The sequence below is a fragment of the Bombina bombina genome, chromosome 3 (genome assembly GCF_027579735.1).
Source record: "Bombina bombina isolate aBomBom1 chromosome 3, aBomBom1.pri, whole genome shotgun sequence".
Lineage (NCBI taxonomy): Eukaryota > Metazoa > Chordata > Amphibia > Anura > Bombinatoridae > Bombina > Bombina bombina.
In genome coordinates, this window is record NC_069501.1 from 78,799,933 (window position 1) to 78,944,111 (window position 144,179).

Here is a 144,179-nt window from a genome sequence, read left to right on the forward strand (position 1 = left end):
ATATGTTATAGGTTATTAAGAGATAGTGAAGTTTTGTTTATTCCAATATATATGCAAACTTTTTCACAAACTTTAAGTTTCTCACTGAAATTATTTACAAACAACTTGTGCAATTATGGCACACATGGTTATAAATGCTTCTCTGGGATCCCCTTTGTTCAGAAATAGCAGACATATATGGCTTTGGTATTGCTTTGTGGTAATTAGAAGGCAGCTAAATGCCGCTGCGCACCACACATGTATTATGCCCAGCAGTGAAGGGGTTAATTAGGGAGCTTGTAGGGAACTTGAATGGTTCATTTTAGCTTTAGTGTAGTGTAGAAGACAACCCAAAGTATTGATCTAGGCCCATTTTGGTATATTTCATGCCACCATTTCACCTCCAAATGCCATCAAATAAAAAAAAATGTAAAAATGTTCACAATTTTAGGTCTCTCACTGAAATTATTTACAAACAGCTTGTGCAATTATGGCACAAAAGATTGTAAATGCTTCTCTGGGATCCCCTTTGTTCAGAAATAGCAGACATATATGGCTTTGGCGTTGCTTTTTGGTAATAAGAAGGCCGCTAAATGCTGCTGCGCACAACACACTTGTATTATGCCCAGCAGTTAAGGGTTATTTAGGTAGCTTGTAGGGTTAATTTTAGCTTTAGTGTAGAGATCAGCCTCCTACCGGACACATCCCACCCCCTAATCCCAAAATCCCTGCCATCATGCGCAGTAGAGACTGCAGCGAGAGACAAACATACCTGGCCTGGCCGTAAGGATCTGTCAAGGCTGTGAGGATCAGACAGCAGAGAGGGTGGCTGGGAGCGGGCGAGGAGGGGGCATGGTCGGGCAGGAGCAGGTGTGGCGGGGGTGTGACTGGGCGGAGCAGGTGGGACGTGGCCGGACAGGTGGGACCACTGCACTGCAGAAAATGACCCGTGTACATGGACTTTAGGACTGTCTCTTTATAATAGAACATTAAGACAGATTTAATAATGGAAGATAACATAGTAATATATATATAGTATATCTGTATACTATTTCATGCTCAAGGAAAATAATCACCATACACAAGGCAAACTGTATAGCATATTCAGTGGTAGATATCTAGATATGTTCAATAGCTGCTGATTGGTAGATGCACATAGATGTGCATTGATATTTCTTCAACAAAGGATATCTAAAGAATGAAGCAAATTAGATAATAGAAGTAATTTGGAAAGTTATTTAAAATTTTATTCTCGATCTGAATCATGAAATATTTTTGGGGGGTTTAGTTTCCTTTTAAATGTACATGAAACTCAAAAAATTTCTGTCATGATTCAGATAGAGAATACAATTTTAAACAACTTTCTAATTTACTTCTATTATCTAAACTGTTTCATTCTCTTGGTATCATTTGTTGAAGGAGCAGCAATGCACTACTAGTTTCTAAATGAACACATGGGTGAGCCAATCACAATCAATATATATATGCAGCCACCAATCAAAAGCTAAAACCTAGTTTCTCTGCTGCTCATGAACTTACCTAGATAAACCTTTCAGCAAATGATAACAAGAGAAGGAAGCAAATTAAATAATAGAAGTAAACTGGAAAGTTGTTTAAAATTGTATGTTCTATCTGAATCATGAAAAAAAAATTAGGGTTCATGTCCCTTTAAGTGAATGTTACAGGCATTCCTAGTTTTATTGTGTTCGCAGATATTGAGCTTTTACAAATTAAAGTTTTGTGGCAACCCTACTTCGAGCAAGTCTATTGGTGCCATTTTTCCCAACATATTTACTATACGCATATCCTATAATATAAAAGGCCAAGTGTGTTTGTCTGAAGCTGTCATGCACAGTAGAGACAGCATGAGGACAAAAACACCTGGCCTTAGAGTCTACCTGATCTGCTGCGGCACGGTGACGGTGGGTGGAAGTGGGGGAGAGAGAGAGCAAAAGAGAGGGGGAGAGAGAGCAAAAGAGAGGGGGTAGAGAGAGCAAAAGAGAGGTGGAGCGAGAGAGTGCAAAAGAGAGGTGGAGTGAGAGAGCGCAAAAGAGAGGGGGAGAGAGCACGAGAAAGGGGGGATAGAGAGCACAAAAGAGAGGGGGAGAGAGAGCACAAAAGAGAGGGGGAGAGAGAGAGAGCACAAAAGAGAGGGGGGGGAGAGAGAGCGCAAAAGAGAGCAAGAGAGAGAGAGCGCAAAAGAGAGGGGAGAGAGCACAAAAGAGAGGGGGAGAAAGAGAGCAAAAGAGAGGGGTGGAGCAAAAGAGGGGGGGAGAGGAAGTAAAAGAGAGGGGAAAGAGCAAAAGAGAGAGGAGAGAGCAAAAGAGAGGGGAGAGAGAGCAAAAGAGAGGGGTGAGAGAGCAAAAGATAGGGGAGAGAGAGAGCAAAAGAGAGGGGGAAGAGAGAGCAAAAGAGAGGGGGGAGAGAGATCGAGCAAAAGAGAGGGGGAGAGAGAGCAAAAGAGAGGTGGAGCGAGAAAGCGCAAAAGAGAGGGGGAGAGAGAGCAAAAGAGAGGGGGAGAGAGAGAGCAAAAGAGAGGGGGAGGAGATAGAGCAAGGGGTGGGACTAATGTACTTCAAAAAATGGCCCGTGTGAACGGGCTTTAGGACTAGTAAACACATAAATAGAAAGTATGTATATATATATATATATATATATATATAGAGAGAGAGAGAGAGAGAGAGAGAGAGAGAGAGAGAGAGAGAGAGAATAACTCGTGTAGTTCATTAACAAATCTAGACAGGCCAGAAGGCATGGTTTTCCCACAGAAAACCTTTGAATTACATTGTTTCCAATGCAGCAAAGGATTCTGGGTAAGATATGCAAATGAGGTTCACAATGACACACTTTTTTACTTCAAGTCTGCTTTTCAGCAGATTCCCTTTACACCAAAGCATTGCTGTTCACTCAGCTTATAAGCTTAGCTAGGGTTAGTGCAGTGATTAATAATCATCCCAGGACAGACTGTTTCGTGGTTTTTGCCCCTCATCAGCTGGGAGAAGGTTTGAATCACTGCTGGGTGAAGTTGGTTCCTGGGCAAAATACAACAACATTTAAAATTAGGGGGGAGGTAAAAAAGTGAGTTTAAAATCCTCCACTACGCACTATATACTGTGTATATATGTATGTGTATATATGTATATATATATATATATATATATATATATATATATATATATATATATATTTATTTAGGTCTGAGGAAGGGGGCGACCCCGAAAACGTTCACCGAAGTAAAGTTATTTCACTATTGATTACGGAGAGTGCCTTTCTTATTCTTTTTGCTATATTTATTTATATATATATATATATATATATATATATATATATATATATATATATATATATATATATATATATATATATAAAATTCATTAAAATTATGGGGGGAGATAAAAAACTGAAATTAAAATCCTCCATGTCTCAAAATTAAATCAATATAAATATTTGCATAGGAAATTAGTACATCTAGGCAAGTATCCCCGCTTGCTTTTCCCCAGAAATTCTTAATATGCAATGTTTCCAATGCACAAGAGAATTGTGGGTAAGATATGCAAATTAGATATGCAAATTCTCAGGTTTTTTGCTTCAAAAATACTGTTTTGACACAACGATCCTTTTAAAGAAACAGGCTTGTCTAGTGAGTGATTTCTGGTTTGCTGTCATAGTCCTGTTTAAAAGGATCGCTGTATCAAAACAGTATTTTTGAAGTAAAAAAACTGAGAATTTGCATACCTAATTTGCATATCTTACTCACAATTCTCTTGTGCATTGGAAACATTGCATATTAAGAATTTCTGGGGAAAAGCAAGCGGGGATACTTGGCTAGATGTACTAATTTCCTATGCAAATATTTACATTGATTTTATATATATATATATATATATATATACACACAACCAGCAAAAAAGATTACAACTTGCTGAAGGCTCATATGATTATTAACATTTTTTAGCAATAAAGTATTTTTTAATTAAGGTATGTACATTTTTTTTTAGACATAATGATATTGCACATTTAATAAACTACAGTAAAGTGTATGCATAACTTCTATATGCACGGGGAAACCAAAAAACTTTATTGACTCACATTATTTGCATTATTGTGGTGGTCTGGAACCAAATCTGCAATATCTCTGAGGAATGCATGTATTTATGTTTATATTAAAACGAACAAGAAATATGCCTGCATAAAATTGATACTGTTGTATACATGCTCAGTCAAGGACATGAACAACTCCAATAATGATATTAGTAGGCAAAGAAAAGACACCAGTTTTTTTCACACAAAATCAAATTTAGGTTGATAATAGACATGTGCAATTCGTTTCAGCCAAATTTAGTTTTCGGACGAATTTTTGGCCAATTCGGAGAATCCGAATTTCCGAATCGGCACCATATCTAAAATCCCGAAAAATTCCAAAAATGAATAAATCAGTTTCCAAATTTTCGGATCCACTCTTTTATTCATATTAGAAATTTTGAATTGTTCTAATCTAAACCACAGTTCATCGACATCGCTGACAGTAACTAAAACATTAAATAAAGCTATTAACCCCTAAACCGCCGTTCCCCGACATCGCCGACACTTACTAAACCTATTAACCCCTAAACCGCAGTTCCCAGACATCGCCGACACTAACTAAACCTATTAACCCCTGAAACCCCAGTTCCCCGACATCGCTGACACTAACTAAACCTATTAACCCCTAAACCGCAGTTCCCCGACATCGCCTGACACTAACTAAACCTATTAACCCCTAAACCACCCTTCCCAAACATCGCCAACACTAACTAAACCTATTAACTCCTAAACCACAGTTCCCAAACATCGCCAACTCTAGCTAAACCTATTAACCCCTAAACCGCAGTTTCCTGACATCGCCAACACTAAATAAACCTATTAACCCCTAAACTGCCATTCCCAAACAGCGCCAACACTAACTAAACCTATTAACTCCTAAACAACAATTACAAAACATTGCCAACACTAGCTAAACCTATTAACTCCTAAACCGCAGTTCCCTGACATCGCCAACACTAACTAAAACACTAAATAAACCTATTAACCCCATAAACTGCCGTTCCCAAACATCGCCAACACTAACTAAACCTATTAACTCCTAAACCGCAGTTCCCAAACATCGCCAACACTAGCTAAACCTACAGGGAGTGCAGAATTATTAGGCAAGTTGTATTTTTGAGGATTAATTTTATTATTGAACAACAACCATGTTCTCAATGAACCCAAAAAACTCATTAATATCAAAGCTGAATATTTTGGAAGTAGTTTTTAGTTTGTTTTTAGTTTTAGCTATTTTAGGGGGATATCTGTGTGTGCAGGTGACTATTACTGTGCATAATTATTAGGCAACTTAACAAAAAACAAATATATACCCATTTCAATTATTTATTTTTACCAGTGAAACCAATATAACATCTCAACATTCACAAATATACATTTCTGACATTCAAAAACAAAACAAAAACAAATCAGTGACCAATATAGCCACCTTTCTTTGCAAGGACACTCAAAAGCCTGCCATCCATGGATTCTGTCAGTGTTTTGATCTGTTCACCATCAACATTGCGTGCAGCAGCAACCACAGCTTCCCAGACACTGTTCAGAGAGGTGTACTGTTTTCCCTCCTTGTAAATCTCACATTTGATGATGGACCACAGGTTCTCAATGGGGTTCAGATCAGGTGAACAAGGAGGCCATGTCATTAGATTTTCTTCTTTTATACCCTTTCTTGCCAGCCACGCTGTGGAGTACTTGGACGCGTGTGATGGAGCATTGTCCTGCATGAAAATCATGTTTTTCTTGAAGGATGCAGACTTCTTCCTGTACCACTGCTTGAAGAAGGTGTCTTCCAGAAACTGGCAGTAGGACTGGGAGTTGAGCTTGACTCCATCCTCAACCCGAAAAGGCCCCACAAGCTCATCTTTGATGATACCAGCTCAAACCAGTACTCCACCTCCACCTTGCTGGCGTCTGAGTCGGACTGGAGCTCTCTGCCCTTTACCAATCCAGCCACGGGCCCATCCATCTGGCCCATCAAGACTCACTCTCATTTCATCAGTCCATAAAAGCTTAGAAAAATCAGTCTTGAGATATTTCTTGGCCCAGTCTTGATGTTTCAGCTTGTGTGTCTTGTTCAGTGGTGGTCGTCTTTCAGCCTTTCTTACCTTGGCCATGTCTCTGAGTATTGCACACCTTTTGCTTTTGGGCACTCCAGTGATGTTGCAGCTCTGAAATATGGCCAAACTGGTGGCAAGTGGCATCTTGGCAGCTGCACGCTTGACTTTTCTCAGTTCATGGGCAGTTATTTTGCGCCTTGGTTTTTCCACACGCTTCTTGCGACCCTGTTGACTATTTTGAATGAAACGCTTGATTGTTCGATGATCACGCTTCAGAAGCTTTGCAATTTTAAGAGTGCTGCATCCCTCTGCAAGATATCTCACTATTTTTGACTTTTCTGAGCCTGTCAAGTCCTTCTTTTGACCCATTTTGCCAAAGGAAAGGAAGTTGCCTAATAATTATGCACACCTGATATAGGGTGTTGATGTCATTAGACCACACCCCTTCTCATTACAGAGATGCACATCACCTAATATGCTTAATTGGTAGTAGGCTTTCGAGCCTATACAGCTTGGAGTAAGACAACATGCATAAAGAGGATGATGTGGTCAAAATACTCATTTGCCTAATAATTCTGCACTCCCTGTATTAACCCCTAAAACCGCAGTTCCCTGACATCGCCAACAGTAACTAAAACACTAAATAAACCTATTAACTCCTAAACTGCCGTTCCCAAACAGCGCCAACACTAACTAAACCTATTAACCCCTAAACCACAGTTCCCCCGACATCACCCGACACTAACTACACCTATTAACCCCTAAACCACCCTTCCCAAACATCGCCAACACTAACTAAACTTATTGACTCCTAAACCGCAGTTCCCCGACATTGCCCGACACTAACTAAACCTATTAACCCCTAAACCACCCTTCCCAAACATCGCCAACACTAACTAAACCTATTAACTCCTATACCGCAGTTCCCAAACATCGCCAACACTAGCTAAACCTATTAACCCCTAAACCGCAGTTCCCTGACATCGCCAACACTAACTAAAACACGAAATAAACATATTAACCCCTAAACTGCTGTTCCCAAACAGCTCCAACACTACCTAAACCTATTAACCCCTAAACCACCGTTCTCAAACATCACCAACACTAACTAAAAATATTAACTCCTAAACCGCAGTTCCCCAACATCGCCAACACTAACTAAACCTATTAACCCTAAACCGCAGTTCCCCGACATCGCCGACACTAACTAAACCTATTAACCCCTAAACCGCTGGTACACCCACATCGCCAACACTAAGTAAACCTATTAACCACTAAACCGCCACCCCCCACATCGCAACAACCTAAATTAAACTATATTAACCCCTAAACCTAACACCCCTAACTTTAACATAATTCAAATAGACCTAAATTAAAGGAACAGTCAAGTCCAAAAAAATATTTTATGATTCAAATAGGACATGTAATTTTAAACAACTTTACAATTTACTTTTATCACAATTACTTTTATCAATGCATTTTGACAGTTATTCACCACTGGAGGGCGTTAGTTCATGTGTTTCATATAGATAACATTGAGCGCATGCACATGAATTTACCGAGGAGTGAGCACTGATTGGCTAAAATGCAAGTCTGTCAAAATAACCGAAATAAGGGGGCAGTCTCCAGAGGTTTAGATACTAGCGCCTAGATTTGGAGTTTTGCGTTAGCCGTCAAAACCAGCGTTAGAGGCTCCTAATGCTGTTTTTGGGCTACCGCTGGTATTTGGAGTCAGTCAGGAAAGGGTCTAACGCTCACTTTCCAGCCGCAACTTTTCCATACCGCAGATCCCCCTACGCCATTTGCGTATCCTATCTTTTCAATGGGATCTTTCTAACGCCGGTATTTAGAGTCTTGGCTGAAGTGAGCGTTAGAAATCTAACGACAAAACTCCAGCCGCAGAAAAAAAACAGGAGTTAAGAGCTTTTTGGGCTAACGCCGGTTCATAAAGCTCTTAACTACTGTGCTCTACAGTACACTAACACCCATAAACTACCTATGTACCCCTAAACCGAGGTCCCCCCACATCGCCGCCACTATAATAAAAATTTTTAACCCCTAATCTGCCGACCGCACACCGCCGCCACCTACGTTATACTTATGTATCCCTAATCTGCTGCCCCTAACACCGCCGACCCCTATATTATATTTATTAACCCCTAATCTGCCCCCCACAACGCCGCCAGCTACCTACAATAATTAACCCCTAATCTGCCGATCGCACCTCACTGCTACTATAATAAAGTTATTAACCCCTAATCCGCCTCACTCCCGCCTCAATAACCCTATAAGAAATAGTAATAACCCCTAATCTGCCCTCCCTAACATCGCCGACACCTAACTTCAATTATTAACCCCTAATCTGCCGACCGGACCTCACCGCTACTCTAATAAATGTATTAACCCCTAAAGCTAAGTCTAACACTAACACCCCCCTAAGTTAAATATAATTTAAATCTAACGAAATAAATTAACTCTTATTAAATAAATTATTCCTATTTAAAGCTAAATACTTACCTGTAAAATAAACCCTAATATAGCTACAATATAAATAATAATTATATTGTAGCTATTTTAGGATTAATATTTATTTTACAGGCAACTTTGTAATTATTTTAACCAGGTACAATAGCTATTAAATAGTTAATAACTATTTAATAGCTACCTATTTAAAATAATTACAAAGGGGGCGGAGTCTGGAGCAGCAAGAGAATGGCGGCTTAAGAGGAGAGCTCCGTGCAGGAGAAAGAGACTAAAGGCAAGAAAATAGTGTTGGAGACATACCAGAACAATTAGATGTGACCATATGCAGTCTAGATCATCAGGACACTAATATGTAAATATCAGAACACTCACTTTGGTAGTACTGAGCGAAATCTGGAAGAGACCTATGTGGATGCAGTCTGTGCAGATACAGCCGGTCGCCATCTTAACTGCCCACGTGGAGACACTTCTGTGAGAAACGGTTGCAGATATCGCAACACACAGCTGAAGAAGCTGGTAAGAATATAAAAAGATTAATAAAAGGACTTAACAAGCGGGAGCCAGCTAGAAATATCTGGTAACGGACTAAGGGAAAGGGGAAAAATAGCATATGCAATTTTTGCAGCTCCTAAGCATCAGCAGCATAACGGCCTAGTTAAATCAGACCTACATAGTGGGATCAGTGTAATAGCTGCCCAGCATAGCTCTGGAAGGCATATGGCACTTAAAGAGACATTCAGCTAGAGAAATATAAAGGGACATTTGCAAAATTGTGATCCAGAAGACCCATATATGATAGATAATACCGGAATGCAAGAGATGGGGAGAGAAGCTTAGAACATCTTTACAGAATATGCAGAACACAGTTATTTACATGCAGTAAAGGGGAAACGCTACATGGACTTATCTAAGTCGGATGGGGGCAAAGAAAACAGCATGATGCCCCTTTTCTGAGAGTTAATCAGAGATGCACAGCCTGCTGATATTACTGTATACATGGTACTATGGAACTTACCGTAAGGCATAAAACAGATCAACCGCTAGAATGCTTCCACTAATAGTGACAGATCACTATATATTTTAACCTGGGATGGAAATTTAACTGTCAGCAAGCCGCGGCTTCCCTCTATATGGAGCAACTTTCTCCCTAGTCTCACAGAACTTTACCATATGTTTATGTTTAAATTGTTTTTATTGGTTTTACAAATAAAAACAAGACAGAAATCATTTAGAATGACTACAACAAAGGTCTTGAAGATTCAACAGTAACAGGAAGAAATGGAATGGCCAATGTAGATATCATTGTAAGAGCTGCCTAGGGTATCAGGTCCCCATCAACCCCTGGTACTACTTGTTAGATAATAGGGCCAAACCATCTTGAGAAGATATAATAATAAGTCCAGATAACTCTAAGTTCTTGTGTTCAATAAAAAAAAGGAGGAATGAGAAGTAGGGTAAGATGAAAGATGAAAAAGTAAAAGATAAAAAATATAGAGTGTAGTTATACCCGTTGTTCTTGTGTATAATTCTAGTCAAGTAATCCGGAATTATGTCGGGTAAGTACACGGAGAGTAAAGCATAAGACAGAAGGCTAGAAATGATAGGACAAGGTTAGGTTAGGACATCCGGACCCCCCCCCCCCCTCTGAGCAATGTATTTACTGTGTTCTGTGTGTCTGTGATATCTCAAGAGAAATAGCTATACAGCTAAGTTTCTGTTTAGTGTCCAGTAGAACCAGACTTTCTCAAATTGTGTTTGTGTATCTAGGATGTGTGATGCAGACTCATACATACGATGGGTTAACGAGATCTTGTTCCTCACTTCCTCCCATGGGGGCCTTCGTTTTCCAGTATTTTGCAATACTCATTCTAGTCACAGTGCAGGTGATCTTAATGAAGGTGTTTATGTGTTTATTAAATCGAGGGAGGGGTTCGTGAAGGAGTGCTTGTGCTGGAGTGAGTTGGATTCTCTCCTCTAGGACCGTACCCAGAAGGGAGGATAGATGATCCCATGTGCGCTGGATTATATTGCAGTCCCACCACATATGGCGGTATGAACCAATTTCCCAACATCCTCTGTAACAGAGTCTATTGTTGGTGAGGGACATGTGTTGAGTTCTAATCGGGGTTAGGTACCATCTATACATAGTTTTAATAGTGTTTTCCCGTAAGTTTGAGCTTAAAAGCCCCGAACAGGCTGAGTGAAATATTTCATCCCATGTCTCTTTATGTTTGTTGATATCTAGGTCGGCTTCCCATGTCGTGGCTAATGTGGGTTTAGTAGCATTGTTTAGTGCTTGAATCTCTAGGTATAGTCTGGAAATCATCTTTTTGGGTCTATATGTTGATCGTATTAAGTTTTCTGTGGCCGTGAGTGTGTTGGTTCTATTTGATTTTAGATATTGTTGAATAGCTGAATTAACCTGAAGATATTGGAACCATAAAAGTTTTAGTGGGGCTATTTGTTCCTGAATTTGTGTGAATGTCTTGGATTTACCCCCCTCTAGCCAATCTGCTACCCTATACAGGCCCTTGTTTGCCCACTTATCCACTACAGTACAGACTTCGCTAGAAAGGATGCATCTGAGTGGGTACATAATTGTTTGAGAAGGTAATATCTTCTGTTGTTTTGTTAGTAGAGACCATAGGTGTTTAGTGTGATCCAGTATGTGTGAGCGATATCTGTTGGTGGTGTGTCCGGGGTGAGTTTTTTGCCATAGAATGTCATCTGCATGAGTGGATCCCCCTAGATCTGCCTCCAATTTGGTCCAGAGGACCAGTTTCTCTCTGATTCCTAAGAGTAGTGTTTGTGCTAGCCTTGAAGCTCTATAATATTCTAATAAGTTGGGGGCTCTTATGCCTCCTAGTGTCCTGTGTTTTGTAATTAATGAGGTTGGGATCCTGGCTGTTTTCTTCCCTCTAATGAACGCAATTAGTTCCGCTTGTAACTTTTTTAAATCTAGTATCGGGACCTCTATGGGAAGTGTCCTGAAAAGATATAGAAGGCGGGGTAAAACAGTCATCTTAATTGTCGCCAGTCTGCCCATCCACGAGAAATTGTACGTCTTCCACTTATTCAGATCTTTCCTAATATTTCTATATATGACGTCATAATTATATTTATATAATTGGTTGATTTGGGGAGTCAGATGGATTCCCAGATATTTGAGGGAGTGAGTAGTCCAAGCTAGGTCGAAGTTGGAATCTATTAATTTTTTGGTGTGTTGTGGGAGACCTAGCGACATCGCTTCACATTTATCAAGGTTAACTTTGTAACCTGAGATCTGGGAGAATTCCTCTAGGGTTTTGTATAGGTTAGGTAGGGAGATGAGAGGTCTAGTTAGTGTAAGTAAAATATTGTCTGCGAAGAGTGTTAATTTGTATTCTTGGTCTTTAATCGTGATTCCTGAGATATCCATGGTCTGTCTAATTTTGGCTGCTAGGGGCTCTATGCAGAGTGTGAAAATGAGGGGAGACAGGGGGCACCCCTGTCTAGTACCATTTAGTATGGGGAATGAATTAAATTTTTTAACTGATATGGAGACTTGAGCTGAGGGGGTTGAGTAAATCATATTTATTGCTTTGATAAATGCACTTCCGAATCCCATTCGGAGTAAGACTGCTTTCATGTAGTCCCAATCTACTCTGTCGAATGCCTTCTCCGCATCCAACGATAGGAGCAGAGAAGGCACCCGTTTCACTCCCACATAATCTATAATGTCCAAAAGTCGACGTACATTGTCAGGGGCCTCCCTATCTTTGACAAACCCCACTTGGTCTAAATGGATTAACTTTGGTAATATGACTTTCAACCGGTTAGCCAGTATTTTAGTAAAGATCTTTAGATCTTGATTGATAAGTGAAATAGGTCGGTAACTAGAGCAAAGCTTATGATTCTTCCCAGGTTTCGGTATTACCATTATTCTGGCTTGCAAAAGGTTGTCTGGAATGGTGTGGCCTTCTAGTATATAATTGCAGAAATCAGTGAGGTGTGGTACTAGTAATCCTTTGAAGGTTTTATAGTATTCACTAGCGAACCCGTCTGGCCCTGCGGCTTTCCCTGATTTGAGGTCTTTTATTACGCCTAAAACTTCCTCTCTAGTCACCGGGGAATTTAAGCTATCTAAATCTTCTTCCGAAAGGGAATTTAGCTCTGTTTCCTCCAAGAAATTTGCGGTCTGTAAGGCTACTGATTGTGTGTGTGTGATACCTTGTTTCCGTCATAAAGTTTCCCATAGAAGTCTGCAAAGGTCTATGTGTTGAGGATGAGATAACGAAACGCCAGTCGGGAGTAATATGGACATAATGGTAGAAGCTTTGCATCGTTCTCTTAATTTATGAGCTAAGAACCTATCCTGTTTATTGGCATATATGTAGTATTGTGTGTCAAGCTTCTGAATTGCTCTAGTGGAGAATTCTTTTAGAAGATTAGCTAAATGGGATCTTTTGGTTTCTAGGGAAGCTAATATGTCCTTGCTTTGAGTAAGTCTGTGCCTGGTTTCTAGATCTTTAATTTCATTGTGGAGTTGTGAGAGTAATGTTCTATGTTTTTTGTTTCGTATTGCCTTTTCTCGGATGAGAAGACCCCTGTAATGAATCCACTCACACACAAACCAGAAATAGAGTATTTGTAGCTCTTTTGTATATCTATTTCTGCAAACACAGACTTAGTTTGAACAGAAATGGTAACAGTGAGCAATTAATAGCCAGTATAGTAAGTTTTAGAACTCTAACTCTGATAGCCCAGAATCAGAAGTTAGTTGAAGTTAGGATTAGTGGAAGAATCTTTTATCATCTGTAACTTATGATTCAGAGTCCAGTTTACTTCACACACATTCACCCAATAAAATATATACAAAGTCACTCACACAGATTGCTTAATACAACCTTAGGTTTGTCCAAATATGTAACTTGCAAGCAGTATTTATTGCGGAATAATATGCAGAGGTAAAGTGATTCACATCCCATGCGTGTAGCAATATAACTTAGACAAAGTCAACTTGAATAAATATGGCAACAGGAGAGCCAACCAATACAATCAATATCCAGAAGTTGTAACAAACAGAAGTTACCTGTGAGTAAGGAGACAGAGAGAGCTTGCCTGTTGCAGGAGTGAATGGCTTGCGGTGAATGTGTGACTCACTTCCGGTTTGGGGATCCAGCGTCGGAAAGCTGCGGAGGTTCCGCAATGTGTAAAATAAACTGACAGGAGCTGCAGAGGGAGACCTGTAAAGGATTTTAGTGCAGAGCGGTAATCACAGATGTTTAGAAACTGGTTTACAACTCAGAGGAAGCTGTAGATGACTCAGTTCTAGGCTAACAGACTTTTAGGTATAATTTCCAATCATAAATTTGATAGGTATAGATGTGACCTGAATAGTAGCAAAGGAAACAGCCTCCAGGCTGTTGAACTTCTCAATAATCAGGCAAAGATTGATTGTAGGAGGCTCCCTTTTAAAGGAGCAAGGTGCATGAAGGGAGATACCTTAAAGGTATATCACAACCCCTGAGGTATGTCTTGTGGGCTGCCCAGGGGGAGATAGGATTAGTCGTGGACCCTTTATTTATGTCCCAGAATTCCTTTAGTGAGTTGCTAAGTTTTTCTTTAAGTAGGGGGTCCTTCAACTGTGTGGGGTCATATGTCCATGTCCGGGATCTGCCCGTGTCAACAAATCCATCCAAGTGCAGCATCAGCACAGAATGGTCAGACCATACACAAGGGTGGATTGTCGACCTGTTATAGAAAGGTTGTAAAACTTGGCTAGTGTCGATATAATCTATTCTGGTGTATTGTTTGTGTGCTGAGGAGTAGAATGTAGTATCTGATGTCTGTCCATATAGTGTGGACCAGGAGTCTAGTAGTGCATGTGAGGTCAAGTGGTCTTGTATGACATTAACTAGTCTGTTGTGTCAGAGCTGTTTGGGTGATAATTTGGTATTCGTATCTGAATGTTTGGTCATGGTGATATTAAAGTCTCCTGCTAATATTATTTTATGTTGAGACCAGTTAGTAATCAGGTTGGATATGGTCTGGAAAAAGACATGTTGGTTGTCATTGGGGGCATAAACATTACATAGGATGACATCTGACTCCTGCAATCGACCCTTAACAATAACATATCTCCCCTCTTTGTCTGATATAGTGGATTCGTGTTTAAACGATAGGTTAGAGTGAATCAGGATTGAAACTCCTCTTTTTTTGGAGTCTGTGGTTGCATGATAGTGTTGGGTGAAATGTTTAGCCCAGTATTTTGGAATAATGTTTTGAGTGAAATGTGTTTCTTGGAGGAATATGAGGTTGGCTCCTAGATGTAGATAGTGGGACATAGCTGTACGTCTTTTTACATTAGTGTTTAACCCTCTCACATTGTGTGATATGAGGTGTATTCGGGGGGGTCATCTTAATGCTGTGTTAGGTATGTTTGATGGAATATGTTCGTGTATAAATATCTGCGATACATACATTTCCGGCGAGATCACACAGTCGGAGTGGTGAACAAAAGTTCTCTTGTGTAATGTGAGGAGGAGAGCAGCCCAGATGCCCTTAGAGAGAGGAAGAGGAGAAAAGGGTAAATTCAAGGAATAATAAAGAAAACAATAGAACAAACATAACATTAACTGTGACCCAATCTGTGGGTCCTTATGCAAAACATAACTAAACATTCCTAGCCTCAGTTTAAAGCTGCTAGTATATTAAACTACTCCTATTTTAAAAGTCAGCAACGAGTAAACTTATTAAGCTTTATTAGGTAGAGTCATTCAAGTCTCAAATCCGACATCTCTGTATCAGATCATGGCTCTAACTGTAAAGTTTTTCCCCAGGGTCCATTGCTGGTAACTCCCAGGGGAAGGAATCTTGATATAGATCCTGTCATCATGGCATACAGGCTCCTGAAAGTTCCAATGAGGTCTTGTATCAGGCTCTTGTTGTTTTGTGGGGCCTTGCCCGAAGTATTAGATGGTGCAGAGTGAGGAAAAAAAAATTAGGTGATGAGGGTGAAAGGTTCTTGGTTTTGTGTTATTTCTTGGATCCTTTCCGGTTTACTTTTGACCATTTGGAGTGCACGGGCTAGGTATTTTGTTTTGGTGATTGGTTTTCTGAGGGCATGAGGGGTGCTTCCAGTCCTAGCAGCTTGCATGTTGGAGTGATCTCTTCAAGCTCACGAATCGTGATGGTCTTGTTATCTTTAAGGATGTACAAAGCAAAGGGAAGGCCCCATTTATATTTAACTTGGTGCTTCCTGAGAAGGGTGGTCAGTGGGCGTAGGGTGCTTCTTCTTTGAAGTGTGCAGAGGCTGAGGTCTTGAAAAAATTGTATGATGTTACCTTGAAATTTATATGTGGGCTTGTTTCTTGATGCTTGGAGTATTTTTTTTTGTCCTGAAATTTTTTTTAATAATAACGTCTCTGGGAGGCGCATCACCTTTTGGTTTTGCGCGTAGGGCTCTGTGAGCGCGTTCCATGTCATAGTTGGAATCTTCAGAGTCACCTGTGATATTGTGGAATAGTTGCTGTAGGTAAGTATGCAGCTCTGAATTTGATATGGTTTCTGGGACTCCCTTTAGTCTGATATTGTTTCTGCGAGATCTATTTTCCAAATCGTCTACCTTATCTTGCAGATCTGTAATGGATTGTTGCTGTGTTTGGATAGTGTGAGAAGTTGATGCTAATTCTTCTGAGACCATGTCTCTAGTTTCCTCAAGTGCGTCAAGTCTCCCACCTAGTTCAGCAATATCTGAACGAATATCAGTCAGGCTGGAAGTAACAGCATTGTGCATAGAGTCTATTTTTTCCCAAAGTTTTTCAAAATTGCTTGTAATATCTTGCTTAGAAACCAGGTCTTTTAAATCAGCTTTAGTTACTGGGATTTTGTGTGCCCCCTCTTCCTGAGGGTTAGATTCAGGGTCTGAGTCCCCTATTGCCTCCATTGTTTGCTGCTCTGGGTTTTTACTGAGTCTAGATGATTTAAAAAAAGTACTCACTGCAGTGGGCTTATGTGGTTTTTCTCCCTTAGCCGGCTTTCTGGCTGACATACTAGCCAAGTAGAGTTATAAATGAGTAATCAGGTTTCTAGTGCTTAACTTTCCAAAAATTGCAAAGGAATAAGTTATGTTGCAGATTCGTGTAGCAGAATAGAATTCCCAAAGCAAGTATTGTTAAAGATATCAGAGTCCTCGTGTGTATGAGGCCTGTAATTACATGGCAATCTGTAGTGTTTATTTTAACTCTGTTCTGGTTCTGCACATCTATGATGCAGAGGACAGGAGGGAGAAAAAGCAGTGCTGCTAGTCTGCAGCGATGTATTTTTCAGGGGATCTGTGTGTTCTGTATTTTTCTGCCTCTTTAAGAGGTTAATATCTTGTTCCACCTGTGTTGCTGTGTGTCCTTATGTCTATAGAACTTTTGTAAGGCTTCTATTTCACCCCTGCATCTCTCTTAGAATGTTATAGCACCGAGTATCCGAAAAAATCCTCTATCTTCACCTCATCTCCCCCTCCTCACCTTAATGGGTATATTTTGCAGTGTACATAAGTGATATCTTTCCCCTGTAGTTTCAGTAGAAAAGCTGCGTTTATAAAAGTGTCAATCTCAATCCAGTCCCTCTGCAGCCCATTGCATATCAGCCCGTGTATCTATGACCCTTCAAAGTATATCCCGGGGCCTCTGGTATCTTAGCACTGTGAGCCCTTTAGCTTTTACTTAATGTGTCCGCTGCCGCGGCTTACCTCATGGGTCTTATGTAAACCGGATTGAAATAAAGACCATCTCTTTCTGTGTTCCGGTGTGACTTACAGTCTGGGTCTGGGCACTGAAGTTGCCTCCGTTATGAGACCTGTATCTCTGTGATGCTCTTTCGCCGGTCTGTGCGCCACAAATTTTTCGGCGCGAAAATCCGGCTCAGCTAGCAAAAGTGAATTTTATCTCCATGCTTGGATTAAAAAAGCTCAGTCCATTTGTCCTTGGGTCCCCTCGCTCCTATTTGTGTTGAATGGGTATTTTTCTAGCAGTTCCCCTTATTTTGACGCTAACTTTTGTATTGTGCAGCAGGGAGCTCAGAGATTATGCTGCCATCTCTAAGCTCAGTCAGGCTCCGCCCTCTACCATATGTTTAAAGGGTGATAAAAACACTACTTGTCTTTACTGGCCTGTGGGAGAACATAGAAAGAAGTTTGATTTGCTCATAGGCCTTAATTCTACTTTTTTTCTTTACGCCAGCGGTGCACCAAAATGGCCGCCAGAAAGAATACAAAGGTGAACCCTCTAAGTAAGCAAACGGCCTCTAGTCTCTTTTTTAAGCCTGCAAAGGGGGATAAACCCTCTGAGGTACTAACACAGGAATCTGATGAAGAAAGGGACATAGATGAACATCCCACTGAGGGATCAGTGGATACAAGGCCCATCACTAAGGCTGATTTGGAACACCTTGTCTCCAAACGGGACATAAATGCAAACTTTGAGAAACTCTTAGAGAAGATGGAAAGCTTACAAAATTCTGTGACCAATAGCATAGCAGATCTGAAACAGGAGGTAATAGATTTAGGATCACGGGTAAACACCCTGGAGGAAAGTGGAGATGCAGTGGTGGATGGCTTGAATGAAGTAACGGAAAAGGTCACCTCCCAGCAAGCAGAAATTGATGACATTTATGACAAGCTGGAAGACTTGGAAAATCGGAGTCGAAGATCTAATTTGCGACTAAAAGGAGTTCCAGAGTCAATTGGCCCCAAGGAGCTGAACACATACTTACTTAATCTATTCCATTCCATCACAGGCTCTGCTGGGGAGGAGAAATTTCAGATGGAAAGGTCGCATCGGGCACTCAGGCCTAAACCTAATGGGGAGGAACCTCCCAGAGATGTTATCATAAAGATGCTACGCTTTCAAGAAAAGGAGGAAATTCTTGCGGCAGCAAGGCGAAACCCAACATTCAAATATCAGGGTAATATCATCCAGTTCTTTCAGGACCTGTGCCTGAGAACACTGCAAAGACGAGGTTCTCTCCGACCTCTGACTTCCTTACTGAGGAAAAACCAAGTCCCATACAGGTGGGGGTTTCCTTTTGCCCTCCACATAACATGGGAAAATAAGTCATTCTTTATTAAAGAACCCCGGGAAATCCCAGAAGCATGCCGGAGGCTGAAGATGGAGCCTCCTGCTCTCCCACAACATGAAGAACCCTCAGATCTCCTAAGTAAGGAAAATAAAATACGTCAGAGGCAATGGACCAAGATTCCAGAAAAGAAGTGAAAGACCTGAAGAGGCTGGGCTTTATAAACAGAGGATGAGAAGAAAGACTACACACTGGGTATACCTCAGTACGGAAAGATAGACTTTTTGTGAAAATCCAGGGCTCATTTGGAAGCCAAACAATGGACAGATGAACATGGTAAATTTGGGTTACCTCCATGAGGGGAGGAGAGAATTTGAGGAGGTAAGGTGGGAAGTCGTACATTTTGTTGGAGGAGTGTAGGTGATATGTTGAACATCATCTTAGACCATGAACACTGGGCCATAACTGTAAACTATGGTATTGCATTAGTAATATTACAAAATACTGTTAATATTGAAACTAATGTAATAATTGTTAATAACTGTTACTATTGTTCAAAATGGGGGGGAAAGAAAAAGGAGGGGATGTTGATAACTCACTGTGGGGAAGTGGGTGGTTTACATAGGTTCTATTAAAGTTTCTGTTAGTCTTTATATATATCAACAACATATCTTGCCACAATAATTAAGACAAGACAATGACTGCACTTAGATATCAGATGTGGTGGTGTCCTAAAAGGACCGAAACAGTTAATGTTCTCAATTTTGTTTGTTACTGTTATTTATTATGTTTTTTTTATACCAGGTGTTTCCTAATGGGTATGTAATATTTGAGCAGGTGAGGAACAGAGGTGAGGAGGTGATACAGGTGTCTGGGAGTACAGCAGTAACAGAGGTGCTCCACAATATTCGAGGTATTTCCGATACAATAGATAAAGGGGGGACAGCAATAGGGTGGGAGAACAATGTTGCCACATAACCTAAGACTGATTTCCCATAATGTTAGGGGACTCAACACAGACAACAAGAGACGCATAGCCATGACACATTATTTGAAACTGAAAGCGACTATTATCTTCCTTCAGGAAACTCATTTTATTTCCCAGACAATACCAAAATATTGGTCCCATCAATTTCCCCATCATTTTCATTCTACTACTGACACAAAAAAAAGGGGAGTGACAATACTGATACATAAATCATTAGATTTTTTACTGGAAAAAGTGACTAGAGACAAGGATGGCAGGTTTGTGATCGTCCAGGGTACTATCCAAAATACCAAAATTACATTGTGTAACGTATACACACCTAATGAAACCCAGAATAACTTTTTTCACCAGTTTTTCAAATCATCTTACCCAGTGGTCACAGGATAGAATTATCCTAGCAGGAGATTTTAATGTATCTTTGACCTCTTTCCCAGGGGAGGGGGGCATAAGGGGATGACAAGTAAACAACACAGACATAATGCTATTATCAAATCCATTAGAGAATCATTAGGAGCACATAACCTAATAGACTCTTGGACGGCGGTGGGTAACTCCAAACACGACTACACATACTATTCACCAGCACATCAATCGTACTCAACATTAGATTACATATACAGGGAGTGCAGAATTATTAGGCAAATTAGTATTTTGACCACATCATCCTCTTTATGCATGTTGTCTTACTCCAAGCTGTATAGGCTCGAAAGCCTACTACCAATTAAGCATATTGGGTGATGTGCATCTCTGTAATGAGAAGGGGTGTGGTCTAATGACATCAACACCCTATATCAGGTGTGCATAATTATTAGGCAACTTCCTTTCCTTTGGCAAAATGGGTCAAAAGAAGGACTTGACAGGCTCAGAAAAGTCAAAAATAGTGAGATATCTTGCAGAGGGATGCAGCACTCTTAAAATTGCAAAGCTTCTGAAGTGTGATCATCGAACAATCAAGCGTTTCATTCAAAATAGTCAACAGGGTCGCAAGAAGCGTGTGGAAAAACCAAGGTGCAAAATAACTGCCCATGAACTGAGAAAAGTCAAGCGTGCAGCTGCCAAGATGCCACTTGCCACCAGTTTGGCCATATTTCAGAGCTGCAACATCACTGAAGTGCCCAAAAGCACAAGTTGTGCAATACTCAGAGACAAGGCCAAGGTAAGAAAGGCTGAAAGACGACCACCACTGAACAAGACACACAAGCTGAAACGTCAAGACTGGGCCAAGAAATATCTCAAGACTGATTTTTCTAAGGTTTTATGGACTGATGAAATGAGAGTGAGTCTTGATGGGCCAGATGGATTGGCCCGTGGCTGGATTGGTAAAGGGCAGAGAGCTCCAGTCCGACTCAGACGCCAGCAAGGTGGAGTACTGGTTTGGGCTGGTATCATCAAAGATGAGCTTGTGGGGCCTTTTCGGGTTGAGGATGGAGTCAAGCTCAACTCCCAGTCCTACTGCCAGTTTCTGGAAGACACCTTCTTCAAGCAGTGGTACAGGAAGAAGTCTGCATCCTTCAAGAAAAACATGATTTTCATGCAGGACAATGCTCCATCACACGCGTTCAAGTACTCCACAGCGTGGCTGGCAAGAAAGGGTATAAAAGAAGAAAATCTAATGACATGGCCTCCTTGTTCACCTGATCTGAACCCCATTGAGAACCTGTGGTCCATCATCAAATGTGAGATTTACAAGGAGGGAAAACAGTACACCTCTCTGAACAGTGTCTGGGAGGCTGTGGTTGCTGCTGCACGCAATGTTGATGGTGAACAGATCAAAACACTGACAGAATCCATGGATGGCAGGCTTTTGAGTGTCCTTGCAAAGAAAGGTGGCTATATTGGTCACTGATTTGTTTTTGTTTTGTTTTTGAATGTCAGAAATGTATATTTGTGAATGTTGAGATGTTATATTGGTTTCACTGGTAAAAATAAATAATTGAAATGGGTATATATTTGTTTTTTGTTAAGTTGCCTAATAATTATGCACAGTAATAGTCACCTGCACACACAGATATCCCCCTAAAATAGCTATAACTAAAAACAAACTAAAAACTACTTCCAAAACTATTCAGCTTTGATATTAATGAGTTTTTTGGGTTCATTGAGAACATGGTTGTTGTTATATAATAAAATTAATCCTCAAAAATACAACTTGCCTAATAATTCTGTACTCCCTGTATGTGAGCCAAATATTAGCCCCAAATTTGATATCATCACATACACAACCGTGTGTTTGGTCAGACCATTCGCTGGTAACATTAGAGCTCTCGGGCCTCATAAATTTCATGAGACAGAGGTCGTGGACATATAGCCCAACACTTCTCAGAAACCCAGAGATACGTGAAAGACTTACCAAAGCATTGAGGGAATATTGGCAAATAAACGTGGGGTCCACAAATAACCCTTTGGTAACGTGGGCGGCACATAAACCCTTTATAAGAGGGTTATTTATTAAAGAGAAATTGATACTGCTGAAACAATCAACACAGTTAGTTAACACCCTTCAGGGAGAGGTTGAGATACTTGAGAGGGAGCATAGACGTACCTTATCAGTTAGGGTATATAAGTCTCTTCAGACTAAAAGACAGGAGTTGACTAAAATATTAAATGAATTCTCCATCCGCGCAGCTTTGAGGTTGAGGGCCCACTATTATATCTATGCAAACAAGCCGGACAAATATTTGGCATTTAAATTGAGGGAGAGAACCAAATTCTTTGCTATTCCTTCTATACAGAAGTCTAGTGGGGCGTCCACCTCAAATCCCCAGGAGATAACTGAGACTTTTGCTCAATATTATGAAGAATTGTATGATGGGAGGAAGGTGACTCCGGGAGATATTACTACACAGATAGACAGTTTTTTACAGCAAGCTAATTTACCAGTAATCCAGGACTCTGATCTTCAACAACTTAATGCAAAAGTTACAGCCATAGAAATTTTAGGGGTCATTAAAGATTTGAAATCAGGGAAGGCAGCAGGCCCAGATGGCCTTACTGGGGAATATTACAAGCTGTTCGGGAAAGACTTGTTAGCTCACCTACTAACATTCTGTAATGAAATCCTGGCAGGCGGGGAATTACCTAAAGAAATGTTGCAAGCTAAAATAGTAGTAATACCTAAAGTAGGAAAGAATTCCAAATTTTGCAAAAATTATAGGCCCATTTCGTTGATAAATTCGGATCTCAAAATCTTTACAAAAATTATTGCAAACAGATTAAAATTGATTCTACCCTCCCTGATCCATCAAGATCAGGTGGGATTTATTAAAGAGCGAGAGGCCCCAGACAATGTGCGGAGAATAGTGACCCTAGTGGACTATCTAAAGAGAACCCAGATGCCAGCATTGTTACTGTCACTCGACGCGGAAATGGCGTTTGATAGGGTGGATTGGAGATACATGTTTGGGGTCCTGGATAAAATGGGATTTCGGGGGGCATTTATAAAGGCTCTTACAGCTATCTATTCCAATCCAACGGCGGTGGTAGGTGCTGCGGGATACACCTCGAGGTCCATAGATATTTTAAATGGAACTCGTCAGGGGTGCCCGCTTTCACCGCTCTTATTTGCCATTTGCATTGAACCATTGGCAGCGGTCATCAGGCAGTCAAGCGAGATAGAGGGTATACATTTGGCGGGAAGGAACTATAAATTGACGTTGTTCGCCGATGACGTCTTGTTGACGTTGGCCAAACCCCTGATTTCTTTACCCAATTTATATGACACTCTAGGGAGGTTCTCAGAGATTTCTGGATATAAAGTTAATCTAGACAAGAGTGAGGCTCTCCCGATTTCCCTTCCTCCTCATACCCAAAAAACGATAGAATTGAATTTTAATATTACATGGGCGAAAATCCACATTACCTATTTAGGGGTGAAATTAAATGAGAATTTCTCAGACCTATACCGACTAAATTACGTCCCCCTCTATAAAACTATCAGGAAAGACCTTAATAATTGGAAAAAGGGTAGATTCTCGTGGTATGGGAGACTATCAGCTATAAAAATGAACGTTCTCCCCCGGATTATGTACCTTTTTAGAACTTTGCCGATTGCGGTCCCCATAACAGATTTACATACCTTACAAGTAGAATTGTTGCGTTTCCTAAGAGGGGATGGAAAAACAAGAATAGCAGCGCGGATACTAAAGCAACACAGGCAGGTGGGGGGAGTGGGAGTCCCGAACTTGGTGGACTATTATTACGCCTCCAGGTTGGCACAAACCACTATTGTGGAGAAAAATCTAAAGGAAATTACTTGGCCACGCATAGAGGCCGATTTGGCTGGGTGTGAAAATCCGGCAGATATTCTGTGGGACCCCGCTCTAAAAACTAAAACATTGACATATAGATCACCTATAACATGTGAGACAATACAGCTGTGGCACAAATTCACAAAAACATTAAGATTATATGCTTCCCGCTCCTTGTTAATACCTGTGAAGTTTTTGTTACCCCGGGAGCTTAGAAGGCTGGTAGGGAAATGTGAGAATAAGGGATTATATAGGGTGGCAGACTTTTTAGACAAAAACACTTTACTTACATTTAATCAGATTAAAGAAAAAGTCCAGCCATACACACTACAATGGTTCCTCTACCTACAGATTTCGTCAGCTATAACTAAATATTTATCTCATGGATCTGGCCAACCCCTGACCCAGCTAGAAAAGTTATGTAACATCCCCATTAGGGGGAAACACGTGATCTCACGAATATATATATTGCTTCAAGAATCAAGAACTGTCTCCAAGTCACCCCTGATGGACAGATGGGAGATAGATTTAGGTGAGACAAGGGAAAAGGGAGAATGGGACAAAATACTACTAGAAACTGGTAAGGGTTTGCTAAGTGCAGATATGAAAGAAAATTGTCTGAAAGTGGCGTTCCGGTGGTACCTCACTCCTGAGCGGACAGCACACTTTATTTCAGCAAATGCGGGGACCTGTTATAGGGGATGTAAGGAAAGAGGGACATATAGACATATGTGGTGGGACTGCACTAAAGTGCAACCATTGTGGACGAAGCTATCTGTCAGGTTCTGCCTGTTCAAACCCCTTTTTTCTCCTAGCTACACCCACTATTTTCTGATTTGTTCCTCCTTCCTTAAGAGTGCCGCTCACCTGTCACTCCTTGCTCAGTATTGATGATCTTCGCTACAGAGAGGATTGCCTGCCTATACACCTTGCTACACAACTTCTTATTAAGGAGTTTCTGAGCCTTTTCCTAATCTTCAAATTCATCATTGGATTCGCCTTATTACTCTTCACTCTCTCTCTTATGTGGGGTTAAGTACCTTCAGTGTGTTTGCTAATCCTCTTGCTGCTTTCATTTTTTGCCGCAGCTCATACCCTCTGTGCATTCTCCCAGCCTGTCAGTCTGTTCCAGCAGGTTACGCTACCCAGCGTGACGTCACTTCCGGTCCTGTTCCGGACTCGTCTAATCCTCTCAGACACTGCTACAGAGGTACCGCTGCTAGCTCTCCTGGCTCCTATCCCTATCAAGGTACAAGTTACAGCTAACATCTATTCTCATACAACTTACTTCTCTAACTTGTTTTTATGAGATGAACTGTATGCATTATCCTTAACCTGAACTGCAACTTTACCTTATATGTACTCTGAAGCTGTGTGCCTGCCTGTCTCAATCTTTATCCTGTTATCCTTACTGTTTCTATCTGAGGGTGATATTAACAGTATTCCCTTATTCACTTTGTTGCTGAATATGATTTCATACCATGATATATAAATACCTTTATTCACTAGTCTGAAGGAAACCTTTCCAGTAATAGAGGTTTCAGACAGTCCAGTGTAACATACATATTATTAGTAGACTGCAGTTGTGTTCCACTCTTACACATAAATTTTCAGTTTGTGATATAATACTGAGCCCAAAAAAAAAAACATGGAACCAGCAGACCTAAGTCAGTTAGTCTATAACCTAAGTCAAAAGGTTGATCAACTTGCACAAGGCCTGCATGATGTGCAAATTGAGAATGCTGCTCTAAGAAAAGTTATTTCAGAGTCTATTTCTGTAAAGGGGAACCAGACTGAAAGTGTTATTGAACCTCAAGTCTCCCTTCCAGATCTCTTCTGTGGAAATAGAAAAGCCTATAGGCAATTTAAAAATGCCTGCCTCCTATTGTTTTCGATGAAACCTAGGACTTACCCCACTGAGAGAGTGAAGGTCCTCACCACAATCTCCTTTCTCAGGGGGGATCCAAGGAACTGGGCTGATAAATTCATAGAGAATCAGGATCCCATACTGGGATCTCTTGTGGATTTCTTTACCAGTATGGATGAAATGTTCCAGGACACGGATGTTCAGCTTACTGCTGAGATGAGTCTGAGGAGTCTAAAACAAGGAAAGAGACCCGTGGAAGACTATATTACGGACTTTAAACAGTTCGCCACGGATGCTCTCTGGACCCCAGTCGCCCTCCGAAATCAATTTCGGTTGGGACTTTCAGAGTCTTTAAAAGACGAATTTGCCAGAATTGAACTGCCTACAACCCTAGAATCTTTTATGAAAACAGCTATCCAGATAGACCGCCGGTTGCGGGAAAGGAAGGCTGAAAAGTATGCCACAGACCTAAAACCTAAACTCACTTATTCCACTACTGCCTCAAGCACTGTGCCTCCTACAAAACCCCCTGTGGAACCCATGGAGATTGGCTTCCTCAGAGGTCCCCTCTCTCAGGAAGAGAAACAACGCAGACGTATAAGGAATCTATGCATGTACTGCGCTAGCCCAACTCATGCTGTACAGGAGTGTTCTCTACTCTTGAAAAATAAAAAATGTAAGTCCACTCATGTATTTACATCTTTACCTTCCCCTGAACAACTTTCTTACTGTACTCTGTCTGTCTCCTTACAGCTGGAGCGAAGTCAAGTGAGGATCAGTGACGCCATTCTCGACTCTGGTGCTTCAGGGAATTACATGGACCGGGACTTTTGCATTAGAGAAAACATACCTTTAATAAAGAAAACTATTCCCATACCTATCAGAATCTTAGACGGTTCACTCATGTTTTCCGGCCCTATAACACATGAAACCGTACCTCTACTGCTTGATATATCTGGACATTCTGAATTGCTCTCTTTTGATGTTCTACCTTCTCCTCATTTTTGTTTGGTTTTGGGGCTGAAGTGGTTACAACTTCATAACCCCACTATTGTTTGGCACCCTTTTCAAATAAAGTTTTGTTCCACTTACTGCAAAGATACATGTTTCCCTAGTCCTGTTTTGTTGCACACTACTACTCATTCTGAGGACTTACCCTCTCAGTATATAGAATTTAAGGATGTATTTAGTAAGATCGAGGCAGAGAACTTACCACCTCATAGGGCGTATGACTGCCCTATCGATCTCCTTCCTGGTGCCCGCATACCTGTTGGACACCTTTACCCCCTAAGCAATCCTGAATTGGAACATCTCAAAGTCTATCTTGACGAGAACTTAAAGAAAGGCTTCATTAGGCCATCAACTTCTCCTGCAGGGGCTGGATTCTTTTTTGTTCGTAACAAAGATACCAGCCTCAGACCTATCATAGACTATCGTGAACTAAATAAATGCACGGTTAAGAACCGTTATCCCTTGCCCTTAATCCCAGAGATGATTGAGAGGCTTTCAGAAGCTACTGTTTTTACGAAACTTGACTTGAGAGGGGCGTATAATCTCGTCAGAATTAAAGAGGGACATGAATGGCTGACGGCATTCAGGACCAGATACGGATTGTTCGAATACCTCGTAATGCCGTTTGGTCTCTGCAATGCCCCAGCTACCTTTCAATACTTCATTAATGACGTATTCCGAGACCTCCTTGATATTTGTCTTGTTATCTATCTGGATGATATTCTCATCTATTCCAGAACATTGGAAGAACACGTCAGACATGTCCGACAAGTCCTTGCGCGACTCAGAGCGCATAAATTGTACGCCAAATTGGAAAAATGCAAATTGCACACAAAACAGGTATCCTTTCTGGGATATGATATTTCTCCCTCTGGAATCCAAATGCAGAAAGAGAAAATTCAAGCTGTTCTGGATTGGCCTCAACCAAAGACTAGAAAAGATCTGCAACATTTCCTTGGTTTTTCAAACTATTATAGGAAATTTATCAAGGGGTTCTCTAAAATTGTAAAACCACTCACAGTTTTAACTGGTTCTACAACATCTTTTTCATGGGGCTCAGATGCTGAGCAAGCATTCCGCTATTTGAAATCCAGATTTACTTCTGCACCTATCCTCCAATTTCCCAACCCTTCCTATCAATACACCCTGGAAGTTGACTCTTCCGATTTCGCCATTGGAGCAGTTCTCTCACAACAAAAATCTTTAACTGATCCTCTCCATCCAATTTCCTACTTTTCCAAATTAATGACACCTGCCGAACAAAATTATGCCATTGGTGATAAGGAGTTATTAGCCATCCGACGCTCCCTTGAACACTGGAGACACCTCCTCGAAGGCACCACTCTTCCAATTAATATCTACACGGATCACAAGAACCTCCAGTATTTACAATCTAATAAAACTTTATCCGCTAGACAGGTTCGTTGGAGTCTGTACTTTGACCGCTTCAACTTCGTAATTATTTACAGACCAGCTAATAAAAACATCAAAGCTGATGCTCTTTCCCGGTTACCAGAACGACCAACTCACATCCCAGCCAGAAAGGACATAGTTTCTCCACGATGTTTCATTGGTTTCAATCTATGAAAAGAAAAAACAGAAGCGCCACATGGCCCAATATTGTTTGGTCCGGAACTAGTAGAACTTAAAGTAATGAGTAAACTCACATTTAGTAGAGCACCTCAATTAGTGCTAAAAATGCGGTCTGGGATCTATTCAGTCACCCAGAAGACCAACTTCCTGCACAGGAGCTGATATCTGTATAGTCAGAAAGGAGACACAGGTGCCTATATGGCCTAGTATTGTTGGTACAAAGATGTAAATACAAGCAAAGAGAGGAGTGGTACTCACAATGGATAAAGCACCTCTTGTGATGCTATAGAGGCATGAAGGGATTAATTCAGTCACCCAACAGACTTGTGGCCAGACATCCAAGTGGATTCAGAGAAGTAGATGGATCCCACAGTGAGCCGGAGGGAGATGTTCCTCAGGAGAAGGATAAACAATATATCTTAGAAGCTGTCAGTTTAGCTCTGTTGAAAAGGTTGCTGATCTCCATGATATTGCATCCGACTGATGCAGTCTGGTAGAAGCATAGAAGTGTCCGGCAAAGTATAGGATTTAGGCTGCTTAATCGTCTTAAGCAGGGGAAGTTCCGCAGATCCCCAACATATCTACAGAGTTCAGCCCCCGTAAGGACTCAGACTCCTAACCAAGCCCCAAAGTTTTATGTGAATACCGTCAGCTACCTTCTCCAGCTTGCTCCTGTTTGTGTAAAGGGTCTTTTCATATGCAAAAGAAGGGGGAGTGTCTTATTTCCCACTTTCAGTGGGCTTTCCAGCAACCTTTTCAACAGAGCTAAACTGACAGCTTCTAAGATATATTGTTTATCCTTCTCCTGAGGAACATCTCCCTCTGGCTCACTGTGGGATCCATCTACTTCTCTGAATCCACTTGGATGTCTGGCCACAAGTCTGTTGGGTGACTGAATTAATCCCTTCATGCCTCTATAGCATCACAAGAGGTGCTTTATCCATTGTGAGTACCACTCCTCTCTTTGCTTGTATTTACATCTTTGTACCAACAATACTAGGCCATATAGGCACCTGTGTCTCCTTTCTGACTATACAGATATCAGCTCCTGTGCAGGAAGTTGGTCTTCTGGGTGACTGAATAGATCCCAGACCGCATTTTTAGCACTAATTGAGGTGCTCTACTAAATGTGAGTTTACTCATTACTTTAAGTTCTACTAGTTCCGGACCAAACAATATTGGGCCATGTGGCGCTTCTGTTTTTTCTTTTCATAGATTGCTGCTCCTGGATCCTGGCCTGGATCATCACAGATAGCTGCCTCCTTCCTCAATAGAGACTTTCACCTTATTGTCACTTTGTTTGTCTATATATATTATTTGTATTACTTTGTATCACATTGTTATTGGTTTACACCGGCTAATATTGCACATTGTATGATATATAATTTTGTACCATATTTTTTTTGGCGAACACTGTATATTGTTATGATATATTACTTTATTTCAAAATTTGTTAATATTATCTAATAATTTCTAGATAAATATATTATTATTTGGTTATATCTACATACTCACACTTAGGGCGCCCCCTCACTTTCTTCTTCATTGGTTTCACTTCCCCGATTTTGTCTGACCTCCGCAACTACTGCAGGGAACACTCAACTCCACCTGAACCAACTTTAACCAAGATTCATGGCATTTATTACTTTGGTGAGAAAATCTTCATACCACCCTCCTTGAGGAAACAAATTATACATATCTGCCATGATAGTCCCCTTGCTGGACACCCAGGTCTTCAACGTACTATGGATCTTGTCTCCCGTACCTATTGGTGGCCACACATGAAAACTTCCATATCTGAACATATTGCCAGTTGCAGGACTTGTGTCACTTGCAAACCAGAAAGAAAACCCCCATTTGGCTTGCTTATGCCTTTACCAGTCCCCAAACAGCCTTGGCAACATGTATCCATGGATTTTATCATGGATTTACCACTATCAAAAAATCAAACAACTATTCTCGTGGTCATTGATTTATTCACTAAAATGGCTCACTTCATCCCTTTCCATAAGCTCCCGACTTCCTCTGAAACCGCCACCCTGTTCATTGACCATATTATTAAGTTGCATGGGATACCATCTATTTTGACGTCTGACAGGGGTACACAATTTACCTCAAAATTTTGGAGTAAATTATGTAAATTGATTAATATGGAACATCGTTTCTCTACAGCATTTCATCCCCAAACTAATGGGCAGTCAGAGAGGTTAAACCAATGGCTCGAACACTACCTCAGATGTTATTGTTCCTATCAGCAGAACGATTGGTTGAATTATCTCTCTATGGCTGAGTTTGCCTACAATAACCTAACCAATGCTTCTACTAAAATGACACCCTTCTTCGCAAACTATGCCTACCATCCCACCTTGACTTTCTCATCCCTTGCTTCATCGGATTCTCCTACGCTGGAACAGCTCCATAATTCTCTGCAGGAGAATTTCAATGTCATTCAGGAGAACATTCGTAAGGCCCAGGATACCCAAAAACATTAATTTGACCTTAGAAGACGCAAATCACCTGACTATTCTGTTGGTGATTTAGTATGGCTTTCTACTAGAAACTTAAGATTACAAGTTCCTTCCAAAAAGATGGCCAGTCTCTTCATTTGACCCTTTCCAGTCCAAAGAGTTATTAATGCCAATGCTGTCAAACTATGCCTCCCAAGCTCTCTGAAGATCCATCCTACGTTCCACGTTTCCCTGTTAAAACCTTATGTTCCCATAAGGGATGCTCAAGTTCTTCTACCTCCTGCAACCCTACCTCTCGCAACTGATGAGTACGAAGTTGAATCCATACTGGACTCCAGGATCTCCAGGGGTGTTCTACAGTACTTGGTCAGGTGGAAAAATTATTCGAGTGATGAGGATTCCTGGGAACCTTTTTCTAATCTCAACTCGCCTAGACTTTTGTCCCAGTTTCATCGTCGCCATCCCGACAGGCCTCGTCCTGCCGCTGTGGAACAGCGTCCTTGAGGAGGGAGTTCTGTCAGGTTCTGCCTGTTCAAACCCCTTTTTTCTCCTAGCTACACCCACTATTTTCTGATTCGTTCCTCCTTCCTTAAGAGTGCCGCTCACCTGTCACTCCTTGCTCAGTATTGATGATCTTCGCTACAGAGAGGATTGCCTGCCTATACACCTTGCTACACAACTTCTTATTAAGGAGTTTCTGAGCCTTTTCCTAATCTTCAAATTCATCATTGGATTCGCCTTATTACTCTTCACTCTCTCTCTTATGTGGGGTTAAGTACCTTCAGTGTGTTTGCTAATCCTCTTGCTGCTTTCATTTTTTGCCGCAGCTCATACCCTCTGTGCATTCTCCCAGCCTGTCAGTCTGTTCCAGCAGGTTACGCTACCCAGCATGACGTCACTTCCGGTCCCGTTCCGGACTCATCTAATCCTCTCAGACACTGCTACAGAGGTACCGCTGCTAGCTCTCCTGGCTCCTATCCCTATCAAGGTACAAGTTACAGCTAACATCTATTCTCATACGACTTACTTCTCTAACTTGTTTTTATGAGATGAACTGTATGCATTATCCTTAACCTGAACTGCAACTTTACCTTGTTATGTACTCTGAAGCTGTGTGCCTGCCTGTCTCAATCTTTATCCTGTTATCCTTACTGTTTCTATCTGAGGGTGATATTAACAGTATTCCCTTATTCACTTTGTTGCTGAATATGATTTCATACCATGATATATAAATACCTTTATTCACTAGTCTGAAGGAAACCTTTCCAGTAATAGAGGTTTCAGACAGTCCAGTGTAACATACATATTATTAGTAGACTGCAGTTGTGTTCCACTCTTACACATAAATTTTCAGTTTGTGATACTATCGGAACTACTCAGCAACTTACTAGATGAAAATATTACATTGACGATAGCCCAGGCACTCTTAAACGAAAAGATAAGAACGCTTAATTCAGCAACCAATACTTTAATTAAAAATGTTAGCACATGTTTACGAATCTGTATAGCTAGACATTGGAAGGTGGGGGCACCTAGTTGGAGAGAGATACTAGACAAAATAACAGATACTTATACAATGTCAGAGTTAGCGGCATGGTCTCAGGGAACCAGTGAGCAGTTTCAAAAGGTATGGTTTTATTGGATTCTGAGAAAAGATAACTACTTATAGGTCCTTAGGTAAGGATAGATAGGAATAGAGGAGGGGTTGAGGCAGGCTCAAAGAAGACGTAGCGGAGAATCCCAGACGCCTGACGCCTAAATATCTGAAAAGAAACAAATTACCTAGCTAGCCTTTGTTATAAGCCCATTGATTCAACTTGGAGAAAGCACCTGGGGGGGGGGAGGGGGTATGGGAAGTTTTTATGAGTTAAGTATGTTATGAATATTATGCATAAACCTAAGTTATTGGTCATGTAAAGATGTGATGGAATAGAGCCTTTACAATCTAGTTTGGAGGACGCTGTATAAAGAACTTCTGGGCTATGTATTGAGGATCTTACTGTATAATCCTGTCCATCTTTAACTGTTTGATATATTATGTAATATGTCCAATGAAAAGTTAATAAAAATGTATTTCAATTAAAATAATTACAAAATTACCTGTAAAATAAATCCTAACCTAAGTTACAATTAAACCTAACACTACACTATCAATAAATAAATTAAATAAAATACCTACAATTATCTACAATTAAACCTAACACTACACTATCAATAAATTAATTAAATACAATACCTACAAATAAATACAATTAAATAAACTAACTAAAGTACAAAAAATAAAAAAGAACTAAGTTACAAAAAAAAAAACATATTTACAGACATTAGAAAAATATTATAACAATTTTAAGCTAATTACACCTACTCTAAGCCCCCTAATAAAATAACAAAGACCCCAAAAATAAAAAAATGCCCTACCCTATTCTAAATTAAAAAAGTTCAAAGCTCTTTTACCAGCCCTTAAAAGGGCTTTTTGTGGGGCATGCCCCAAAGAATTCAGCTCTTTTGCCTGTAAAAAGAAAACATACAATACCCCCCCCAACATTACAACCCACCACCCACATACCCCTAATCTAACCCAAACCCCCCTTAAATAAACCTAACACTAAGCCCCTGAAGATCTCCCTACATTGTCTTCACCACAACGGGTTCACCGATCGGTCCAGAAGAGCCTCCGAAGTCTTCATCCAAGCCCAAGCGGGGGCTGAAGAGTGACGTCCATCCTCCGGCTGAAGTCTTGATCCAAGCGGCGGCTGAAGAAATCCATCTTCGGGCAGAAGTCTTCATCCTATCCGGGCAGAAGAGTAGATCCGGACCGGCAAACATCTTCATCCAAGCCGCATCTTCTATGTTCTTCCATCTGATGACGAGCGGCTCCATCTTGAAGACCTCCAGCGAGGATCCATCCTCTTCTTCCGACGTCCTAAGTCCGAATGAAGGTTCCTTTAAATGACGTCATCCAAGATGGCGTCCCTCGAATTCTGATTGGCTGATAGGATTCTATCAGCCAATCGGAATTTAGGTAGGAAAATTCTGATTGGCTGATGGAATCAGCCAATCAGAATCAAGTTCAATCCGATTGGCTGATCCAATCAGCCAATCAGATTGAGCTCGCATTCTATTGGCTGATCGGAACAGCCAATAGAATGCGAGCTCAATCTGATTGGCTGATTGGATCAGCCAATCGGATTGAACTTGATTCTTATTGGCTGATTCCATCAGCCAATCAGAATATTCCTACCTTAATTCCGATTGGCTGATAGAATCCTATCAGCCAATCGGAATTCGAGGGACGCCATCTTGGATGACGTCCCTTAAAGGAACCGTCATTCGTCGGGAGACCCCGGAAGAAGAGGATGGATCCGCGTCGGCTGCTTCAAGATGGACCCGCTCCGCACCGGATGGAAGAAGATCGAAGATGCCGCTTGGATGAAGATGTTTGCCGGTCCGGATGTCCTCTTCTTGCCGGATAGGAGGAAGACTTTGGAGCCTCTTCTGGACCTCTTCAGCACCGGATGCCAGGACGGATCGGTGATACCTGAATGGTGAAGACAAGGTAGGAAGATCTTCAGGGGCTTAGTGTTAGGTTTATTTAAGGGGGGTTTGGGTTAGATTAGGGGTATGTGGGTGGTGGGTTGTAATGTTGGGGGGGGTATTGTATGTTTTTTTTTTACAGGCAAAAGAGCTGATTTTCTTGGGGCATGCCCCGCAAAGGGCCCTGTTCAGGGCTGGTAAGGTAAAAGAGCTTTTAACTCTATTAATTTAGAATAGGGTAGGGAATTTTTTTATTTTGGGGGTCTTTGTTATTTTATTAGGGGGCTTAGAGTAGGTGTAATTAGTTTAAAATTGTTGTAATATTTTTCTTATGTTTGTAAATATTTTTTTATTTTTTGTAACTTAGTTCTTTTTTATTTTTTGTACTTTAGTTAGTTTATGTAATTGTAGTTATTTGTAGCAATTGTATTTAATTTATTTATTGATAGTGTAGTGTTAGGTTAATTGTAGGTAATTGTAGGTATTTTATTTAATTAGTTTATTGATAGGGTAGTGTTAGGTTTAATTATAACTTAGGTTAGGATTTATTTTACAGGTAATTTTGTTATTATTTTAACTAGGTAACTATTAAATAGTTCTTAACTATTTAATAGCTATTGTACCTGGTTAAAATAATTACAAAGTTGCCTGTAAAATAAATATTAATCCTAAAATAGCTATAATATAATTATAATTTATATTGTAGATATATTAGGATGTATTTTACAGGTAAGTATTTAGCTTTAAATAGGAATAATTTATTTAATAAGAGTTAATTAATTTCGTTAGATTTAAATTATATTTAAGTTAGGGGGGTGTTAGTGTTAGGGTTAGACTTAGCTTTAGGGGTTAATCCATTTATTATAGTAGCGGTGAGCTCCGGTCGTCAGATTAGGGGTTAATAATTGAAGTTAGGTGTCGGCGATGTTAGGGAGGGCAGATTAGGGGTTAATACTATTTATGATAGGGTTAGTGAGGCGGATTAGGGGTTAATAACTTTATTATAGTAGCGCTCAGGTCCGCTCGGCAGATTAGGGGTTAATAAGTGTAGGCAGGTGTCGGCGACGTTGAGGGGGGCAGATTAGGGGTTAATAAATATAATATAGGGGTCGGCGGTGTTAGCGGCAGCAGATTAGGGGTACATAAGGATAACGTAGGTGGCGGCGCTTTGCGGTCGGCAGATTAGGGGTTAATTATTGTAAGTAGCTGGCGGCGACGTTGTGGGGGGCAGGTTAGGGGTTAATAAATATAATACAGGGGTCGGCGGGGTTAGGGGCAGCAGATTAGGGGTACATAAGTATAACGTAGGTGGCGGTCGGCAGATTAGGGGTTAAAAAAATGTAATCGAGTGGCGGCGATGTGGGGGGACCTCGGTTTAGGGGTACATAGGTAGTTTATAGGTGTTAGTGTACTTTAGGGTACAGTAGTTAAGAGCTTTATGAACCGGCATTAGCCCAGAAAGCTCTTAACTCCTGCTTTTTTCCTGCGGCTGGAGTTTTGTCGTTAGAGCTCTAACGCTCACTTCAGAAACGACTCTAAATACCGGCGTTAGAAAGATCCCATTGAAAAGATAGGATACGCAATTGACGTAAGGGGATCTGCAGTATGGAAAAGTCGCGGCTGAAAAGTGAGCGTTAGACCCTTTAATCACTGACTCCAAATACCGGCGGTAGCCTAAAACCAGCGTTAGGAGCCTCTAACGCTGGTTTTCACGGCTAACGCCAAACTCCAAATCTAGGCCTTAGTGTTTAAATTAGGGGTTTAGGAGTTAATAGGTTTCGTTAGTGTCGGCAATGTCGGGGAACTGTGGTTTAGGGGTTAATAGGTTTCGTTAGTGTCAGCGATGTTGGAGAACTGTGGTTTAGGGGTTAATAGGTTTAGTTAGTGTCGGGGAACTGCGGTTTGGGGGTTAATAGGTTCAGATAGTGTTGCCAATTTTTGGGAACGGCAGTTTAGGGGTTAATAGGTTTATTTAGTGTTTTAGTTAGTGTCGGGGAACTGCGGTTTAGGGGTTAATAGGTTTAGTTAGTGCCGGCGATGTCTGGGAACTGCGGTTTAGGGGTTATAGGTTTAGTTAGTGTTGGTGATGTGGGGGGTGGTGGTTTAGGGGTTAATAGGTTTAGTTAATTTTGGGTAGATGGCAGTTTAGGGGTAATAGCTTTATTTAGTGTCGGCGATGTGGGTGGTCACGGCGGTTTTAGATAATTTTGTTTCGGCAATCAGCAATATATTATTTATGTTAAGTTAAATCATTTTTTTCGGATCAATTCTTTATTCATATGCATTATTCTATTCTAAACTTAAGAATAAAATACTGAATATGAATAAAGAGTGGATCCGAAATAACGAACGGTCCTGAAAAAATTTAACTTAGCATAACTCATTTTTTTTAAACTTAACATAACTGTTGCAATGTGGAGGGCGGCAGTTTAGGGGTTAATAGGTTTAGTTAGTGTTGGCCTTGTGGGTGTACGGCGGTTTAGGGGTCAGTAGGTTTATTTAGTGTTTTAGTTAGTGTTGGCTATGTCGGTGTACAGCGGTTTAGGGGTCAATAGGTTTCGTTAGTGTCTGCGATGTGAGGGAACTGTGGTTTAGGGGTTAATAGGTTTCGTTAGTGTCGTCGATGTCGGGGAACTGCGCTTTAGTGGTTAATAGGTTTAGTTAGTATTTGTGATGTCAGGGAACTGCGGTTTAGGGATTAATAGCTTTAGTTTGTTTCAGTGATGTCGGGGAACTGCGGTTTAGAGGTTAATAGGTTCAGTTAGTGTTGGTGATTTTTGGGAACGGTGGTTTAGGGGTTAATAGGTTTATTTAGTGTTTTAGTTAGTGTTGGCGATGTCTGGGAACTGCAGTTTAGGGTTTAATAGGTTTAGTGTTAGTCTCAGCGATATCGGGGAACTGCGGTTTAGGGGTTAATAAGTTTAGTTAGTGTTGGTGATGTCGGGGAACAGCGGTTTAGGGGTTAATAGGTTTAGTTAATGTGGGGGGTGGTGGTTTAGGGCTAATAGGTTTAGTTAGTGTTGGCGATTTGGGGGGACGGTGGTTTAGGGGTTAAAAGCTTTATTTAGTGTCTGCGATGGAGGTTGTGGGGGCTGTTTCAGATCATTTTGTTTCGGCAATCGGCGTTATATTAGTTATGTTAAGTTAATTTAAATAGTTTTTTCGGATCCATTCTTTATTCATATGCATTATTCTATTCTAAACTTTAGAATAGAATAATGAATATGAATAAAGTACGGAAACTAATTTGCTGAATTTTTTTTTTTTTTTAAACTTAACTAAACTAATTTGCCGAAACAAAATTATTTATTTAAGTAATGAAAACAAAACTAAACTAATTTTTTAGCGTTGCACATGTCTAGATAATATACTGTAAATTATTGCAGAGGCTCTTTCAATGGATCAATTTCCAAATACAAAACATATGTCACAATGCATACTGTAGACAATTATCTGTATATTTAAAAACTGCACTTACTAAAAGTCAATTATAGATACAAACCATGTTCTTTTGTTCTGTGATTCAGTAGAGAAGTATTGTAAACCCAATTCAAATACTGTCCATAGAACTGCAGAAAAGGGCCTTACACTAACTGCACTCAAACTAAGCGCTAAAATGGAACATGCAAACCTTTATTTGGAAGAGGAGATTTCCCTATGAAATAGGATAAGAATTATGGTGATAGTAAGTGCGCTAAAAGAAAGCTAAAGGTATCCAATATTATCCGGTATTAAAAAGATATGTATAAAAGTGGAAAGTCTATCTTGAAAAAGCTCCCTGGCGAGCGAAACGCGTTGATCTGAGTGGCTGTGTTATCTGACATTACTACTTGAATGAGGACATTCTATATTTAAGGATTTTTTCAACTTTAACCCGGGCTATTTACATTTCTCAACATCCATCTTTTTCCTGCGTGCAATTAGCACTAAGTGCAGGGAACTATCTCTGTTGGAAATACAAGAAGTGATTATCTCCAAAACCACCTAGGATTATAATATCCAGAAAAGCCAACTATTACGGTGACAGCGGCTGAAGTTTGCCGATGACGTCAGACGCCGAGATACACGCGGCGCACTGACTCAGTTTGGATACTTGGAGCTGTACAGGTGATATCGTTGCCACACGGGTGGTGAAGTAAGTAGAAAGTATCCTAAAGCAATAAGTCCAATAAAGTTGAATGACTGTATAGTACTATAAGGAGCCTACACTTTTTCTAAATCCTGAACTTGGTCAGTAAAATCTACCTATAAAGCAACAACGAAAGGTTCGGATGCTATAAGGAACTGTCTCTCTCTGCACAATATTGTGGATTTTTTAACACATTTTCTCAGCAAAGTCTGCTTTTTTAGAATTGAATTTCTACTTGCTTAAATCTGTTTTTATTACTTTTTTATTAGGGGAGACGTCCCCTTCTATTTGCTTGTGAGTGTGTATAAATAAATATTTTTGATATATGATTTAGGCTGCATAATTTTTTGGATATTATAATTTTTTGGATATTATAGTTTTTTCGTTACAATTTAACGTATTGTTTTTTTTCCCACATACACTATCTAAAGTTTGATATTATTACACCAATATATAGACACATCACTTATTGTTACATATTTTGAATTTTTAGCACATCATGATTAGAAGATTATATTAGTTCTTCCCAAGATACAATATCACTTATTTTTTGCGGACACTGTCATTTTTTTGCATAGACCCCTTTTTTTCCCCTCACACCCCCTTTTTTATTTTTGACTGTGAATTATACACATTTATCACACTTTCCACTTTTATACATATCTTTTTAATACCGGATAATATTGGATACCTTTAGCTTTCTTTTAGCGCACTTACTATCACCATAATTCTTACTACATTTTTGAAAAGATAGAAGGATCTTTTCTTACTTGTAAGTTGTGTGGTATCCTGTTTATAAACCAGCGCTCTGCTTAAACACTTTTCTCCTATGAAATAGGATGTCATGTGCCAAGGTGGCTACCAGATGATCACTATGGCAACAGTGATCAAATGATAAAATTGTAGGCATATGGCACAAAATGAGACTGGTCCGTAAACTTCTAGCTAAAGCTAGCTTTTTATGGGTCTGAATACTCTAAAGAAGTACAAACAGAAAGGGAAGCAGTCTGCCAGGAACGAACAACAGCTCAGTGGCTTGTTCTATGGCCTGGTTACCGCCTGGGAGTAGCATCTTTTAGCTCAATTGTGCCTTTCACAGAGGAGAACTTTCCTGAAGTATATCAGCCTGTTCCCACCTAACAAGGTCAGTTCAACTGCAAAATACCAGGGAAATCTTCTCTAAACAAGGGTAAAGGCAACCCCAGACAATCATTTTGGCCTCCTTTGAGCCTCGTCAGTGAGGTGCATCCATATCCCTCTAAACACATTGGGCAAGGAGTCCACATCTGGTTTCCCCCATCATTCTTAGGGAGACTTTCCCCAGGGTCATAATAAAAATACAAACAGAAAGAGAAGCAGTCTGCCAGGAATGAACAACAGCTCAGTGGCTTGTTCTATGGCCTGGTTACTGCCTGGGAGTAGCTTCTTTTAGCTTCATTGTGTTTTTCACAGAAGAAGACTTTCCTGAAGTACATCAGTTTGATCCCACCTAACAAGGTCAGTCCAAGCCCCTAAATACCAGTCAATTCTCCTTTGAACAAGAGAATTGGCAACCCCAGGCAATCATTTTGGCTTCTAAAGAAGCCTTCATCACCAACTAAAACTAAAAATATATCATAATACTTCCTTAAAATGTCCTTAGAGCTTTCATGTAGTCATCATATAAATAATGATCTCTTGGCAGTAGCAAATAGATTTATTTTGTTTGGCTATTGGGTTTGTTGATGTCAAGGTCTTACAGATTATGATTTGCCTGAGCTAATTGAAAAATGCAGATATCAAATAAATTGAGTATGAAAACAGATGTTTTGTGATAGGATTACTATTAATGCAGATATTTTATGTTTGTTGTATTTTTAATTATTTTTACTACTCTTTGTGACATTGAAGCGGGTAAATATTCATTGGTTTCCTAGTGTTTTGCAGCTCTTATAAGACATTTGCATGGGCTCAAAAAATTTCTCCCCTTTAATTTGTTCCCAATAATCCACTTTACCTGTTGGAGTGCATTACATTTTTTAAAAGTGGCTGCTTTACCCTTATATTGGCATTTTAAATAGTTGATATAGCCTATGGTATCCCCATCTATTCTGAAAGTTTCTGGCCTTAGGGCCAGGCAGTGGCGTAGCATGGGGGGGGCCACAGGGGCGGTCGCCCCGGGCGCATAATTCTGAGGGGCGCAAAATGCTTGGCTCCCAGTCTCCCCAGTCCCCACCATCTCAAGACAGTAGACCGTCACAGTCCCACTCCCAGGGGCGCTACAGGGAGGCTAAAAAATCTGACAGGCGCCTGCGCCCAGCCGTTCTGTCTCTCAAGTGAACTGTCTACTACACTGAAGTCAAGACGTGCTGTGTAATGATTTAATTATCATAATTTATGAGTGTAATCCTATCCGATCGTTACTTGACGCTAGACTAGCATTTACGTCACTAGTTAGCATGGTCCACTCCTACTCCCAGTGCACATGTCAGGAGGGAGGAAGAAGTCAGAGCAGCAGAGCCAGAGTGGAGTCAGACTGACTAGCACGCCACGCCTGCAACGATAAGGTAAATAGTGTCAACCAAAATTACCGAACTCATCACCGGGTCCGTATCAGGACCAGACCACCAGTGCCACTGCCAGACAGAATTATAATTAAATTATTATAGGACCTGTTGCTGTTTTTGCCTGGGCCCTGGGGAATGGGGATTGGAAATAGCAACACGCACAAAATGTAGCTTAGCCTCTACCATTACCCAGGTGACGTCCCAGGGCCAGCCAGCCAGCCAAGTTCCAAAGGACCCAGAGTCACTCTGAGCCAGCCAGCCAAGTTACAACTTCCAAAGGACCCAGAGTCACTGTGAGCGAGCCAGCCAAGTTACAACTTCCAAAGGACCCAGAGTTAGAGCCAGCCAGCATGCCAGAGTGTGAGAGTGATCTATGCTGATTAAAGTGAAAGCCGATTATTTTATTTCAAATTAATTTTTAACCTGGGTAAAAACATACAAGATGTAGATGATCTACATCTTGTATGTTTAACCCAGGTTAAAAATTAATTTGAAAACAAAAATTAACCGGTTTTCACTTTAAAGCAGCATAGATCACTCTCACACTCTGGCATGCTGGCTCAGATGTATTTTAAAAATGAAATCCTATGTTTCAATATTAAACCAAAAAAAAAAAAATGTAATTGTTAAGTTCTATAATGTACAATGTATGATAAAGTAATGGCTGTCTGCAACCATATTGAATCCTAATTTTTAAGGATGAATGTAGAGTTTACAATTCTATATATATTATATATTTTTGTTGTTAAAAATAAAGCTTTGTTTGTTTTAAAACAAAAACCTGTCTCCTAAGTTGTTGAGCTGGCTAGATTCAAAGCAAATTTGCCAATCCCTACTGTACTGGTGGAAGAGACTCAGACAGTGCTAATGGGTTAGGGGGGCGCAATTCTTGCCTTGCCCTGGGCGCTGACAAGCCACGCTACGCCACTGGGGCCAGGCTATAGATAAGCTGTGCAAACACAGTCAGCAGAAGAAATTACACTCCCAGTGGGGTATAGAGATAAGGTAATAAAATGTTAATTTCCCATTGTTCTCTCCAAGTATTGGTCGTTGGTTTATGGACAGATATAAGATATAGAAGCATTTATCTGTACACAAAGTGATAAAGTAATGAGATTGTATATTACATACAAACTCAACCCATTTTATTAGGTTGTGGCTTCAAAACCCAAAACCAGCTAATTCATATACACAAATAATACATTATCATACATTTTATACTCTGCAACTGTTAAAAAAACGAATGTCCAATAGAGCAACAAGTTACCTGTACGGCAAAAGCTGAAAACGCAAGCTGTGTGAGGGTAAAATACAAACTTTATTGGTTCATCCATTAAAAAGACAGGGTACAGCAGGGCTCAAGGGGAACCCGAAACAAACAAACTGTACATCCATCCTGTCTGCCTGGCGTCTTCCACAGAGAACTTTTCAGCGGTGATCAATATAAGGAGGCCTGCTGCAAGGTGTACAAGGTAACATTACCACTTTCTTTTTGGCTTTGATGTTGTTATACACGGACTTGTTACATAACATACCATCAATTATCACTACTTGTTACGAAATGTACCAACTTTACTTCTTTTGCTTACTAGGTATATGTGCCTTCAGTGTATCAAGTATACATTTGTTCTATGACCGCTCCAGTACACTGACAGCTCTCTTATGATTTATGTTGCCTTAAAGGACTAACTAAGTAATAAGGATAGCATTATATATTTCCTTATTGATACCATTTACGATTGGCAACATTTTCATGTTACTAGCCTAATCCACTCAGCTGCAAATCCCTTTGTATTGCTTGGTAAAAAAAAGTCATTGGAAACACATTAAGGGAAAAACTATTTTACAGTATACTGTCCCTTTAAGCATTCGGTTCAGCTGAATTTCGTCCATGCAGGACGAATATTGGATTCAAATTTGTTACCATTATTTCCAATAGGAACAGCTATTATAGACAATTCATATTAACAAAAATCTGACATTATAGGATTTGAAACATTAAAAGAACTTATTTTTCATTGTTAAAAGAACATATACAACTCCTGTATGAATAAAATCCAGCATTTAGTGCTTGACACCAGTCATTAATTATACTATGGCAGGATTAGATAGGGTTGCCACCCATCCTTTAAAATACAGAACACTTATAAGTTACACATGCTGCAGGGTGTGCAGGGAGGACTATGAATAGTGCTGTCCAGAAACACAATACATGTTCCTCCCTGCACACCCTGCAGCATGTGTAACTCATAAGTGTCCAGGAAAACATGGCTGAGGTGGCAACCCTAGGATTAGACAGATGGACAAATGAATGGTAGGACCCACTGTACATCAGAACAAACAAAGGAGCTTATTTACCAAACAATACGACTCCTTCCCCCCATTCCTGCCCTTTTTTGGTGCGACTGAAGTAATCAGTTTTGTCAAGCAATCATTTGTTTTTCATCCGATCATACAATAATGTATTCAGCTGGTCACATATCAAGCAACTTCAGCAAAATGTGAATGGATTTGCATTTGTCTTATGTAACAGTACCTTGTACAAAGCCAATAAGTGTCCAGTGTCTGGAGTAGCCAACAAGGGCTAGACACAGAAGGCGCCATCTTCTCAGTAGATGTTAATATGCAGTGACCCTGGCAAGTGTAGTTATATCAGCCAATGTCAGAGCCTGCAGAGAGGCAGCAAGGTCTGCTAATATTTAAAGTTACAGTACACAGTAAAAATAACAGTAGGGGGTGTTTGAAAGTCGATAATGATGTTAAATTATACAATATTCATAATAACCAATAGCATAAATGTGAAATTTATAGTATTCAAATTGTGCAATAGGATGTATTGACCTCCAGTGTGTTTCCATATATTGGATCCAGAAGTATTAACAATATAAATCTCTTGTTGAAAATATTTTGATCACTTGGACTGCTCCTCCTTAGATACTCAAGCTATAAATAGTCCACAACTAAAAGCAGAAGTGGGTTAAAAATAAATACAGCTACATTAGTTATTGAAGACTGGATGAATACTATGGCAGCATGACCACAAACTGGTAGAATGGGGTTGGAGAACACTCAAAAGAGAGGTGTTGGTATCTCATGTACAAACTTTGGTCTTCTGTTGAAAAAGAAAAATTTAGTTGTTTTAAGAAGTTTTCTTCCTCTTCCGCTGATTCTTATTTCCCATCATTTAAATTTCCTTCTTCCAGGCTTGAGATTTCATCTTTCACCAGCTCATACAGTAGCTGTAACTGCAGTAAAAAGATTTCAGTTTATTAGAATTCAAATGATTTATTCAAATGAGTGGGAATACAGGCTTATGATTGACTGTACCACCCAATATAGTCAGATAGAAAAAAAAAACAAAGTGTTTGGGTGGCAGTTGCAGTACAAGAAATGAAAACTTTGGATTACATTTCTTTTATTTGAGATCAACATATCTGGATGTGAGATATGCGGGAAAAGTAATACTTGGGGGCATACATATAAGGACACTTTCCCTAAAGCAATGTTTACATTGATACTAGTGTAGAACATTGCATACAATATTTCCCACTACATTGATAGGAGTTATCTTATTTAACCTGGGGATCGGAGTGGAATTTTTTGGAGGAATTAGTTTCCTCCCCAGTTTTGAAAAAAATAAAAGATAAGCGGCTAAATTTAGAGTTTTGTCGGTAACGACCCGCGTAGCTAACGCTGGCTTTTTTCTGGCCGCACCTTTAAAATAACTCTGGTATTGAGAGTCCACAGAATGGCTGCGTTAGGCTCCAAAAAAGGAGCGTAGAGCATATTTAACGCAACTTCAACTCTCGATACCAGAGTTGCTTACGAACGCGGCCAGCCTCAAAAACGTGCTCGTGCACGATTCCCCCATAGAAAACAATGGGGCTGTTTGAGCTGAAAAAAAACCTGCAAAAAAGCCGCGTTCAGCTCCTAACGCAGCCCCATTGTTGTCTATGGGGAAACACTTCCTACGTCTGCACCTAACACCCTAACATGTACCCCGAGTCTAAACACCCCTAACCTTACACTTATTAACCCCTATTCTGCCGCCCCCGCTATCGCTGACCCCTGCATATTGTTTTTAACCCCTAATCTGCCGCTCCGTAAACCGCCGCTACTTACATTATCCTTATGTACCCCTAATCTGCTGCCCCTAACACCGCCAACCCCTATATTATATTTATTAACCCCTAATCTGCCCCCCACAACGTCGCCTCTACCTGCCTACACTTATTAACCCCTAATCTGCCGACCGGACCGCACCGCTATTATAATAAAGTTATTAACCCCTAATCCTCCTCACTCCCGCCTCAATAACCCTATAATAAATAGTATTAACCCCTAATCTGCCCTCCCTAACATCGCCGACACCAAACTTCAAACATTAACCCCTAATCTGCCGACTGGAGCTCACCGCTATTCTAATAAATGTATTAACCCCTAAAGCTAAGTCTAACCCTAACACCCCCCTAAGTTAAATATAATTTAAATCTAACGAAATTAATTAACTCTTATTAAATAAATTATTCCTATTTAAAGCTAAATACTTACCTGTAAAATAAATCCTAATATAGCTACAATATAAATTATAATTATATTATAGCTATTTTAGGATTTATATTTATTTTACAGGTAACTTTGTATTTATTTTAACCAGGTACAATAGCTATTAAATAGTTAAGAACTATTTAATAGCTAAAATAGTTTTAAATCCTAAACTAAGTTACAATTAAACCTAACACTACACTATCAATAAATTAATTAAATAAAATACCAACAATTACCTACAATTAAACCTAACACTACACTATCAATAAATTATTTAAATACAATATCTACAAATAAATACAATGAAATAAACTAACTAAAGTACAAAAAATAAAAAAGAACTAAGTTACAAAAAATAAAAAAATATTTACAAACATTAGAAAAATATTACAACAATTTTAAACTAATTACACCTACTCTAAGCCCCCTAATAAAATAACAAAGACCCCCAAAATAAAAAAATGCCCTACCCTATTCTAAATTACAAAAGTTCAAAACTCTTTTACCTTACCAGCCCTGAACAGGGCCCTTTGCGGGGCATGCCCCAAAGAATTCAGCTCTTTTGCCTGTAAAAAGAAATATACAATACCCCCCCCCCAACATTACAACCCACCACCCACATACCCCTAATCTAACCCAAACCCCCCTTAAATAAACCTAACACTAAGCCCCTGAAGATCTTCCTACCTTATCTTCACGCTGCCAGGTTCACCGATCCGTCCTCGGAAGTCTTGATCCAAGCCTCGGAAGTGTTGATCCAAGCCCAAGCGGGGGGCTGAAGAGTGACGTCCATCCTCGGGCTGAAGTCTGGATCCAAGCGGCGACTGAAGAAATCCATCCTCGGGCTGAAGTCGGAAGTCCATCATCTGGATGAAGTCTTCTATCAAGCTGCATCTTCAATCTTCTTTCTTCTGGAGCGGAGCGGAACCATCTTCTTCCAAGCCGACGCGGAACATCCTCTTCAACCGACAACTAGACGACGAATGACGGTTCCTTTAAAGGACGTCATCCAAGATGGCGTCCCTCGAATTCCGATTGGCTGATAGGAATCTATCAGCCAATCGGAAATTAAGGTATCAAGTTCAATCCGATCAACCAATAGAATGCAAGCTCAATCTGATTGGCTGATTTGGCGTCATTTTTGACGTTCTTTTGGCGTTCCGGACGTGGCGTCATTTTTGGCGCCAAAAGCATTTAGGCGCCAAATAATGTGGGCGTCTTATTTGGCGCTAAAAAAATATGGGCGTCGCTTTTGTCTCCACATTATTTAAGTCTCATTTTTCTTTGCTTCTGGTTGCTAGAAGCTTGTTCATTGGCATTTTTTCCCATTCCTGAAACTGTCATTTAAGGAATTTGATCAATTTTGCTTTATATGTTGTTTTTTCTCTTACATATTGCAAGATGTCTCACGTTGCATCTGGGTCAGAAGATACTTCAGGAAAATCGCTGTCTGGTGCTGGAACTACCAAAACTAAGTGTATCTGCTGTAAACTTTTGGTAGCTATTCCTCCAGCTGTTGTTTGTATTAATTGTCATGACAAACTTGTTAATGCAGATAATATTTCCTTTAGTAATGTACCATTACCTGTTGCAGTTCCATCAACATCTAATGTTCAGAATGTTCCTGATAACATAAGAGATTTTGTTTCTGAATCCATCAAGAAGGCTATGTCTGTTATTCCTCCTTCTAGTAAACATAAAAAATCTTTTAAAACTTCTCTTTATACAGATGAATTTTTAAATGAACATCATCATTCTGATTCTAATGACTCTTCTGGTTCAGAGGATTCTGTCTCAGAGATTGATGCTGATAAATCTTCATATTTATTTAAAATGGAATTTATTCGTTCTTTACTTAAAGAAGTACTAATTGCTTTAGAAATTGAGGATTCTGGTCCTCTTGATACTAAATCTAAACGTTTAGATAAGGTCTTTAAATCTCCTGTGGTTATTCCAGAAGTTTTTCCTGTTCCTGGTGCTATTTCTGAAGTAATTTCCAGAGAATGGAATAATTTGGGTAATTCATTTACTCCTTCTAAACGTTTTAAGCAATTATATCCTGTGCCGTCTGACAGATTAGAATTTTGGGACAAAATCCCTAAGGTTGATGGGGCTATTTCTACCCTTGCTAAACGTACTACTATTCCTACGTCAGATGGTACTTCCTTTAAGGATCCTTTAGATAGGAAAATTGAATCCTTTCTAAGAAAAGCTTATCTGTGTTCAGGTAATCTTCTTAGACCTGCTATATCATTGGCTGATGTTGCTGCAGCTTCAACTTTTTGGTTGGAAACTTTAGCGCAACAAGTAACAGATCATGATTCTCATAATATTATTATTCTTCTTCAACATGCTAATAATTTTATCTGTGATGCCATTTTTGATATTATCAGAGTTGATGTCAGGTTTATGTCTCTAGCTATTTTAGCTAGAAGAGCTTTATGGCTTAAAACTTGGAATGCTGATATGTCTTCTAAATCGACTCTACTTTCCATTTCTTTCCAGGGTAACAAATTATTTGGTTCTCAGTTGGATTCTATTATCTCAACTGTTACTGGTGGGAAAGGAACTTTTTTACCACAGGATAAAAAATCTAAGGGTAAAAACAGGGCTAATAATCGTTTTCGTTCCTTTCGTTTCAACAAAGAACAAAAGCCTGATCCTTCATCCTCAGGAGCAGTTTCAGTTTGGAAACCATCTCCAGTCTGGAATAAATCCAAGCCTTCTAGAAAAGCAAAGCCAGCTTCTAAGTCCACATGAAGGTGCGGCCCTCATTCCAGCTCAGCTGGTAGGGGGCAGGTTACGTTTTTTCAAAAACATTTGGATCAAATCTGTTCACAATCTTTGGATTCAGAACATTGTTTCAGAAGGGTACAGAATTGGTTTCAAGATAAGACATCCTGAAAAGAGATTTTTTCTTTCCCGTGTCCCAGTAAATCCAGTGAAAGCTCAAGCATTTCTGAAATGTGTTTCAGATCTAGAGTTGGCTAGAGTAATTATGCCAGTTCCAGTTCTGGAACAGGGACTAGGGTTTTATTCGAATCTCTTCATTGTACCAAAGAAGGAGAATTCCTTCAGACCAGTTCTGGATCTAAAAATATTGAATTGTTATGTAAGGATACCAACGTTCAAAATGGTAACTGTAAGGACTATCTTGCCTTTTGTTCAACAAGGGCATTATATGTCCACAATAGATTTACAGGATGCATATCTGCATATTCCGATTCATCCAGATCATTATCAGTTCCTGAGATTCTCTTTTCTGGACAAGCATTACCAGTTTGTGGCTCTGCCGTTTGGCCTAGCTACAGCTCCAAGAATTTTTACAAAGGTTCTCGGTGCCCTTCTGTCTGTAATCAGAGAACAGGGTATTGTGGTATTTCCTTATTTGGACGATATCTTGGTACTTGCTCAGTCTTTACATTTAGCAGAATCTCATACGAATCGACTTGTGTTGTTTCTTCAAGATCATGGTTGGAGGATCAATTCACTAAAAAGTTCATTGACTCCTCAGACAAGGGTAACCTTTCTGGGTTTCCAGATAGATTCAGTGTCCATGACTCTGTCTTTGACAGACAAGAGACGTCTAAAATTGATTTCAGCTTGTCAAAACCTTCAGTCACAATCATTCCCTTCGGTAGCCTTATGCATGGAAATTCTAGGTCTTATGACTGCTGCATCGGACGCGATCCCCTTTGCTCGTTTTCACATGCGACCTCTTCAGCTCTGTATGCTGAATCAATGGTGCAGGGATTACACAAAGATATCTCAATTAATATCTTTAAAACCGATTGTACGACACTCTCTAACGTGGTGGACAGATCACCATCGTTTAATTCAGGGGGCTTCTTTTGTTCTTCCGACCTGGACTGTAATTTCAACAGATGCAAGTCTTACAGGTTGGGGAGCTGTGTGGGGATCTCTGACGGCACAAGGAGTTTGGGAATCTCAGGAGGTGAGATTACCGATCAATATTTTGGAACTCCGTGCAATTTTCAGAGCTCTTCAGTCTTGGCCTCTTCTGAAGAGAGAATCGTTCATTTGTTTTCAGACAGACAATGTCACAACTGTGGCATACATCAATCATCAAGGAGGGACTCACAGTCCTCTGGCTATGAAAGAAGTATCTCGAATTCTGGTTTGGGCGGAATCCAGCTCCTGTCTAATCTCTGAGGTTCATATCCCAGGTATAGACAATTGGGAAGCGGATTATCTCAGTCGCCAAACGTTGCATCCGGGCGAATGGTCTCTTCACCCAGAGGTATTTCTTCAGATTGTTCAAATGTGGGGGCTTCCAGAAATAGATCTGATGGCGTCTCATCTAAACAAGAAACTTCCCAGGTATCTGTCCAGATCCCGGGATCCTCAGGCGGAAGCAGTGGATGCATTATCACTTCCTTGGAAGTATCATCCTGCCTATATCTTTCCGCCTCTAGTTCTTCTTCCAAGAGTAATCTCCAAGATTCTGAAGGAATGCTCGTTTGTTCTGCTGGTAGCTCCGGCATGGCCTCACAGGTTTTGGTATGCGGATCTTGTCCGGATGGCCTCTTGCCATCCGTGGACTCTTCCGCTAAGACCAGACCTTCTGTCGCAAGGTCCTTTTTTCCATCAGGATCTCAAATCCTTAAATTTAAAGGTATGGAGATTGAACGCTTGATTCTTGGTCAAAGAGGTTTCTCTGACTCTGTGATTAATACTATGTTACAGGCTCGTAAATCTGTATCTAGAGAGATATATTATAGAGTCTGGAAGACTTATATTTCTTGGTGTCTTTCTCATCATTTTTCTTGGCATTCTTTTAGAATTCCGAGAATTTTACAGTTTCTTCAGGATGGTTTAGATAAAGGTTTATCCGCAAGTTCTTTGAAAGGACAAATCTCTGCTCTTTCTGTTCTTTTTCACAGAAAGATTGCTAATCTTCCTGATATTCATTGTTTTGTACAAGCTTTGGTTCGTATAAAACCTGTCATTAAGTCAATTTCTCCTCCTTGGAGTTTGAATTTGGTTCTGGGGGCTCTTCAAGCTCCTCCTTTTGAACCCATGCATTCATTGGACATTAAATTACTTTCTTGGAAAGTTTTGTTCCTTTTGGCGATCTCTTCTGCCAGAAGAGTCTCTGAATTATCTGCTCTTTCTTGTGAGTCTCCTTTTCTGATTTTTCATCAGGATAAGGCGGTGTTGCGAACTTCTTTTGAATTTTTACCTAAGGTTGTGAATTCCAACAACATTAGTAGAGAAATTGTGGTTCCCTCATTATGTCCTAATCCTAAGAATTCTAAGGAGAAATCGTTGCATTCTTTAGATGTTGTTAGAGCTTTGAAATATTATGTTGAAGCTACTAAGTCTTTCCGAAAGACTTCTAGTCTATTTGTTATCTTTTCCGGTTCTAGAAAAGGCCAGAAAGCTTCTGCCGTTTCTTTGGCATCTTGGTTGAAATCTTTAATTCATCATGCCTATGTCGAGTCGGGTAAAACTCCGCCTCAAAGGATTACAGCTCATTCTACTAGGTCAGTTTCTTCTTCCTGGGCGTTTAAGAATGAAGCTTCGGTTGATCAGATTTGCAAAGCAGCAACTTGGTCCTCTTTGCATACTTTTACTAAATTCTACCATTTTGATGTATTTTCTTCTTCTGAAGCAGTTTTTGGTAGAAAAGTACTTCAGGCAGCGGTTTCAGTTTGAATCTTCTGTTTATGTTTTTCATTAAACTTTATTTTGGGTGTGGATTATTTTCAGCAGGAATTGGCTGTCTTTATTTTATCCCTCCCTCTCTAGTGACTCTTGCGTGGAAAGATCCACATCTTGGGTAGTCATTATCCCATACGTCACTAGCTCATGGACTCTTGCTAATTACATGAAAGAAAACATAATTTATGTAAGAACTTACCTGATAAATTCATTTCTTTCATATTAGCAAGAGTCCATGAGGCCCGCCCTTTTTTGTGGTGGTTATGATTTTTTTGTATAAAGCACAATTATTCCAATTCCTTATTTTATATGCTTTCGCACTTTTTTCTTATCACCCCACTTCTTGGCTATTCGTTAAACTGAATTGTGGGTGTGGTGAGGGGTGTATTTATAGGCATTTTAAGGTTTGGGAAACTTTGCCCCTCCTGGTAGGAATGTATATCCCATACGTCACTAGCTCATGGACTCTTGCTAATATGAAAGAAATGAATTTATCAGGTAAGTTCTTACATAAATTATGTTTTTTCTAATGTTTGTAAATATTGTTTTATTTTTTGTAACTTAGTTCTTTTTTATTTTTTGTACTTTAGTTAGTTTATTTCATTCTAGTTATTTGTAGATATTTTATTTAAATAATTTATTGATAGTGTAGTGTTAGGTTTAATTGTAGATAATTGTAGGTATTGTATTTAATTAATTTATTGATAGTGTAGTGTTAGGTTTAATTGTAGATAATTGTAGGTAGTTTATTTAATTAATTTATTGATAGTGTAGTGTTAGGTTTAATTGTAACTTAGGTTAGGATTTATTTTACAGGTAATTTTGTAATTATTTTAACTATTTTAGCTATTAAATAGTTCTTAACTATTTAATAGCTATTGTACCTGGTTAAAATAAATACAAAGTTGCCTGTAAAATAAATATTAATCCTAAAATAGCTATAATATAATTATAATTTATGTTGTAGCTATATTAGGGTTTGTTTTACAGGTAAGTATTTAGCTTTAAATAGGAATAATTTATTTAATAAGAGTTAATTTATTTCGTTAGAATAAAATTATATTTAACTTAGGGGGGTGTTAGGGTTAGGGTTAAAATTAGCTTTAGGGGTTAAAAAATTTATTAGAGTAGCAGTGAGCTCCGATCGGCAGATTAGGGGTTAATACTTGAAGTTAGGTGTCGGCGATGTTAGGGAGGGCAGATTAGGGGTTAATACTATTTATTATAGGGTTATTGAGGCGGGAGTGAGGCGGATTAGGGGTTAATAACTTTATTATAGTAGCGGTGAGATCCGCTCGGCAGATTAGGGGTTAATAAGTGTAGGCAGGTGGAGGCGACGTTGAGGGGGGCAGGTTAGGGGTTAATAAATATAATATAGGGGTCGGCGATGTTAGGGGCAGCAGATTAGGGGTACATAGCTATAATGTAGCTGGCGGCGGCGTGCAGATGGCAGATTAGGGGTTATTAAGTGTAGGTAGCTGGCGGTGATGTTGAGGGGGGCAGGTTAGGGGTTAATAAATATAATATAGGGGTCAGCGGTGTTAGGGGCAGCAGTTTAGGGGTACATAAGGATAACGTAGGTGGCGGTCGGCAGATTAGGGGTTAAAAAAATGTAATCGAGTGTCGGCGATGTGGGGGGGGCTCGGTTTAGGGGTACATAGGTAGTTTATGGGTGTTAGTGTACTTTAGAGTACAGTAGTTAAGAGCTTTATGAACCGGCGTTAGCCCAGAAAGCTCTTAACTACTGACTTTTTTCTGCGGCTGGAGTTTTGTCGTTAGATTTCTAACGCTCACTTCAGACACGACTCTAAATACCGGAGTTAGGAAGATCCCATTGAAAAGATAGGATACGCAATTGACGTAAGGGGATATGCGGTATGGAAAAGTCGCGGCTGAAAAGTGAGCGTTAGACCCTTTAATCCTGACTGACTCCAAATACCGGCGGTAGCCTAAAACCAGCGTTAGGAGCCTCTAACGCTGGTTTTCACGGCTACCGCCAAACTCCAAATCTAGGCCATAGTGTGTCATACTACACCAATCCTCTAGGGGGCGCTTTCATCAATTGTATCACAAATATTAGTGATTAACAAATCTAAAAAAACAATATAAAACAATCAACAACAACAAAAAACCAGATAAAGGAATAGATCCTTTAGCTCATAATAAATAAAATGTCCATACAACCAATAATGTCCAATGTGTAATGAAAACTCCAAAGATATACAATGGTCAGCTCTCTGTCGTAGGAGGGTCAGTGTCCTGATGATAGAAAATGGTCTGAAAAAAGAAAAACACAAAGGCGCCCAATGGCCTAATACCACAATGACTAGGCAGAAACAGGATTTGTAAGAATTATACTCACAAACAAGCAGCACAGGAGGTGCAAGAAGTCAGACTGGAACCTCACAGTTGCCCAGAAAACTGAACAGATACGGCCAGATAACAAGTGGTGTTAATTCACTTAGGGGATCCACCAGGTCCCTATAAGGGGAGATACAGAGCCAACATAGCCCAGCACAGTTTGTATGAATCTTTATGTGTATAGGAAATAGGCACACTTACATATAGTAAAGCACCTCCATGTGCAATACCCACAGGCTAGGACTTCTTAGCCACCCAGCTGACTGTTTCCAGAGAATGCATCAAATGATATGGTTCCTGAACCGAATGTCAGGGATAAAAACTCCCCAGATAAAATACAGCAGCAAGTGTATTAATAAGAATTACTTTATTAAAAGCAACGCGTTTCTCAGCCTCTATGGGGCTGTTTCTTCAGGCTAATGATTAAAAACATGAATATACACTTGCTATTTATAAAACATGAACAAAGCTGATATGTGGGATGTTGTTAATTAGGAACATGTGTATCCAATCTAATTAGAACAGTTACAATGGATACTCTGGTAAACATACAAACATAATTCGCTAGCAGTGCTATCTTTTATACACATTGATAGGATTATACAAAATGCAACCTTATTCATCATACATTGTATCTAGGGTTTAAATTCATAGGTGGTCCCAATAATACTGAGGGGACCCCACTTGAGTACAAATATCAATACAAAAGCATCCAAACACTGAGCCCAACCACCGATTGATGAGATCAACCTCACCCCCTACCCTCCCTCACATACCAAAAACATCCAAATACCGGAACCGCTACTCACAGTAACATCAAAGTGTTTGTTGCACTGATAAAATCTTTCTCAAAATGTTTTTTGTATTTAGATCGCCAAACTATATATCACACTACTGTGTAGTATGGCACTTTAGTTCACGATCAATGGCTGTATCCGGGTATTGTGGGAATGCCCACACGATGAGTGTCATGAATGGCGCTGACCAATAGACACATTGATTGCCTGTTTCAATGAAATACAGCCGAAAGTGACAAATACCCTTCTCTGTATGGCACACTGTGTAACCGGGACATGCGGTGTACAAATGAACTTCGGTTTTCATAATAGAAAAGTCAAACAGTCATCATATAGGCAGCTATCCCAGTAGTGTGAAAAGACTGAAATCTACACTCATTGTAAAACATCTGATATCTAAGTATTATGTACAAACTAGGTGTATATAATTATGACTGATGATTACAATATGTGCTAAGATAGTAATACTATAAATAAGAGTTAAAGTAGGTATTCAGTAAAAGCATAATACTTTAACCGTGATAACCGTGATAAATGAGACAAAAATAATGACATATATGTATATATGTTTGGTGCTATGAAAATAAATAGTAAGACAAATAATGATATGTGTCATAGAAGATATGTAATAATCAGTGATATAATGTGCACTATTATAAAAAAAACTAACTAGTGTATTGGGAATTAAAAGTGTGTGTAGGGTGGTATAAAACATAATGTGCCCTAAGTGGAACTATATAATATAAAATGTAAAATAAGCCGATGTGTACTATAAGGAAGATCCATGTAGACATTTCAAAATTTATAGCTGTGTGATACTATGTAGTGGTAAAGATACACTTAAAAACAAAAAGAGTGATGCAAATGTAAAAGCATGCATCACTAAACTATTGATATAAATTAGCAATATAAAAGTGCAACTCTAAAGTAAAATACCTGACACCAATGTGATATCTATAGGGAGACTATGGGGTGTGGGTCCTATTAGTCACTAGTAATGTATACTAATGGGTAGAGAAGATGTGATGTCAGTACATAATAGAAAATAGGATCGCGTTAAGATCTTATATAAAAGCAGCCATGTCCAAATTTTCATTGAGTCCTTCAGGCTGAAGGGTTCTCAGCTTAATAATCCAAAACTATTCTCTACGTCTAAGGGTAAGGAAGGCGTCAGGTTGTGATCTGCTGATTTGTTCTTGTCATGATTCCACCTTAAATCCCAGCTGTCCACCTTTATTGTTACCCTATAAAACACTATCAGTAACACCTGGTTGTTGCTTGATTATTGAAGTTGTGAACCAGATTGTTCCCTTGTACTCTCATCCTAAATCTAATTCAAGCCTCTATCTGTACATGCTGTTATACCTACGTTTATCACTACCTGCACATCTAATTCGAACTCTCAGTTTTGTTTCATTCAGTATTCAAGTCAACGGATCTCAGCTTCCTTTTTTGGCCATAGCTGGAACTTCTGACGTCATCCCTCTCCGACTCGCGTCTGAGTCGCTACCAACTAACAGACGCTGATCCAGAGCCTACGCGGCACATGCTTCCCTGCAACATCCTGCTGTGTCTCTGTCACAGAGCCAGACTCCTCTCCGGTTGAACACCTCACGCTACTCAGCTGTTCAGTAACCGCAAGTAACACCTAGGTTGCACGCTTCACCCTGAACAACTTCTCAAGTAAGTGCTACTAGTAAAGAGCGCATATTGTCACTCAAGCTAGAGACTCATTTTCTGTATAAAACGGAACTTCCATGTTACTTCATTGTCCTCTGTTTTATCTATAATATTCTCTGGAGAGACCTCATGTCTGTTACACAAATCTCTACTGCAATTAACCCTTAAGTATCAAGCTATAACTTGTGGGGTAAACTTATTTGATAGCTACTAATATAATTCTGCTAATACCTTATGCATCACTCATTTAAAGCTATATGAGCTGAATATAAGGAATCAGCTACAAAACTAATATAATACTGTCAGAACTTTAGTTCATGATAGAATAATCAAGCCTAAACAAATTCATTGGATTCAACTCTGAGCTATGAATCCTGCAGCTATGGCTAATGAAATAACCAGTCTAAACCAGAAGGTAGAAATATTAGCTCAGGGTTTAACAGAGTTGAAAAATGAAAACAATACCTTGAAGCGTATTCTGAATGATTTTGTCACGCAAAAGGCTGCTGAACACCCTGAACCAAAAATTAACCCTCCATGTATGTTTACAGGTGCACGCACTCGCTTTCGCGAGTTTTGCAACGCCTGTTTATTGATGTTTTCAATGAAACCTAAAACGTATTACTCTGACAGAATAAAAGTATGCACTGTGATTTCTTACTTAAGTGGTGAACCTAGGTTGTGGGCTGATAAATTCTTTGAAGTTAATGATCCCATATTAGGTTCTCTGGAAGTATTCTTTAAAGCAATGGCCCTATTGTATGAAGATCGAAACACCCAACTCACTGCAGAAAACAACCTGAGAACACTGAAGCAGGGTAAAAGACCCGTTGAAGACTACGTTGCGGAGTTCCAGCTATGGGCCACGGAGTCTCAGTGGAACTCAGTCTCTCTACGCAATCAGTTCCGCCTGGGACTGTCCGAACATTTAAAAGATGAGCTTTCCCGTATTGAGTTCCCTGACACCCTAGAGTCCCTCATAAAGATCTCTATCTCTATGGATAGGAGATACAGGGAACGTCGAGCGGAAAAAGTACCATCTGAAATCTACCCCAAGAAGTATCACGTACCCCAAGTGGAGAAAACTACTTCAAGTCCTGTACCTATGGAAATCGGAACAATAAAAGGTCCATTAACATATGAGGAAAAACAACGAAGAAGGAATTTAAATCTATGTATGTATTGTGGAAACAAAGACCACTCAGTATCCACTTGTCCAAATCTGATGCGCCAAAAGAGGGGTAAGATACTGATCGTTAACCCACAACCAAATTCTAAAATGATGTCACACTTAACCATTTCATTGTCTTTGCAGTGGGATCAACATCTTCTCTGGAATGAAGCAATGATCGATTCAGGGGCATTCGGCATGTTTATGGATCAATCTTATGTAACTGTAAATAAAATACCTAGTGTGTCAAAGCAATTTCCTGTGCATGTGAAAGTTATTGACGGATCCACTCACTTAAAAGGTCCAATAACACACCACACCATTCTGCTACTCACCACATCAGGTAATGGGCATACTGAATATATCACATTTGATATACTACCTAACTCTATACACCCTATTATCCTAGGCTTCCCCTGGTTACAGACACATAACCCAAGTATAGATTGGACTGCAAACACCATACAGTTCTCATCTAAATACTGTACTACTACTTGTTACCCTATTCTCTCTTTGAACCACATACAAACTCAAATACCCACAGAATAGACTGAATTTTCAGACGTATTTAACCTGAAAGAGGCAGAAAATTTACCACCTCATAGGCCTTTCGATTGCCCAATAGACACTAAGCCAAACACCACCATACCTTTTGGTAAGATATATCCTATGTCTAAAAAAGAGTTGCAACACCTTAGAGAATATCTCGACGAAAATTTAAGAAAAGGGTTTATATCCACCTCCACATCCCCAGCAGCTGATGGAATGTTTTTTGTGACCAATAAGGATGGCACCTTACGCCCGATTATCGACTATAGGGGTTTAAACGCCATCACAGTGAAAAACCGCTATCCACTTCCACTCATCCCTGAACTTCTAGAAAGATTAACAGATGCTCAAATCTTTACCAAACTAGATTTGAAGGGGGCATATAATCTTATTCGCATGAGGAAGGGAGATGAGTGGAAGATGGCATTTAAGACCCGTTATGGCTAATTTCAGTATAATGTTATGCCATTTGGTTTGACAAATGCTCCAGCGACATTTCAATTTTTTATTAATGAGATTTTTAAGGATTTATTAGATATTTGCGTAGTGATATATTTAGATGACATCTTAATATATTCAAAGTCCATGTCTGACCACATTAAACACGTACGTTGGGTCCTAATGAGGTTAAGGGAACATCATATTTATGCTAAGTCTGAGAAATGTCAATTCCATGTAAAGACAATCAAATTCCTGGGTTATATCATCTCCCCACTTGGCATAGAAATGGATCCTGACAAAGTAAAAGCTGTTTTGGAATGGCCCACACCTACCAGTTTAAAATCTCTTCAAAAGTTTTTAGGATTTTCCAACTTTTACAGAAGATTTATACAGGGATACTCGTCCATCGCTCAACCCCTAACTAAGTTAACGGGAAAAAACAGATTTTGTTGGACTAACAAAGCAAATGAAGCTTTCGAACACCAAGTCAGAACTTTAGTTCATGATAGTTCTATAGGGGTAATTTTTTTTTTGGGTTGAGAAGATGTGATGTCAGTACATAATAGAAAATAGGATCGTGTTAAGATCTTATATAAAAGCAGCCATGTCCAAATTCTCATTGAGTCCTTCAGGTTAAAGGGTTCTCAGCTTAGTAATCCAAAACAATTCCCTACGTCTAAGGGTAAAAAAGGCATCAGGTTGTGATCTGCGTATTTGTTCTATAGGGGTAATTTTCATTGTTTTGACATTTTTGTTGCCTTTATGTACGAGCACAATGTCGGGACACACTATGAGATTTGATTTTCTTCTTGATATTATAGGCGTGTTCACTCCACCTCCTTTTTACCTTTCTACAGGTGCGCCCTACTTATTGGACCCCACAATGGCAGTTGAGCAGATAGACAACTAAAGTAGATTTGCATGTCATATTGCTCTTAATGGAAAAGGTTTCATTTGTCGTATAGGATCTAAAAGATGATGTCCCATGTGTTATGTGCTTGCACATTCCACAGCGTTTTTTGAGACATTTAGACACTCTGTTCTTATGAAGATTTTTATTGAGACTCTTAAAGTAAGATGAAATCATATCCCATGAACAAGTTGAGGGGTTTATTAAGCATCTTAATGATAACGAATTTGGGATCACCTCTTCCCATAATATCCAGAAAGATTGTATTGAATTCCTGGATTTATCATTGGGAAGATTGGTTGGTGGAAAGATTTTTTCTAAAACTTATTTCAAAAGCGTTGACTGCAATAGTTTCTTACACTATGAGAGCAATCATTATAGCTGTTGGAAAAATAATGTCCCATATGAACAATTTAGAAGGAACAGAAGAAACTGTTGCACCATTCAGGATTACGATGAGCAGGCCAGGATTATTGACAATAGGTTTTTAGGGAAGGGTTATCCTGCCACTCTGATTGATAAGAACTACAAAAAAGTTAGAGAAGAGAATAGAGATAGATATTTTACTAACAATAAAGATAAAGTCACACAAGATAAGTTTGAAGAAACAAATCCCCCTTTGTTTTTTACCAACTACAATTCGAATCATAGGGAAATCCATACGGTCCTATGCAAACACTGGCCAGTTCTAACAAGTGACCCATACTCTGTGAGATAGTTGGCCCCAAGTCCAAAGTGGTATACATAAGGGCACCCACTTTAAAGATGACATTAGCACCGAGCAAGATAGTAAGGGATAAAAAACCCAAATATGATTTCATCTTACTTTAAGAGTCTCAATAAAAATCTTCATAAGAACAGAGTGTCTAAATGTCTCAAAAAACGCTGTGGAATGTGCAAGCACATAACACATGGGACATCATCTTTTAGATCCTATACGACAAATGAAACCTTTTCCATTAAGAGCAATATGACATGCAAATCTACTTTAGTTGTCTATCTGCTCAACTGCCATTGTGGGGTCCAATAAGTAGGGCGCACCTGTAGAAAGGTAAAAAGGAGGTGGAGTGAACACGCCTATAATATCAAGAAGAAAATCAAATCTCATAGTGTGTCCCGACATTGTGCTCGTACATAAAGGCAACAAAAATGTCAAAACAATGAAAATTACCCCTATAGAACAAATACGCAGATCACAACCTGATGCCTTTTTTACCCTTAGACGTAGGGAATTGTTTTGGATTACTAAGCTGAGAACCCTTTAACCTGAAGGACTCAATGAGAATTTGGACATGGCTGCTTTTATATAAGATCTTAACACGATCCTATTTTCTATTATGTACTGACATCACATCTTCTCAACCCATTAGTATATATTACTAGTGACTAATAGGACCCAAACCCCATAGTCTCCCTATAGATATTACATTGGTGTCAGGTATTTTACTTTAGAGTTGCACTTTTATATTGCTAATTTATATCAATAGTATAGTGATGCACGCTTTTACATTTGCATCACTCTTTTTGTTTTTAAGTGTATCTTTACCACTACATAGTATCACACAGCTATACATTTCGAAATGTGTACATGGATTTTCCTGACAGTACACATCGGATTATTTTACATTTTATATTATATAGTTCAACTTGGGGCACATTATGTTTTATATCACCCTACACACACTATTAATTCCCAATACCATAAATTATGGTTTTGGTTTTGTTCCATCTAAATCGTTTGATTTATTTCAAACGATTTTAGATGTTAACAAATTAGTTAGAGATCTAACCCTGCAGAGATTTTTTTTCAAACAGTAACATAATGGAACAAATACCCAGAAATGAGGGCCCATTGGGCCCCCTCCACCTAGTCCTATGTCCTTTGAGGATACCTGTACTCTGGTGTCCTTAGAAAGTCTGCAGAGTGAGGGTCATGATATTGAAGACCCTCACCTGCAGACTTTGCACCCTATGTTGAAACCTAAATCTACTTTCTATCCACTACAGGCTAGGGGAAAGGCCCTAGAAGTTTTTCATAAGCTGGTAGTGGAGGATTTAACACAGTTGTCCGGGTCTGTACAGGGAGGTCCACACAACTTATCACTAAAAGAGAAAGAAGCTTTGACTAAGTTACACGATAATGATCAAATTGTTATTAAACAATCGGATAAGGGGTGCAGCGTGGTAGTGATGGATAAGGTATACTACATCAATGAGGCTGTTCGCCAATTAACTGATCTGGATACCTATACCATGCTGCCACATAACCCAACTCTTAGATTTTCCCGGGAACTTAGACATCTTTTGGACGAGGCGGTGGAGGATGGGTTGATTGATAAACAATCTGCTGATCAAATGTTGATTAATGATCCTATAACTCCCATCTTCCACCACCTCCCAAAAGTTCTCAAAAGCATCAATGAAGTGAAGGGAAGACCAATATTGGCTGGCATTGGCTCCCTTTTAGAACCCCTGTCAAAATGGGTGGATTAATTTCTACAGCCACTTGTACCCAAATTGTCAAGCTATGTAAGGGACACTACCCACACTCTACAGGTGATAGAGAGTATCAATTGGAGGGATGTGTACAGTTGGCTTACCATAGACGTGGTCTCCCTGTACTCATCTATTCCTCACCAACATGGCCTAACAGCTATCAGATACTTCCTAGACCTGTACACAGACTTGACATATGAGATGAAAACTTTCCTTATTAAGATGATTAAGTTTTTGCTGGAACATAACTTTTTCATGTTCCAAGGACAGCGTGGCACAGCGATGGGAGCTAAATTTGCAGCATCATACGCCAACCTGTTCATGGGTTGATGGGAGAGGTGCCACGTCTATGGAGGTACTGGCGTCCCTACGGAACATATAATAAAATATATTAGGTATATTGATGACCTCTTGATTGTTTGGTCATCTGACCAAGAACAGGCAAAAAGTTTTGTTGACAGCTTAAACATGAACCCTGTGGGAATTCGTTTCATCTATGAGTGGCAGAAAGAAAGTATCAATTATTTGGATGTGTCCTTAAAAGGGTTAGTATCACCAGGAAAAGTGGTTTCCACTCTCTATAGGAAGCCGATTGCAGGGAACAGCCTATTGCATGCCCGGAGTAGTCATCCTGGGCATGTCCTTAGAGGGATTGCCAAAGGACAATTTATGCGATTGAAAAGGAACTGCACCCTGGAGATATCCTTCCAACAAGAGAGTGAAAACCTTAGTCAAAGATTGAAAGAGAGAGGCTACCCTACAAGGAGGTTAAATACATGAACCGTGAAACAGTGCTTATGGATAAGCCCAGGAACTCACAGAGGAAATTGCGTTCTGAATATTCACGACCAAGATTTGTAACTCATTTTTCAGACCAATATGAACAGGTCTGCAAAATTATAAATAGGAATCTACCCATATTAATAGGAGACAAAAAGCCGAGACAACAAGTTGAAAAGGGTTGTTCCTTTTCTGCAAAACATAATGTCACATTGGGGAATATACTATCCCCTAGTCTCCTAAAAAGCAAATCTTCTGGGAGTTCATGGTTGCAGCATTCAGGGACCTATAGATGTGGGAGAAATACATGTACATCATGTGACCACATACAGGTTTTTAAGTCATTTAGATTACATCAGACAGGGGAAGAATTCATGACCAAAGGGTGCATAAACTGGAAAAGTGTATATGTAATTTATTTGATTGAATGCACTCAATGCAAGAAGGTTTACGTGGGTAGAACCGAATTCGAGAACACCTGTCGTACATCTCAGGTGAGAGACCTTGCTCAGCACTTTCCAGATATTTCCTTGAGTTCCATCATCAGAACGTGAACACTTTCAAGTGGAGAACTATTGAGCAAATACAGAGACCACCTAGAGGTGGCGCCAAGTTTCCCATATTATGTCGACAAGAAGCTTACTGGATCTTTAGGTTAAATAGCCTGGTTCCGGTGGGCTTTAATTTTGAACATGACATCATTAATTTTTGGCAGAGATGAGTCTTCTATAGCTACTATTAAACTGTTACACACACATATTGGTATTTATTCTCTAGAAATGACGCAATAATGAAACGCGAATATGTTGCCATTTACTTGAGTGGTTATTTTTGAGTGGTTAGGCCTCGCCTGTATTTCAGGATTTAGTGGGTTCCAATTTGAGAACTATTTATTTATGGATGTTGATCTATGTACCGACAACATCATGAATAATAATAAAAATAAAAATAATAACAATAATCACCGTTAGGTGTTAGCCACTTACCAAAGTTGAGATATTAGTTTGAGTTATGAATTTGTTTATAGGGGTTACCATTCTATTAAATGCATGTGTCATATACCAATATCCCTTTGAATTTCTACTATGCTATCTTAAGGGATTTTTTTTCCCGATTTTGGGTTAATACTAATATTTTTTACCTTTATATATTAACATACATTAGTGTTTAATGCTGATTAATTCTAATATTAGTGCTGCCAAATACTCAGAATAATTTTAAGCACTTAAGGTTTAGGTTGATTACGTTCACTATTGGTTGTAGCTGAATGTTCAGAAATTTTTTTAGCGGTCAGGATATTCATTGCTATATCAGTTCCTCTTCACTTATTGTATTATACATTTTCTCTAGGTAAACAATGGGTTAACTTTAGGTCAATCTTTCTTTTTAAGTTTTAACCAATTAGATAGGGCTGTATGACATATAAGGTCAAAACAGCTGTAGCAAATTTATGTCTATGAGTACGGTGTTGTAACACCGAAACCGGTCAGACGTTTTTGTATGACCATTTGTTATTTTATTTTTCATCTCCTGTGTGCTTTTTAAACATTTTTTATTTATTTTTATTAGAAAGAAGGCTCTATGGACTCTCTTTTTTGTGTCCCAATACACTAGTTAGTTTTTTTTTTGTAATAGTGCACATTATATCACTGACAATTACATATCTTCTATGACACATATAATTATTTTTCTTACTATTTATTTTCATGGCACCAAACATATATACATATATGTCATTCTTTTTGTGTCTCATTTTTCATGGTTATCTTAAAGTATTATGCTTTCACTGAATACCTACTTTAATATATGTCATTCTTTTTGACTCATTTATCACGGTTATCTTAAAGTATTATGCTTTCACTGAATACCTACCTTAACTCTTATTTATAGTATTACTATCTTAGCATGTATTGTAATCGTCAGTCACAATTATATACACCTAGTTTGTACATAATAATAATCAGATGTTTTAATAATCAGATGTTTTACAATGAGTGTAAATTTCAGTCTTTTCTCACTGCTGGGATAGCTGCCTATTTGATGACTGTTTGAGTTTTCTATTATGAAAACCGAAGTTCGTTTGTACACCATATGTCCCGGTTACACAGTGTGCCATACGGAGAAGGGTATTTGTCACTTTCGGCTGTATTTCATTGACACGAGTGATCAATGTGTCTATTGGTCAGCGCCATTCATGACATTCATCGTGTGGGTGTTCCCACAATACCCGGATGTTCATGGACAACAGCCGTTGATCGTGAACTAAAGTGCCATACTACACAGTATTGTGATACATAGTTTGGCAATCTAAATACTAAACACATTTTGAGAAAGATTTTATCAGTGCAACAAACACTTTGATGTTACTGTGAGTAGCGGTTCCGGTATTCGGATGTTTTTGGTATGTGAGGGAGGGTAGGGGGTGGGCTTGATCTCATCAATCGGTGGTTGGGCTCAGTATTTGGATGCTTTTGTATTGGTATTTGTACTCAAGTGGGGTCCCCTCAGTATTATTTGGACCACCTATGAATTTAAACCCTAGATACAATGTATGATGAATAAGGTTGCATTTTGTATAATCCTATAAATGTGTATAAAAGATAGCACTACTAGTGAATTATGTTTGTATGTTTACCAGAGTATCCATGGTAACTGTTCTAATTAGATTGGATACACATGTTCCTAATTAACATCCCACATATCAGCTTTGTTCATGTTTTATAAATAGTGTATGTTCATGTTTTTAATCATTAGCCTGAAGAAACAGCCCCATAGAGGCTGAGAAACGCGTTGTTTTTAATAAAGTAATTTTTATTAATACACTTGCTGCTGTATTTCATCTGTGGAGTTTTTATCCCTGACATTCAGGAACCATATCGTTTGCTGCATTCTTTGGAAACAGTCAGCTGGGCGGCTAAGAAGTCCCAGCCTGTGGGTATTGCACCTGGTGGTGCTTTACTATATGTAAGTGTGCCTATTTCCTATACACATATACATTCGTACAAACTGTGCTGTGCTATGTTGGCTCTGTATCTCCCCTTATAGGAACACCACTGGTTATCTGGCTTTATCTGTTCAGTTTTCTGGGCAACTGTGAGGTTCCAGTCTGACTTTTTGCACCTCCTGTGCTGCTTGTTTGTGAGTATAATTCTTACAAATCCTGTTTCTGCCTAGTCATTGTGGTATTAGGCCATTGGGCGCCTCTGTGTTTTTCTTTTTTCCTCCCCAGTTTTGTCTGTTTCTACAACAAGTTCATATGAAACAGCACTGATTTAATTATATATATAATGGCATTATACAAATATTGTTACTTGCTTCCCATAATATATAGTTTATTGTGTACAAAATCGTACAGTTAGTGATACTTCTTTTTCTTTCTACAGATGTTACACATCCTTGTACACTGGCAATATCTATCCCACAAGACACACAGCACTACGGCTTTACAGGGGAATACTTCTCCTTAAGATGCCCAGTGCATTTCTGCTTTAAACAATTACCCAATGTGACTTGGTGTAAGGTGAAAGGAGAGAAATGTGTGAAGATAATAGAGGGGCCTGGAATCTCTCTTCAATGGACTGAACTGGGGCCAAACGATGGTGTTTACCTTCTGGAGTTTGTATCTGTGGATGTTAAAGACACTGGAAGTTATCTCTGTTCTGCAGACAAATATGTTCTGGGGCATAAAATACATGTGAATATATCAGGTAAGTAGTTTTTTAATTAAGTAATCATAAAGAAGTTATCTTCAAGAACACACTAGCAATAATTAAAGGGACATTTAAGTATTTTTCATATCTAGAGAAAGCATTGTAGCTTGTATTACCTTTTTTTCTTCCTTTTTTTTTTCTTCAACTGACTGATGTTCCTTTAGTAAGAAAAAGAAATAACAATAAAAAAAAGATATAAAGATGAATATTTTGAACACACACACAAACACTGTTGTTCAAAAGTTTGGGGTCACTTAAAAATCTCCTTGTTTTCGAAAGAAAACAATTTTTTTTTTTTGTCCATTTAAATAAGATCAAATTGATCAGAAATGCAGTGAAGACATTATTAATGTTGTAAATGACTACTGTAGCTGGAAAGTGGCCTATTATCAGCAACCTGTGCTCTGTGTTCCAAAGGCATGTTTTGCTTGCTAATCTAAGTTTATCATTTAAAAAGGCTAATTGAGCATTAGAAAACCCTTGTGCAATTATGTTAGCACAGCTGAAAACTGTTGTGCTGATTAAAGAAGCAACACACTTGGCCTTCATTAGACTAGTTGAGTATCTGGAGCATCAGCAATTGGGGGTTTGATTACAGGCGGCTCAAGATGGCAAAAAACAAGAAATTTCTTATGAAACTCGTCAGTCTATTCTTGTCCTGAGAAATGAAGGCTATTCCCTTAGAGAAATTGCCAAGAAACTGAAGATCTTCTACAACGCTGTCTCTAACCAGAATAGAAAGATGAATGGGGGACCCTGGTGCACAACTGAGCAAGAGGACAAATACATTAGACTGTCTAGTTTGAGAAACAGATGCCTCACAGGTCCTCAACTGCCAGCTTCATTAAATAGTCCCTGCAAAACATCAGTCTCAACGTCAACAGTGAAGAGGTCCCTTTAGGATGCTGGCCGCCTAGACAGAGTTGCAAAGAAAAAGCCATATCGCAGACTGGTCAATAAAAAGAAAAGATGGGAAAAACAACACAGACAATGGATAGAGGAAGATTGGATAAAAAGTGTTATGGACAGCCACATCTAGGTTTGAGGTGTTCGGATCACAAAGAAGAACCATCGTGAGGCACAGACCAAATAAAACGATGCTGGAGGAGTGCTTGACGCCATCTGTCAAACATGTGATAGTCTGGGGGTGCGTTGGTGGTGGTAAAGTGGGAGATTTATACAGGGTAAAATGGGCCTTAAAGAAGGAAGGCTATCACTCCATTTTGCAACGCCATGTCATACTCTGTGGATAGCGCTTGATTGGATCTTATTCCCTCCTACAACAGGACAATGACCCGAAGGACAGCTCCAAACTATGCAATAACTATTTAGGAAAGAAGCAGTCAGATAATATTTTTTTTTTTATTGAGATGATACCAACAAACAAACAATATGCAAGAGTTCTCAGGCTTATCATACATCAAAGTGTACAAATGTCATGAAACAAAACAAAAATTGCAAATGTGGACATCTTACAAGAGCTATCATAGAATAATGTAATGTAGTATTGAATAGGTATGTCTCAAAATATACAAGTCTGAGTGAAAAGAGAATCAAATAGCGTGACATCTCATTTTTAAATTTTCAACTTATAGATATGGTCATATATCCCCTTATACTATGGTTGAGCCACTTATAAAACGTAACCTCCAAATAGTGTGCAAGGGTCTCATGTAGACCCCTAAAACATTCATTTTGACTGAGGGGGAGGATAAGGGGGATAGGAAAAAAATAAAGTAGAATTTTCAAGGGATGCATTTACCAATGCTTATCCAGTAAGCAATGTGGGGGGGGGGGGGGGTTGTAGTTGGCAATTACGGGCTATAGGAGCTAACAAAACTATATATAGTTTAGATCAATTAGAAACAGGTAGCTAATCTGTTTAGTTATCATGTTGGCTGGCTCATAGCATATGAAATATAGGGAAAAATAATTAAATACAGAAACAAAAAACAGTATACAGATATTGTGAGATGGTAAAAAAACAATAGTCTGATACAGAAATGAGCTGAAAACTGATACTCTTCTTAATTTAAGACCGCTGCCTTCTTTCACTCTCTCCCCAGTGACTGTGATAGTTACAGAGTTTCAAAGATAGATGGCGCTGGTCTTGGTATTGCACTAAGGATATGTAGATATCTTCTAATTTTCTGGTGGCAAAAGGAGACAGACTTGTTGTGTATATAAACACCAATTAATAAGGGTGCAGTATACTCACTCCATAAGATGTGTGATGTCTGCTCATCTATAGATGACCCCACAGTTAGCTGGAACCAAGGAGAAATTCCAATAATATCGACCCAATATACTAAAGGCAAGGAAAAGCTCCAATGAAGTATACATAAATATTACTTAAAAATACAAGTAGCAACTTACTCCACCAGATCTGGAATTCTGGCAATGTCACAGCAAAGAAGCAATTAATTACTCCAAAGATGATAAAAAAAGTTTTTTTAATGGCTCAAAGCGTTTCAACGTGTACAAACATCTTTTTCAAGAGCAAATTTAAAACAAATAAAAACAGTTGAAAACTTTGTATGCTGTGACACTAATTGCCGGTTTAAATACAGATGTCACACATTCCAATTTACTATGTAAAAGCAGGAAATTGGATTCACAAAGAGACATTTTAAACAACTTGAAGAAATTCACATAAAACATCATATCCGTGTCTGGCTATAATAGCTTCACAGTATAAAGAGTAAAATATAATAGTTTTAACTATGTCGATTTTGATTAAATAGTGAATAGCCAAGTACGGATATTTAAACCAATCATGGACGTCCATATTACGTCATGACCAATAAGAGAATCCGAAGAGTATAAGTTCTCAAACGAGTAGTGTTCTGTGTGTAGTTCCATTTCAGGTCCACTTGAGTCACATGGTGTTGGACGTCCTAAGGTTGCGGTGTATCAAACATGCCATATAATGTATTGCAAGTAGATATCTACGTTTTTTTCAACCAATGGCATTAGTCTTATGTAAATAATACATGGTTTATCTGACAAGCGAACAGTAAATGTCCTTATTGAAACAACTTTATAAGTAAATTACGTCTATATGGGAGAATACAATAAAAAATATACAGTAGATGTTTTGAAAACGTAACTAATCTTTGTTTTCATGGCATATTAACAATAGTGATAACAAAGCGTTATGGCCTTGGGGACTTTTTTTTTGTAACATTAAGTGCTGAAAACGTGATATTTGGACATCATTTAAATATATATATAAGAATTTAGTGATGTCCCGAATAGTTCGCCGGCGAATAGTTCCCGGCGAATATAGCTTGTTCGTGTTCGCAACGGCGGGCGAACATATGCGATGTTCGATCCGCCCCCTATTCGTCATCATTGAGTAAATTTTGACCCTGTATCTCACAGTCTGCAGACACATTCCAGCCAATCAGCAGCAGACCCTCCCTCCCAGACCCTCCCAGCTCCTGGACAGCAGCCATTTTAGATTCATTCGGAAGCTGCTTTCTTAGTGAGAGGAGGGACAGTGTAGCTGCTGCTGATTTAATAGGGAAATTGATAGCTAGGCTAGTGTATTCAGTGTCCACTACAGTCCTGAAGGACTCATCTGATCTCTGCTGTAAGGACAGCACCCCAAAAAGCCCTTTTTAGGGCTGCTTTTTTTTCCTGTGTAATCTAATTGCAGTTGCCTGCCTGCCAGCGTGTGTGCCAGGCTCACAGCGTATACTGTGCCCACTTGCCCGTTTCCACCACTCATATCTGGTGTAACATTAGTGTAAATTAAATAAAAAAAAACTTTTTTGACTGTGAAACATCAGTCTGCTTGTGTAATCTAATTGTAGTTGCCTGCCAGCGTCTGTGCCAGGCCCACTTGCCCACAGTGCCACCACTCATATCTGTTGTAACAGTAGTGTAAATTTAAAAAAAAATTTGACTGTGAAACATCAGTCTGCTAGTGTAATCTAATTGCAGTTGCCTGCCTGCCAGCGTGTGTGCCAGGCCCACTTGCCCACAGTGCCACCACTCATATCTGTTGTAACAGTAGTGTAAATTAAAAAAAAAAAAACTTTTTTGACTGTTAAACATCAGTCTGCTAGTGTAATCTAATTGCAGTTGCCTGCCTGCCAGCGTGTGTGCCAGGCCTACTTGCCCACAGTGCCACCACTCATATCTGTTGTAACAGTAGTGTAAATTTAAAAAACAAAAAACTTTTTTGACTGTTAAACATCAGTCTGCTAGTGTAATCTAATTGCAGTTGCCTGCCTGCCAGCGTGTGTGCCAGGCCCACTTGCACGTTGCCACCACTCATATCTGGTGTAACAAACAGTAGTGTAAATTTAAAAAAAAAACTTTTTTGACTGTGAAACATCAGTCTGCTAGTGTAATCTAATTGCAGTTGCCTGCCTGCCAGCGTGTGTGCCAGGCCCACTTGCCCACAGTGCCACCACTCATATCTGTTGTAACAGTAGTGTAAATTTAAAAAATAAAAACTTTTTTGACTGTTAAACATCAGTCTGCTAGTGTAATCTAATTGCAGTTGCCTGCCTGCCAGCGTGTGTGCCAGGCCCACTTGCCCACAGTGCCACCACTCATATCTGTTGTAACAGTAGTGTAAATTTAAAAAAAAAAAACTTTTTTTGACTGTTAAACATCAGTCTGCTAGTGTAATCTAATTGCAGTTGCCTGCCTGCCAGTGTGTGTGCCAGGCCCACTTGCCCACAGTGCCACCACTCATATCTGTTGTAACAGTAGTGTAAATTTAAAAAACAAAAACTTTTTTGACTGTTAAACATCAGTCTGCTAGTGTAATCTAATTGCAGTTGCCTGCCTGACAGCGTGTGTGCCAGGCCCACTTGCCTACAGTGCCACCACTCATATCTGTTGTAACAGTAGTGTAAATTTAAAAAATAAAAACTTTTTTGACTGTTAAACATCAGTCTGCTAGTGTAATCTAATTGCAGTTGCCTGCCTGCCAGCGTGTGTGCCAGGCCCACTTGCCCACAGTGCCACCACTCATATCTGTTGTAACAGTAGTGTAAATTTAAAAAATAAAAACTTTTTTGACTGTTAAACATCAGTCTGCTAGTGTAATCTAATTGCAGTTGCCTGCCTGCCAGCATGTGTGCCAGGCCCACTTGCCCACAGTGCCACTACTCATATCTGTTGTAACAGTAGTGTAAATTTAAAAAAAACAAAGTTTTTTGACTGTTAAACATCAGTCTGCTAGTGTAATCTAATTGCAGTTGCCTGCCTGCCAGCGTGTGTGCCAGGCCCACTTGCCCACAGTGCCACCACTCATATCTGTTGTAACAGTAGTGTAAATTAAAAAAAAAACTTTTTTGACTGTGAAACATCAGTCTGCTAGTGTAATCTAATTGCAGTTGCCTGCCTGCCAGCGTGTGTGCCAGGCTCACAGCGTATACTGTGCCCACTTGCCCAGTGCCACCACTCATATCTTGTTTAATAGTAGTGTAAGTGTAAATTAAAAAAAATTAAACTTTTTGGACTGTGAAACATCAGTCTGCTTTTTTGTGTCAGGCTCACAGCGTATACTGTGCCCACTTGCCCAGTGGCACCACTCATATCTTGTTTAATAGTATTGTAAGTGTACATTTTAAAAAAAAATGACAGGCAGAGGCAGGCCACCCCGCAGGTGCCGTCGTGGTCGTGGTGCTCTGATTCCCTTAGGCCCTAGAATAATGGCCAGTGTTCAGAGGCCACGTACCATGAACTCGAAAAGTTCTGAGGAGGACATAGTTGACTTTTTAACACAGGACACCCAATCTTCTATAGCTTCCGCTCCAAACCTTGACGCACCATCCTCCTCCAGCTTATCTACGGGCACCTCTCAAGTTACCACTCGCCCGCCTGCCGCTACCACCAACACTAGCACCACAGCCGCTTCACTTGATCTGGCAGAGGAGTTATTTACACATCATTTGGAAGAAATGAGTGATGCGCAACCATCATTGACAGAGGATGTAGATAACAGTGATATGTCTCAGTCAGGCAGCATTACAGACATGGACGTACGGTGTGATGATGATGATGTTGTACCGGCTGCTGCTTCCTTTGTTGATTTGTCAGATACAAGTGAAGCGGTTGATGATGACGATGCGTCCGTGGATGTCACATGGGTGCCCGCTAGAAGAGAAGAAGAACAGGGGGAAAGTTCAGATGGGGAGACAGAGAGGAGGAGGAGACGAGTTGGGATCAGGGGGAGGTCGTCGCAAGGAGCTAGTGGCACAGTCAGACAGCATGCATCGGCACCCAGGGTCAGCCAGACAGCACTCCAATCAACGCATGCTGTTGCCACCACCAGAATGCCGTCATCGCAGAGCTCAGTAGTGTGGCATTTTTTTTGTGTGTCTGCCTCTGACAACAGTGATGCCATTTGCAACCTGTGCCAAAAGAAACTGAGTCGTGGGAAGTCCAACACCCACCTAGGTACAACTGCTTTGCGAAGGCACATGATCGCACATCACAAATGCCTATGGGATCAACACATGAGTATAAGCAGCACACAAACTCAAAGCCGCCATCCTCCTCCTGGTCCAGCATCTTCAGCCACGTCAACCACTGCTGTCCTCCTTGCCCCCTCTCAACCATCCGCCACTCCGTCTCTCTTCCGGAGCATTTCCTGCTCATCTGCCCACAGTCAGGTGTCTGTCAAGGACATGTTTGAGCGTAAGAAGCCAATGTCACAAAGTCACCCCCTTGCCCGGCGTCTGACAGCTTGCTTGTCTGAACTCTTAGCCCGCCAGCTTTTACCATACAAGCTGGTGGAGTCTGAGGCGTTCAAAAAATTTGTAGCTATTGGGACACCGCAGTGGAAGGTACCCAGCCGAAATTTCTTTTCAGAAAAGGCAATCCCCAACCTGTACTCTATTGTGCGAAAGGAAGTAATGGCATGTCTGGCACACAGTGCTGGGGCAAGGGTCCATCTGACCACTGATAGCTGGTCTGCAAAGCATGGTCAGGGCAGGTATATCACCTACACTGCGCATTGGGTAAACCTGCTGACGGCTGACAACCATGGAATGCGTGGCTCTGCAGAGTTGGTGACACCGCCACGACTTGCAGGCAGGCCTGCTACCACTTCCTCTACTCCTCCTACTCCATCCTCTTCCATAACCTCCTCGGCTGAGTCCTCTTCTTCTGCTGCTGCGTCTTGCTCCACATCAACGGCACCCCCCCAGCTCCCCAGGTACTATTCCACATCCTGGATACGTCAGTGTCACGCCGTCTTGGGGTTGACTTGCCTGAAAGCAGAGAGTCACACCGGACCAGCACTCCTGTCTGCCCTGAACGCACAGGTGGATCAGTGGCTGACTCCGCACCAACTGGAGATCGGCAAAGTGGTTTCTGACAACGGAAGTAATTTGGTGGCGGCATTGAAATTGGGCAAGTTGACACATGTGCCGTGCATGGCACATGTGTGTAATGTGATTGTACAACACTTTGTGCATAAGTACCCAGGCTTACAGGACGTCCTGAAGCAGGCCAGGAAGGTGTGTGGCCATTTCAGGCGTTCCTACACGGCCATGGCGCACTTTTCTGATATCCAGCGGCGAAACAACATGCCAGTGAGGCGCTTGATTTGCGACAGCCCGACACATTGGAATTCAACACTCCTAATGTTCGACCGCCTGCTCCAACAAGAAAAAGCCGTTAACGAGTATTTGTATGACCGGGTTGCTAGGACAGCCTCTGGGGAGCTGGGAATTTTTTTGCCACGTTACTGGGCGCTCATGCGCAATGCGTCCTTTTGAGGAGGTGACAAACCTAGTCAGTCGCACCGAAGGCACCATCAGCGATATCATACCATTTGTTTTCTTCCTGGAGCGTGCCCTGCGAAGAGTGCTGGATCAGGCTGTAGATGAGCGTGAAGAGGAAGAGGAAGAGTTGTGGTCACCATCACCACCAGAAACAGCCTTATCAGCATCGCTTGCTGGACCTGCGGCAATGCTGGAAGAGGATTGTGAGGAAGAGGAGTCAGAGGAGGAATGTGGCTTTGTGGAGGAGGAGGAAGACCAACCGCAACAGGCATCCCAGGGTGCTCGTTGTCACCTATCTGGTACCCGTGGTGTTGTACGTGGCTGGGGGGAAGAAGATACCTTCAGTGAGATCACTGAGGATGAGGAACGGGACATGAGTAGCTCGGCATCCAACCTTGTGCAAATGGGGTCTTTCATGCTGTCGTGCCTGTTGAGGGACCCTCGTATAAAAAAGCTGAAGGAGAACGACCTGTACTGGGTGTCCACACTACTAGACCCCCGGTATAAGCATAAAGTGCCTGAAATGTTACCGAATTACTGCAAGTCGGAAAGGATGCAGCAGTTCCAAAATAAATTAAAAAGTATGCTTTACACAGCGTATAAGGGTGATGTCACAGCACAACGGGAATCTAACAGGGGAAGAGGTGAAAGTAATCCTCCTCCCACGACCACGCCGGCAAGGACATGACGCTTTACAGATGTGTTGTTGATGGAGGACATGTGGAGCTTTTTAAGTCCTATGCATTGCCACAGCCCTTCGGAGTCCACCCTCAGAGAACGACTCGACTGACAGGTAGCAGACTACCTCGCCTGAACTGCAGATCTCGACACTCTGAGGAGCAATGAACCCCTTGACTACTGGGTGTGCAGGCTTGACCTGTGGCCTGAGCTATCCCAATTTGCGATAGAACTTCTGGCCTGCCCCGCTTCAAGTGTCCTGTCAGAAAGGACCTTCAGTGCAGCAGGAGGTATTGTCACTGAGAAGAGAAGTGGCCTAGGTCAAAAAAGTCTAGATTACCTCACCTTTATTAAGATGAATGAGGGATGGATCCCGAAGGGACTGACATTGGGCGATACATTCGACTAAAAAAGGCCTGATGAGATGAGCTGCCTTGGGCTAAAAATGGTCCACACGCTGCTGTATTTTATCTTCGAATGCCGGATGACTTGCGTGACTTATCCGCCACCAACTACGGTTCAAGCCGCAATGTTTTAGGGCACTTTCTGCCTGGGAAATAAACATCAATTTTTCAGGCTGCTGCTACAGCAGCGGCTGCAACAATACCTAATTTTTCAGGCATGTGTACAATACATGCCAAATTTTTCTGGCCTCTGGTGCTGCACTGTGGCTTCAAAAACCACACCACTCATATCTGGTGGCACAGTAGATTGCACGCGCAGTGCCCCAAATTTGAAGTAGGAGGACCGACCAAGCATCTTTTTCCATCTCCCGGTTCCTAAAATCCATGCCATATACACGTCCCCTGGCGCCGCAACTGCCTCTGGGAACCTCACCATGGGTCCCAGACTGCACGTCTTGTAATTCTCTGTCTGGGAAATTATCTATCAAATCTATCTATTTATCTATCAAATCTATCTATCGTATCTATCAAATGTATATTGCATATATTGATCTATCTATCTAATCTATGTATCTATCTATTAAATCTATCTATCTCGTGGCCGGACTGTTTTGTGACAGCCACTTGTGTTTCGGCCAAATGTCCGTCGGTCAAATGTCCGTCAGCCAAATGTCCGTCGGCTAAAAGTCCGGCCATGATTGCACGCGCAGTGCCCCAAATTTGAAGTAGGAGGACCGAGCAAGCATCTTTTTCCATCTCCCGGTTCCTAAAATCCATGCCATATACACGTCCCCCGATAGGGGGAGTAACAGGTATTAAACTGATCAGAATAGTACTACTGAACACACCACTCATATCTAGTGGCACAGTAGATTGCACGCGCAGTGCCCCAAATTTGAAGTAGGAAGACCGACCAAGCATCTTTTTCCATCTCCCGGTTCCTAAAATCCATGCCATATACACGTCCCCTGGCGCCGCAACTGCTTCTGGGAACCTTACCATGGGTCCCAGACCGCACGTCTTGTAATTCTCTGTCTGGGAAATTATCTATCTATCAAATCTATCTATTTATCTATCAAATATATCTATCTATCTATCGTATCTATCAAATGTATATTGCATCTATTGATCTATCTATCTAATCTATGTATCTATCTATCTATCAAATCTATCTATCTCGTGGCTGGACTGTTTTGTGACAGCCACTTGTGTTTCGGCCAAATGTCCGTCGGACAAATGTCCGTCGGCCAAATGTCCGTCGGCTAAAAGTCCGGCCGCGATTGCAAGCGCAATGCCCCAAATTTGAAGTAGGAGGACCGACCAAGCATCTTTTTCCATCTCCTGGTTCCTAAAATCCATGCCATATACACGTCCCCCGATAGGGGGAGTAACAGGTATTAAACTGATCAGAATAGTACTACTGAACACACCACTCATATCTAGTGGCACAGTAGATTGCACGCGCAGTGCCCCAAATTTGAAGTAGGAGGACCGACCAAGCATCTTTTTCCATCTCCTGGTTCCTAAAATCAATGCCATATACACGTCCCCTGGCGCCGCAACTGCTTCTGGGAACCTTACCATGGGTCCCAGACCGCACGTCTTGTAATTCTCTGTCTGGGAAATTATCTATCTATCAAATCTATCTATTTATCTATCAAATCTATCTATCGTATCTATCAAATGTATATTGCATCTATTGATCTATCTATCTAATCTATGTATCTATCTATCTATCAAATCTATCTCATGGCCGGACTGTTTTGTGACAGCCACTTGTGTTTCGGCCAAATGTCCGTCGGACAAATGTCCGTCGGCTAAAAGTCCCGCCACGATTGCACGCGCAGTGCCCCAAATTTGAAGTAGGAGGACCAACCAAGCATCTTTTTCCATCTCCCGGTTCCTAAAATCCATGCCATATACACGTCCCCCGATAGGGGGAGTAACAGGTATTAAACTGATCAGAATAGTACTACTTAACACACCAATTATATCTGGTGGCACAGTAGATTGCACGCGCAGTGCCCCAAATTTGAAGTAGGAGGACCGACCAAGCATCTTTTTCCATCTCCCGGTTCCTAAAATCCATGCCCTATACACGTCCCCTGGCGCCGCAACTTCCTCTGGGAACCTTACCATGGGTCACAGACCGCACGTCTTGTAATTCTCTGTCTGGGAAATTATATATCTATCAAATCTATCTATTTATCTATCAAATCTATCTATCGTATCTATCAAATGTATATTGCATCTATTGATCTATCTATCTAATCTATGTATCTATCTATCTATCAAATCTATCTCATGGCCGGACTGTTTTGTGACAGCCACTTGTGTTTCGGCCAAATGTCCGTCGGACAAATGTCCGTCGGCTAAAAGTCCCGCCACGATTGCACGCGCATTGCCCCAAATTTGAAGTAGGAGGACCAACCAAGCATCTTTTTCCATCTCCCGGTTCCTAAAATCCATGCCATATACACGTCCCCCGATAGGGGGAGTAACAGGTATTAAACTGATCAGAATAGTACTACTTAACACACCAATTATATCTGGTGGCACAGTAGATTGCACGCGCAGTGCCCCAAATTTGAAGTAGGAGGACCGACCAAGCATCTTTTTCCATCTCCCGGTTCCTAAAATCCATGCCCTATACACGTCCCCTGGCGCCGCAACTTCCTCTGGGAACCTTACCATGGGTCACAGACCGCACGTCTTGTAATTCTCTGTCTGGGAAATTATATATCTATCAAATCTATCTATTTATCTATCAAATCTATCTATCGTATCTATCAAATGTATATTGCATCTATTGATCTATCTATCTAATCTATGTATCTATGTATCTATCAAATCTATCTATCTCGTGGTTGTGCAAATGGACTGTTTGCGGTGGTTTGCGGTGCGTTAAATGGGGAGTTTGGTCTGTCACTGTGAAGCGGGCGTAACCCTTACACTACCTGATTGATACAACATCATACCTGATGTTTTAAAGCACATTATTCCAAACAATTTAGGAATGTTAGGTGATTTATGCCCTTTATGGATTAAAACCAGACTCTGCATCAACTATGTAATTTTACGTGGGACTTTTGCCATGGATCCCCCTCCGGCATTCCACAGTCCAGGTGTTAGTCCCCTTGAAACAACTTTTCCATCACTATTGTGGCCAGAAAGAGTCCCTGTGGGTTTTAAAATTTGCCTGTCTATTGAAGTCAATGACGGTTTGCCTGGTTCGCCCGTTCGCGAACGGAAAATTTTCAGTTCGCGACATCACTATATAAGATATAAAATGATGAGAAAATAAGAAAAATAGTAAAAAAGACAATATTTTAAAGATCCATTTCAATATGTTGTGACATTTAAAGAAACAATGTCTCAATTTTTTTGTGTAGAAAATTTCAAGTGCTTTCTCGGTTTAAAGTGATACTTTATAATCTTATTGTCACAAAAAAATAAAAAGAATTAAGCAAAGAATATAAAAAGGATCAAAATAATTTTAATTTTAAGTAGTTTTTACCAAAAGCTGCTATTCTAATATCCTTGTTCAAACCCCAGTGATTCTAAGTTCTTAAAGTGTGTATCCACCAAAGTTTCCTTCTATCTAACTCAACCTCCGATTTACCTCCTCTCCAGTGTGTGGATACCTTTTCTATACCCATCCATAGGAAATTTTTAAAGGAAATTTTTTTAAATGTATTACAGTGTAAAGGTACCCCATGATCTTCATGCTTTTTATCAATTTTGTTTAGGTGTTCTAATATACGTGTTTTCAGAAATCTAGTGGTTTGGCCTAAATATTGGATTTTGCAATTACATTGTAAAAGGTATATCACATTATTAGTTTTACAAGTGATAAAATCCTTGATTAAGAAGGTTTTGCCAGCAGTTGATGATACAAAAAATGTATGTGTACTTTTGGTGTAATTGCAACCTTTACAGTGGCCACAAGTGTAGAAGCCTTGTAAATTTGAAATGGACATTGGGATTTTGGGGTTTATACCTTTTATTAAAAAGAGTGCTAACTTTTGTTTGAAATTAGTACCCCTTCTAAATGTAATTTGTGGTACCATTTAATTTTATTGATAGTGTTTAGAACATGGGAAGTATCTTTCAAATATGATTTAGAATTTTGTGCATATGGCTGTAGAAAAATGTAATGCTCACCCAAGCATTAGATAGAGAAATCATCTCTGAACAAGAATATGAATTTTTATATAAAACAGATACTAAAACACCCATTTTTTTATTTTTACCTAAATTGCACAAAAATCCAGAGAAACCCCCAGACGCCCAATCATTAGTGAGATTGATTCATTAACTTCAAACCTTTCTGCTTTTATTGATTTTTTTTCTACAGCCATATGCACACAATTCTAAATCATATTTGAAAGATACTTCTCATGTTCTAAACACTATCAATAAAATTAAATGGGAACAAGGTTTTCTTTGGGCCACCATGGATGTAACATCTTTATATTCTATCATAGATCATCAGAAAGGTATAAAGGCAGTTAGATGGAAATTAGAACAAGATCCCAATTTGCCCAACTCACTACTTGAGTTTATCATCTTAGCTATTGATTTTATTTTAAATCATAATTTTTTTTGGTTCAACAACACACAATATTTACAAATATGTGGGACCACCATGGGCACCAGGTTCGCCCCAAGTTACACCAACATTTATATGGACCACTTTGAACATCAATATGTATGGTCCAATTACGTATTTGGGGCGGACCTGGTGACATGGCGGAGATATATTGATGTTCTATGTATCTGGAAAGGGGACTCAGAATCTCTTCAATTTTTTATTTCTCAACTAAATAGTAATAATATGAATATCATATTAACCCCAGAAATACATTAAACTTAAGCCACTTTTCTAGATTTAGCCATCACAGTTATCGATGGTGTCATTCATACAAATTTCAAGCAATGTGATGTAAACACCTATATATAACAAGATAGTCAACATCATCCATCATGTCTTAAAGCAATTCCAAAAGGGCAGTTCCAATGCATAAGACGTAACTGTGACAAATTAGAAGATTATGAAGAACAATCTAAAATATTAAAATCAAAATTTCTAGAAAAAGGATACAAAAAAGAAACCCTTGAATCTGATAGACAAGAAGTGAGAAATTTAGATCGGGAAAAATTATTACAGGGTAATAAACGAGAATCGACAAATACACAATTATTTCCTAGGTTTATAACCACCAATAACTCTGGACATAACCAGATTAAAAACATTATCAAGAAGCACTGGCATGTCTTAAAAAGCAATGACATTTTAGAAAAAATCATACCTAATAGACCAAAAATTACATTTAGAAGGGGTACTAATTTCAAACAAAAGTTAGCACCCTGTTTAATAAAAGGTATGACACCCCAAAATCCCAATGTCCATTTCAAATTTACAAGGCTTCTACACTTGTGGCCACTGTAAAGGTTGCAATTACACCAAACGTACACATACATTTTTTGTATCATCAACTACTGGTAAAACCTTCTTAATCGAGGATTTTATCACTTGCAAAACTAATAATATTATATACCTTTTACAATGTTATTGCAAAATCTAATATTTAGGCCAAACCACTAGATTTCTGAAAACATGTATATTAGAACACCTAAACAAAATTGATAAAAAGCATGAAGATCGTGAGGTACCTTTACACTGTAATACATGTCAAAAATTTTACTTTAAAAATTTCCTATGGATGGGTATAGAAAAGGTATCCACACACTGGAGAGGAGGTAAATTGGAAGATGAGCTAGATAGAAGGGAACTTTGGTGGATACACACTTTAAGAACTTACAATCACTGGGGTTTGAACAAGGATATTAGAATAGCAGCTTTTGTTTAAAAACTACTTAAAATTAAAATTATTTTGATCCTTTTTATATCCTTTGCTTAATTCTCTTTAGTTTTTTATGACAATAAGATTATAAAGTAGCACTTTAAAATGAGAAAGCACTTGACATTTTCTACACAAAAAAATTTGAGACAATGTCTCTTTAAATGTCACAACATATTAAAATGGATCTTTAAAATATTGTCTTTTTTACTATTTTTCTATTTTTTTTAAATTTTCTCATCATTTTATATCTTATATATATATATATATATATATATATATATATATATATATATATATATATATATATATATATATATATATATATTTAAATGATGTCCAAATATCACGTTTTCAGCACTTAATGTTACAAAAAAAGGTCCCCAAGGCCATAACGCTTTGTTATCACTATTGTTAATATGCCATGAAAACAAAGATTAGTTACGTTTTCAAAACATCTACTGTATATTTTTTATTGTATTCTCCCATATAGACGTAATTTACTTATAAAGTTGTTTCTTTAAGGACATTTACTGTTCGCTTGTCATTTATTTTGTAGATAAACCATGTATTATTTACATAAGACTAACGCCTTTGGTTGAAAAAAAACATGGATATCTACTTGCAATACATCATATGGCATGTTTGATACACTGCAACCATAGGACGTCCAACACCATGTGACTCAAGCGGACCTGAAATGGAACTACACACAGAACACTACTCGCTTGAGAACTTATACTCTTTGGATTCTCTTATTGGTCATGACGTAATATGAACGTCCATGATTGGTTTAAATATCCATACTTGGCTATTCACTATTTAATCAAAGTTAAACTTGTAAATCAAAATCGACATAGTTAAAACTATTATATTTCACTCTTTATACTGTGAAGCTATTATAGCCAAACACGGATATGATGTTTTATGTGAATTTCTTCAAGTTGTTTGAAATGTCTCTCTGAATCCAATTTCCTGTTTCACACAGGAAATTGGAATTTGTGCCATCTGTATTTAAACCCGGCAATTAGTGTCACAGCATTTGTTTTAAATTTGCTCTTGAAAAAGACGTTTGTACACGTTGAAATGCTTTGAGCCATTAAAAAAACTTTTTTATCATCTTTGGAGTAACGAATTGCTTCTTTGCTGTGACATTGCCGGAATTCCAGATCTTATGGAGTAAGTTGCTACTTGTATTTTCAAGTACTATTTATGTATACTTCATTGGAGCTTTTCCTTGCCTTTAGTATATTGGGTCGATATTACTGGAGTTTCTCCTTGGTTCCAGCTAACTGTGGGGTCATCTATAGATGAGCAAAAATAATTTAAATCTACACTATCTAGTGTTATTTAGCTATCATTATCGTCTCTATAGTGTCTAACGTCATGATTACAATATGGGAGCCTAGGGCAGAAGGAGTAACTAGGTAGTTATGTCTTGTGAAGGCTTAGAGTAGTTATAAAATAAATTGAGATGGATTTACAGGCTAATGTGGAAGTCCTAGGTATGCTTGGGATTTAAGCTTACGTTTCCCTATAGAGGTAATAGTGAGAATATATGAGTAGTCAGCGTATAAGGGCAACATCTATGGCATGAGCGGGTCTTAATACTGTACATATTCCTCACAAGGTTGTAGAATATGGTCTAGGCTGCGCCATCCTGCCCACTGACAGCGCAACCAACACGTAAAACTCTTATTGCCCCTAGGGCAGTGGTAGCCAGGAACTAAATTATTTCTCTCTATTGTTCCATAAGGTGAATGTTAAGATAGGCTGACTCAGTGGCTGAACTGGCCATACAAATTACCATGGATTTACTCCCACTAACTTTATGACAAAACAGCTTGGTCACATGAGTACTGAGTATCCATCATACATACTATCATACCTTTTTCAGCTCTGCTAGACACAAAATATAGACCTATTCAAATATAAAGATTTAGAGAATAACAAGCAGACAAGTATGCTATGTAAGGTAGCACATACATATCAGATCAGCCTAAATAATCTTGTGACATTAAAAACATGTAAAACATTGACTACAAACATTATGACCTATCAGGGTATAATCAGAAGCTCCTAAATATAAACAAGAAAGAAGCATAGTATACTTCTTATTTTATAACACTGTATCATCAATATCACTTTTCCCTAGATTTTTTAGAGAAGAACACTTGAAATAACAGAGCTTATGACATAAGACCGAATACAAAAAAATATGCCTAGATCATGGTATTGTCCCCATTCAGGACTAGTCAAGGGTATAGTAATTTAATTCCTGTTTTCTGGGAGTCCAGTGTGTATAGGTTGCAGCGGTCATTAATGTGGGGAAAGTTGGCATAGGCTGACTATGATGACCGTCTGGTTAGCTTCTTACCCAATACCGGCTTTAGCATGGCCATAGATACCCAGTCCCGGATTGTAACAGACCAGTCGCATCAAATCTGTTGGCGCTCTACAAAAACCAATAATAATAATAATCAACCATATTGTAAGAACCGCAGTTTGCTCCTCGGCTCGTTGCTGTTTCAACTATTCTTACACAGCTTCAAAGCTTCAGTCAGAGTCGGTAAATACTCATATCCAGCAGTTACTACTCCGTCGAATGACTGTAAGGCCGTGATGGCTCTTTGTGGTTTATGTTCTACGTTGGTTACTTGTTGCCCCTCGGGAGTTCTATCTGGCATCGGCCAGTCATATGAGTATGGTTCCCGTTGTTTACTTATCTCATAGTCTTCGGTATTGTAGGCAGGTTCCATCTCCGGGCTCACCCATGTCTCATTAGTGGGATGTTGAGGGGAGGTATTATTATTATGTGGATAAGCTCTCTCTTTGTATCTTTTAGCATTGCGTCCACCGTATTGCAGAGCTATTTCATAGCGGTAAGTGTAGAGGTCGTGGAATGCTTTGTGGTAATAAAGGGAAAATTGGAGAACATAGCTGCTCTTCTGAGTTATCCCAAAAGTCTTTGTATGCAGTATATGGACTAGTTTGAGCTTTTAGGGCTATACTGTGCCACGTGGGCAGGAAGATGGCCGCTTCTTAATGGCTTCTGCACCAGATGACCAGCTAATGAAGTACACAGCTCGGTTGTCTCATCCTCTTTTGGGCTCTGACTGCTCAACCAGTTAGGTCCAGTCCCTCTAAACTTCAGTCTCACTTTTGGGCTATAGTTCGTTCAACCGAGTGGTCATTTAGGCTTATAAAGGTAGAATTTCTGTGGAGCTGTAGTAATGTGCGATCACTCGGTTGCAGAGCTGGCTCAGCCCCCCTAATATTTTTTCTTTAATGGAGACCAGACCATATGTTGTTGGAACAGCTTGCCCATCAAGCAAATCTGTGTTTTTGTGGAAAGTGCTTGAGGAAGTATGGGGTGAAATCTCTTCAGATTACCTCAAAATATTGGCAACTAGAATGCCAAAGGCAAGGCTGTACATGAAGGATTCTTTGAAAAGCAAAGTTTGAAGGACACAATTATCATCTTACTTAAAATTCCTTATGTCTAACCTTGTCATTGACTATATTTCATGTTCAAACTCATTTCATGTATGTTTTAATGGAAAATAAAGAAATATCTAAGTGACACCAAACTTTTCAAAGCCAGTGTATGTATGTATATATATGTATATGTATATATATATATATATATATATATATATATATGTTTTCATGCTTGTAAAGGATTAAGTATTTTTACAAAAACAGTGAAAAGTAAACTTTGATGAATGAAAGTGCCCCTGTTTGTAATAGTATTTTTAAAAACAGGGCACTGATTCATCAAAGTTTACCTTCACTTTAATGATATCTTTGATTATACATCACTATTAAGTCATTTCATATTAACACCAATCCTTGTTTTGAGCGCTGCCTCATATTGGTTACAATTTGACATTTTTAGTTATATTAGGAGGGGTTTAACTGAGTTGCAGCTGGATTATTAATATCTTTTAGCACTCTTTTCCTCAATTATTTCGGTTCTGCTTATTAGCCCGAGAGAAATCAGGAATTGAAGCCCAGTTGTTTGCAGACATGTATTTCCTTTTAGCTTTAAATAAAAGTAAGTAGTTTTTTTTCCATGCAGAAAATATTTTTTGTATATTTAATACTAGGATTTAACTTTAGACCCTTAAAACTGGTAGCTAAGGTTCTGTTTAGCACCTGGTCCGATGCCTCTAATATTACCTTGCTGACATGCCCGTCTGTTGGGAGCTACTAAAAAAATGATTAGAGAAGCAAGCACAGCCAATGACAAATATTGCCCTCTGTCTTTTATGAAGATTTCCTTCAAATCAGCAGTGTAGCATTTTTATAGATGTTTCAAAATCACTCCATGTTGCATTTAAAGTGATGGTAAACTCTCCCCTTTTTAAAATCTTATCTGGAATGTTAGTGATATTTTAGATGGAGTTTTTCTTTTTTTTTTAACAATTTATTTATTTTCAGATAGGATACAGAAAAAAGAAACCAAAAAGGATGTGGGGGAGAGAAAACCATAAAACAAGAAGTAATAACAAAATAATATTACATCATGTCAAAATAAAGACTACGTTTCAGATACGTCTTCATTCAAAATAGGTCTTCTAAACCATCGACATTACACAAAAACAAAAATCATTTATATTAATATCCATAACCGTTTTCATCTTTTATCAAAGAGAAAAAAGAAACAAAGGTGGGGGGGAGGTGGAGGAGGAAAGGAGGGGAGGGGAAGTTATTCACAAAACTCCAGGGGGTCGATCCGATAAAAATCGTCGCCCGCAAAAGCCGGCGACGCCAATATTTGCGCGGGTTTGGTATCACATATACGGCGTAACCTAGAAGTTACGCGCGTATATTTCTGCCGTCGCCCGTAGTTTTTTGGGCTATAGGCAGGTATACCAAACCAGCGCAGTTTGGTATCCAATATGCAGCGTAAGGACTTACGTGGCGAAAATGGAGAAAAACTTACTCCATTTTCACCTCACCACAAAAAGCAGCCGTAAGAAGCCTTACGCTGACTATTGGAGCCCCTTAACTCCCTAAACTGGCTGCTAAAATAAACCTAACACCTAACGCATGCGCAATGTCTATCTCCCTGTCAACCGCGATCCTCTAAAATAAACCTAACACCTAACGCATGCGCAATGTCTATCTCCCTGTCAACCGCGATCTTCTAAAATAAACCTAACACCTAACGCATGCGAAATGTCTATCTACCTGTCAACCGCGATCTTCTAAAATAAACCTAACACCTAACGCATGCGCAATGTCTATCTACCTGTCAACCGCGATCCCCCCCCCGAAATCCCTAATAAAGTTATTAACCCCTAAACCGCCGCTCCCGGACCCCGCCGCCATCTACATAAACTAACCCCCTACTGTGAGCCCCTAAAACCGCCGCCATCTACCTTATCTATCCCCTAATTAGAACCCCTTACACCGCTGTCATTTACCTTATCTATCCCCTAATCTGACCCCTTACACCGCCGCCACCTATATAAAAATTATTAACCCCTAATCTAATCCCCCTATACCGCCGCCAGCTATATTAATATTATTAACCCCTAATGTAAGCCCCTTACACCGCCGCCATCTCTATTAAAATGATTAGTCCCTAATTTAATCTACCTACCCCGCCGCCAGCTATATTATCTATATTAACCCTAAGTATATTATAGTTAATATAGGTATTACATTATATATATTAACTATATTAACCCTAATTATATTAGGGTTAATATAGTTAATATAGTTACTATAGTATTTATATTAACTATATTAACTCTATCTAACCCTAACACCCCTAACTAAATTTATATTAAATTAATCTAATTCATTTATAAACTAAAATATTCCTATTTAAATCTAAATACTTACCTATAAAATAAACCCTAAGATAGCTACAATATAATTAATAATTACATTGTAGCTATGTTAGGGTTAATATTTATTTTACAGGTAAATAGTTAATTATTTTAACTAGGTATAATAGCTATTAAATAGTTATTAACTATTTAATATCTACCTAGTTAAAATAATTACCCAATTACCTGTAAAATAAATCCTAACCTAAGTTACAAATACACCTACACTATCAATAAATTAAATAAACTACAAACATCTATCTAAAAATACAATTAAATTAACTAAACTAAATTACAAAAAAAACCAAACACTAAATTACAAAAAATAAAAAAAAGATTACAAGATTTTTAAGCTAATTACACCTATTCTAAGCCCCCTAATAAAATAATAAACCCCCAAAATAAAAAAATTTCCCTGCCCTATTCTAAATTAAACAAATTTCAAAGCTCTTTACCTTACCAGCCCTTAAAAGGGCCTTTTGTGGGGCATGCCCCAAAGAATTCATCTCTTTTGCATACAAATACAATACCCACCCCCCCATTACAACCCACCACCCACGTACCCCTATTCTAAAACCACCCAAACCCCCCTTAAAAAAGCCTAACACTACCCCCCTGAAGATCTCCCTACCTTGTCTTCACCACACCGGGCCGAACTCCTGATCCGATCCGGGCGATGTCTTCCTCCAAGCGGCAAAGAAGAATTCTTCCTCCGGCGATGTCTTCCTCCAAGCGGCAAAGAAGAATTCTTCCTCCGGCGACGTCTTCCTCCAAGCGGCAGCAAAGTCTTCATTCTTCCGGCGGCATCTTCAATCTTCTATCTTCGCTCCGCCGCCGCGGAGCATCCATCCCGGACGACTACTGAACTACGAATGAGGTACCTTTAAATGACGTCATCCAAGATGGCGTCCGCCGAATTCCGATTGGCTGATAGGATTCTATCAGCCAATCGGAATTAAGTTAGAAAAATCTGATTGGCTGATTGAATCAGCCAATCAGATTCAAGTTCAATCCGATTGGCTGATTGGATCAGCCAATCGGATTGAACTTGAATCTGATTGGCTGATTCAATCAGCCAATCAGATGTTTCTAACTTAATTCCGATTGGCTGATAGAATCCTATCAGCCAATCGGAATTCGGCGGACGCCATCTTGGATGACGTCATTTAAAGGTACCTCATTCGTCCAGTCGTCGGCCGGGATGGATGCTCCGCGGTGGCGGAGCGAAGAAAGAAGATTGAAGATGCCGCTTCATGGAAGATGTTGCCGGAAGGAAGAAGGCTTTGCTGCCGCTTGGAGGAAGACGTCGCCGGGAGGAAGAATTCTTCTTTGCCGCTTGGAGGAAGACATCGCCGGAGGAAGAATTCTTCTTTGCCGCTTGGAGCAAGACATCGCCCGGATCAGATGTGGAGTTCGGCCCTGTCTGGTAAAGACAAGGTAGGGAGATCTTCAGGGGGGTAGTGTTAGGCTTTTTTAAGGGGGGTTTGGGTGGGTTTAGAATAGGGGTATGTGGGTGGTGGGTTGTAATGGGGGGGGGATTGTATTTGTATGCAAAAGAGCTGAATTCTTTGGGGCATGCCCCACAAAAGGCCCTTTTAAGGGCTGGTAAGGTAAAGAGCTTTGAACTTTTTTTAATTTAGAATAGGGCAGGGAATTTTTTTTATTTTGGGGGGCTTTATTATTTTATTAGGGGGCTTAGAATAGGTGTAATTAGCTTAAAAATCTTGTAATCTTTTTTTTATTTTTTGTAATTTAGTGTTTGTTTTTTTTTTGTAATTTAGTTTAGTTAATTTAATTGTATTTTTAGATAGATGTTTGTAGTTTATTTAATTTATTGATAGTGTAGGTGTATTTGTAACTTAGGTTAGGATTTATATAACAGGTAATTGGGTAATTATTTTAACTAGGTAACTATTAAATAGGTAATAACTATTTAATAGCTATTATACCTAGTTAAAATAATTAACAATTTACCTGTAAAATAAATATAAACCCTAACATAGCTATAATGTAATTATTAATTATATTGTAGCTATCTTAGGGTTTATTTTATAGGTAAGTATTTAGATTTAAATAGGAATATTTTAATTAATAATATTAATATTAGATTTATTTTAATAAGAGTTTAGTTAGGATGTTAGAGTTAGATAGGGTTATTATACTTAATATATATATAATTATAATAACGATATTAACTATATGAACCCTAATATAATTAGGGTTAATATATTTAATATATATAATATAACTATATTAACCCTAATATAATTAGGGTTAATATAGTTAATATAGCTGGCGGCGGTGTAGGGGGATTAGATTAGGGGTTAATACATTTATTATAGGTGGCCGCGGTGTAGGGGGATGTAGATTGTAGGCAAAAGAGCAGTTTACTTTGTGACAAAGCCCCGCCAAAAGCCCTTTTAAGGGCTGGCAAAAGAGCTGTTACTTTGGGGCATGGCCCGCAAAAAGCCTTTTTAAGGGCTGGCAAAAGAGCTGTTACTTTGGGGCATGGCCCGCAAAAAGCCCTTTTAAGAGCTGGCAAAAGAGCTGTTACTTTGGGGCAATGCCACGCAAAAAGCCCTTTTCAGGGCTATTTGTAGGGTTAGACTTAGGTTTAGTGGTAGGGATAGTTTAGTATTTTAGGGGTTAAATAATTTAATATAGATGGCGGCGGGGTAGGGGGATTAGATTAGGGGTTAATAATTTTAAAATAGCGGCGGGGTAGGGGCTCACTTTAGGGGGTAGGTAAGGTAGATGGCGGCGGTGTTAAGGGCTCACTTTAGGGGGTAGGTAAGGTAGATGGCGTCGGTGTTAGGGGCTCACTTTAGGGGGTTATAGATTTAATATAGCTGGCGGCGGTTTAGGGGTTAATAACTTTATTAGGTAGCGGCGGGCTCTGGGAGCGGCGGTTTAGGGGTTAATACATATTTTATTGTTAGGCTAGTGAGGGGGGGTAGCGGATAGAGGGTTAGACGTGTCGGGCTATGTTAGGGAGGCGTGTTAGACTTGTCGGGCTATGTTAGGGAGGCGTGTTAGACAGTGCGGGTGTTTTAGACTTTAGTCAGGTTTTATAGGCGCCGGCAGTTTCTAACGTGCCGCAAGTCACTGGCGGCGCCAGAAATTTGTACTTGCGCAGATTTCTGGACATCGCTGGTTTGTCAGACTTACGGCACGTTAGCATCTGACGGCGACTTATATAGGATAGCTCGAGTTGCGAGCTGAAACTGCGGGCGACGCCGGTTCCCTCGCTTGTGCCGCAAACTGCGATCTATATCGGATCGCGCCCGAAGTAGTACTAATTCTGTGTTCCTAAATTGGAATATCATAATATACTTATCTGCTTTTATCAGGGCTTTAATAAATATTGACCATTTTCTGAAAAATGAGTATATTTATGACTCATTATTAAAATCTGTGTCTCTTTGTTCCAGCATACATTGTTTTTTTAATAAATTTGATTATTTTAGAAAACTTTGGTATATGTTTATCTTTCCATTTATGAAAAATTTAACTTCTAATTGCTAATAATATAGAATGAATAAATTTATTTTCTTCAGACTTCCTTCGAGAGCTAGAAATAAAAAAAAATTCAGAAATTTTGAATTTAAAGTCTTGTACCTTCATTGTTTTTTGGACCCAATATTCAATTTCCCCCCATAATTGGTTAATTTTAGGGCAGTCCCATAACATATGCAATATATCAGCATCTGGGAGTTGACACTTTGGACATGTATTAAAGTTTGTATTGTGCCATCTATAACCTTTATTATGTGTATAGTATGACATATACAATAACTTCAGATGTGATTCCTTCCAGGTGGCATAAATATTCTTTCATCTATATTACTGAGATAACCTTGCCATTTAGCAGCAATATACAATAAGTTCCTATCTCCATTAATGGAGGAGATCTTGTACCAGGGGGTTATAAAAAATAAACCCTTTTTAACCATCTTAATCCATACCTCTAGTTTACCCCAGTTTCAATCCCAACCATGAATAGAGAGGATATTAGTAATGTAGTGCCTAGCCTGAAGGTAAGCAAATAAATATTTCTTATCAAGTAAAAATTCATTTTTCAGGTCCAGGAAAGTTCTAACATTTTGAGTATCTTTATTTATAAACTGAGTTAATTTTCATAGTCCAGACATTTTCCATCTATTAAAAACATCAGATTGAATCCCTGTGGGAAATTCCGGATTACCTGTGAGTATTTGATAATCAGAAATATTAAACTCAAGGCCTAACTATCTATATATTTTTTGCCAAGTCTTTAGTAAATTATATATGGAACTTAAATTTTTATTACTTTAAGGAGATTATTAAGAGGGCAATGAATTAATGATACTAGTGAATATGGATATATTATATTATGCTCTAATTCACACAGAGATAAATCATTTGAATTCACTAGTCATCCTACTACTATTTTCCCTAATGAGACCAAATTATATAATTCCAGGTCTGGGAGAGCTAATCCACCATATTTTTTTGGCAAAGAGAGTTTTTTTTAATGCTATTCTAGGTTTCTTTACCTGCCAGATAAAATATGTTAATGTAGAGTAAAAATTATTTAAATCTATATTTCTGAGACAAATGGGGATATTCTGTAATATATATAATATTTTTGGAAGAGAAATCACCTTGGAAAGGGCTATACGCCATGAAATTGATGAGGGAAAGTTATGCCAACATTTTTATTTATCTTTAATTTTAGTAAGTATGGGTGTGATATTAAGTTTATACCAATCCAAAGGATCTAGCGAGATTAATATTGCAAGATATTTAAAGGATACTTCAACAGCTCTAAATGGGACGCCATATAAAATCTTAGGATCTTTCTTTAACCAAAATATTTCTGATTTGGTTGTGCTACTGCTTACTCTAAATCCTGAAAATGTACTGAACAACTCTATATTTTGTATAAGCCTTGAGACATTCTTAAATGGATTAGAGATATAAACTAGAAGATCGTCCGCATATAATGCAACTTTCACTTCTTTTTTACCGATTTTGATGCCTTCAAATTGTTGATGAATTAGAATTGCAAGTTATTCTATGGCTATAATGAATAGAAGAGGTGAAAGTGGGCATCCTTGTCTTATTCCTAGATTTAAACTTATATCCTGAGATAGTTGACCATTAATCAGCATTGTAAATATATTATAAATATTTTTAACAAATTGCAAAAAATGGCCCTGTAAACCAAATCTTTGCAGAGAAAAAAAAAACATGATCATGTTGTACTGAATCGAACGCCTTCTCTGCATCCAGGAAGATAACCACCATATCAAGTGAATCTGTATTCTTTTTTAAATTAAGGTAGTCTATTATTAGAAAAGGTTCTCTAATTTTTGTTGAGGCATTCCTACCTTTAAGAAATCCCACTTGATCTGAGTGGATCACTTGATTTAAGAAAGTTTGCAATCTTTTCGCTATTATTGATGTCAAAATGTTATAATCCCCATTAAGGGGGGCAATTGGTCTATATGAACTCATATCATATGAATCTTTCCCTTGTTTCAAGATCAGTGTGGTCCAGGATGCAAAGAAGGCGGACGAACATGGTTTGTTCTCTATATAATAACTGTTTTTATAGGTTTTGTTAGTACAGTGCAAAGTTAACTTTCAGGAATTTATAAAACTCATTCGGCAAGAGATCTGGTCCAGGTGTTTTATTTAATGATAGTGCTTCAATCTCATCTAAAATCTCTTTTTCAGAAATTGGGGTATTAATTTCTGTTAATAACTGTTCTGATACTACTGGGTTTCTCACTTTATCCCAAAACTTTGCTTTGCTCTCTAAGGCCTAGATTTGGAGTTTGGCGTTAGCCGTGAAAACCAGCGTTAGAGGCTCCTAACGCTGGTTTTAGGCTACCTCCGGTATTTGGAGTCACTCAAAAAAGGGTCTAACGCTCACTTTTCAGCCGCGACTTTTCCATACCGCAGATCCCCTTACGTCAATTGCGTATCCTATCTTTTCAATGGGATCTTTCTAACTCCGGTATTTAGAGTCGTGTCTGAAGTGAGCGTTAGACATCTAACGACAAAACTCCAGCCGCAGGAAAAAAGTCAGTAGTTAAGAGCTTTCTGGGCTAACGCCGGTTTATAAAGCTCTTAACTACTTTACTCTAAAGTACACTAACACCCATAAACTACCTATGTACCCCTAAACCGAGGTCCCCCCACATCGCCGCCACTCGATTAAATTTTTTTAACCCCTAATCTGCCGACCGCCACCTATGTTATACTTATGTACCCCTAATCTGCTGCCCCTAACACCGCCGACCCCTATATTATATTTATTAACCCCTAACCTGCCCCCCACCAACGTCGCAGCCAGCTACCTACAATAATTAACCCCTAATCTGCCGACCGCAAAGCGCCGCCACCTACGTTATACTTATGTACCCCTAATCTGCTGCCCCTAACACCGCCGACCCCTATATTATATTTATTAACCCCTAATCTGCCCCCCTCAACGTCGCCTCCACCTGCCTACACTTATTAACCCCTAATCTGCCGAGCGGACCGCACCGCTATTATTATAAAGTTATTAACCCCTAATCCGCCTCACTAACCCTATGATAAATAGTATTAACCCCTAATCTGCCCTCTCTAACATCGCCGACACCTAACTTCAAACATTAACCCCTAATCTGCCGACTGGAGCTCACCGATATTCTAATAAATGTATTAACCCCTAAAGCTAAGTCTAACCCTAACACTAACACCCCCCTAAGTTAAATATAATTTAAATCTAACAAAATAAATGAACTCTTATTAAATAAATTATTCCTATTTAAAGCTAAATACTTACCTGTAAAATAAATCCTAATATAGCTACAATATAAATTATAATTATATTATAGCTATTTTAGGATTAATATTTATTTTACAGGTAACTTTGTATTTATTTTAACCAGGTACAATAGCTATTAAATAGTTAAGAACTATTTAATAGCTAAAATAGTTAAAATAATTACAAAATTACCTGTAAAATAAATCCTAACCTAAGTTACAATTAAACCTAACACTACACTATCAATAAATTAATTAAATAAACTACCTACAATTACCTACAATTAACCTAACACTACACTATCAATAAATTCATTAAATACAATTCCTACAAATAAATACAATTAAATAAACTAGCTAAAGTACAAAAAATAAAAAAGAACTAAGTTACAAAAAATAAAAAAATATTTACAAACATAAGAAAAATATTACAACAATTTTAAACTAATTACACCTACTCTAAGCCCCCTAATAAAATAACAAAGCCCCCCAAAATAAAAAAATGCCCTACCCTATTCTAAATAACTAAAGTTCAAAGCTCTTTTGCCTTACCAGCCCTGAACAGGGCCCTTTGCGGGGCATGCCCCAAGAAGTTCAGCTCTTTTGCCTGTAAAAAAAACATACAATACCCAAGCCCCCCAACATTACAACCCACCACCCACATACCCCTAATCTAACCCAAACCCCCCTTAAATAAACCTAACACTAAGCCCCTGAAGATCTTCCTACCTTGTCTTCACCTCACCGGGTTCAACGATCTGTCCAGAAGAGCTCCTCCGATGTCCTGATCCAAGCCCAAGCGGGGGGCTGAAGAGGTCCATGATCCGGCTGAAGTCTTCATCCAAGCGGGGCAGAAGAGGTCTTCCATCCGATTGAAGTCTTCATCCAAGCGGGATCTTCTATGGTCATCCATCCGGAGCGGCATGATCCTGAAGACCTCCGACGCGGAACATCCATCCTGGCCGACGACTGAACGACGAATGACGGTTCCTTTAAATGACGTCATCCAAGATGGCGTCCCTCGAATTACGATTGGCTAATAGGATTCTATCAGCCAATCGGAATTAAGGTAGGAATATTCTGATTGGCTGATGGAATCAGCCAATCAGAATCAAGTTCAATCCGATTGGCTGATCCAATCAGCCAATCAGATTGAACTCGCATTCTATTGGCTGTTCCGATCAGCCAATAGAATGTGAGCTCAATCTGATTGGCTGATCGGATCAGCCAATCGGATTGAACTTGATTCTGATTGGCTGACTCCATCAGCCAATCAGAATATTCCTACCTTAATTCCGATTGGCTGATAGAATCCTATCAGCCAATCGGAATTCGAGGGACGCCATCTTGGATGACGTCATTTAAAGGAACCGCCATTCGTCGTTCAGTCGTCGGCCAGGATGGATGTTCCGCGTCGGAGGTCTTCAGGATCCTGCCGCTCCGCTCCGGATGGATGACCATAGAAGATCCCGCTTGGATGAAGACTTCAATCGGATGGAAGACCTCTTCTGCCCCGCTTGGATGAAGACTTCAGCCGGATCATGGACCTCTTCAGCCCCCCGCTTGGGCTTGGATCAGGACATCGGAGGAGCTCTTCTGGACAGATCGTTGAACCCAGTGAGGTGAAGACAAGGTAGGAAGATCTTCAGGGGCTTAGTGTTAGGTTTATTTAAGGGGGGTCTGGGTTAGATTAGGGGTATGTGGGTGGTGGGTTGTAATGTTGGGGGGCTTGGGTATTGTATGTTTTTTTTTACAGGCAAAAGAGCTGAACTTCTTGGGGCATGCCCCGCAAAGGGCCCTGTTCATGGCTGGTAAGGTAAAAGAGCTTTGAACTTTAGTAATTTAGAATAGGGTAGGGAATTTTTTTATTTTGGGGGGCTTTGTTATTTTATTAGGGGGCTTAGAGTAGGTGTAATTAGTTTAAAATTGTTGTAATATTTTTATTATGTTTGTAAATATTTTTTTATTTTTTGTAACTTAGTTCTTTTTTAATTTTTGTACTTTAGCTAGTTTATTTAATTGTATTTATTTGTAGGAATTGTATTTAATTAATTTATTGATAGTGTAGTGTTAGGTTAATTGTAGGTAATTGTAGGTAGTTTATTTAATTAATTTATTGATAGTGTAGTGTTAGGTTTAATTGTAACTTAGGTTAGGATTTATTTTACAGGTAATTTTGTAATTATTTTAACTATTTTAGCTATTAAATAGTTCTTAACTATTTAATAGCTATTGTACCTGGTTAAAATAAATACAAAGTTACCTGTAAAATAAATATTAATCCTAAAATAGCTATAATATAATTATAATTTATATTGTAGCTATATTAGGATTTATTTTACAGGTAAGTATTTAGCTTTAAATAGGAATAATTTATTTAATAAGAGTTCATTTATTTTGTTAGATTTAAATTATATTTAACTTAGGGGGGTGTTAGTGTTAGGGTTAGACTTAGCTTTAGGGGTTAATACATTTATTAGAATATCGGTGAGCTCCAGTCGGCAGATTAGGGGTTAATGTTTGAAGTTAGGTGTCGGCGATGTTAGGGAGGGCAGATTAGGGGTTAATACTATTTATTATAGGGTTAGTGAGGCGGATTAGGGGTTAATAACTTTATAATAATAAAGCGGTGCGGTCCGGTCGGTAGATTAGGGGTTAATAAGTGTAGGCAGGTGGAGGCGACGTTGTGGGGGGCAGATTAGGGGTTAATAAATATAATATAGGGGTCGGCGGTGTTAGGGCAGCAGATTAGGGGTACATAGGGATAATGTAAGTAGCGGCGGTTTACGGAGCGGCAGATTAGGGGTTAATAATAATATGCAGGGGTCAGCGATAGCGGGGGCGGCAGAATAGGGGTTAATAAGTGTAAGGTTAGGGGTGTTTAGACTCGGTGTACATGTTAGAGTGTTAGGTGCAGACGTAGGAAGTGTTTCCGCATAGCAAACAATGGGGCTGCGTTAGGAGCTGAACGCGGCTTTTTTGCAGGTGTTAGGTTTTTTTTCAGCTCAAACAGCCCCATTGTTTTCTATGGGAGAATCGTGCACGAGCACGTTTTTGAGGCTGGCCGCTTGCGTAAGCAACTCTGGTATCGAGAGTTGAAGCTGCGTTAAATATTTTAGAGGAAAAGAGGGGGGGGAGTAAAAGGGAGTAGAGTTATAAGAATGGTACCAGGTTTAGCCTATATTAATTTGTAATAATAGTATTCTAATTACTAGAATTTGAGTTTGTATATAAAAACAGTGAGACCTGGAGTGGATTATTCAATAGGGCAACTGACAACAACTAGACAAACTAGTTGTAACTGAGAGTACAACAAAGTTTAAAGAGAGAATAATTCCACTGAGTATTATCAGACTAACTCTACTAATATCAAAAAGTGTTCAAAATAATTAAATCGTTCCCAATCATTCATACATTAAAGTTTATTAAATTAACTAAGGAACTCACACTCATTCAGTAGCGAAGGCTGTGAATTAAAACCACTTGAACTCTGTGGTTTGCGTAATAGCTATTAGATATATCAGTCCACTATTCAATATCCCCAATCCGTTTTTGAATTAGAATTAACTAAGCCCTTACAATCCGAGGGCTGTATTAATATTAATATATGATAATAAAGGATTGGAGGACATAAATTAAACCACTTCTTAATCTATTTTCCACAAGAGTAAGCACATTAAAAACAAAACAACAGGAGACACTAAGCTGCCCCTGCCGAACCCCTGCGTTAAATATGCTCTACGCTCCTTTTTTGGAGCCTAACGCAGCCTTTATGTGGACTCTCAATACCAGAGTTATTTTTATGGTGCGGCCAGAAAAAAGCCGGCGTTAGCTACGCGGGTCTTTACCGACAAAACTCCAAATCTAGGCCTAAGTTAATTTCCTTACGCGAATATACATCTGCATAATAAGATGAAAAAAATGGCAAAATGTCCTTAGTACTTTTATATATATGGCCATCCACCTTAATAGCTTCAATTCCTCGAGAACTAGAGTAGTTTTTAGTCAACCTAGCCAAAAGTTTCCCTGACTTATTTCCATGCCTATAGAATTTGGCTTCTAATTTTAATTATTTTTGTAAAACGGAATAAATAAGAAAAGTGTCTCATTTTTTTTTAGCTTCTACATATCTATCCCAATTCTCAATTATGGGATTCAATAAGTAATTATTATATGAATTAACCAAATGATTGATAACCTCCTTTTATTTATCTTTATTTTTTCTTTAAGTGCTGCAGTATAAGCAATAATATCTCCAGTCAAAACTGCTTTAGCTGCTTGCCAAAAAATCTCAGGTTTTTCTATATACTCAGTATTCAAAGAACATTATTCATCCCATTTCCTGGTGAGAAATTCTTTAAACTTAAAGTCTCTACATAGATATACCGGAAAATTAAAAAGACGAAAGAAAGAATTAAAAATATGGGAAAATACCTTCAGGATAAAAGGAGCATGATCTGACTGACAAATGTAGAAATAGATGCATTAACACCAATATTTATTAAGCTATCACTAATAAGAAAGAAGTCTATCCTAGAAAGTGATCTATATTGTTTAGACATACAGGAGAGGCCTTTAGTATCTGGGTATTGTATTCTCCATATGTCCCTTACTCCCAGGTTGTTAAAAAAATTTCTAAACTGTTTATTCTCCAATTTGTCTCTCTTAGTTTTATCCTGAGTCTTGCTCTGCCTTAATCTATCTAAGGGATATTGGGGTGCCATATTAAAACCTCCTCCCAGGATAAGGTGACCTTCAAGTATGTTTAATATATTAAACTGGAGGGAATCCCAAAAAACTGGATCCAAGTGATTAGGTGCTTATATATTGCCAAGCGTAAATATCCCATTTATAGTCTTTATTTTAAGGATTATATATCACCCCTCAGGATCAATATATGTATAGAGCACTTTATATTTTTGTTTTTTACTAAATAAGATAGCAACCCCTCTTTTTCTAGCTATTGAGGGGGGAGGCTATCACCTCCCCTACTCAAGAAAATTTAAGTTTTAAAGCCTCCTCGTTTGTTAAGTGTGTTTCTTGTAGGAAGGCTATTTTCGTATGTAATATTTTAAGATATTGAATAATGGCTTTCCGTTTGATAGGGGAGGTGACACCTCCCACATTCCAAGAGGTTATTATCAGTCTATGATCACTATCCATAGGGGGTTTCTCTTTTTTCAATCTTAAAAAAGTGTTTGGAGATTAAAAAAAAATCAAAGGAGGAGGAGGACGGGGGATAAGGGAAGGGGATAGAGAAAAGAAAAAAGAAGATGGGGGATTAGTTCCATTGATACGAAACAAAAACACACAGGTCCAAGCAGCTTCCGATCCTCTTCTTCTGTCAGGGTGCCAGGAATCAGACTGAGACGAGAAGTGCAAAAATAATCACACCTTTATTAATAACAAAAAATAATAAAAAGTCCACAAGTCAAATAACAAGCCAGGAGTCAAAACCAGAGCTGGTAGTCAGACGAGCCGAGTCAGGAGCCAAAGCGAATAGTCAGACGAGCCGGAATCAGGAACAAGGAAAACAGCAGAGTCAGGAACAAGCCAGGGATCAGGAACCAGGAAGGACATCAGGAAGCCAGGTAATACACAGGAACTCTCACAAACAGGTCTGAGAAAAGGCAAAGCATACTGAACAGAGGTCCTTTAAATAATAAGTGATGACATCACAATTCTGAGACTGCATCCTGTCTCACATGGATGATGCACACCAGTCTGGCCATTAAAGGAAGTGCAGGAATTGAGCAGCATCCCCCACAATGCACCATAGTCAGGAAGAGAGGTGAGTAAAATGGCTGCCAGCAGCACATGGCAAACACAACAGGGAAAAAACCCTGACATCTCCTCAGTAACGGAAGTAAACCCATGTCAAGGTTATCCAGACACCTCCTACAACCCCGGAGTGCCGTAGCAGTGGCGGAATCAAGCCACTTAGTAGCGATGTACAAAAAGAAACAAAGCAGGCACTGCTGGGGATAGTGTGCAAAAAAAATCCCAAATTTATTGATACAAAAAGAACAATAAAAACAGCGAAAGCTTAACGCTTTTGTGAAGCCAGATGTAGGCAGACAGACAACAGGCATAGAGTCTGACGTGTTTCACGCCCCCCTAGTGGTGCTTATTCATGTCTACAACTCCCTCTCAAGCCAAAACTTAATTATCTTAGATGGAGTTTAATTCATCAGTTGTAATGAAGATGCGCTATAACTTACTTTTTAATATAGATATTAAATTCAAATACCACATTCTCCCCCGCACAGTTCAAAATTCTTTTTTTCTATGGGCTAACAATTTGAATTGTTGTCCAATCAGCGCTCTCCCCATATGGCACTTTTGTCGTAGCTAGAGCACTGATTAGAGAAACATTCAAACCTTAAGCTCACAGAAAAATTGACTCATGAAGTGGGCGGCGGAGCAGGGGGTATTTGAATTTTATATCTATATTAAGAAGTAATTTATGGCGCATCTTCATTACAACTGATGAATTAGACTCCATCTAAAATATCAGTAACATTCTGGATCTGATTTTAAAAAGGTGAGAGTTTACCATCAATTTAATAGTTAAAAAAACAAAATGGTTCAAATAGAGCATGGCATTTTAAGAAATTTAAAATGTCATGGTTGTGTTTTAGAGGTTTCTAAAGCTCTTGCATTGAGCTTCCTGACTCTTACCCTTTATCTCTAGCCTTTTGTGTGCCCTATAATGACTGCAACCTTCCTCTTTTCTAATACCTCCCCTAGTCAAACACTCAGTCCCCCAGTCCCCAGACAGATAGATATATAATGGCTATTCAATGGTTTCCTAATTATCAGGGTCCATAAAAAAATCTTTTACTAACACTTGCTATGTTACATAAACAATAAATAGTGCTCTTTGTACTGTTACAAGTCATAGTTTATGAAAAAGGAAACAGCAAGAGTCCTCTATATGCGCTTTTAAAAGGTATGATGAAAAACATGGCTGTGGATAGTGGGTTAGTTGAGCTTTAGAAAGTTCAGAGGCTATACATTATGTCAGGCAGGTTATGCAGGTTATGCAGATAGGTCATAGGGAGTAAAGCAAACTAAGAGACTTACACTTGCAGATATTGGAGGGGAGTCACAGCCACACTCGTAGGCAAATAGCCGTATCAAGTAGTAAGAACAGGGGTCACGGTATACAAACAACCAATAGACTCACTCTGTAATAAAGACCGGCTCCTTCGTCATCCTTTTGCTCAATGTGAAATCCTCAGGGTCGCAACCAGTCTTCACTGCTTCATCCCTTGTATCACCGTCAGACCATCCCAAAGCCTTGACCGCAGCCTCCACGACACACACAGAGTGACACCGCACCTCTCTCCGGGATCCAGCAGGCTTGGACTCAACAGGTGATAACTCCACTTCCGGCGCCAGATACGTCACCACATCCTCCTAGTCTGTGAAAAGACAAGCTCCTCAGTGCTTGTAAAAAGTATTGAAAAAATAGAGTGCAACCAGAAGCTTTAAAATTCAAATGGTTTATTTCCATAAAAATATAGTTCAAGGTAGCAGTCGGATTGACGCGTTTAGGCTTAAAACATTACGCCGTACTCATAGACCATAGTTGACTGCTACCGGGTTAAAGTTTTTATACACAACAGTCGTCATGGAAACAGGTAACAAATTGATATACATGATAGACAGCACTCTTTCAATAGCTATGTCCAAAATAATTAGTGGGTTTTTTATATTGCAGTGCAGCCAATTGTATTCAAGAACCCCCTTTCATGTCTTTTACATCGGATACCAAACAAACTAATTCAAAGTATCTACACCAAATGTACTATAAAAGATAGCAATATGCTTAAAGCAAAATGCCAAAGTACAGAGGGTTTATATTCCCAAAAACCTATTAACCTGAAAGGGGCACGTATATACAATATAAAGATCTCCACTTTAGCAAAGATGAAACCCCTTCAATGCAGAAATATATATTTGAGCTGCTATATGAACAATATCAATATTGACCACACTACAAATTGCTTAATATGTGACACAATGTTATCTTAAGTTTCATAATAATTGTGGATATAATTAGTTAAGCAATCAATGGGTCACAAGGGATACAAATAGTGACTCTGAGGATGTTAGACTTTTGTTGTATTCACAGAGTATCTAAAATCATATACATATATATTACAAAGGTACTCTATGTATCTCAGTAATAGCCCAATAGGGGGTGATATCTAGATGTAATTTATATGTTGCCTTTATCTGGTGTTGCCTGTGAGGGGAGCCAGACAATATAAATAGTGATAACCATCCAGTAGTCACTATTCAAAGAATATATCTGCTCTCCCCTGACAGGGACACCACGCCATAGGAACATTTATGTTTGAGATTGACACTTTGTATGTTAAAACACACAATGCAAAGATTATATATCAACCCTTCATAGTTTAGACATGATATCTCTTATATATAGTGTCTTTTTCATTCCCAGTAATTGATAATATCGTGTTCTGAATTGTAACCTTTTGGTAGTAGTGTTTTAAGTTTAAAAATCCAATAAACCTCTTGTCTTTTTAGGATATTTAATCTATTACCCCCTCTTTGGGGTTTGCTGATCTGTTCGATGGCATTCCATCTAAAGGTTTTAAGACTTTGATTATGCCGTCTATAAAATGCTTTGCTAGAGCAGAGCAGGGATTATTGTTTTCTATATAAGACCTGTGTTCTCTTATGCGTGTTCTAACATCTCTCGTTTTCATACCTATATATTGTCCTTTATGTTCTATGCATTCAATTAAATAGACAATATATTCTGATGAACAATTGATACATCCCCTCAATTAAATTCTTCATTTGTAATATGTGACATAAAGGTTTTTGTGATATTTATGTGACCACAGGCTCGACAGCGTCTGCCGCATCTAAAGGTACCAAATGTAGAGAGCCAAGTGCTCCTTGATCTCTGTTTGTTGTTTTTTTACATACTGGGGGATAAAGTGTTGCCTAACGTTTTCCCTCTTGAATATACAAACTTACAGCCCTTATCTATAGTATCCTTGAGCGCTAAGTCCCCATATACTATAGGTAGGTATTTTTTAATTATTCCACAGATATAAAATTGATTAGAATAGTTTGTCACAAAAATAGGTTTATTATCCCTTTTGACTTTGTCCCTTGGTTTTAGGAGGTCTGATCTACTCAGTGTGTCTACTTCTTTGCTCATGTGTTTATTTAGTGTATTAGGATAACCTCTTTCAGTTATTCTCTGTGTTAATTCTTTTTTTGCTTTTAGATAATCTGCATTCTCAGAGCAATTTTGTTTAACCCTCATTAGTTGGCCCTTGATGATGCCCTTTACTACATGTTTAGGGTGACTACTGGATGCATTTAGTAGAGCATTTCCCGCTATGGGTTTTCTGTATAAATCAGTAGTGACTATTCTTGTCACTTGATCCCCTCTGAATTGGATGTCAAGATAATTAACTTTAATCTTATCCCATTCCTTTGTAAATTTTAGCCCACTGTTGTTGCTGTTTAAATATGTAAGGAACAGTTCTGTTCCTTCTTTATCACCGTCCCATACTAGGATGAGATCGTCAATGAACCTTTTATAGACTATTATAGAACCCCTAAAGGGATTACCATCTCCAAAGATCAGGGAATCCTCTAGCCACCGTATAAAAAGGTTGGCATATGAGGGTGCAAATTTGGCCCCCATAGCCATTCCCTGAACTTGGAGATAGTAATCCCCTTCAAACTCACAAACTATTATGTTCAAGTAAAAACTTAATTGCTCTGATAATATACGTATATATATATATATATATATATCTTTGTATTGTGTGTTTTAACATACAAAGTGTCAATCTCGAACATAAATGTTCCTATGGCGTGGTGTCCCTGTCAGTGGAGAGCAGATATATTCTTAGAATAGTGACTACTGGATGGTTATCACTATTTCTATTGTCTGGCTCCCCTCACAGGCAACACCAGATAAAGGCAACGTATAAATTACATCTAGATATCACCCCCTATTGGGCTATTACTGTGATATATAGATTACCTTTGTAATATATATGTATATGATTTTAGATTCTCTGTGAATACAACAAAAGCCTAACATCCTCAGAGTCACTATTTGTATCCTTTGTGACCCATTGATTGTTTAACTAATTATATCCACAATTATTATGAAACTTAAGATAACATTGGTTATCTGGGTTGCTGCCCAAGCCTCACCTAGAAACACTACACCTCAATCAGCCCCAGCTCACCTGCCCCTCCCTCAGATCACTTGGCCCTACCCCCTTAATGACATGTCTCCGCCCCCTAGCCTCATGAGCCTATGCTAAAAGTGTTAACTGTAGGAAGATATACCAACAAACATGGCAAACTTTTCACTCTGTCTTATACTACTGAATTTAGTAGAAACAAGGTGTCTTTTTTTATTAGTTTTTTTTTCAAAAGGGGACTTTAAAGGACAACAAACTGTTGGACACAACAACAATCAGCTGGCACTACTTACCATGATATTGTTTTCCCTCCTGTGTTTGCAGCCACTTTAAACTCCTTTATTTTAACTCCTTACAGGTGCCATTTGGTAATGCACATTCACAGATCAATGATGTTGATGGCTTTTTGGCATCTTTATCATGCACTCCAGGCTAAAGAACAAGATACAGAGGGAATTTTTACCTCAGGAAAAATATAGAGCAATACATCCACTGGAAAAAAATGTGAAGCCCTATCTCTGCTAACTGAAAAGGCACAATACATCTGTCAAAATGGCAGCAATGTCTCTGATCTGTGAATGTGTAACACTTTTGTCACAGGGTACGAGAAAACCTCTCCAAGATGGCAGTGTCCAGTGTGAAAATGTGTAGCTTAACCAACTTTCCCCAGTAAGGGGTAAAAATAAGAGGGTGGCTTTAAAGAGAGCTGCAGGCACAGTAGGAAAAACAATATCAATGTGATTAATTATTCTATTGTACTTGTAGCCAGCAGCTTCCCACTAATGTTACGTTAAAGTTTTAACCTCAGTGTACACCTATAGAAATTGGCTAGACTGATACCACAGTCTTGAGCTTTGCCTTTAAAAAAAAGTAACTTCTCAGGATAAAAACAATGCCTTGATGATAAAAGAAGTCAGAAGAGAATGGCCAGGCTGATTCAAGCTGACATTAACTGAAATGCCCACACATTACTGCAGTTCTGTGTGGAAGAGCAAATCTTAATGGGCAACAACTGAAGTGGTTGGGCTACATCATCAGAAAACTGCACCAGTTTATACTCATGTCAGCTATGAACAGGAAACTGAGGCTACATAGACTGCATAGTCACCAAAACTGTACAGTAGACTATTGGAAAAATGTCACCAGGTCTGATAAATCTCAATTTCTGCTGCAACATGCAGAAGGTAGGGTCAGAATTTTACTATTCCTTGGATCCATCCTTGTCTCAATGGTTTTTGCTGGTGATGGTGTAATGGTATAGGGGATAATTTCTTAGCACAAATTAGGCCCCTACCAACTTACATTTATTTAAATGCCACAGCCTGCCTGATTATTGTTATTGACCATGTGCATCCATTTATGTCCACAGTCTACCCATCTTCACTTCCAGCAGGATAACATGTTATGGCCAAAAGAATGTGTCAGGTCATGCTGGTTCCATGTACATGAGTTTAGTGTACCCCAATTGTCTCCACAATAACCTCCACAATAACCAAATCTCAATCCTATACAGCACCATTGGGATGTGGTAGACCTGAATAGTCTAAGCATAAATGTGCAGCCCATAAATCTGTAGTAATTGCATGATGCTATTATGTTAGCATGGACCAGAATTTCTAATGAGTGTTTCAAGCACCTTGTTGTATCAGTGCCACAAAGAATTCAGACTGCCCTTTAGCAAAGGGAGATCATATGCAGTATTAGATATGTGTCAGTAATTAAGTGTATTATTGATTGTATGTCTGGAGACTGATTCCTGCAAGATTTATGCAAGCACTTTGAAGAAAAGTCCTAAGATGTTTAATAAACTCAGATTTATGTTTTTTAAAATGTTTATATTTACCTATTAAATATATCACTAACCATAATCAACCTAAATAAGGTTAAAACAAATATATTATTTAGTAATTCAGCTTGATCTATATATTGTTTCTTTCAGAAAGTACAATTCAAAAGGAAAATTACTTGAACCTCAGAGACAGCAGTAAGACCTGGATCACATATTTTCTGATATCAATGCGTCTTCTAATAATGATTGTGGTTTGCTCCTTGCTATTTTGCTACATTCGCAGAATTGAAGGTAAATTGAATTCTCTAAATTACTTGTTTCTGTGTCATTAGCTGGAGAAATAGGGGTTGATCACATGACCCACAGTAACATATTTTAGTCTAAACAAGTAGTTGTAACAAACATTTTTTTAAATCTTTTTTTATTGAGATTGTACGAAAAAAATTACAAATGTTAAAAAAATACAGCATTATTACTAGTTTACGTGACAACTGTCCACAATACTTTAAATCTTCAGCAGAAGAACATATCACACATAATAACAAGCATCAGATTTGTTGCAAGCAGTTATATCAAAATCCCCTGGTATGGTTATTGTTCTTATACTCTGGCAACTGATTTGTGTCTGTAAAGTATACATTGACAACAAGCTAAATCAACCTCAAGTTTTTACCTCCTATTACTAAAGAAGCTACACGTAAAGTGATGGCAAATCCTATCTTTTTTTAAACACTAGGACTTACCAGTGCTATAAATAAAGAGGACTTTCAATCATGAAGTATAAAAAAATAATGGTGAAAGTACCTTTATTTGCCTGCAGGTTATGCAGAGCTGATCGCCTCCGGGCATCCATGGCAAAACGTTATTTCCTCAGTGAGGTGGTGTTTCCACATCTAAGCCAATAGCGTGCTAGCCCCCCTTCATAATTACAAACGGCAAGCACGGCTATTGGCTTAGATGTGGAAAAACCACCTCACTGAGGAAATAGTGTTTTGCCGTGAGCAGCCAGAGCTTCGAAGATCTGCATAAATTACAGGCAAATAAAGTTACTGTAAGCAGGAAGTTTTTTTATACTTCATGACTGAAAGTCCCCTTTATTTATAGCACTGGGAAATCTTAGCGTTGTTTGAATTTACCAACACTTTAAGCCTTAAACAGCTGAAATAAGCATACTAGCAGGAGGAAAATATATGTATATATAAAGAGACTATTATGGACCTATAATATAATAATGCAACACAAGCATTTAGACAGCTTTAAATAAGTCCTATCAGTACTATGTGTAAATAATACAATAACATCTTGTTATAACTTACACAAAAAAAAATATAATCTGGTTTAAACTATATTAACTCAGATGTCAGTAAATCAAAACGCGTATAAGCCTTGCTGGTATCTTAATTAGTAGGCTTAGCCAACCGAATATGAACACAAAACTAGAACTGGAGTATGGTTGTACACTAAACAAGTAAGCTATATAGTAAGAAACCAATACACCATATTCTATCAATTCTGGATAAATATTTTAAATATAGATTTGAAAAATAACCTTTTAGAGCCTTACACCTACAAAAGCTACTAAGCTAAATAACTCTTTCACTCAGGGGTCTCATTGGCCTTGAGTTCAGCAAATATTACAATATTATAAAGAGAAAACCTCAGCCATCTAATACACACATCCTTGTAAAGGATATACACTATAGAACTACATTTCATACTAGGATGGAAACGTGCCTTTGATTTACCTATAAAGCAGGTAGGTAGAGTATTACAGAAGTAAAACACTAAGGCCTAGATTTGGAGTTTGGCGGTAAAAGGGCTGTTAACGCTCCGCGGGCTTTTTTCTGGCCGCACCATAAATTTAACTCTGGTATCGAGAGTTAAAACAAATGCTGCGTTAGGCTCCAAAAAAGGAGCGTAGAGCATTTTTACCGCAAATGCAACTCTCGATACCAGAATTGCTTACGGACGCGGCCAGCCTCAAAAACGTGCTCGTGCACGATTCCCCCATAGAAAACAATGGGGCTGTTTGAGCTGAAAAAAAACCTAACACCTGCAAAAAAGCAGCGTTCAGCTCCTAACGCAGCCCCATTGTTTCCTATGGGGAAACACTTCCTACATCTGCACCTAACACTCTAACATGTACCCCGAGTCTAAACACCCCTAACCTTACACTTATTAACCCCTAATCTGCCGCCCCCGCTATCGCTGACCCCTGCATTACACTTTTAACCCCTAATCTGCCGCTCCGTAAACCGCTGCAACCTACGTTATCCCTATGTACCCCTAATCTGCTGCCCTAACATCGCCGACCCCTATGTTATATTTATTAACCCCTAATCTGCCCCCCACAACGTCGCCGACACCTACCTACACTTATTAACCCCTAATCTGCCGAGCGGACCTGAGCGCTACTATAATAAAGTTATTAACCCCTAATCCGCCTCACTAACCCTATCATAAATAGTATTAACCCCTAATCTGCCCTCCCTAACATCGCCGACACCTACCTTCAATTATTAACCCCTAATCTTCCGATCGGAGCTCACCGCTATTCTAATAAATGTATTAACCCCTAAAGCTAAGTCTAACCCTAACACTAACACCCCCCTAAGTTAAATATAATTTACATCTAACGAAATAAATTAACTCTTATTAAATAAATTATTCCTATTTAAAGCTAAATACTTACCTGTAAAATAAATCCTAATATAGCTACAATATAAATTATAATTACATTGTAGCTATTTTAGGATTAATATTTATTTTACAGGCAACTTGGTAATTATTTTAACCAGGTACAATAGCTATTAAATAGTTAAGAACTATTTAATAGCTACCTAGTTAAAATAATAACAAATTTACCTGTAAAATAAATCCTAACCTAAGTTACAAATAAACCTAACACTACCCTATCAATAAAATAATTAAATAAACTACCTACAATTACCTACAATTAACCTAACACTACACTATCAATAAATTAATTAAACACAATTCCTACAAATAAATACAATTAAATAAACTAGCTAAAGTACAAAAAATAAAAAAGAACTAAGTTACAAAAAATAAAAAAATATTTACAAACATAAGAAAAATATTACAACAATTTTAAACTAATTACACCTACTCTAAGCCCCCTAATAAAATAACAAAGCCCCCCAAAATAAAAAATTCCCTACCCTATTCTAAATTAAAAAAGTTACAAGCTCTTTTACCTTACCAGCCCTGAACAGGGCCCTTTGCGGGGCATGCCCCAAGAAGTTCAGCTCTTTTGCCTGTAAAAAAAAACATACAATACCCCCCCCCAACATTACAACCCACCACCCACATACCCCTAATCTAACCCAAACCCCCCTTAAATAAACCTAACACTAAGCCCCTGAAGATCTTCCTACCTTGTCTTCACCATCCAGGTATCACCGATCCGTCCTGGCTCCAAGATCTTCATCCAACCCAAGCGGGGGTTGGCGATCCATAATCCGGTGCTGAAGAGGTCCAGAAGAGGCTCCAAAGTCTTCCTCCTATCCGGCAAGAAGAGGACATCCGGACCGGCAAACATCTTCTCCAAGCGGCATCTTCGATCTTCTTCCATCCGGAGCGAAGCGGCAGGATCCTGAAGACCTCCAGCGCGGAACATCCATCCGGACCGACGACTGAACGACGAATGACTGTTCCTTTAAGGGACGTCATCCAAGATGGCGTCCCTCGAATTCCGATTGGCTGATAGGATTCTATCAGCCAATCGGAATTAAGGTAGGAATTTTCTGATTGGCTGATGGAATCAGCCAATCAGAATCAAGTTCAATCCGATTGGCTGATCCAATCAGCCAATCAGATTGAGCTCGCATTCTATTGGCTGTTCCGATCAGCCAATAGAATGCGAGCTCAATCTGATTGGCTGATTGGATCAGCCAATCGGATTGAACTTGATTCTGATTGGCTGATTCCATCAGCCAATCAGAAAATTCCTACCTTAATTCCGATTGGCTGATAGAATCCTATCAGCCAATCGGAATTCGAGGGACGCCATCTTGGATGATGTCCCTTAAAGGAACAGTCATTCGTCGTTCAGTCGTCGGTCCGGATGGATGTTCCGCGCTGGAGGTCTTCAGGATCCTGCCGCTTCGCTCCGGATGGAAGAAGATCGAAGATGCCGCTTGGAGAAGATGTTTGCCGGTCCGGATGTCCTCTTCTTGCCGGATAGGAGGAAGACTTTGGAGCCTCTTCTGGACCTCTTCAGCACCGGATTATGGATCGCCAACCCCCGCTTGGGTTGGATGAAGATCTTGGAGCCAGGACGGATCGGTGATACCTGGATGGTGAAGACAAGGTAGGAAGATCTTCAGGGGCTTAGTGTTAGGTTTATTTAAGGGGGGTTTGGGTTAGATTAGGGGTATGTGGGTGGTGGGTTGTAATGTTGGGGGGGGGGTATTGTATGTTTTTTTTTACAGGCAAAAGAGCTGAACTTCTTGGGGCATGCCCCGCAAAGGGCCCTGTTCAGGGCTGGTAAGGTAAAAGAGCTTGTAACTTTTTTAATTTAGAATAGGGTAGGGAATTTTTTATTTTGGGGGGCTTTGTTATTTTATTAGGGGGCTTAGAGTAGGTGTAATTAGTTTAAAATTGTTGTAATATTTTTCTTATGTTTGTAAATATTTTTTTATTTTTTGTAACTTAGTTCTTTTTTATTTTTTGTACTTTAGATAGTTTATTTAATTGTATTTATTTGTAGCAATTGTGTTTAATTAATTTATTGATAGTGTAGTGTTAGGTTAATTGTAGGTAATTGTAGGTAGTTTATTTAATTATTTTATTGATAGGGTAGTGTTAGGTTTATTTGTAACTTAGGTTAGGATTTATTTTACAGGTAAATTTGTTATTATTTTAACTAGGTAGCTATTAAATAGTTCTTAACTATTTAATAGCTATTGTACCTGGTTAAAATAAATACAAAGTTACCTGTAAAATAAATATTAATCTTAAAATAGCTACAATATAATTATAATTTATATTGTAGCTATATTAGGATTTCTTTTACAGGTAAGTATTTAGCTTTAAATAGGAATCATTTATTTAATAAGAGTTAATTTATTTCGTTAGATGTAAATTATATTTAACTTAGGGGGGTGTTAGTGTTAGGGTTAGACTTAGCTTTAGGGGTTAATACATTTATTAGAGTAGCGGTGAGCTCCAGTCGGCAGATTAGGGGTTAATAATTGAAGTTAGGTGTCGGCGATGTTAGGGAGGGCAGATTAGGGGTTAATACTATTTATTATAGGGTTAGTGAGGCGGGTTAGGGGTTAATAACTTTATTATAGTAGCGCTCAGGTCCGCTCGGCAGATTAGGGGTTAATAAGTGTAGGCAGGTGTCGGCGACGTTGAGGGGGGCAGATTAGGGGTTAATAAATATAATATAGGGGTCGGCGGTGTTAGGGGTAGCAGATTAGGGGTACATAGGGATAACGTAGGTGGCGGCGCTTTGCGGTCGGAAGATTAGGGGTTAATTATTTTAAGTAGCTGGCGGCGATGTTGTGGGGGGCAGATTAGGGGTTAATAAATATAATATAGGGGTCGGCGGGGTTGGGGGCAGCAGATTAGGGGTACATAAGTATAACGTAGTTGGCGGTCGGCAGATTAGGGGTTAAAATTTTTAATCGAGTGGCGGCGATGTGGGGGGAGCTCGGTTTAGGGGTACATAGGTAGTTTATGGGTGTTAGTGTACTTTAGGGTACAGTAGTTAAGAGCTTTATGAACCGGCGTTAGCCAGAAAGCTCTTAACTCCTGCTATTTTCAGGCGGCTGGAGTTTTGTCGTTAGATGTCTAACGCTCACTTCAGAAACGACTCTAAATACCGGCGTTAGAAAGATCCCATTGAAAAGATAGGCTATGCAAATGGCGTAGGGGGATCTGCGGTATGGAAAAGTCGCGGCTGTAAAGTGAGCGTTAGACCCTTTAATCACTGACTCCAAATACCAGCGTGCGGCCAAAACCAGCGTTAGGAGCCTCTAACGCTGGTTTTGACGGCTACCGCCGAACTCCAAATCTAGGCCTAAGCCTGCATATATAAGTCTAACAATGATACAATTAGTTGTTTCTGTTCTGTTAACACGTGGATGCTATTATCTGAACTCTAATGGCTCTGCATTACTGATAAGAAAGCAGTAGGATATTTATCAACAGCCTCATGGGAAACCTATTGCTTAGACTGCAATTAGTTTTCACCAGAGCATTTCTAGCTCAACTCAAATAAACCTTTAGTTGTTCTCAGACATTCCATTAAAGGGACATTAAACACTAAATAAATGCTAGATAGAATGATGCATTCAAAGAAAAGTTTAGTATGAAAAAAACATGTAGATGTATTTTTTAAAGTTTCATTAGCTGTTTAAATATTGAAAAAAATAGTATAAAGTTTAAGTGTCCATAAAAGAATGGGGGCTGCCATGTTGTAACTTAGGCTACCTTCTCTGCTGTGACCAATTAGGGACAGTTATAAACAGGTCACTAGAATTTGCAGCCAATGGCTGTGTGGAATATGACAGTGTTCTGTACTTCCATTTCTAACAGGAACTGTAAAGCTCACAAATTCAGAATGAAATTACAGGAAAAGGTAACAAAATAAATAATTAAAGTATATTGCAGAGTTCTTTCAGTATATACAATTTATCATGTTATATTACCATCTCAAACAGTGTTTAATGTCCCTTTAACATAAAAATATGCAACTAAAAATAAGCCTAAGCATATCAACAAATAAACAAAACATAAAGATGGGCATGAACAATACAATAAACAGTCTTAAATGGTTAAATCTATGGCATTTGTATAAAGTGTGAGAGAAACGCAAATTTATATACTACTAAATATCTTAATTCAAACTTGGGACATATAAATAGATATGAAACTATGAGGTACATAAACAATGTGTTCAAGTCAGGCATCTAGCAACAAAATTATAATAGGCAGAAGGTTTAGAAATCAGGATCTAAAGAAACACTACCTCCACACCAACTGAAATATGTGTGCATAGTTCTAGGGAATAAGCCATCATCTATAGTGATGTCGCGAACATAAAAATTTGGAACTCCCGCAAAAGTTTGCGAACCCGGGCGAACCGCCATAGACTTCAATAGGCAGGCGAATTTTAAAACCCACAGGGACTCTTTCTGGCCACACTAGTGATGGAAAAGTTGTTTCAAGGGGACTAACACCTGGACTGTGGCATGCCGGAGGGGGATCCATGACAAAACTCCCATGGAAAATTACATAGTTGATGCAGAGTCTGGTTTTAATCCATAAAGGGCATAAATCACCTAACATTCCTAAATTGTTTGGAATAACGTGCTTTAAAACATCAGGTATGATGTTGTATCGATCAGGTAGTGTAAGGGTTACGCCCGCTTCACAGTGCGCAGTGTAGGTGATATACCTGCCCTGACCATGCTTTGCAGACCAGGTATCAGTGGTCAGATGGACCCTTGCCCCAACACTGTGTGCCAGACATGCCATTATAGCAGACTTATATGGCTTTGGCGTTGCTTTTTAGTAATTAGAAGGCTGCTAAATGCCACTGCGCACCACACGTGTTTTATGCCCAGCAGTGAAGGGGTTAATTAGGGAGCATGTAGGGAGCTTGTAGAGTTAATTTTAGCTTAAGTGTAGTGTAGTAGACAACACAAAGTATTGATCTAGGCCCATTTTGGTATATTTCATGCCACCATTTCACCGCCAAATGCGATCAAATAAAAAAAAATTGTTCACTTTTTCACAAACTTTAGGTTTCTCACAGAAATTATTTACAAACAACTTATGCAATTATGGCATAAATGGTTGTAAATGCTTCTCTGGGATCCCCTTTGTTCAGAAATAGCAGACTTATATGGATTTGGCGTTGCTTTTTGGTAATTAGAAGGCTGCTAAATGACACTGCGCACCACACGTGTTTTATGCCCAGCAGTGAAGGGGTTAATTAGGGAGCATGTAGGCAGCTTGTAGAGTTAATTTTAGCTTAAGTGTAGTGTAGTAGACAACCAAAAGTATTGATCTAGGCCCATTTTGGTATATTTCATGCCACCATTTCACCGCCAAATGCGATCAAATTTAAAAAAAACTTCGCAATTTTAGGTTTCTCACTGAAATTATTTACAAACAGCTTGTGCAATTATGGCACAAATGGTTGTAAATGCTTCTCTGGGATCCCCTTTTTTCAGAAATAGAAGACATATATGACTTTGGCGTTGCTTTCTGGTAATTAGAAGGCCGCTAAATGCTGCTGCGCATCACACGTGTATTATGGCTAGCAGTGAAGGGGTTAATTAGGTAGTTTGTAGGGAGCTTGCAGGGTTAATTTTAGCTTTAGTGTAGAGATCAGCCTCCCACCTGACACATCAGACCCCCTGATCCCTCCCAAACAGCTCCCTTCCCTCCCCCACCCCACAATTGTCCCCGCCATCTTAAGTACTGGCAGAAAGTCTGCCAGTACTAAAATAAAAGGTTTTTAAAAAAAAAAAAAAAAAATTTGTTGTTGCATATTTACATATGCTGTGGTGTAGCATCCCCTCTTAGCCCCCAACCTCCCTGATCCCCCCAAAACAGCTCTCTAACCCTCCCCATCTGCCTTATTGGTGGCCATCTTGGGTACTGGCAGCTGTCTGCTATTATTTCACAGTCAAAAAAGTGTTGTTTTTTTTAAATGTACACTACTGTTACACCAGATATGAGTGGTGGCACTGGGCAAGTGGGCACAGTATACGCTGTGAGCCTGACACACACGCTGGCAGGCAGGCAATTATATTACACAGGGAAAAAAAAAAAAAAGCAGACTGATGTTCTAGCCCTAAAAAGGGCTTTTTGGGGTGCTGTCCTTACAGCAGAGATCAGATGAGTCCTTCAGGACTGTAGTGGACACGGAATACACTAGTCTAGCTATCGATTTCCCTATTAAATCAGCAGCAGCTACACTGTCCCTCCTCTCACTAAGAATGCAGCTTCCAAATGAATCTAAAATGGATGCTGTCCAGGAGGTGGGAGGGTCTGGGAGGGAGGGTCTGCTGCTGATTGGCTGTAATGTGTCTTCTGACTGTGAGGTACAGGGTCAAAGTTTACTCAATGATAAAGAATAGGGGGCGGACCGAACATGGCATATGTTCGCCGTCCGCGGCGAACGCGAACATGCTATGTTTGCCGGGAACAATTCGCCGGCGAACTATTCGTGACATCACTAATCATCTATCAGTAACCACAAACATAGACCAGAATACAGCCAGCAACACCAAATTGCTAGGTTATCAGATAAAGCTATCTGCATCTAGGGAATCACCATGAAAAATTATACCTTGCATTACCAAACCTATATTAATATATTATATTAAACACATTAACCATACAAGTCTGGTTACTCTTCTGCATCTCCACGTCCATCAGTCCAGCCATAGCCCCATCCATCTAGGCCCTTTCTGAAGCTCTACTGTCCATTCCCCAATAAAGTCTGTATCCCTGGCCTTGAAACTGGACCCTTTACTATACGCAGCAACTCATGTCAGCTTCGCATCAGTTTCCCTTACTTAAAGGGACATTATACACTTATTTTTTCTTTGCATAAATGTTTTGTAAATGATCTATTTATATAGACCATAAAGTTTTATTTTTAAATAAATGTATAGTTTTGCTTATTTTTAAATAACATTGCTCTGATTTTCAGACTCCTAACCAAGCCCCAAAGTTTTATGTGAATACTGTCAGCTACCTTCTCCAGCTTGCTCCTGTTTGTGAAAAGGGTCTTTTCATATGCAAAAGAAGGGGGAGGGGGGGGAGGGTCTTATTTGCCACTTGCAGTGGGCTTTCCAGCTACCTTTTCAACAGAGCCAAACTGACAGCTTCTAAGTAAGTTTTTAAACAGTTTTATACTGGATTTTTATATCAGTATCTGTGCATCTTATTCTTTATAGTAGTGTCTGTTACATGCAGTTATATGAAAATGAGTGTATACTGTCCCTTTAACTACCAGTGTCCCCAGTGTCCCATATACAGGAAGGTAGCAGAACAATAGTAGTATCATTATTATTTAAGCACTTCACTTTCAGTTCTATCTCGCACTGCTTCAAGTAAGGAACCAGGGAAATAAGCTGGAGTAGTTCTGACATTAGTGCCATATTGGCCCTCAAGCATGATTGTTTTAATATGAATATCTAGTTTTTACCTGTTGAAATAAAGTGATGTTTTAGAAAAAAACACACACAACATACACAAGGAAACATTTGAGTGCTTTAAATGGTATAGTTTTTTCAATAATTCTTACAGAGTAAGTAAATTAGTGCCGCACTAACCATCTCCTCCTCTCTGTCAGCAACTGGTGAGGTTTCCGAGAAGGTGCATATAACCGCTGAGCGCATATTTGCGTATCTCTCTGTAAATTTACTCTCTAGTCACTGTTATTTTCTTGTCTAGTGGTTATAGAAGCAATTTGAACTGTCTTCCATGAGGAATTTAAAATGTTTTATCTTAATCCTAAAATAATTACAAACTTTATTAGATAAGCATTAAAAAAATATTTAAAAATCTCTGGGTCCACATTCATTAAAGGGAACACAAAATCACTGCGTGTAATGTGGGATGCAGAGATTCATGCTATTATGCAGAGGGGTGACATGTAGTGATTTTGTGTTCCCTTTAATGAATCAATGTGGACCCATAGGTTTTTAAATATTTTTTAATGGTTATCTAATAACGTTTGTAATTCTTTTAGGATTAAAGGGATATGAAACCCACAGTTTTTCTTTCATGATTCAGATAGAGCATGCAGTTTAAAGCAACTTTCTAGTTTACTTGTGTCCTATTATCAATTTGTCTTTGTTCTCTTGGTATCTTTATTTTAAAAAGCATGCGTGTAAGCTACATTTAGCCACCAATCAGCAAGCGCTACCAAGGTGCTGAACCAAAAATGGGCTGTCTCCTAAACTTATATTCCTGCTTTTCAAATAAAGATACCAAAAGAACGAAGAAAAATTGATAATAGGAGTAAATTAGAAAGTTGCTTAAACCTGTATTCTCTATCTGAATCATGACTTACAAATTTGGGGTTTCATATACCTTTACGATAAAACAATATATATTCCACACAATTTTGTACTTTATAGTTTATCGTGAGTGATTCAACACAGTGGAATATTTATAGATCCCATAGATTGTGTTTTAGGAATTTTCATGTTCATTTAAGATGAGACTATGGGGCCGATTTAACAAGGGCCAATTGGCCCCTGATTCCCTTGTTCCCCAGGAGTTAAGAAGCAGCGGTCTTAAGAGCGGCGGAAAGCAATCAACCCGATCAGATACGATCAGGTTGATTGACACCCCCTGATAGCCGCAAATCTGCAGGCGGCGGCATTGCACAAGCAGTTCACCAGAACTTAAATGCCGACAGCGTATGCTGTTGGCATTCAGCTATGTCTGTCGGACCTGATCCGCGGAACATGTTGGACAGACGTTTGTTAAATCGGCCCCTTATAGTTGAAAAAGAGGTGAAGCTTATGCTATTCACTTTATACCCAGAAATCAATGGGGGGGGGGTGCTAAGGCCTTTCCCATGCACTTCTGCCAAACTCCACAGTGGCCCAGACTAGATAGCATACAGTGTAAAAATATAGATATCTTCCAGTTCAGAGGACTCTCCTCTGCACTGCAATCAAGTTCTAGGTCAGATGTTGTAGCAAAATCAATATATATGGTGGAACATATAAGGCTTTAGCAAAACCTGCAGTAATGTGGCCATATTCAGTGGCTGACCGAACACGCGCCCTGCAGCAAACATTTTATAATATTATTGAATGATCAACGTTAACGGTAAGTGATACCTAAAAAGTATTAAATGACCTTTAAATATAGTAGAATTGCATAATTAAGAAATGCATATTGAATTTTTACTTTGTAGCATCCAGGGTAAAAATAAAATAAAAACAATGAAAGGGCATGCCCTAGAGTACCCAGTGTGAGTTGGTGTTGGTGAGAAAGAGACATCCTTGGGGATAGTTTTTGCTTTTGGGTGTTTGCAGACAAAACAAATTGGAAGATGGTTAGTGAAGATTGGTTGTGGAAGCTAATCATGGCACCCTAAGGATATTAAAGCATTGTGTTATCAGACCTTGATATAGTAAGGGTATTATGTACAAGGGGTTTATTGTTTAGCGAGTAAATGCAGGGTGTTTTGTGATGGAATGTGTAGTCTTTGAGATCATTTGCAAAGGGGGCTAATTTGATTATGGGAGAAATACCAGGGGTGGTGACATTAAAGGACATTAAACACTAAATACATTGCATTCACCTCCCTCTAATTTATGGGTTCCGCCATTTTGATACATAGGTGCTTTTTTGTAAAAGAAAAGGTGCCAGTACTAAAAAAAAAAAGGTACCGATACTCATTGATTTTTGATTGATATATTCTGTTCAGTAACTTTGAGAAAAGGAAAGGGAAAATATTATTTACAATGTTTGATGTATTTTACAGCCCCCTCTTGTGAAAATTAGAGTATTTACATGATGATTACAAATATTGCCTCTTATGAGTTGGCAGAGGTGGGGGTACTCAGTACCTGTGAGTACCCTCACAAAAAAAGCCCTGTTTACACTACAGAAATCTGAAGGAAAGATGCTGTTACACTACAGGTATCTAAAGGAGAGTTGCTATAAACACATTAGTACTAGAATGTAGTGAAAAGTTAACCCTCATAGCGCTTAAAGGGACATTAAACACTTTGAGATGGTAATATAAAATGATAAATTATATATATAAAACAACTCTGCAATATACTTTCATTATTTATTTTGTCCTCTTTGCCTGTAATTCAATTCTGAAATTGTGAGCTTTTCAGTCCCTGTTAGAAATAGAAGTGCAGAACACTGTTAAATCCAGCACAACCATTGGCTGCACACTCTAATGACCTATGTATAACTGTCCCTAATTGGCCACAGCAGAGAAGGTAACACAAGTTACAACATGGCAGCTCCCAGTGTTTTATAGACACTAAAACTTTACACTTATTTTTTCACTTTTTAAACAACTAATGAAACTTTAAAAAATACATCTACATGTTAGTCATGTACTAATCTTTTCTTTGAATGCATCATTCTATCTAGCATGTATCTAGTGTTTAATGTCCCTTTAATATATTAGCACCTGGGATTTAATTATCCAGATGAAATTATTAATGTTTTTACTGGCATTAGGTGAAAATACAGAGGCTTTGAGAAATATTGGTGCTATGTATCAAAGGTTCTAAGCTACACATTGACTTGAGTGGTTGTGGCACAGGAATTCTGGCTTAAATGCATGAGATTTTTATTGAGTAGGAGAATAGTTATCTCTCACAATGTGTAGTAAAATTGATACCTATCCCATTACTTAATTTTGATTATCTTTGCCATAGTAATAAAGCTTTAAGAATAACTGAATAATAAACACATTGTTTATGTCCATCCTTGGTTGTCATAAACATTTTCCAAAGGATTAGATCCAAGGGTCTCTCTCTTCTCTCATAAACCTCCATCTCTAATCTATATATTTTAATAAAAACATAGATTTTTTTTTTATTACAGGAACACAAAGAGTCTACCTGGGGAACCAATCACATTATAGGGTAGGTGTTTTACAGTTTACTATACAAACTTTTTGTCACATTTAACACACCATAAAAAAATAATGTGACTGTTCAGTAGTTCACAAAGTCTAAAATAAAATATTAAGGATAGGAGAATGTTTCTGTAACTTCATTCAAAATAACAAATTTTGGGCATGTTTATTTATTCTAGACAAATATTGAATGTCTGCCTCTGCCAAACCTTATGGGGGATATTTATCAAAGCGTCAACTGAAAATACGCTGGAATTCCGCGTTGTAATTATCACAAGATTGATCCGCCGTAGATATCAAAGCGTCAAGATCGGCAAATGTTTAAATTTGTGACGTAACATACGATCCCGCAATCTCAATCCGATGCACATCGATGAGAGTTGAAAACCTGTGTTCATTTGAGCGGAATCGTGTTCATTCACCCTCCTATTCGACACTATTTGAACTGCTCACAAAGTTATCAAAATTTCTACAGTTACGCTCGCGTCTTTTCAGACTCAGCGTACCTGGTTTTCAATCCGCCACCCTTAAGGTCGCGGATGCCATAGAACTCAATTGGAGTCTGAAAACACAGAAAGCTTATGTTCGATGCTGCAAGAGAATGAAGTATATTACATAATAAAAGTAAATTAGAAACTTTTATTAAAATTGTATACCCTTTCTAAATCAAACAATTGCTACACATTTGGTGCACTAGTAGATATAGGGATAAAAATGAAATAAATACACAACATAATATAGATAACTTTTTATTTTTTGGAAAAATCTATGTGCACCATGTTTAAGCCATGTAATACAAGTCCCACTCTCCACTTTTCGCACCAATTATGACGCAAACTCCTAAATAACCCACACACTAGTGAATTTTTCAACCACTTTTGATTGGAATATGCATAATCACATGATTTATGACATCAGCAAATCTGATTCAAATACACATTATAAACTATCACTAACGAATCAAATTGCTTGATACTTGTGTCATTGATTACTTATCAGAACTTGTAAGTGCCATTTGTTAAATTGTTTATATTGTTTATATTAAATTGTATTATACTTTGAAAGTATGTATATGTGAAATTAGTATTAAAGATAAACATTGATGCTGATACACAGTGTAATATATTAGACAAGGATTTTAATATTCGAATTGATGTTTGATTCAATAGAATCTTAAGATGATAGCTCAAAGGGATAGCCCACCTAACTTCAAACTGTCATGATTCAGATACAGCATAAATTAAAATCACCTCTTTACTGGCATGCTATTTTCATTGTATTTCTTCCTTCTCTTGAATTTCTTTTTCAGTAAGAAATGTCATTTTATATGCCAGCTTATTTTATAACACCTGTGAAGGGGTGTTTTTTAAAAATAGATTGCAATCAGGAGAGGTTAGACAGGTGCAGAGAGAAACCTGCCCCAGCTCTTAAAGGGACAGGAAACCACAAAATATTCTTTCATGATTTGGATAGAACATACAATTTTAAACAACTTTCCATTTTATTTATATTATCAAATTTGCTTCATTCTCATGTTATCCTTTGCTGAAGGAACAGCATTGCACTGCTGGCAGCTAGCTTAACACACCTATTTAGCCAATCACAAGAGACAAATGTGTGCAGGCACCAATTAGCCGCTAGCTCCCACTAGAGAAACTTAAATTTTTACTTTCCTATCCCTTTAAAAAGTCCATAGATTTCAAATAAATACATATGATACTCTGATTACATGTTATATTTGAAATTATTCCTGCTCAGAATAATAATACATTTACAATATATACATATAGTGGTATAAATAAACACAGAGATATGACAGACAACATTGTTTAGAACAAATATATATGTGTGTATATACATACTAAAATATGTATGTCCAATATTAAAAAGAATTCTAATAATTCACTCTCCACTTTGCATCAAATATGTCGCTACTTGCTATATTCGCAATTAGTCCTGCTCAGAAAAAGAATACATTTACATTATGTACAATAATGAGCTAAAGAGAAATGTGCTTGTTCGTGGAAAGTAATGCAATGGTATAAATAAAGTTGGGAAAATCCCGAATAGCCGCGACATTGATGACTGTTAGTTAACACCAGTCCGATGCTCTTCGCACCGTACTTGACGCACGTGTTTTTGACGGCTTTTTTGATAAATACGGAGATCGTATTCAGATCTGTGGGCGCAATGTTTGGCGAGCGTATTGACGCCCACGTATGCAACATAGTTGATGCTTTGATAAATATTCCCCTATGACATTTGGGGGCCTATTTATCATGATGCGAGCGGACATGATCCGATATTGTGGATCATGTCCGCTGCACATCGATAAATGCTGACAGCATACGCTCTCTGCATTTATCATTGCACCAGCAGTTCTTGTGAACTGCTGGTGCAATACCGCCCCCTGCAGATTTGCGGCCAATCGGCCACTAGCAGGGGATGTCAATCAACTAGATACTCTGATTACATGTTATATTTGAAATTATTCCTGCTCAGAATAATAATACATTTACAATATATACATATAGTGGTATAAATAAACACAGAGATATGACAGACAACATTGTTTAGAACAAATATATATGTGTGTATATACATACTAAAATATGTATGTCCAATATTAAAAAGAATTCTAATAATTCACTCTCCACTTTGCATCAAATATGTCGCTACTTGCTATATTCGCAATTAGTCCTGCTCAGAAAAAGAATACATTTACATTATGTACAATAATGAGCTAAAGAGAAATGTGCTTGTTCGTGGAAAGTAATGCAATGGTATAAATAAAGTTGGGAAAATCCCGAATAGCCGCGACATTGATGACTGTTAGTTAACACCAGTCCGATGCTCTTCGCACCGTACTTGACGCACGTGTTTTTGACGGCTTTTTTGATAAATACGGAGATCGTATTCAGATCTGTGGGCGCAATGTTTGGCGAGCGTATTGACGCCCACGTATGCAACATAGTTGATGCTTTGATAAATATTCCCCTATGACATTTGGGGGCCTATTTATCATGATGCGAGCGGACATGATCCGATATTGTGGATCATGTCCGCTGCACATCGATAAATGCTGACAGCATACGCTCTCTGCATTTATCATTGCACCAGCAGTTCTTGTGAACTGCTGGTGCAATACCGCCCCCTGCAGATTTGCGGCCAATCGGCCACTAGCAGGGGATGTCAATCAACTAGATCGTATTGGATAGGGTTGATTTCCGGCGATGTCTGTCTGTCGCCTCAGAGCAGGCGGGCAGGTTATGGAGCAGCGGTCAGAAACACGGGGCATCAAGCTCCATACGGAGCTTGATAAATATGCCCCTTGGTGTTTCAAACAAATGTTACATTCCAATTCAGCTAAAAAAAAAGATTGAATGTTAATTCCTATAGACTTATATTAAATTAATTATGAGACTAATATTAGAAATAGCAAAATACAGAATGTGTTTTATAGAAATTGGCAGATAGGCAGTAGAAATATATATAGAGGAAAATGTGTTCCATTTGTTGAAATTACAAAAACAGATAACTTACTCCTCAATCTAAAATAATAAAATGGTTATCTAATGTTTGATGTAAAATGTATTCTTAATTTACCAATACATTTGATTCCTTACAGCATGTCATAAATTATAACCAACATGTATGTAATATGAGCCGTAAATGCAACGAGCGCAAGCAGACCCTTTTCGATCACTTGTAACTGTTAACGTGCCACATGTAAGCTGGCCCTTAATCTTATAAATTAAAGTGTTACTTCCCAAAAACCCTAATTATGACCTTCAACAGCTCAGGTACATCCTTTTTTATTTAAAGGGCCTTTATAATGAAAAAAATGACATGCACTTATTTGTTAGAGCTTATAACTTTCAATCATAAGCAACCTTGCAACTCTGTGTTTAACCTGCACTAAGGGGTTAAAAACATAGTTAAAGTACCGTGAGGCAGCTTTGTGTGGGTTGCAGGGTTGCTAGCTAGTTATAAAGTTGCATGCTCTAACAAATTAGTGCATCTCATTTTCTTCCCACTACAATGGACCTTTAATATAAAGACAATACCAGTTTGTTATCTTGTTAAAAAACAAGGATTGAGCTGGTAGAGCTCATGGTCAAAGAATAACTCTCCTGGTATTCTGATTGGTTAATTAGATAAATAGAAGGGAATCTGCATTAGCTTCAGACCAACATTACCTGATGTCTTCTGGCTGAACATAGAACCAAGAATATTTTGGAACATTTTCATTTTGTATGTATGTTTTTGTAGGAGGTTAGCATTAGAAGGGAGGCTATGGGCTTCCTTTAGGTTTTGGGGCATTGTAGTGGGGAAGCAGCCACACACTTTGACATATGTTACTATGAATTTTCTTGCTTGTTTTCCAGGTTAGATATGTAGCAACTCCTAGAGCTGTTCGCAAAACCACCACAGCTCTCTCACAAGTAAGACTGGCATCCCAAAAGCCACCAGAGCCAGAGCCGCCCACTGAATCTATTGATATTTTGTTTGATGATGAACCTATATCACTTTCTTCAAATGAACATAATGTTGTAATTAATAATGAATCCACTCCAGAAATACTTACAAACTGAGGACCGGTGAGAAGCTATTTAACCTTTAACACAATCATCACAAACTTATCTATATACTGCACTAAAGCACGTAGGGTATTTAATATTCATTATATTAATTTCTAGTCCCAAAACCCTAACACCTTGCTCAGTGTGTTTGCAGGATTAACCCAAAACAGGTAAAGGGATCGCACACCTTTTGGGCCTATTCCAGTCCATTTTAGGAACCATGTGAATTGGTCCACATGTTTTTTGGGGGATTTTAAAACCTGAGACCATTCCAATCCATGAGAAATCCAGTTTACTTTGCCCCAAGAATTTCACTAACGGTATTCCAATCCATTCAAAAACACTTTGTGCTCTAAATATTTTAATGCATCTTACTCAACACCCTTGACCACATTTTGTTAGGATTTGAATGACATATACTTACTGTTCACACTGGTGTTTTCAGTACGTCTCAAATATCTGTAGCTAGGTTTTGTCAGTATTTTAATATGTATTGAAGGTTGTGGTTATATTTATGTTTTTAACAAACAGAATTTTCTAGTAACAATCAAATTTAATTTGAGAGACTTCTACGGGGTTAAATAAAACTGTTTAAAAAAAGTAAAGTTATTTTTGTCCCCATGCATAGAAGTATTGTCAGCTCTTTATTCCATTTCTTATGGCTGCAAGTACCATATGTTGTCTTGAAACATTTGCTTGGCAAGATCCTGTAAAATAAATTTATGTACTGAGACCAACAATGAGTCTTTATGGTATTATGTGCAGGCCTACAGCTATGTTCCACCTTCCATCGTTGTACTTTTCTCTCGTCTTCTTAAATTGCAATTTATTTCTGTTGTATCTGCTATTTATAAAATAAAAATCAAAATAAATATGATTTTAAAAATATGTGAAATTGTTACTTGTACATTGGTCATAAAGTGATATTTTGGCTAACTAAAAAACCTGCATTATAAGGTTGACTCGTTGGCCAACAGTATGGGTTTTGCTCTACTGTTTAAAATCCTTCAAAAAAAATAAAAATTATTTCTGCCACTGTTTAATTTTATTACAATGTGGAACTTGTCAAGCTTCATATATGAATGCTCACAGGTGTAATGACAGGAGGTTGTTAGGACTGTCCTGAAGACACCTGGTGTTATGACCGTGGGTTAGTTTTAACAGGATTTTGAGAAATCCACTACTACTACAATATTTTTGTTTTCTGGGGATTGCTTTGACTTGATTTCCCAGGGCCACTGGACTTCCATCTTTCTTGTATTCTGCTTTTCAGAAACAGCACGGAACAAAATGATGCACATCCAGTGATCTGTTCTAGAAAGTCCTGGCTGAATTGTAAATTGTAAGAATATATACAGCTAAAACAAAACTCAGTGCTGGCTGGCAGTGCAGGGTATCTTGCTATCCCCTAATATGGAGATATATGAAGAGAGCCTCCTTGAGTAAGGGATATATAAAAGATACTGGCAAATGGAGCGCTGTTTGTATATACTATTATAATAGATTACCTGTTTTTATAGATTATAAATTACTATAAGACATGCCCACGTGGATATTGTGTTGCAATCTTTTTACCTCTAGGCTGGTGTTCTATCGGATTTTGCTCCCTCATTGAAATTTGCTACCTTCAGGAGCGCATGCTCAGAATTACGAAATCGCACTCCACATGTTTGAAAAAATTTGTGGAATACTATTACATAATTTAAAGCATGCGCACATGAAGGTAGCACATTTCGCCGGACAACCTGATTATCCTCCCTTTGATTGTTAAATAGGCAGCCATGGACACGCGCGCATGCGCAGTTCAAGGTAGCAAATTTTGAAGGTCTAACCTCATACAATACACAACATTTTTAACATCACATAATAGGCACATTAAATTATATACTGTATATATATGTTTATATATAATTTAATGAGCATATTATGTGATGTTAAAAACATTGTGGATTGTATGAGGTTAGACCGTCAAAACTTGCTACCTTGAACTGTGCATGCCTGTGGACGCCGTTTTAACAATCAAACAGAGGATAATCAGGCTGTCCATCGAAATTTGCTACCTTCAAAGACAGGATGGAGAGGGAAGTTGAGTGGAGATAATAGATAGCCCAGGGAGAAAGCGTGACAAGATAGAAAGAGAGGAGTGAGAGAGGGAGAAAGGTGAGAAGGGAGAGTGGATAGAGAGGAGGGGAGAGAGATGGAGAAGGGAGTGAAAAGGAAGAGAGAGGGGGAGAGGCAGAGTGAAGAGAATGAGGATGTAGAGAGAGGAGGAGAAGAGATGGAAAAGAGAGTAGAAAGTGAAGAGAAAAAAGCGTGAAGAGACAGGGAGAGAAAGAAGGGAGAGACAATGAGGGTGGGTGGGGACAAAGAAGAAGAGTAAAGAAAAAGGAGACAAGAGGAAGAGAGGAGATTGGGGGAAGAGTGAGTATGAGAAATGTTACTAGCAGCTATGACCTCTGGTTGCATATGGGCTAAAATGCTGTGTTCTGCTGTGAGCTTCAGGAAGGGGAACCTAGGAATGAATGAGACAAGTGCAGCCCCTCATCCCCCTTATATGTCCATTACTGCCAATGTCCTCTTGCCTCCTGATTTTGCTGAGACTAGCATAAGGTGGAGGAGCAGCCAGAGAAGTTGTGATTGTGCCTAACAGGCTGTGAGGGTTGGACTATCTAGCTGTGCCAGGAGATTGTGGTCAGGTATACTATCAAAAAATAACTTTCCCAGGAACAAAAAAAATAGAAAAATAGCACAAGCCCCCTGTGTAAGGCCCCATCATGAGAGAGGCCTTAGGCTGCCGCCTATGTGTACAGGGCAGCTCAGAGTATGTACAGGGATAAGTGAAGTGTATGTAAAGGGCAGCTCAAGGGAAGATGGGAGGTAAAAGAATTTATCTCTTAATTATTTTATACTGATGGCTTTAACTCCTGTATGCGCCAAATTCTTAATTTTCGGGTCTTTGGATTTCTCTCTGGACTTCGAACCCCTGGCTGGTTTTAGCGCACCCCTCGATCACAATATCATTTTTTTTAGCACTCCTCACTTCCTCACCTTTCTCCTTCACCCCCCCATTTTTTTTCTCTCTCTTCTTCACTTATTCACTTGGCACTCACTTATTTCTCTTTTGCGTGGCATTTTGTTTTTCTACACACTTCACGTATGGACAAATTCTTAAATTTACCAACTAACTATAAGACCTCTTCTCCAGCCATGGCTTCCAGACCCAGAGATAGGAAGAATAAAACTTTACCCGAGACCCTGGTGGAATTACAACCAACACAAGGTATAACGACACGACTCACAAGTTCTAGTTAACAGTATTCTAGAAGCATTGAATCCTAAGTTTGAGTCACTGAAGGTAGACATTAAGCAAGATTTGCTTAGTCTATCTAACGAGATTAAGCAGTTTTCCACAAGAATTCAGGAAGTGGAACAAAGAGTGTCTAACTTAGAGGATCTTGCAGATACACAGAATACTAGGTTACAGACACATTTTTTCTCCTTAACAAAGCTTAAGAACAAGCTTGAAGATTTAGAAAATCGTTCAAGGAGAAATAATGTATCATTGGGGTTCCAGAAACCATACAGTATGCAAATCTTATAAAATTCACTGCTGAGGTTCTTCCACAATTGCTTAATTTAATTTAGGAACTACTACCCTTGTCTGTAGAAAGAGCACACAGACTGGGGAGACCTCCTTCCCTAGATGGTGTTAACTTGAGACCAAGACCTATAATAGTGAAATATTTAAAGTTTAGATTATGCAGTTATTCCGCAAAAATGCTCCCATTCTCTTGAAGGGAACCAAAATATTATTATTTCAAGATTTTGCATATGAAACATCCATGAAAAGGAGGGAGCTCTCCCCAGTCTGTGGCAGATTGATTAAAGAGGGCCTATCGGCCACAGTAATTTACCCTGCTAAACTTAAAGTAGAATTGAATGGGCCATTGTATTTCTTTGACTCGGCCTCTGAGGCTGAAAATGTTATAATGAAAATTGCATTAAGTAGAAGGTCACAGGACTCTACATACTGTATAATTTTACATTAAGTAATGAAGGCCTTGCAAATAAAAAAAAAAGTATTCTTGTTTGTTCTTGTATCAAGTCCTAAAAGTAAAGGGGACGGAGAGGATAGGGGAAGAGGGAGGGGGGTTTCTCCCCCTTTCCTCCTTTTTTTTATTATTAAGAAGTGTCTTAAGTCAAAAAAATGATAATAACCTCCTGGAATTTTGGTGGTATTTCATCCCCAATAAAACACAAAATGGTCATTTCACAGCTGAGGAAGTTTATTTCAGACATTTCCTTTCTCCAGGAAACCCATCTTAATGCTGAAGAATCTTTGAAATTAAAATTTTCCTCGGTAAGGGAAGTTTTTGCTACGCCTAGTGTGGGTAGAAAAAGGGGGTGGCTATTTTACTAAGAAAAAACTTAGTTTATGAAGTAATATCGGTGTTGCACGACCCGGAAAGTAGGTTCTTGATTCTAAAAATTAAACTTGCAAATTCCATATATGCACTTTGCAATATTTATGCTCCTAATAACTTTGAGGTACACTTCTGGGAGTCTTAACAAGCCAAAATGTTACAAATTGGTGAAGGGAATATAATCCTGGCAGGTGACTTCAACATGGTGCCACAGGTCCCCTTTGATATATTCAGGCAACCCCATGCTCTTTTTAAATCTAAAATAGATAGTTTAGAGGCTAAGATGTTCAAAACTTTGTTTAGAAACTTAGCGCTCAAAGATATTTGGAGGACACAACACCCAGCCTAAAGAGATTTCACATGTAAAGCTAGAAACACCCAATCCCTTTCTAGGATTGACTTATTTCTAGTCAGTGATAACTATTTCAGATCACGCCCCAATTATCTTAGATATTCCTCTGCTTAAAAAACCCATCTAATCCACACCGCTTTTTCTTCCCAAAATTCTTATTTAAAAACTCAAAATTCGAAAATTAGTTAAATACTAAAATGATCAAATTTATCTCCTTGAACCTAGGCTCAGTAGAAGCTCAGTAGAAGCTGGAAAAGCGGTTTTAAGGGGGAACATTATTGCGTATATGGCTGAACTTAAGAGGAAGGCCGTTGCTAGAGAAAATGAAGTGCTGAGAGCTCTTACCAATGCTTATAATAGATATCTAAGCCAACCTACACCGGCGAACTGGAGAAGATATACCTTGGCCACGAGAGCGATACTTACCTAATGCAATCAGCAGCCCAGACTGACCTAAAATTTAAAGCTAAATTCTATCGCCACGGTAACAAAGCAGGTAAACTCTTAGCTAGTCTAGTAAAAAATATTCTGGGAAATTCTACCATTGAATTAATTCAGGAACATGATACAAGAGAGAAAGGAGACAAGAGGAAGAGAGCAGATTGGGGGGAGAGTGAGTATGAGAAATGTTACTAGCAGCTATGACCTCTGTTGCATATGGGTTAAAATGCTGTGTTCTGCTGTGAGCTTCAGGAAGGGGAACCTAGGAATGAATGAGACAAGTGCAGCCCCTCATCCCCCTTATATGTTTATTACTGCCAATCAATGTCCTCTTGCCTCCTGATTTTGCTGAGACTAGCATAAGGTGGAGGAGCAGCCAGAGAGTTGTGATTGTGCCTAACATGCTGTGAGGGTTGGACTATCTAGCTGTGCCAGGAGATTGTGGTCAGGTATTGTTAGGATATATTAGCATTACCAACGCCATTTTGTCTTTAGGCATCCATTTTGTTTAGGCATCCATACTATCAAAAAATACATTTCCCAGGAACAAAAAAAATAAAAAAAATAGCACAAGCCCCCTGTGTAAGGCCCCATCATGAGAGAGGCCTTAGGCTGCTGCCTATGTGTACAGAGCAGCTCAGGGTATGTACAGGGATAAGTGAAGTGTATGTAAAGGGCAGCTCATCATATGTACAGGGCTAGTTCAGCATAGGTCAAGGATAAGTCAAGTGTATGTGCAAGGTAGCTCATTATTTGAGCATAGGTGCAGGGATAAGTCAGGTTTATGTACAGGGCTAGTTCAGTATAGGTGCAGGAATAAGTGATGTTTATGTACAGGGCTAGTTCAGCTTAGGTGCAGGGCTAGTTCAGCTTAGGTGCAGGGATAAGTCATTTTTATGTACAGGGCTAGTTCAGTATTGGTGCAGGAATAAGTCATGTTTATGTACAGGGCTAGATCAGTATAGGTGCAGGGATAAGTCATGTTTATGTACAGTGCTAGTTCAGTATAGGTGCAGGAATAAGTCAGGTTTATGTACAGGGATAGTTCAGTATAGGTGCAGGAATAAGTCATGTTTATGTACAGGGCTAGGTCAGCATAGGTGCAGGGATAAGTCAGGTTTATGTACAGTGCTAGTTCATTATAGGTGCAGGAATAAGGCATGTTTATGTACAGGGCTAGGTCAGCATAGGTGCAGGGATAAGTCAGGTTTATGTACAGGGCTAGTTCAGTATAGGTGCAGGAATAAGTCATGTTTATGTACAGGGCTAGGTCAGTATAGGTGCAGGGATAAGTCATGTTTATGTACAGGGCTAATTCAGTATAGGTGCAGGGATAAGTCAGGTTTATGTACAGGTCTAGTTCAGTATAGGTGCAGGAATAAGTCATGTTTATGTACAGGGCTAGTTCAGTATAGGTGCAGGAATAAGTCATGTTTATGTACAGGGCTAGTTCATTATAGGTGCAGGAATAAGCCATGTTTATGTACAGTGCTAATTCATTATAGATGCAGGGATAAGTAATGTTTATGTACAGGGCTAGTTCAGTATAGGTGCAAGGATAATTCAGGTTTATGTACAGGGCTAGTTCAGTATAGGTGCAGGGATAAGTCAGGTTTATGTACAGGGCTAGTTTAGTATAGGTGCAGGGATAAGTAACATTTATGTAAAGGGCTAGTTCAGTATAGGTGCAGGGATAAGTCACATTTATGTAAAGGGCTAGTTCAGCATAGGTGCAAGGATAAGTCAGGTTTATGTACAGGGCTAGTTCAGTATAGGTGCAGGGATAAGTCAGGTTTATGTACAGGGCTAGTTCAGTATAGGTGCAGGGATAAGTCAGGTTTATGTACAGGGCTAGTTCAATATAGGTGCAGGAATAAGTCATGTTTATGTACAGGGCTAGGTCAGTATAGTTGCAGGAATAAGTCATGTTTATGTACAGGGCTAATTCAGCATAGGTGCAGGGATAAGTTGTGTTTATGTACAAGGATAGTTCAGTATAGGTGCAGGGATAAGTCATGTTTATGTACAGGGCTAGTTCAGTATAGGTGCAGGGATAAGTCATGTTTATGTACAGGGCTAGTTCCGTATAGGTGCAGGGATAAGTCAGGTTTATGTACAGGTCTAGTTCAGTATAGGTGCAGGAATAAGTTCTGTTTATGTACAGGGCTAGTTCAGTATAGGTACAGAAATAAGTCAGGTTTATGTACAGGGTTATTTCAGTATAGGTGCAGGAATAAGTTCTGTTTATGTACAGGGCTAATTCAGTATAGGTGCAGGGATGTCACATTTATGTAAAGTGCTAGTTCAGCATTGGTGCAGGGATAAGTCAGGTTTATGTACAGGGCTAGGGCAGTATAGTTGCAGGGATAAGTCATGTTTATGTACAGGGCTAATTCAGTATAGGTGCAGGAATAAGTCATGTTTATGTACAGGGCTAGTTCAGTATAGGTGCAGGAATAAGTCATGTTTATGTACAGGGCTAGTTCATTATAGGTGCAGGAATAAGCCATGTTTATGTACAGTGCTAATTCATTATAGATGCAGGGATAAGTAATGTTTATGTACAGGGCTAGTTCAGTATAGGTGCAAGGATAATTCAGGTTTATGTACAGGGCTAGTTCAGTATAGGTGCAGGGATAAGTCAGGTTTATGTACAGGGCTAGTTTAGTATAGGTGCAGGGATAAGTAACATTTATGTAAAGGGCTAGTTCAGTATAGGTGCAGGGATAAGTCACATTTATGTAAAGGGCTAGTTCAGCATAGGTGCAAGGATAAGTCAGGTTTATGTACAGGGCTAGTTCAGTATAGGTGCAGGGATAAGTCAGGTTTATGTACAGGGCTAGTTCAGTATAGGTGCAGGGATAAGTCAGGTTTATGTACAGGGCTAGTTCAATATAGGTGCAGGAATAAGTCATGTTTATGTACAGGGCTATGTCAGTATAGTTGCAGGAATAAGTCATGTTTATGTACAGGGCTAATTCAGCATAGGTGCAGGGATAAGTTGTGTTTATGTACAAGGATAGTTCAGTATAGGTGCAGGGATAATTCATGTTTATGTACAGGGCTAGTTCAGTATAGGTGCAGGGATAAGTCATGTTTATGTACAGGGCTAGTTCAGTATAGGTGCAGGGATAAGTCAGGTTTATGTACAGGTCTAGTTCAGTATAAGTGCAGGAATAAGTTCTGTTTATGTACAGGGCTAGTTCAGTATAGGTACAGAAATAAGTCAGGTTTATGTACAGGGTTATTTCAGTATAGGTGCAGGAATAAGTTCTGTTTATGTACAGGGCTAATTCAGTATAGGTGCAGGGATGTCACATTTATGTAAAGTGCTAGTTCAGCATTGGTGCAGGGATAAGTCAGGTTTATGTACAGGGCTAAGTCAGGTTTATGTACAGGGCTAGCTCAGTATAGGTGCAGGGATAAGTCACATTTATGTACAGGGCTAGTTCCGCATAGGTGCAGGAATAAGTTCTGTTTATGTACAGGGCTAGTTCAGTATAGGTGCAGGGATAAGTCATGTTTATGTACAGGGCTAGGTCAGTATAGGTGCAGGGATAAGTCATGTTTATGTACAGGGCTAATTCCGTATAGGTGCAGGGATAAGTCATGTTTATGTACAGGGCTAGTCCAGTATAGGTGCAGGGATAAGTCATGTTTATGTACAGGGCTAGTTCAGCATAGGTGCAGGGATAAGTCATGTTTATGTACAGGGCTATTTCAGCTTAGGTGCAGGGATAAGTCAGGTTTATGTACAGGGCTAGTTCATTATAGGTGCAGGAATAAGTGATGTTTATGTACAGTGCTAGTTCAGCATAGGTGCAGTAATAAGTTACATTTATGTAAAGGGCTAGATCAGTATAGGTGCAGGAATAAGTTCTGTTTATGTACAGGGCTAGTTCAGTATAGGTGCAGGAATAAGTCATGTTTATGTACAGTGCTAGTTCATTATAGGTGCAGGGATAAGTCAGGTTTATGTACAGTGCTAGTTCAGCATAGGTGTAGGGATAAGTCAGGTTTATGTACAGTGCTAGTTCAGCATAGGTGTAGGGATAAGTCAGGTTTATGTAAAGGGCTAGATCAGTATAGGTGCAGGGATGTCATGTTTATGTACAGGGCTATTTCAGTATAGGTGCAGGGATAAGTCAGGTTTATGTACAGGGCTAGTTCAGTTTAGGTGCAGGGATAAGTCAGGTTTATGTACAGGGCTAGTTCAGCTTAGGTGCAGGGATAAGTCAGGTTTATGTAAAGGGCTAGATCAGTATAGGTGCAGGAATAAGTCATGTTTATGTACAGGGCTAGTTCAGTATAGGTGCAGGGATAAGTCAGGTTTATGTACAGGGCTAGTTTAGTATAGGTGCAGGGATAAGTAACATTTATGAAAAGGGCTAGTTCAGTATAGGTGCAGGGATAAGTCACATTTATGTAAAGGGCTAGTTCAGCATAGGTGCAAGGATAAGTCAGGTTTATGTACAGGGCTAGTTCAGTATAGGTGCAGGGATAAGTCAGGTTTATGTACAGGGCTAGTTCAGTATAGGTGCAGGGATAAGTCAGGTTTATGTACAGGGCTAGTTCAATATAGGTGCAGGAATAAGTCATGTTTATGTACAGGGCTAGGTCAGTATAGGTGCAGGAATAAGTCATGTTTATGTACAGGGCTAATTCAGCATAGGTGCAGGGATAAGTTGTGTTTATGTACAGGGATAGTTCAGTATAGGTGCAGGGATAAGTCATGTTTATGTACAGGGCTAGTTCAGTATAGGTGCAGGGATAAGTCATGTTTATGTACAGGGCTAGTTCAGTATAGGTGCAGGGATAAGTCAGGTTTATGTACAGGTCTAGTTCAGTATAGGTGCAGGAATAAGTTCTGTTTATGTACAGGGCTAGTTCAGTATAGGTGCAGAAATAAGTCAGGTTTATGTACAGGGTTATTTCAGTATAGGTGCAGGAATAAGTTCTGTTTATGTACAGGGCTAGTTCAGTATAGGTGCAGGGATGTCACATTTATGTAAAGTGCTAGTTCAGCATTGGTGCAGGGCTAAGTCAGGTTTATGTACAGGGCTAAGTCAGGTTTATGTACAGGGCTAGTTCAGTATAGGTGCAGGGATAAGTCACATTTATGTACAGGGCTAGTTCCGCATAGGTGCAGGAATAAGTTCTGTTTATGTACAGGGCTAGTTCAGTATAGGTGCAGGGATAAGTCATGTTTATGTACAGGGCTAGGTCAGTATAGGTGCAGGGATAAGTCATGTTTATGTACAGGGCTAATTCCGTATAGGTGCAGGGATAAGTCATGTTGATGTACAGGGCTAGTCCAGTATAGGTGCAGGGATAAGTCATGTTTATGTACAGGGCTAGTTCAGCATAGGTGCAGGGATAAGTCATGTTTATGTACAGGGCTATTTCAGCTTAGGTGCAGGGATAAGTCAGGTTTATGTACAGGGCTAGTTCATTATAGGTGCAGGAATAAGTGATGTTTATGTACAGTGCAAGTTCAGCATAGGTGCAGTAATAAGTTACATTTATGTAAAGGGCTAGATCAGTATAGGTGCAGGAATAAGTTCTGTTTATGTACAGGGCTAGTTCAGTATAGGTGCAGGAATAAGTCATGTTTATGTACAGTGCTAGTTCATTATAGGTGCAGGGATAAGTCAGGTTTATGTACAGTGCTAGTTCAGCATAGGTGTAGGGATAAGTCAGGTTTATGTACAGTGCTAGTTCAGCATAGGTGTAGGGATAAGTCAGGTTTATGTAAAGGGCTAGATCAGTATAGGTGCAGGGATGTCATGTTTATGTACAGGGCTATTTCAGTATAGGTGCAGGGATAAGTCAGGTTTATGTACAGGGCTAGTTCAGTTTAGGTGCAGGGATAAGTCAGGTTTATGTACAGGGCTAGTTCAGCTTAGGTGCAGGGATAAGTCAGGTTTATGTAAAGGGCTAGATCAGTATAGGTGCAGGAATAAGTCATGTTTATGTACAGGGCTAGTTCAGTATAGGTGCAGGGATAAGTCAGGTTTATGTACAGGGCTAGTTTAGTATAGGTGCAGGGATAAGTAACATTTATGTAAAGGGCTAGTTCAGTATAGGTGCAGGGATAAGTCACATTTATGTAAAGGGCTAGTTCAGCATAGGTGCAAGGATAAGTCAGGTTTATGTACAGGGCTAGTTCAGTATAGGTGCAGGGATAAGTCAGGTTTATGTACAGGGCTAGTTCAGTATAGGTGCAGGGATAAGTCAGGTTTATGTACAGGGCTAGTTCAATATAGGTGCAGGAATAAGTCATGTTTATGTACAGGGCTAGGTCAGTATAGGTGCAGGAATAAGTCATGTTTATGTACAGGGCTAATTCAGCATAGGTGCAGGGATAAGTTGTGTTTATGTACAGGGATAGTTCAGTATAGGTGCAGGGATAAGTCATGTTTATGTACAGGGCTAGTTCAGTATAGGTGCAGGGATAAGTCATGTTTATGTACAGGGCTAGTTCAGTATAGGTGCAGGGATAAGTCAGGTTTATGTACAGGTCTATTTCAGTATAGGTGCAGGAATAAGTTCTGTTTATGTACAGGGCTAGTTCAGTATAGGTGCAGAAATAAGTCAGGTTTATGTACAGGGTTATTTCAGTATAGGTGCAGGAATAAGTTCTGTTTATGTACAGGGCTAGTTCAGTATAGGTGCAGGGATGTCACATTTATGTAAAGTGCTAGTTCAGCATTGGTGCAGGGCTAAGTCAGGTTTATGTACAGGGCTAAGTCAGGTTTATGTACAGGGCTAGTTCAGTATAGGTGCAGGGATAAGTCACATTTATGTACAGGGCTAGTTCCGCATAGGTGCAGGAATAAGTTCTGTTTATGTACAGGGCTAGTTCAGTATAGGTGCAGGGATAAGTCATGTTTATGTACAGGGCTAGGTCAGTATAGGTGCAGGGATAAGTCATGTTTATGTACAGGGCTAATTCCGTATAGGTGCAGGGATAAGTCATGTTTATGTACAGGGCTAGTCCAGTATAGGTGCAGGGATAAGTCATGTTTATGTACAGGGCTAGTTCAGCATAGGTGCAGGGATAAGTCATGTTTATGTACAGGGCTATTTCAGCTTAGGTGCAGGGATAAGTCAGGTTTATGTACAGGGCTAGTTCATTATAGGTGCAGGAATAAGTGATGTTTATGTACAGTGCAAGTTCAGCATAGGTGCAGTAATAAGTTACATTTATGTAAAGGGCTAGATCAGTATAGGTGCAGGAATAAGTTCTGTTTATGTACAGGGCTAGTTCAGTATAGGTGCAGGAATAAGTCATGTTTATGTACAGTGCTAGTTCATTATAGGTGCAGGGATAAGTCAGGTTTATGTACAGTGCTAGTTCAGCATAGGTGTAGGGATAAGTCAGGTTTATGTACAGTGCTAGTTCAGCATAGGTGTAGGGATAAGTCATGTTTATGTACAGGGCTAGATCAGTATAGGTGCAGGGATAAGTCATGTTTATGTACAGGGCTATTTCAGTATAGGTGCAGGGATAAGTCAGGTTTATGTACAGTGCTAGTTCAGCATAGGTGTAGGGATAAGTCAGGTTTATGTAAAGGGCTAGATCAGTATAGGTGCAGGGATAAGTCATGTTTATGTACAGGGCTATTTCAGTATAGGTGCAGGGATAAGTCAGGTTTATGTACAGGGCTAGTTCAGCTTAGGTGCAGGGATAAGTCAGGTTTATGTACAGGGCTAGTTCAGCTTAGGTGCAGGGATAAGTCAAGTTTATGTAAAGGGCTAGATCAGTATAGGTGCAGGAATAAGTCATGTTTATGTACAGGGCTAGTTCAGTATAGGTGCAGGGATAAGTCAGGTTTATGTACAGGGCTAGTTTAGTATAGGTGCAGGGATAAGTGACATTTATGTAAAGGGCTAGTTCAGTATAGGTGCAGGGATAAGTCACATTTATGTAAAGGGCTAGTTCAGCATAGGTGCAAGGATAAGTCAGGTTTATGTACAGGGCTAGTTCAGTATAGGTGCAGGGATAAGTCAGGTTTATGTACAGGGCTAGTTCAGTATAGGTGCAGGGATAAGTCAGGTTTATGTACAGGGCTAGTTCAATATAGGTGCAGGAATAAGTCATGTTTATGTACAGGGCTAGGTCAGTATAGGTGCAGGAGTAAGTCATGTTTATGTACAGGGCTAATTCAGCATAGGTGCAGGGATAAGTTGTGTTTATGTACAGGGATAGTTCAGTATAGGTGCAGGGACAAGTCATGTTTATGTACAGGGCTAGTTCAGTATAGGTGCAGGGATAAGTCATGTTTATGTACAGGGCTAGTTCAGTATAGGTGCAGGGATAAGTCAGGTTTATGTACAGGTCTAGTTCAGTATAGGTGCAGGAATAAGTTCTGTTTATGTACAGGGCTAGTTCAGTATAGGTGCAGGGATAAGTCATGTTTATGTACAGGGCTAGGTCAGTATAGGTGCAGGGATAAGTCATGTTTATGTACAGGGCTAATTCTGTATAGGTGCAGGGATAAGTCATGTTTATGTACAGGGCTAGTCCAGTATAGGTGCAGGGATAAGTCATGTTTATGTACAGGGCTAGTTCAGCATAGGTGCAGGGATAAGTCATGTTTATGTACAGGGCTATTTCAGCTTAGGTGCAGGGATAAGTCAGGTTTATGTACAGGGATAGTTCATTATAGGTGCAGGAATAAGTGATGTTTATGTACAGTGCTAGTTCAGCATAGGTGCAGTAATAAGTTACATTTATGTAAAGGGCTAGATCAGTATAGGTGCAGGAATAAGTTCTGTTTATGTACAGGGCTAGTTCAGTATAGGTGCAGGAATAAGTCATGTTTATGTACAGTGCTAGTTCATTATAGGTGCAGGGATAAGTCAGGTTTATGTACAGTGCTAGTTCAGCATAGGTGTAGGGATAAGTCAGGTTTATGTACAGTGCTAGTTCAGCATAGGTGTAGGGATAAGTCAGGTTTATGTAAAGGGCTAGATCAGTATAGGTGCAGGGATAAGTCATGTTTATGTACAGGGCTATTTCAGTATAGGTGCAGGGATAAGTCAGGTTTATGTACAGGGCTAGTTCAGCTTAGGTGCAGGGATAAGTCAGGTTTATGTACAGGGCTAGTTCAGCTTAGGTGCAGGGATAAGTCAGGTTTATGTAAAGGGCTAGATCAGTATAGGTGCAGGAATAAGTCATGTTTATGTACAGGGCTAGTTCAGTATAGGTGCAGGGATAAGTCAGGTTTATGTACAGGGCTAGTTTAGTATAGGTGCAGGGATAAGTAACATTTATGTAAAGGGCTAGTTCAGTATAGGTGCAGGGATAAGTCACATTTATGTAAAGGGCTAGTTCAGCATAGGTGCAAGGATAAGTCAGGTTTATGTACAGGGCTAGTTCAGTATAGGTGCAGGGATAAGTCAGGTTTATGTACAGGGCTAGTTCAGTATAGGTGCAGGGATAAGTCAGGTTTATGTACAGGGCTAGTTCAATATAGGTGCAGGAATAAGTCATGTTTATGTACAGGGCTAGGTCAGTATAGGTGCAGGAATAAGTCATGTTTATGTACAGGGCTAATTCAGCATAGGTGCAGGGATAAGTTGTGTTTATGTACAGGGATAGTTCAGTATAGGTGCAGGGATAAGTCATGTTTATGTACAGGGCTAGTTCAGTATAGGTGCAGGGATAAGTCATGTTTATGTACAGGGCTAGATCAGTATAGGTGCAGGGATAAGTCAGGTTTATGTACAGGTCTAGTTCAGTATAGGTGCAAGAATAAGTTCTGTTTATGTACAGGGCTAGTTCAGTATAAGTGCAGAAATAAGTCAGGTTTATGTACAGGGTTATTTCAGTATAGGTGCAGGAATAAGTTCTGTTTATGTACAGGGCTAGTTCAGTATAGGTGCAGGGATGTCACATTTATGTAAAGTGCTAGTTCAGCATTGGTGCAGGGATAAGTCAGGTTTATGTACAGGGCTAAGTCAGGTTTATGTACAGGGCTAGTTCAGTATAGGTGCAGGGATAAGTCACATTTATGTACAGGGCTAGTTCCGCATAGGTGCAGGAATAAGTTCTGTTTATGTACAGGGCTAGTTCAGTATAGGTGCAGGGATAAGTCATGTTTATGTACAGGGCTAGGTCAGTATAGGTGCAGGGATAAGTCATGTTTATGTACAGGGCTAATTCCGTATAGGTGCAGGGATAAGTCATGTTTATGTACAGGGCTAGTCCAGTATAGGTGCAGGGATAAGTCATGTTTATGTACAGGGCTAGTTCAGCATAGGTGCAGGGATAAGTCATGTTTATGTACAGGGCTATTTCAGCTTAGGTGCAGGGATAAGTCAGGTTTATGTACAGGGCTAGTTCATTATAGGTGCAGGAATAAGTGATGTTTATGTACAGTGCTAGTTCAGCATAGGTGCAGTAATAAGTTACATTTATGTAAAGGGCTAGATCAGTATAGGTGCAGGAATAAGTTCTGTTTATGTACAGGGCTAGTTCAGTATAGGTGCAGGAATAAGTCATGTTTATGTACAGTGCTAGTTCATTATAGGTGCAGGGATAAGTCAGGTTTATGTACAGTGCTAGTTCAGCATAGGTGTAGGGATAAGTCAGGTTTATGTACAGTGCTAGTTCAGCATAGGTGTAGGGATAAGTCAGGTTTATGTAAAGGGCTAGATCAGTATAGGTGCAGGGATAAGTCATGTTTATGTACAGGGCTATTTCAGTATAGGTGCAGGGATAAGTCATGTTTATGTATAGGGCTAGTTCAGCTTAGGTGCAGGGATAAGTCAGGTTTATGTACAGGGCTAGTTCAGCTTAGGTGCAGGGATAAGTCAGGTTTATGTAAAGGGCTAGATCAGTATAGGTGCAGGAATAAGTCATGTTTATGTACAGGGCTAGTTCAGTATAGGTGCAGGGATAAGTCAGGTTTATGTACAGGGCTAGTTCAGTATTGGTGCAGGAATAAGTCATGTTTATGTACAGTGCTATTTCAGTATAGGTGCAGGGATAAGTCACATTTATGTACAGGGCTAATTCAGCATAGGTGCAGGGATAAGCCATGTTTATGTACAGGGCTAGTTCAGTATAGGTGCAGAAATAAGTCATGTTTATGTACAGGGCTAGTTCAGTATAGGTGCAGGGATAAGTCATGTTTATGTACAGGGCTAGTTCAGTATTGGTGCAAGAATAAGTCATGTTTATGTACAGGGCTAGGTCAGTATAGGTGCAGAAATAAGTCAGGTTTATGTACAGGACTAGTTCAGTATAGGTGCAGGAATAAGTTCTGTTTATGTACAGGGCTAGTTTAGTATAGGTGCAGAAATAAGTCATGTTTATGTACAGGGCTAGGTCAGTATAGGTGCAGGGATAAGTCAGGTTTATGTACAGGGCTAGTACAGTATTGGTGCAGGAATAAGTCATGTTTATGTACAGGGCTAGTTCAGTATAGGTGCAGAAATAAGTCATGTTTATGTACAGGGCTAGGTCAGTATAGGTGCAGGGATAAGTCAGGTTTATGTACAGGGCTAGTACAGTATTGGTGCAGGAATAAGTCATGTTTATGTACAGGGCTAGGTCAGTATAGGTGCAGGGATAAGTCAGGTTTATGTACAGGGCTAGTACAGTATTGGTGCAGGGATAAGTCATGTTTATGTACAGGGCTAGTTCAGTATAGGTGCAGAAATAAGTCATGTTTATGTACAGGGCTAGTTCAGTATAGGTGCAGAAATAAGTCATGTTTATGTACAGGGCTAGTTTAGTATAGGTGCAGGAATAAGTCATGTTTATGTACAGGGCTAGGTCAGTATAGGTGCAGGGATAAGTCAGGTTTATGTACAGGGCTAGTACAGTATTGGTGCAGGAATAAGTCATGTTTTTTTTTAACATACTGTTTTTATTGAGGATAAGAGAAGGGTAGCGTGTACAACTTAAGATGTTACATCCATGAAAGCACAAAAGAAAAAAAAAGAAAAACACAAAATCATTGTGTGTACATTACATTGCAAATAGTAATAAAGTCATGAATCAACTTCTCAGACCTCTTTTTTTTAACATCCTATCTCTTTCTGTAGAAAAACAATGTGTATAACCATATTTTACATAAACTCAACCTAACCAGCAACAACTAACTTTGTAACTTGTTCATAGTTGGGCCATCAAAGCTTAATGCAAAAGTTGCAGGTACGTTCTATGTGGTGTTAGGGGGGGAAAAAAAAAAAAAAAAGGGAAGGGTTAGTATAGGCCAGCAGAGTCCGCTCATTATATAGCAATTCTCTCTCCCCCTCCCCCCGCACCGTCCCGGGTCTGGTATAGAAATCCCCACTCACCCCTCAAAGAGGCTGTGAGCATAAACTCTGTATCCGCGAAAGGAGCCAGTAATTGTCTCTGTGAGTCTAAGCTCAATGTCTTAATGTATTCCTGCCATTTAGTGATGAAGTGTTTAATTCTTTTGTTAGTGTCCATCCTAGTATCTAATTGTTCTATGAGTAATTGCTTGTGTAGAGTATGTTTAAACGCACTAAAGGCGGGGGCAGCGCACTCCGTCCACACTCTCAGAATAACCTTCCTAGCTATCAAAACTATAGTTGTAAGTAAAGGTACAAGACCAGGGCTCTGTTCTCTCCACTCCAAAAAGCAAATCTGTTCCACATCAATCTGGACCCTGATTTTGATGACGTTAGTGATCCAGAAGGCAACCCTGCCCCAGAACTGTCTAACTCGCTAACTCGTGGACAGGCAACAAAATAATGTAGAAATTCTGGGTCATTAATTCTACACTTACTGCACTCATTCACCACTCTGGGATTCCACTTAGATAGCCTCCGAGGGATAATATAGTCTTTATGTATCATTCTAATCTGGGATTCTCTAAGGGTCATAGATAATGTTGCCCTTTTGGCATTCTCAATGCTCTGTTGTATTACTACCGTCAGGTCTTTCTCTCAGTCCATTTATTCCTTAACAAAATTAAGTTTTTAGCTTCAATTTGACTTAACAGTGTTTTGTATATCCCTGAGATTGTAAAATTGCCTTATCTGAATGAGGATACTGCCACTCCAAGTGCATGCGGTTCCCAAAAGTGTGGGTCATCTCTAATCAGTTGAGTAATGTAATGCCGCATTTGGAGGTAAGCGTAGAAGTGAATTCTCGGTAGCCCGAACTGAGTTTGTAATTTGGCAAATGATTCTATATATTTTCTAGAAAGATCCAGAGCGTCCCCTACAAGACGCACTCCCCTATCCTTCCATGCAATAAACGGAGAGGTGTCAATCCCCGGGGGAAATGCCGTATTATTCTGCAACGGAATCATTCTCGAGGACACGCACCGACGTCCCAGATGGCCGAGGGATGACCCTCAACACATCCTTATAAAGAAGATTGTCCCTGATCGCTGTGGGAATGTCATTAATCGAGCGTAGGGTAAATAAGAGAGATCAAACGTCCCCAGGGCCTGCTCCTCCAGTTCTGATGAATGGAAGTGCCCAGATTTTAACTGCCAATCGAGCATAAGGCGATTAAGCGCTGCCCAATTGTATAGTTTTAAATTGGGTAGACTCAGCCCACCATGCGAAGAGTGCGCATAAAGCTTTGTAAGAGCTATCCTGGGTTTTCCCCCCTTCCACAAGAAGCTCGAAAGGGCTCGGGTATAGAGTGCCATGTCCTTCTTAGTAATTAAGAAGGGTAACATTAAGAGTGGGTACAGAATCCTTGGCAAAATAACCATTTTTATTAAATTAACCCGTCCCGTAAGGGAAACCGGTAGGTTTTTCCAGCCTTCTAGAGTCTGTTCAATATCGCAGCACACCCGCGTGATGTTAGAATGATACAGGATTTGGACATTTGTGGATAGCTGAATGCCCAAGTAGGTCATGGTGGGATTAGCCCCCTGAAAAGGGTAAGTAACTGACTGGACCCTATGTCTCCGAAGCCACAGAATCTCTGATTTGGTCTTATTTATTCTGTAGCCCGAGAAGGATCCAAATGCCTCAATTGTTGCCAGAATCTTTGGGACATATTTCGCCGGGTGCTCTATAAATAGAAGCATGTCATCCGCATAGAGTGCGAGGTGCAGTCTCGCTTCTCCCAACACAATACCCGGGTATACTTTACGTAATTTAATGGCCAAGGGCTCTAAAGCTAAATTGAAAAGGAGAGGGGAGAGAGGGCACCCCTGACGAGTGCCTCTCTGTAATACAATGCGCGGGGAAAACAATCCATTGGTCATGATATGGATCCATGGGGCTGAGTATATGTTACCAACATAGTGAAGGAATGACCCCGAAAAAACGAAACGCTGTAATGTGTTCAAAAGATGGCCCCACTCCACCCTGTCGAAGGCCTTCTCTGCATCCACAGACAACAGGAAGGCCTCCAATTCCCATTGCGCCCCTAGAGTCCCAAGATCAGGTGCAAAGTGCACCATGGCATGGAGCACTCTCCGCACATTAGTCACCGAGGTTCTATGGCACATAAATCCGGTCTGGTCTGGGTGGATAACGTCTGTCAAAATTACTTTCAGCCTGTCGGTCAAGATTTTCATTAGTATCTTGTAGTCCAAATTGAGGAGGGAACTAGGGCGGTAGGATTCAGGTAGACCAGGATCCTTTCCAGGTTTCGAAATTAGGGACACATGTGCCATTGTAAACGTTTTAGGGGGGGAACCAAGTCTCTATAGTATAAGTTATATAAGTTAGTTAGGGTAGGAGTAATTTGGGACTTTAGTAGCTTAAAGAATTCAATGGGTAGGCCGTCAGGGCCCGCTGCTTTCCCGTTTGACATAGAGGAGATGGTTTTCAGGATCTCCTCCGAAGATATGGGGGAGTTAAGTGCAGTAAACTGCTCATTTTTGATCTGTGGCAGATCTAAGTTACTCCAGAAGGACAATATGGTCTCCTGAGTGGGCATCTTCTGACTAGTGTATAGACTAGCATAGTATTTCGCCAAGGCCTACACTATGGATTCTGGGGTTTTATGTATTTTGTTGCCATAGTTAATGGCTGCAATCGGTTTACGAGCCGTTCGTCTATTTATGAGTGAAGCTAACAGTTTACCAAATCTATCCCCCCCTCTATAGTAAGTCGCATTGGACCTTAGGAGCTGCGTAACTGCTTGATGGTTCAAATCAAGTTCACCTTTACTGGTGAGGTATTTGTCTTTCGAGGACTGACAGGGGTTACCGCAATATGCTTGGTAAGACTCCGTCAATGTTTCTTGCAGCTTTTGCAATTTAGCTTGTGCTTTTCTCTTTAGCGCGGCTAC